This window comes from Pinus tabuliformis, chromosome J, assembly GCF_031772625.1.
Source record: "Pinus tabuliformis cultivar Carrire ecotype Pingquan chromosome J, CPIR1, whole genome shotgun sequence".
Classification (NCBI taxonomy): Eukaryota; Viridiplantae; Streptophyta; class Pinopsida; order Pinales; family Pinaceae; genus Pinus; species Pinus tabuliformis.
In genome coordinates this window covers 1,557,925,418-1,558,069,596 of record NC_142295.1, presented here as the reverse complement: position 1 = coordinate 1,558,069,596, position 144,179 = coordinate 1,557,925,418, and the positions used below count along the sequence as shown (strand labels likewise).

Sequence of the window (144,179 nt, the reverse complement as noted above, 5' to 3'; positions counted from 1 at the left end):
GCAATGATCCTGTATCCTACTTAGGGTGACCTACAAATTCCAAAGGAAAATCCATATTTACACTTATTGCTTTGATTTTCTTTTTATTCTTAAAGAACAATGTCTTGGTTTGGTAGCCAAATTATGACACTGTCACTCACTTGATTCATAACTTTGCTGAACAAGCTGGTTCGTGATGAGACCCCTTGTCTTTTGATTGCAACAAAATTGAGTCATTGCCCTGTTGTGGTAGACAGTATTGGCAAAGTCAGCAAGTTATGATATCTGTGATCATGATAAGTCGGCTCGTGATGAGACCTCTTATTCTTCAAGATATAGTGTATTCTTGGATTATCCCTCTAAAAGCTGCGATTCTCCTTAGCAGGGAGGAAGTCATTGTTTCCTTAAGATAGCTCTGGATGACAATAATAGAGTTTTTTGGAAACAGCTGTTCTACAGAGAATCTTCATTTTGTTATTGATACCTTTCATTGTGCTAATATAAAACAATTTCTTCACTAAAGGTTGCTTTCATCAAATTCCTTGAAGTTGAAACTCGTATCATATCTAGAGTAAATTTTTTAACTATATCTATCAATAATAAAGATCAATTTTCCAAAATATTTTCTATTTATACAAGCGAAAAGCTCAAAATCTGAAAGAGAATTGGTGTCTTTTTCGTAAATACCTAATGTAACCACTCACAACTGGTTTTATTATGAAAAGAAAAACTATTCTACAAAAAATAGAAGAATAATCTTCTATGGAAAATATTTCTTGAGAATTTGTCCATTAACAGGCAAAGGATCCCTCGTACCTGCTAAATCCTGTAACATAAATGTTGATCGACCTATGACTTCAACAATCTAAAAAGGACCAAGCCACATCCTTTGAAATTTTGTGTGTTTTCCCTTTTCTTCATGAGCCTTATCCCACTTTAAAACTAAATCTCCCATCTGGAAATCTTTTCTGGTCATTATGTTTGAATCAAAAGAGGATTTTACTAGCGCTTGATGATGAGCATGCATTTTCTTAGCTTGTTCTCGTTGTTCTTCTAATTTAATTATTTCCATTTGTCTCAGCTGTAAGGAGGAAGTGGGTACTTCATCAATGTATTGTACTAAAGACAAAGAGGGAATGGCTAAGTGAGTTGGAAGAACCACTTCTTTCCCATAAACTAAATTAAAGGGAGAAGTGCCGATTGAAGCTTTTTGCGTTATCCTATCTGTCCATAAAGCATATACCAAAGCTTTGTGCCAATTCTTTTGATTCTGGTCAACCGTTCTTTTAATAATCCTGATTAGGTTTTTATTGGTTGGCTCAGCTAGCCCATTACCTTGCGGATAGTAATTGGCTGAATATTTAAGTTTGAATCCTCTTTTAAGTGCAAAGTCAGTCATTGTATTTCCAAAAAAGTATGATGCATTTTCAAACATTAAAGCAGATGGCAATTCAAACCTAGTGATTATAAATTGATCTATGAATTCAATAATATTTTCAAAATTAGTTGTCTTGAGCGGAACTGCTTCTACCCATTTTGTGAAATAATCTGTTGCTGTGAGGATGTATCTATGCTGCTTAGAAGAGTGAGGAATGATCTCACCTATTATGTCCAAGCCCCACTGACTGAAAGGTTGCTCGATGTTTACCAAATGTAGTGGCAGGGACGGCTTCTTTTGTCTTCCAACAGTAGTTTGGCAGACTTGACATTTCCTCACGTAACTGTGCGAGTATTTGAACAATGTGGGCCAGTAATATCCTGTGCGTAAGATTTTATGTGCAGTAGCATCTCCAGCATAGTGTCCGCCTACTGGCCCATCATGGAGTTCCTATAAAACGTTTTCAGCTTCAGTTTTTTCAAGACACCTAAGAAGAACAGAATCATAATTTTTTCTGAAAAGAATGTCATTTATGAGTTGATATTGTTTAGCTTTCAATCTTAGAGCTCTTTTCTTAGTATGATCAAGGTGTGAAGGAGCATACCCGTTCCTAAGATAATAAATGATATCAACATATAATGATTCTGCATCTTTTAGGCTTACCTTACCCATTTGTACCTCTTCAGATGGAGTTTCAGAAATTTGCGATGCTGCGGCCAACATTTTGCAGAAGCCTTGACCTCTTACTATGTTTGCTGGTTTGATCTCAAGGTCGTATTCCTGTAAGGCAGTAACCCAATTGGCCCTTTTCTCACCCACATCCTTCTGCACTAGAAGATTCCTTACCGCTGGAAACGGTACTATGATCTTAGTATGGGTTTTAAGTAAGAAAGGTCTGAAGTACTTGACCTCTTTGAAGACAACATAAGCCTGTTTCTCCATGTCAGAATAATTGAGTTCAGCGCCTTGTAAATTTGAGATAAAAAATGCAATTGGAGCTTCCGATTTTTCTTGATTCGCTTGAGTTAGTATCGCAGCATATGACTTATCTGAGGCAAATGTGTATAAAATAAAAGATTCTGAAAAATTCGGGGTTGCTAAAGATGGAGCATTAATAATGGCTTGCTTGATTAGGTTGAATGCTTCATGTTCATATTGACCCCATTTAAAATTTGAATTCTTTTTAATCATGGTTTGCAAAGGAGACACGATTCGCGAAAAATCTGGAATGAATCTCTTTACAAAATTGATTTGACCAAGGAAATATTGCATGGCTTTTTTGTTATGAGGTAGGGATATTTCATAAATTTCTTTGATTCTGTCGGGATCAATGTGAATACCGGACTTTGACACTATGAATCCTAGAAGTTTCCCTTCACTTAATGCAAAAAAAGATTTCTTTGGGTTAAGTGAAATTCCATACCTTAAACATCGTTGAAAGATTTGTTTCAGGTCTTTGAGATGGTCGCTTCGCTTCTTGGAGTACACTGTTATATCATCCAAATAAATTACTACAGATTTATTGACTAAACCTTTGAATGTGATGTCCATGGCTCTCTGAAATGTAGCACCAGCATTAATCAAACCAAATGGCATCTTCCGATATGCATATGTGCCCCATTTAGTTCTGAATGTGGTTTTCAACTGATCATCAGGATGTACCAACACTTGATTGTACCCTAAAAATCCATCCAAGAAAGACATTAGTTCTGAGCCCGCCACTACCTGCAGTATTTGCTCCATAGGTGGAAGAGGAAAATTATCTTTTTGACAAGCTTTGTTAAGATTCCGAAAGTCAATGAAAATCCTAATATCTCCGTTTTTCTTTCTAACGGGTACCATATTGGAGACCCATTTAGAATGCCTGACGGGAAAGATTATCCTGGCTTTCAGTAACTTGTTGAGCTCGATTTTTATCTGATTTTATAAATTGGGGTGGATCTTTCTCAGCTTTTGTTGGACAGGCTTTTTGTTATCAATCATAGGAATAGTATGCTGGATGATAGAAGTGTCGTATGTTTTCAGATCATCATAATTCCAGGCAAAAACATTTTTATATTGTCTCAAAAGACAAATATACGCTAGTTTCTCTTCAGGGGCTAGGCCGAGGCCTAGATTAATTTTTTGTGGTTTAGCATCGATCCCTAGGTTTACTAATTCATAGTTCAAAATTGAACTGTAGAGTTTTGAATTGGTAGACCTCTTAAACCGATCTTTCAAATCATATAAGTCTTCTAACTTAACCACCGACTTCGTTATAGCATTATTAGTGCTATTTTGTTGCAATTGTCGATTGTGCTGGTCTTCGTCGATTATTTGATTGGAGTAGGATCCTTTGGATGTGAGGAAATTTATGATATCAGGATCATCATTGAATACTATCCAATTTGTGATGTTTTCAGGAATGGATGGTCTAAAGATTAATTCTATTGAGAATCTATCTGGACTAAAATCTTTGGAGGGAATAAGCTTAGAAGCTACGTTATCCAAAAGGTTTGCACTTGCGTTTTGGAGTCTGGGGATTGAAGAAATATTAAACGCTATGAAATGCTCAGTCAGATCTTGTACTAAAGATTGATAGTGTTTTAAGTGACCTGATAAGCAATGTATAGTGTTACGTACCTGCTTAACCACAATCTCAAGGTCTCCAAAGACTTGAAGATACTTGACATCTAACATGATTGCCTTGTACAGGCCTTGAACCAAAGCCTCGTATTATGCTGTGTTGTTTGTGCAATCAAATTCGAGTCTGCATGTGAGCATGATCTTTTCTCCTTCTGGACTAATCAGAACACATCCTGCTCCTGCTCCTTCGTTAGATCTAGAGCCATCAAAAAATAATTTCCAAAAGAAAGATGTATTTACAGGTTTATCTAAAAAATTAATACATTTCGAACTATCAGTTCGAGAAAAATTTTCAACTTGGGACAAAACTGAATTTTCTAAATAAGGTGACACATGAGCATTGAAATTGCCGAGGAAAGAATATACCGAGTAATTGCCAATGATACTGCTGTTATACGCTACCAGTTCATTTTCTCCCTCTAACTCCATTACTATGTACTTTTGGTGTAGCTCTTGTTCAACTTCTATTTGATTCGGCTTACCGTTGTAGGGCAGCCACATGTGCGACCAATCAGTTGCGAAGTATCCATGGAGTTTTTCTGACCAATCCCTGCTAAGGATTAAGCCATAGAATTCTGGGATGTCAGTAACTAGAATGTCAATAACTTGAAATACCTTCGGGTTGGATGACAATCTTATGGTTACTTGATTTAGTTCGCCGATCACTTCGACTTGAGATCGATCGAGCTGAACTATGCGCACTGCGGATTTCTGTGGTTGAACATTTAATTTGGCACATATAGATTTGGGTAAAATATTCGATGAAGCACCAGAATCTATCAAACAATTGTGCACATTTTTATTAAAGATTTCATAAGTAAGGAGAAACGGGGCAGTGTGAGATCTTGATCTTCCTCCAATCAAGGCGATGTCATTTGGATCAATCTTACTGATCACGTTCATTGGAGGTCTTCCCATGTTGTGGGAAGCTTGAGCAAGTACAGCGGCAGGAAAAGGTGCAACTGGCATGGCATGTAATTCTTTCATCATTATCTTCTGTTGAAGTTTCAAATTGCTCAGTTCATAAAGGGTGATATTAGCCCTAGTCTTTTTCATGTCATCAATAATATTGTACTCCATTTCATCTGACACTATCAGTGTTTTCAATGGAGTTGTTTCATCTGCTTGGATTGGGCTAGTTTGAGTCGCTTTGGATGTCGTTTTCTTTGTTGCGACTTTATCTTTTGTTGTAGAGCTTGCGCTCTTCTGTTTAGGGGTAGTTTGGGGAGGATCAAGCTGATTTTTACTTCGTGTGCTAACTGGAAATACTTCTTGATCTTCCTCTTGTGGGAGGATGAAATCCCACATTCCTTGTAATTCCACAACTTCTTCGTCATCGGTCTGCCCTTCAGTGGCGATTTCCTCTTCCTCTTCCTTGGATTCAGCATTTGAAATGGCATTGGGTGGCTTTACATCCGTTGAAGGACCTCTTTTAAAAGCTCTGTAGGGCTTTTTCGAAGAAGTTTCCGCTACTTGCTTTTTTATGTCGACCATCTCATTGGACATGGTCTTTAGAACTTTCTGCAATCCTTCTAAATCAAAAGGATCTTTTGCTTGTTTCTTCTTGGAGTCTTCCTTGAAGGTGACTTTTTTGGACTTACGTTCCTCTATCGCGGATCTCTTTTCCAGGGCTACTATTCGTTTTTCTACTGCTATCTCCTCTTTCATGTTTTCAGCTAAGGTTGTTTTATTTGCCCTATCCACGAAGATGGCTATGTTTGATGGCAGAGCAGTAATATACCATTCGCATCGTACTTCTTCGCTGGGCTGAGAAGCAGTAGGAATTTTGTTGAACTATAAATTGAAATCCTTAATAGGCTCTCTAGCTTTGGCTTTAAGATTGGATAGGTCATTGATTAACGTTGTCGTTGATCTGTCATCACCAAACTTGGTTAGGAATTGGTCCTGGAAGATATCCCAACTTGTAATGGATCTGGAAGGTAATGAAAAGTACCATGACCCAGCTGTCCCTTGCGTTGTATAGGGAAAAGGCCGAACAACAGCATCTTCATTAGTAACTCCATTGAGATTAATGGAAAGCATGAAGTTATTTATGTGCTCTTCTGCTAGCATACCTGCCTCGGGATTGAATTTGGGCAGCCATTTCTCAGGATGGGCTGATATTTGACTCAAGGGTGCAGGCATTAAGACTACCCCAGGGTTTTTCCATGGAGACTGGACCATCATTGAACTGTTAACAGACGAAAGTGCAGAAGATGATGCCTGTGGCTAGGAGGATGAGGATACTATGATCGTAGATGCTTGAAGAGGGGTTGTGGGGGTTCCAGTGGATGAATGGATGATGATCTGGAGTGGAGGTGTGGATGGTTGACTTCGGGGTGAAGTAGTTGAGATGGATGATGCGGACGAAAGAGTCTCACTGTCAGACTCTTGCGGTGATTTCCTTGCTCTTTTCCTGGTGGGAAGAGGTAATTTGGTTGGCTGAACGCCAAACTTTTCACTCTTTAACCTAGTTAGGGGATGAGCAGGGTTGTACTGCGAAGTCACGCTGCCTTGAGATTTATCAGACCTCTGAGGGGAGATGGAAAATCGCTAAAGTTTGTGAATCAGGGATTCGACTTCAGGAGGTTCAATGGTAGATTGGTCTGAAATATTAGGGTGGTAGCAGCGGTTGATACTCGAGCGACTTCTGACTCTGGATTTAAATGTAATGGGGAAGTCAGGGAGATGATGAGGGCGATTTACTCTCAGAATGGTATTCAGATTTGGATTTACTTGCCATTCGGAGTTCAGGCCCTCCTTCTAGCGCCAAATATGTTGAAGCCCTGAAAATCGGGTCGACAACAAGGGGGATACTCGCCCGGTCCGGACCTTGGTTGGCAGCTCCTTATCCGTTTGGTATAGCGGGTCCGACTGGGAATAATGGGACCAGTTTCCCAATCTATGGGTGTGTGTGTGTAGAATTGGATGTTGCTGATCTAACAATAACTATCTTAGCTATTCTAATTCAAACTTTAATCTAATTCTATGCTATGGTAATCTAATAAAAACAGCACATCTAATCTATGCTAACCGGGATGTAACTCTTCTATTATGCGATCTAAAGAGATTTCATATAACAACTGGTAATAAAGATCATTCAGCGATTATAAGAAAGGAAATCAATTAAGATGAACTATATCGCATAAAAAGTTAGGCAAAATAGTTATGAACAACATATCGCATAATAAGCTATTCATACATTAAACATAAATAAATAGCTACCACCGTACAAAAGTGCCAAATGGTAACTCAAGCATTCATGCAATAACATATAAATAACTAAAAACTGTATATCACTTTAACATATAAGCAGAAATGGTCAAGAGATAAAAGTACCATTTATGACTGGTCCTACTCATAAGCTTCAAGCAATAATGATTTATTTCTCCTTGCTCTAACATCTACTAAGAGTACAGAAGTACAACATCAGTAGCAGATATCAAATGCAAACATCAACAAATCTTGATCCATTCATTCACCAAAATCTCCTTGGAGGGTGCAAAAGTGCATGTTCTGAGGACAAGTTTTTGATAAATTTCTGGACCCTTCTCTAAATGCATGAGAAGGGTTTAAATACTACTAACTAAATAACTTAATTACACATATTTAGGATACGGTTTAAATGACCGCCCTTTTTCTAAGCAAAATTATTTCTAACAATTAAATCTAATATCTAACTATTTCCACATTTGCTCCTTAATGTTGCGAGCATTCAATATTTGCCTGGGTAGAGTCAGCTGACTGCCTTCCGCTTTTGGTTGAGCTAAGCAAACAAAAATGGCAAGCGCTGGCACCATTTTTTTCCAGCAAAATAGCAGATATGCTTTGAGAATCATCTCTGGCTATGTGGATTTACTGTGTATGCTCAGTAATAACCCAAATTCCACTTGGTTAACCCTCAAATTGCCTCTGCCTTTGCCTTCTTGCGTTTCCGGGCTTACGAGTGACTAAGCAGTTAGGGACTTTGCTTTTTGAGCAATTTTCTCAGCGATGCGCGATTAGCGCTAGGCGCTAATCGCGCATCGAAAACTGCCTCCGTTCTTTGATCCGGGCCTTTCTGGTGTGTTTTTCGCCTTTAGCGCCTTTCCTTCATCGGGTATAAGCTTTAAAATTTTGCAAACATACTGCTTTTGTGAGCTTCTAACCTTGAGCGTTAAATCACCTGTTGATATCAGCATTGTTCAACTATTCATTGAACCATGGCTCTGACTGATAGATCTGTAATGGATAGCTCAGCAGCGCTCTGGAATTCGCGGCTCTGTTGCATGTGGTATCCGTTCATGAGGGCATTTCTTCTCTACTTCCGAGCATTGGAACTTTATCCTTTTTCCTTAATCGCTCCCTGCACATTGCTTCATATTGTTTCTGTTTTTCATTCCTGCAGTTCATACACAAGGAGAGAGTAATGATAATAAAAATTGACAAGAAAGCTCTAAGTTCTACGGATGTACCAAAACATGCCGCCTGCCGTGAACTAACTCTTCGAAAAACACAAAACTGTCTTTCATTAACACTTGGCATACATTCATTAATTTTCATTAACGTGCGTATTCAGTTTTTCTTGAATGTTGGGCCGAGGAAAATCTGCGATGGACGATCTCTGCGATTCGCATCGCATCATCATGTTATCGCGTTTTCATCAAGATGTGTTATCGCAAGGTTGACCGATCACACCGATCGCAGGATTACAGATTGCTGTTTCGCGTGATCGCAAGATTGCCGATCGCAGTATCGCATTATCGCAGGATCACAGATTGTTACAATTCGTTAAATAATTATGTGCTGTTTTTGCGATGTTGCGATATGCGATGTCGCATATCGGCCATCAGCGATTTCTTAAAATTTTTGTTTGTGAGCATTTCTTAATGCATGCGATGCGATGGATTTCGCATCGCATTTTCACAGTTTATCATTCTACTCACAAGGAAATGTCCTATCTTCTTTGCGCGATGTGATATTTTCTTAAGGAGTATAATACATGAGTTTTAATTGAATTTTTTGCTAAGGGTCCCCACTTACCTAGTGTTATTGCTAATACTAAATAAGGAGGGGGGTTGTTGGTGGCCACAACAGATCATCAACAGTTTTTTGGTACAACAGGAAGCAGAGATCAACTGTACTCAGTTCGTTAGAAGCATAGTACATGGCTGCTAGTCAAGAAACTTGTGATGCTATTTGGATGAGGAAGATCCTTGTTGGGTTATTTGGCCAGCAGATGGATCCTACAGTGATTTACTATGACAATCAGAGTTGTATCAAACTCTCTTAGAATCCAATTTTTCATGATCGGTCCAAGCATATCGACATTCGGTTTCATCATCTGAGAGATTGTGTGTAGAGAAGAATCATGTTGTTATAGTATGTTCCTACAGAGGAACAAGATGCAAACATCTTGACTAATGCACTATCAAGAGGAAAAATCAAGTTCCACAAAGGCAGGATTGGGGTATCTGATAATCCCTTTCTTGTTGAGAGGGAGTGTTGAAAATGCAACAAGAAAAATATTGATTTAATTTTCCCTTGAATTAAATTAGGGAATAAAATTGTAATTCCGCATCACAGAACATCTTGTACAAGTTAAATAAGTTATTTGGCTCAGTTAATTCAAGGTGAGGGTCTAACTTGAGTTATGTAGAGTGTCTCCTATTTTATAGGAGCCCTGGTTTAGGTTATTTTGTGTTGGAATTAATTGATTCAGTTTAATTGAGTTAAAGTCAGTTAAACTAGTTCCAACTTATGGAGAAACTAGTAGGAGGTCAGACAGTGGGGTGTTGCTTCATGCGTTCAACTATATAAGTGATGATTCGACCATAAATAAGTCATCCATGTCAAATATGAGAGTTATATTGTTGAGACTGGAGTTCAAGGGAAGTGTACTATAAGTTGTATAATCATCCAAATTGTACAAGTGGTGCATGCAGTAAGAGAAATGCATATGAGGATTGCACAATTCCAATTGAGGAATGTCCCTAATTAATAGGGGATAATTCGTAAGGAAACAACACAAGGAAATAGTGACTTGGGCAAGAAGAAAATCGATTAAGTATTTTCCAAGGCTTTTCTAGGAAGATATGTGACAATAAAGATAGAACAGAGGTTGCTCGGGCTTGAGAAAATCATTGTAATCTTCTCACATTTTCTGACTAATATAATATACACATAGCAGGTTTTTTTAGTTGTAGATTTCCCCAAGAAATCATGATTGTATAATGTGTTGATTGAATTATTTCTTTTGTATGCTTCATGATTTGTCGATTGATTAATTGTTTCCTCTCATGAGTGTTATAGACATATTTTGGCACTGCAACCCCAATCACATATGTCCATAAAACAAGGACTTCTAAACCCCTAAAAGTGTTGTTTCATACCCTAAAGGAACAAGGTCAGCTGATTACATCATCTCCCAGAAGTTCTCCATGAAAAACTACTCAGAACTGGTCAAAACAGGACCACACAGACTGCTCCATGCATAGGGTGCAATGCATCTCACCTATTACACACAGGGGGTGGGATGCATACTGGAAATCCCTTCTGTAGGGTGCGATGAGCGAGAGTAGACATTTGGCAGAAGCAATTTTCTAGGTGGAAACCCAGAGAATCTTCTAGAAACTGTCCATATGACACTTGCCTCTCTGAATTCGCCAAGGGATGAGTAAGAGATCTGAAATCTCCAAGTGGAACCAAGAACTATTAGTGAAATTACACTAATCAAAATCCCAGAAGCTGACTCACTCTCCTGAAAACATCTATATATGGATCCCTCATCCAAGAGATCTAGAGGCTGGAATTTTGTAATTTGCAAGGAAGTTCTGTTGATTTCTCTTTGAAGACATTGTTGGGTGATCTTGCTTTGTATGAGGTGAAGAGGGCTTTCATGCTGGGAGGATGATGCTGGATCAGATAGCTTGGTTGTAATCCTCTCTTCTACTACTTCTATCAATAAAGCTATTTGAGTTTTCCTCCATATGCTTGTATATCTCTGAATCTTGTTTATGTATGCATTTATATGGTTAACGTACATCTGATCCTACATTATTTATGGTTATAGATCTCTATGCTTTGATGGTATTTTTCTGCCTTGGCTCTACAGGTGTTCTTTAATGCGGGACAAGTGAGAAAGGAGTGGTGAAAGCTTCATCAAAGGAGAGAGTAAACAAGCAAGGAGACCAGAAAAGGATTGAGGTTGGTTCTCTTTGCTTCTCTCTCATCTATATCTCATAAAGGAAAACACAAGTAACTTTAATCTGTTTGTTTCTAAGATAGCTACCCGTCTTAGTGGGACTAGCAGCTCTGAATGGACACTAGTTTTCCTGATAACAAAATGGTGACTCCACTGGAGAATGAATAGTTTGTTTGTTTTGTTACTATTGTTTGCTTTATAAACCATAGACGGAGCCTGAAGTTAAGCCAGCTAGCCTTCGAACTGCTTTTGCTATGCAATTGCAAAGTAGATCAATGCTGCTTCAGTCAATCTTTGGGTTGGTTTATGAACTGAACATCTAGCTTGCAAACATCTTAAGTGCCCTGGTGGTAGCTCAAATAACCTCATTAGATCAGCCCCTATACCTTGTGTTTATTGACAATCATTAGCTCAGCCTAAATCCCTAAACTTAGCTGCAAACTGTGAGTGAAAACCAAGCACAGTCTCATCCCTGGACCATTGCAATGTCTCTTCTTGGTAACTTGGATGCATCACACCTCCCTTGTGTTGCAAGTGAGACACATCCCTGTTTCCTTGTGTTACAGGTGCGATGATTGACTAAGACTGTTTCTGCCTCCAGATTTTGGTTTTTTCTTCATTGTCTTTAGCTTTATTCAATAGTTTTGCTGTCTGTGATTAGTATATCTCTGTTGAAACCATCTTCCTTTGCATTATTCCGCCTCCATCAGAAGGAACTGTGAATGCTTTTTTATGTATTTTTCATCATTTATAGTTCTCCTTTGCAAATAGTAGCTTAATCGAACCGTCGTCTTTTGATTTGAAAGTGTTGCAAGTGTCGTTTTCAGTTAAGAAAAAGAGTGTCACAAAGCATTCCTCTTTTAGATAGTCAATTACACTTTTGCCATTGTATTTGATTTGAATCATTAGTATTTCAAGTGTCGAAAGAAGTTTAAATTCAAAATCACAAAGTGTTGTCTTGCCCTTACTTTCGTTTTTTGAAAACAAAGTTGTTATTGTCGCTGTGAAAAAGAATAGTTCAGATCTATACTTTGTTTTCTTTTTGTCATTTTCACATTAAGGAAACTGAAAAACAATACATGCATGTGCATTTGCATTTAGACTGGATGCTGAAGTTGATTTAGGAAAAGTGCATCTAGTGTGTGCTCTCTGCTCTATGTTGAAAGAATTTCATTTCTCTTTCCTTAGTAGCTAGGATTTTCATTGCAAAAAGAAAGTAAACGACTATTTATAATCTTAGATTGCATATTTAGGAATTGTATATCTACATCAAGCGGTGAACCTTAAAGGAAAACTTCTTAAGAAAGATCAGCTGTAAAATAAACCTCAATGAACATAAAAATGCTTTGGAACCTAACACACAGCATTTAGAAGTCTAGGCTAGAGACTTATTCCGGCGTCATAAAGCCTGGTAACTATCGCTTTCATCGTAGGTTGGGTGATTCCTCCTCTTTGATATGACAAGTGCCAGTACAAACTTGTGCTCCCACATATCGTTGAGTATATATTGGGAGACCACAATAGGCTACATCCTTTATCCTTAGGAAGCCATGTTTGCCGCCCTATCGATCACAATGCACTGAACACAACATTCTGGAAGATTGACTGCTGTACCGTAAAAAGTATTCTGCAGTTTTGCAATTGGTTTGGTAATCCCTTTCTCTAGATTTCCAGAGTAGTCACTTTCATTCTTTTTCAGACTTCTTAAAAGGAAAGGTCCATTTGAGCACTTGTCACTTCAGGCTCATTAAAAATAGAAGGCGACTAGAGTCATCTTTAGCTTTTTCTCAACTCTTAAAAATTGAAAAAGCGAGTTGTGTCAAAGCATCATAAAATTTATTTTAATTGGAATAACATCATTGTTCCCTCATTGGTCTTTAGGTTGCGAAATGGAGTCTACCAATCAAGGATTTCCCCTTGGGGGAAATCCTAGTTCCTTCTCCTCTTGGGGGGATGTTGGTGCTCCACACATGGCCACATTGTCCCTTCTAGGACTCACAATTGGCCTGCCCGTATGGCTTTTATCGACCTCGGTCGTTCAAAACACTGCAATTCCTCAGAAATAAAATCAGCGACCAAATGGAGTTTCTCCCCACCTTCTACTTCGTTTGTTTCTCCCTCTCCTTCTTCATCTTCGCTTGGTGAAACTAGTAACACTAAAAACCAAGTAGCTGAGAAGAAGAAGAAAGGGAAGGAGAAGAAGCAGAAGAATCCAACCATGAAAGCGGGCAACCATGCATCATCTGGTGAAAATCCACACACTGCACTTTCTAAACCTAAATCTCCATGTGTCATTTGCAAGGGAGACCACTATCATCGAGATTGTCCCTACATCCCATGGATCTTGAGGGACTGGTCTCCTCGCTTGCACAATCGAGTGTCTTCAACCGTTGATGATCATGTTGACAGCACACCATCAACTAGTGAAAACGAAGTCAATGGAAAAAAAGGAAGATCCAAATTTCCTTGTAGACTATGGGAAGGAAATCATGCCCTCCACTATTGTCCCTTCCTAGATGAAGCGAAAAGAGTCTTGGATAACCGTCCTGCGTCACCGCAGAGACTTCCTCCTGGATACAAGAACCTCTTGCCAAGTCCATCACTAGTTGAAAATTCAACTACCACACCATTGTTGTCAGTCGAAGCACCTATCATTGAAGATAAACCCTCTGAGTCCACACCATACCAAAGTCAACAGGTTGAGACAGCAGTCGACCCAATCTTGTCTTCAGAGGGCCCACCTTCAGATGATATTGTCACCAAAGAGAATGAGAATGACATCGTTCAAATTCTCTTCATAAACACAGGCTTCAATGAACATGGGGACAATCTACCCATTCCTTTACCGTAGGAAGGAAGTTCGTCAAAGATGTATTCGACCGTTTATCCGATCCCACCTCCAAGCAACCTAGTCGTTTCCTTCGATTGGAATCTACTAGTCAGACCCTGCCTACCATCTAATGTACCATTCCGAATCATAGTACAAGCTTACAGAATGATCATGATTGGTACTACTATAGATGAAGGGGCTTCTGTGAGTATCCTTTCCTCAACTACTTTGAAAGTGCTTGGTTCACCATCGCTTCTGCCTGAGATTCGAAATTTGACAGGCTTCAACAAAGGAACCAGTCAACCATTAGGGATCCTTCCAAATTTACCTATAACTTTGAGAAGGAAATCTATTCATCTAAACATGATGGTAGTCCAAGGACCTCTAGATTATAATCTACTCCTTGGACGTGACTACATTTATATCATGGGAGTTATCGTTTCCTCACTCTTTCGAGTGATGTGTTTTCCACATGAAGGCAGAGTGGTCCACCTAGTTGACCAGCTTTCATTCCCTGGTTCAAACATAGCTATTAGTCAAATTCCATCCCTAACTGGTCTTTTTGCACAAGGAATGTCTAATCAATTTCCAGTCCGTCCACCTAATGATCGCGAGTGATTCGGTGATTGTGATTGAAACCCAGGAGGCATGCACCCTGGTCTGCTTCGGCATGAAAACCCCGAATATAAGGTAGGTTTCCACGTAGGAATATGACTAGTTTGACAATCCTATCCATTTAGGAAAATGGATCAGACTGGAAAAGGATTCCCCCATCAAAGGTTATGTGATTGGCACTGACAACAGTCACCTTTGTCCATTTCGATGGACATCGCCAAGGAAGTGTTTTGTCTGTGACGTGGATGGAACAATCTTGCTAATGCAAGAACTTCCATATGGTGACCTGGAAACTCTACTTTATACCTGGGGGCATGCAACCCTTTTTGCATGCAAGTGAAAAGCGACCCTTTGTTTTCTTAGTTTGTAGGCTCTTAACCGTTTAAACTCGTAGGTTGGTCATTCCTAGCTTGCATAACGAAAGGCTTCGGAGCAAAGTTGTGCATGGGGCAAGCTCCCTAAAAAATGAACCTACTAATGAGACATCCTTATTATACGACTGGCACGAGCAGTTTTATGCAAAGTTCAAGCTCGTTAAAAAATAAACCTCGCCGTGAGCAGTTTTACGCAAAGTTCAAGCTCGTCAAAAAATAAACCTAGTAATGAGCAAGTGTTCCCATAGAGTTTAAGCTCATTAAAAAATGAATCCCACCTCCGGTAAATAACCATTGTGATCGCATGACTATCAGCTTTTGAACCTTGGTCGTGTTCTTACCATCACCTCCACTCTTTTTTAGTCGATCATACGCCTCCATTTGATTGTTACCCTTTTGAGGAACAATTGTGACGAGTGATTCTATTAGCCACCTTCTTTACACTTCCGTGATTGAAAAGTTCCAAACCTTACCTGGAACCAGTTTCTATCCAAAAACATCACTCGTTCCTCAAAAAACGAGTCTCCTTTAAGCTCTTTTCATCTGACTTGTAAAATATGAAAAGATTGTTGAGCAATTGGCCTCTCCAACTCGTTAAAGCAATCAGAAGTGCCATACCTCCTCTAGATTTTAATATTTTTCGACCTGAGGGATAATTACACAAAAAGATCAAGCGCTTGTCTTGTTCAGCTCATTAAAACTATCGAAAAGTCATCCATTTCGTATTATTTTACACTTTTTCAGACTTAAGGGATTACATTACGAAAAAGTACCATTGGAATTTCCTTTCTGTCCATTTTAGACTCTCTAAAATTGAAAAGGACCGAATTATCTTTGTCGTTAAACTCATTAAAACAATAGCGACAAACTTGTCCATGCAGACAAGAGCAAGTTTCACTGTCGCTAGGCTCGTTAAAACATAGCGACAGGTTTGCCCGAAGGGAAAATTATAGAACAAGAATATGTTATCCTCCTCAAGCTTGACAAAAATAAAGAGGTACTGGTCAGCAATGACTGGGGAAAAAGGGAAGAAACTTGAATAGCTTCATTGGTAGCAGGTTGCTCTTGAACATGACACTTTCACTCCATCACCATGATTGAGTTGGGTTGGGTTATTCCATTCACCGGTCACATCACCATTGGTCCACCGTATCATCCATTTTTGGTGTTAACGCTACCAATCCATTTTAGTGTCACCGATATGTTCAAGAGAAGTCGCTCAGAGAATTCACCAACCTAGCTAAACGTCTCATCCGCTGCAATACCTTCACTCTCCATTTTTCATAACCGCCACCCTGAACCTTGTATCATCAGATCGTTTTCACCTCCACAAAATCATTTGCTCTATTCTATGTGGTAGATGTGGGATTCATTAAGGCCCTCCTACGACGGGTCACTTCTTGTCAACATCAGCTCATTATCCAAGAAGTTGACTTAGGAGCAACCCTTTCAGTACTTTGAAGCTTGCATGCCTCAATGGCAAGTTTCTCAGTTCCGACGACAGGTTTACATCAATGGCCTTCGACCAAAAGATTTTGCGTGGTGTTCGACATCAACTCATGTATTCACACCACGTGAATTGTACTGTAGTACCTTGAGGGTCATTATCATTATCGGTGATTCCTCTCGCGCCTGTTAACGGCTTACATCATTGGATGGTAATCAGGTGATGTATTTCCATGTTTGACATTAAAACATCTTCTCACATGGATCGACTTGTACTTCGGGTGAAGATTGAATGAGTTTAAAGACCTCGGATCTAGTTTCATCCATTCGGGCTGCGATATATTCAGACATCAAATGCACATCATTGCTGCATAGATAATCATCCAAGCTAAAGGATGATGGTTCTAACAAAATCATCGGTCTGCCACACAGACAATTGTCTGTCTTATGTACATGAAAATGAATTTATAAAGCTGAGCATGGGAATGCACGCCTCAGCTAGATCATGAAAATATTATGAAGATAATGTATTGTGTTGTATATTATTATAGGTCACCTTCCAGTTCGAAAAACCTTGGATCCTCATTATAAAGCATTTCACTCGACATCAAAAGGATTTATGACCTCATGCTTTAGGGGGCAACTGTTATAGACATATTTGATCACTGCAACCCCAATCACATATGTCCAAAATCCAAGGGCTTCTAAACCCCTAAAAGTGTTGTTTCATACCCTAAAGTAACAAGGTCAGCTAATTACATCATCTCGCATAAGTTCTCCATGAAAAACTACTCAAAACTGGTCAAAACAAGACCATACAGACTGCTCCATGCATAGGGTGCGATGCATCGCACCTATTACACATGGGTGGTGCGATGCATACTGGAAATCCCTTCTATAGGGTACGATATGCGAGAGTAGACAAATGGCAGAAGCAGTTTTCTAGTTGGAAACCTAGAGAATCTTCTAGAAAATGCTCATATGACACTTACCTCTCTGAATTCACCCAGGATGACTAAGAGATCTGAAATCTCCAAGTGGAACTAAGAACTATTAGTGAAATTACACTAATCAAAATCCCAGAAGCTGACTCACTCTCCTGAAAACATCTATATATGGATCCCTCATCCAAGAGATCTAGAAGCTGGAATTTTGTAATTTGCAAGGAAGTGTTGTTGGTTTCTCTTTGAAGACATTCTTGGGTGATCTTGCTTTGTATGAGGTGAAGAGGGCTTTCATGCTAGGAGGATGATGCTGGATCAGACAACTTGGTTGTAATCCTCTCTTCTACTACTTCTATCAATAAAGCTATTTGAGTTTTCCTCCATATGTTTGTATATCTCTGAATCTTGTTTATATATGCATTTATATGGTTAATGTACATCTAATCCTACATTATTTATGATTATAGATCTCTATGCTTTTATGGTATTTTGCTGCCTTAACTCTACAGTTGAAGCGGGACAAGCGAGAAAGGAGTGGCGAAAGCTTCATCAAAGGAGAGAGTAAACAAGCAAGGAGACTAGCGAAGGACTGAGGTTGGTGCTCTCTGCTTCTCTCTCATCTATCTCTCATAAAGGAAAACACAAGTAACTTTAATCTGTTTGTTTCTAAGATAGCTACCCGTCTTAGTGGGACTAGCAGCTCTAAATGGACACTAGTTTTCCCGATAACAATGAGTAGAGTAGATTCAAGTATTTTGTTTTAGCATATTACATAAGCAGTTTGAATCTACAAGGAATTTGTACACTAAGATCCTAAAACAACAACAAAAAGTTAAGAGTAGCATGTGGGAGGATGATACACATTGCATACTACCTAAATCGATATACCATATGCTAGCTTTGATGAAATGATGTATGTGTTCTAAATCACTTATGATGTGGCAACACTCAAATAACGATAAAATTCATGATCTTAAGAGATGGCTTAAATTTTTTTTTCCTCTTTTACTTAAGACATATTCACCCAATATTGTGTTCCTATTGGCATGGTTGTCTACTTGTTTGTTTAGTTCTCTCAAAATGTGAAAAAAAATTGATATCCCCAAAACATAGTACCTCGTTCCTTATCTAGCTATGAGACAAGACAACTTTATATTTGATGAGGTTATTTGGTTGTTCATTAGATTGATAAGTATGGATGAGTCCCAAATTCAAGTGAAGATTTCACATTTGACAAGTTTATAGACATTAGTCATCAGAGTAGTGCATAACCATATTCCTAGTTGTTTGTGGTTGTTCCAATACCTCATTCATAAGTGATTTCTTGTTTCCCATTGGGATCATGGATGATCTTCCTACACCTACCACCCCTTATTTGTCTAACAAACATTATTGGTATTGGGGAATAGTAAATGTCACCATAATCAACATGTCTATAGTTTTTATTATGGTCATACATCCAACATCCATTAATTTTTTTAAATTTGGATATAAACTCAAAAATTAAAGTGCCTTGCGCCAAAAAAAATGTTCGTGCAATCACATAGTGAAGTAGCATAAATATAAATCCATAGAAATATAAGAGATTTAACCTAAGAATATAAAACAAAATATCAAACCACACCAAGTGCCATTTCAACATCTAGTGGAGCATCATCATAATCAATTGACACTACCACCTAATTAGAAATAAGAGCCTCATTATTAATGAGTGTCAGCTTTAAGTCATCATTCACTCTCATAAGGGGCATGGTTACTTCATAAGTTGTCAAATATTATGTTGAAAACTTGTCATTTTTCACTATGGGAAGAGACCAATCAACTTATGTTTATGCCCTCAACAGACCTATCAACCATCCCTAAGTGAGACCTAGCATATTCATGTTGCAATTGTGCTGAACAGGAAAGTGAAGCCCTAGATTGCTCCTTGCTCAAGTTACAAGGGTCCCACCCTAAAATTATAATCACTATCATAGATGTACCATCTCCATCTAATCTTTTTTTTGCATCAAATTTACAGGTCTGGACTCACATAAAGTAGAGCTTTGTTACACCATGTGAAATTTCAATAAGATTATTTATTTTTAAACATAACTTCATTGTGTTTCTTCCAAAAAAGAAAATTATCTCAACATGGGAAAACACCAAAAAAAATGAAACTATAAATCCCATGGAACATGATTTATTAACAGGCTTCCTTCCAAGATATAGGTTTCAAGAGGCATTGGCCACACATGGAATTTACTTAGGCCGATGAAAACTTTGCTAAGGTACAAAGATGATAAAGGCATTTCAAGGTTTGACCTTGCCCATGAAGAGGGAAAGTGTGAACTTTTAACTTGTACTTAAGTGAATATTTTATCAACAAGAAACAAACCCATGATTAATGACCAAACACATATTTTTTTTGGGGGGTTTTAAAGATAGTGTCTATTGGCTTCACAGTCAGAATATCCATGGAATTTGTTTGGATTTGATCCACTAAATTGTGTTAAGTCATACCATTAAGAATTAGCATCAAGTAAATCTACTTATAGGAATCAATGGGATTTTACTTGGTGAAGGATTTCTATATACCCCATTTGTAGTTCTACCACTAAGTGTTGGGATATTGAAGGTCAATATTAGGAATGACAACATCTGGAATCATACCCTGCACTCTATACATGATTAATGTTCAACATTGGTTGGCATGAAAATCATATTGAACATCATCCACGGGATCCAATGCCTATTATAATAGTTAAATAATCATTAGTCATGGTTGTCCCCTTCCTAAAAGACCTGAGGTCAAGAACCAAGTTTTTTCAATAATGACCTATAATCACTAGTTAGGGGGTTTTCTATATTCAATGAATTTGAAATATCAGTTAATATACATAGATAAATATTTTTTTATATAGAAAAAGGCTTGACACCCTCCCAAAGACTCTAAATGCTTTTAATCATGAAAGTTTCAACCACTTTATTTAGTGTAGGAATAATAATTGAAGAGGTAGCCCTCATAATGAATTCTTATCTTAAAACACACTCTGTGTGTTATTGTGTCTAAGTAAAATTTTTAAATCCTTCTTTCTATCCATGGATCAAATAATTTATTTAGCTTCTCAAGCTTCTTCCTTTTAAGAAGCTTCCACTTATCACATTGTAGCATTGTGCCAACCCATTACTTAAGGCTACCATATCAACTCCTTGATTAGTAAATGAGTGGATGGACCTCGAGTAAGGAATTTTTTTCCTACAACTACATTTATCATGCTTATGTTGGCTTCATCTATCCTGCCTTTGTGACATGAATAACATATCATTTTATATACTTGAATCTTATAACATGTCATTAGAGAGACTTGAACCCTTGTGGGATTTTTAATAGTACCCTAATTTTACTTACCTCCCAATCCCCATTTAACACTTACTGAGGTTACACTTATTGACATTGTAATTTTCATTAACAATTTAGAATCATTCTTATTATCTTTCCCTACATTGATGAGGATATGGAACACATAAAAGGTCTTGAATGAGATTTTAACAATAGTAACAATAAATGAAAGAACTTAAAAGAATTAAAGAGTGTGAGTAGGCATAAACATAGTGGTAGCATGGAGTTTTCTCATGTCACTTTTGAGTAGAACACCAAATGAAAGTGTTCATTGAGGCACAATTCTTATTCTCATTATAAGGCATGATAAGTGCATATATGAATTAAATGTGGGGGGATTTCTATAGTAATAGCATGAGAGTTTCATCATGTAGTCCCACGAAAAAACAAATTGGGCTGTTCACTAGGACATTATGTGCTTGTTATTGTTATAAAGGCATGTAAGACATATCTACACCTTAAGTGGATGAAAATGATGGCTATTGAAGTTGTATAGTTTTATTAGTAAATTTATAATGGGAAGATGAAAAATGAATGTGCATGTGTGATCCAAAAATCATATTCATGATGCTAATGTTACTTTAGAAAAATTATTAGAAAGGAGAATTACCTATCGTGCATGGAATGGATGATAGGACATGGTTGATAATAAATTGGAATATTGGAAAAATAATGTAGATTTGGAAAATAATAATGAAAAATTGAGAATAACGAGGTGTAAAAATAAAGAAACATTAAGAGCGTGTGAGATGAAATATAAATGTGTAAAGTGAGACATTTTAAAGAAAAATATATAAAAATGAAACATAAAAAATTACTGTTGTAGTTTTTATTGATAATTGCATTGAAATATGTTAGATATATAACCCAATATAATAGACATGTTGTCACATATGTGGGTAATGTTTATGTATTTTTATTTTTATGTTTCTACTAGTTTATTTATACCTTGTTGGACTAGCTTGTGAATAAGAAGGAGAAACCCAAAGGTATCTAAGCCATCAAAATTGCCTAGGGATCACACCCAGCCTAGACCACAAATACCCTTAACATGGTTGGATTTATGCCCATGGCACTTTGAACCTAGAACCTTAACATAAGGATTTCCTTAGAAGTGCACCTTGTCACCATCTAGTCTACACCCCATGGACGTGGGTAATGCTTATGTCAACATATGTTAGACTTAAATATAATACTTATAACAAATAAAAATATTAATTACTTCAATAGGCGTGGTCTATTTCGAAATAGGTCTTCCATAATCTCCATTCTTTAAAAAATAAATTGCTATGGGTGGTCTATATTTAATAAGATGAGAATATTCTTCACTATATACACAATCCAATGGATAAAATAAAGGGTTTCCAAACAATTTTCCCATTTCCCATCTCCACTTTTACCTTGACATTACAAAATTTTAGCTTTACAAATGACACATGTATTTTGATGGCTATCGACATTATCAACCATTTAATTTATATGTGTAGATTTTCTTGTAGATTCACAAGCTCATGAAATTTACTAAAGCACAATACAAGAATCTACTTCTACTTTCAACCAATGGAAACCAATAGATCAATGAAAACAATATGAACAAGAAGAAGGCAAATCAATGGCACATAACACAATAAGTTTTTCTAGGAAAATCCACTACTCAAAATTCTGCCTATCTGTATTGCATTAATCAGAAATATGAGTGAAGATACAAAGATTATTCTCACTAGAACAATTTCGCACAAGTATGCTCAACTCTCTGTCTCACAAGCCTTCTCTTAGCCAACACTTAGCCAATTTCCACTGCCTGCCAAGCCCCTATTTCCTTGTGCAATTCATAGGATGAAACCCATATTTAAAGGGAATTCATGCTTCCAAAACTACACAATCCTAATTAGATCCTCTTCCTGATTGCATGCATTATATTTACAACTCAATAAATCATACAACTAATAGTACAATGTCCCTGCACTCTAGTCTCAACTAGGTCTTTCTCAGAACTTACATGCATGAGTTTTTGATTGGTGAATCTTCAATTATCTAGAGTAGCACTTGTGGATGCACCAACGCACTAACTAATTGCTAATCCTATACTAGTTCAACAAATAGTTAGACCTAGTTTAACTGACTATAGCTCAATAAACTGAGTTATCTAATTACAACTCAATCTAAACTCATACTAGACCCCTAAAATTTAGGGAGAACATATACATGACTTCCAAAAGACTTCCAACTTGAAATTCCTAAGCTAATTAAGTTAATTAAACTTAATTAACTATTTACAAGTTTCTATGAGAATAGAATTCGATTTTAGTTCACATTTTAATTCAAGCAAAAATTAAATTGGAATTTCTTGTTGCCATTTCTCAACACTCCCTCTCAATAAGAAAGGTATTATCTGCTACCACAATCATGTCTCTGTGAAACTCGAATTTACATCTTGACAATGCCTTTGTCAAAATGTCAGCATCTTGATCCTTCATGGGAATGTACTCTAACAACATGATCCACCTCAATACACAATCCGGTAGATGATGATATCAGATATCAATGTGCTTGGACTTATCATGAAAAAATTGATTTTCAGAGAGTTGATACAAATCTGATTATCGTAGTAAATCATTGTCAGATCCATTTGGTGACCAAATAAACCAACTAATATCTTCCTCATCCAGATGGACTCACATGTTTCGTGACTTGCATCCATGTACTCTGCCTCTGCCGAACTGAGTGCAACTGATATCTGTTTCTTGTTGTACCAAGAAACTTTTGCTAACCCAATACTGAAAATCCATCTTGATGTGATTTTCCATTCGGATGGACTCCTTGCCTAATTGACATCCATGAAGCCTTGAAGCTTCACTCCCTTTGTCCACCTGTACCATAATCAGTACTAAGTAATGCCCCTGAGGTATCTCAATGCATGCTTTTCCTCCTTCCAATACAACTTGGTAGGCCTAACCATCGCTTGACTAAGTTGGTTACCTGCATAGCAGAAATCCGATCATGTGTTCACCAAGTACAAGAGTGAACCCACAGGCTGTCTATAAATAGTAGCTTCCACTACCTCTCCAGAAGTATCATCCTCCTTCCTCCAGTTACTAGCTAGAGGAGTCTCCATAGGCTTGCAGCTCTCCATGCGGAACCTCCTGAGTATGTCGTTGGCATACTTTCCTTGAGACAAAAATAACTCCCCATCACCTTGCTATACTTCCACACCTAGAAATTAATGCATGAACCCCAAGTCCTTCATCTCAAACTCTCTTGCAAGGTCCTCCTTGCAAGATTTAATCAATTGATCATCACCTGTCAGTATGAGATGATCAATAATTTACCTTCCACCACTATGTGGTACAGGTTTGCATTCGCTTCCCTCTTCGTGAAGCCAACCTTAGTGAAGTAGTTATATATCCTGGTGTACCAAGCACGAGGTGATTGCTTCAACCCATACAAGTCTCTCTTAAGCTGACACACATGCAACTATGGTTAAATGTTTCAAAACCTTCAGGCTGCTCTATGTACACCTCTTCCTAAATCATGCCATTAAGGAAGGTTGTCTTTACATACCTCTGATGTATCTTCCAACCCATCTGCACTGATAGTGCCAATATAGATCTAATCAATGAGTACCTTGCAATAAGGGTAATGGTCTCATCATAGTCAATCCCCTCTACCTGTGAAAATCCACGGGCCACAAATCTAGCCTTATGCTTCTCCACACTACCATCTATAGCTTGCTTTACCTTGTAAAGCCAATAAGAGCTCATCACAAACTTATCCTTCGGTCTCGGGACCACATCCCAAACACTATTACAAACTATGGAGTCATACTCCTCCACAATGGAATCAACCCAAATCGGCTACTGCACAACTTCCTCAAAGGAAGATGGCTCTGTCACAACACATCTGCCCATAAGATCCATGTATCCATTGTACATGTCAGTTGACCTCCTCTGTCTACGTTGTGATGTGGGTGCTCCCACATTCTCTCTAGCATCTGAAAGTAATCTATCTTCCTCTCTGGTTCGCTTTTTCCCATATTTGGAAGACTCTGCCTAATTGGATGTCTCTACTCTCGGATCCTCTAAATGTGGTTGCTCCACATCAATCTAAGGCTCCTCCTCCTTAGGAGCTAAAAGCTCCTCAACTACATGTAGTTAAATCTCCCTCTCAAGGGAAACACATGGCATTTTCCTCATTGAATCTGACATCCCTGCGAACCATTGTCATCCTGCTGGTCGACAAGTACACCCAATAGTAGTGAGGTGTATTAGTGTACGCCACAAATATCCCCAACTCTGTTGTTAGCTTAAGCTTCTTATGTGCATCTTTGGTCACATGGCAATATAATGATGACCCAAAAGTCTTGAAGTGACCAACATCTGGCCTCTTATTGGAGTAAGCCTCCTCTAGTGTCTTCATCCCAAGAATCCGATGCATGCTACGGTTCCGAACATAAACCGTTGTGTTGCATGCCTCAACCCACAAGTGTAGTGGGAGGCCATAATCATGCAACATTTCCCTCACTACCCCTACTATGCTTCTGTTCTTCCTCTCGTCCACCCCATTCTACTGAGGGTTATGGGGTGCCATCAACTCCCATTTAATCCCTTCCGATGAATAGAAGTTATTAAACTCATTTGAGAAATACTCACCACCATTATCACTCCATGGATATTTAAACTTCTTGCCTGAATCTTTCTCCACCAATGCTTTAAACTCACAAAACTTTGTGAAGGTTTTATCCTTTTTTTCTGTATGAAAAATATCCAACATTTTTGAGAAAATTCATCAACAAATATAACATAATACCTATGTTTGGTCATGGACTTTGTCAATAATGTTCCACACACATCTAAATGGACTCGCTCTAGAATAGCTTCTACTCGACTATCTCTATTGTGAAAGGAAGACTTGGTGTATTTACCCAAAGTACACCCATTGCATGTATAAACTTGCTCTAACGTAACTTTGGGCAAATCGGTGGAGATCTACTGCATGATCTTCAAAGCCTCATGATGCAAGTGACCCAATCACCTGTGCCACAACTTGCCAATGTCTTGTCTCTACACCATCTCTTCTTTCATGCTCAAAGAATAAAAATCCTCTACCTCCAACTTATAGATATTCTTCACCCAAATCCTTATCTTCTTTACCTGACCTGTGGCTATGTGTCAAAGGAATGCCTTTCCTTTCGAGAAGATCACATCATAGCCTCTATCCTCAAGCATGACAATAGATACCAAGTTCTTATTTAGCCTAGACACATACATAACATTCTTTAAGGTGAGTGGAGCCCCATGCTCCCTCTTAAAAGTAACCGTGCCCAATCCAGTAGCACTATACCTCTTGTCATCACCCATCTTGATATGCATCTGGAGATCTTTCTCCTCCAGGGCACTGAATAAATCCTTGTCGCCAGTCATGTGGAATGAAGCTCCACTATCTAAGTTCCATACACTTCCCATCATTGCTGACACCATGCATGAAATGAGGGAAAAGTTCAATTCGAATTGAGAGACCAAAGACTCACTCATTGCTCCTCCCGAGGACTTCTTCTTAGAGTTCTTGAATGGAAAATTTGTAGCAAAATGACCCAGCCCATGACAATGAAAGCACTTAACTTTCCTCATGTCTTTCTTCTTATATCCATGCCAAGAATTCGATTTGGAATGGGAATTTTTCCCTTTCCCCTTCTTTGCCTCAATCACTAAGGCACAATTCTCTTCATCATCAGTCTTTAATGAAGAGCCATCCTTGGTGTTCCTCTTGATCTCCTCCTGCATCAAATCCAACCACAATCATTCCCAATTTGGCAGCTTCTCTTGACCATTGATAAAGTCCTGATAACTATGCCAACTCTTTGGGAGTACCAGAAGAGAAAGACTCACCATATCATCCTCGAAAATCGTGATTCCAACACTTCCAAGTTCACTGTGACATTGAGTCAACTTGGTCAAGTATTTTGGAATAGTCTCGGCTTTCTCCATTTTGACTTTTCGCAGTTTGTCCTTTAGTGCCGACTTCCTTTGGTCATTGTTGTTTTGATACAAGTACATCAATTCTTTCCACATAGCATGCGGAGTTTCCTTCCCATGGAGACTCGAGACAATTTGGTCTCGAACTCCCTCAAGTATTATCTGCCTCGCCTTCACCACACACTTCTTCCATTCAGCTAGATTTTGTGCATTCGATGCTGCTAGCTTAGGAATATCTTGATCAATGAATTCCTTGAAGCAATTATCCTCCAGCATAGCCTCCATTCTATCCCTCCAGGCTATATAATTCAAGTTGCCTTCCAAGTCATACTCAAGTTGCAAACCATAGAAAGACATCTATTGATCCTAAAGTATGTATTACAAATTTGAATTTCACTTGTAACCCAAAACTCAAAACTTCAAAATCTCCTCTAGTATATTGTCTACGCTTTGATAACATATAGATTTTCTTGTAGATTCACAAGCTCATGCAATTTTCTAAAGCACATGACAATACTCTACTTCTGCTTTCAACCAACGGAAGACAATAGATCGATGAAAACAATATGAACAAGAAGAAGACAAATCAATGGCACATAACACAATAAGTTTTTATGGGGAAAGCCACTGCTCAAAACCCCGCCTATCTATATTGCATTAATCAGAAATATGAGTGAAGATACAAAGCTTGTTCTCACTAAAACAATTCCGCACAAGTATGCTCAACTCTCTGCTTCACAAGCCCGCTCTTAGTCAACATTTAGCCAATTTCATTGCGCAATTCCTAGGGTGAATTTCACTTGTAACCCAAAACCCAAAACTTCAAAATATCCTCTAGTATATTGTATTAAGCTCTGATACCATGTAGATTTTCTTGCAGATTTACAAGCTCATGCAATTCAGTAAAGCACAGTACAATAATATACTTCTACTTTCAACTAGAAGAAGCCAATAGATCGATGAAAACAATATGAACAAGAAGAAGACAAATCAATGGCACATAACACAATAAATTTTTCTAGGGAAATCCACTACTCAAAATTCTGCGTATTTGTATTGCATTAATTATAAATATGACTGAAGATACAAAGCTTGTTCTCACTAGAACAATTCCACACAAGTATGCTCAACTCTCTGCCTCACAAGCCTGCTCTTAGCCAACACTTAGCCAATTTCCATTGCCTGCCAAGCCCCTATTTCCTTGCGCAATTCCTAGGATGAATAGCCCATATTTAAAGGGAATTCATGCTTCCAAAACTATGAAATCCTAATTAGGTCCTCTTCCTGATTGCATGCATGATATTTACAACTCAGTAAATCATACAATTGATAGTACATTGTCCCTGCACTCTAGTCTCAACTAGGTTTTTCTCAGAAATGACATGCATGAGTTCTCGATGAGTGAATCTTCAGTTATCTAAAGTAGCACTTATGGATGCACCAATGCATTAATTGAGTGCTAATCCTCTACTAGTTCAACAAAAAGTTAGATGTAGTTTAACTTACTATAACTCAGTTATTAAGTTATCTAATTACAACCCAATCTAAACTCATACTAAACCCCTAAAATTTATGGAGAACATATACATGACCTCCAAAAGACTTCCAACTTGAAATTCCTAAGCTAATTAATTTAATTAAAATTGATTAACTATTTACAAGTTTCTATGAGAATATAATTCGATTTTAATTCATAGTTTAATTCAAGGATAAATTAAACTGGAATTTATTGTTGCCATTTCTCAACAATATGGTTGCACTAGTATTATATATTAATCAAATATATATACAACTAAAAATAAATCTCTCTCTCTCTCTCTCTATATATATGTGTGTGTGTTTGTGTGACAATGAGATTAGACGTATACACTTAATATAAAAATTGTTATATAGAGAGATATATTGTTACATAGAGAGATTAAAAAGAAAGGTACTAGATTTAAACAGAAATATAAATATTAAACATAATAATTGCACGCACAACACATAATAGTTTGTTAATTTGGTCTAATTTGGGTGTATGGGAGAAATGTTACTATTTTCCATAAAATACATATACCAAACAAAATTGTAAAATACTTCCACTCATTTCAGGGAATAGTATTATTTGTTCTCATATTTTTAAACTTTATTTCATTCATTACTTTGAAATATACAATAATTTTTTAATTTGGTCTAACTGGGGTGGTTGGGAGAAATATTATAATTTTCCATAAAATACATACCAAACAAACTTGTAAACACTTCCACTCATTTCATGAATAATATTATTTTTTGTCATATTTTTAAAATTTATTTCATTCATTATTTTAAAATATACAATAATTTGCTAATTTGGTCTAATTTGGGTGGTTGAGAGAAATGCTACTATTTTTCATAAAATACATACCAATTAAACTTGTAAAACACTTCCACTCATTTCAAGAATATTATTATTTGTTCTCATATTTTTAAACTTTTATTTCATTCATTATTTTGAAATCAATCATTTGTTTTACAATAATGAGAATATTTGTATTAATTGAAAATTTTGTGCTCATATCACAAAGGTATATTAAGAGTCAAATTGTGCTCATTTACAGACTCTTGAACCAAAATTATCCTCTGAAAAGAAATAAAATAGACACTATGCATATACAGGTCTTTGGAGGTGAATATCTTCCAGTAGAGCCTAAAATTCAACAAACGTGCAACAAATATAGCCTATTTAAAAATATAATCCTTAATTACAACATATTTCCTCGAATCCACATTGACTAGCAGGCCCGCCAATTTTTTTTATAATTGAACATAGGATTCGTGCTTAATCCACAAGGGATGGAGGATGGTCTTAATTGACCATTAACCATCAACTCTCAAAACTTCAAATTGCAACATTGGTTGGCACATTGATATGCTTCCTTCTTATTATCCCTTAGAATGTGCTTGAAAACCATCTTTGGGATATCTTTTGATACCTTCTTAATTCGATTTCGGAGATTATCTAGTACTTTGTCTCTATGAGAAGATCCTTCAATCAAATACTGAATTATTAAAAAGGAGTCACCTAACATAATGAGAGGAGAAATGAAATTATTTGGTGAGAAGAGTGACTAGGATTAAACCATAACTTATTATTATTATTATTATTAGTCATCTTCCTCAAGCCCCATGAATACTTTAAAACTTTGATTTTTCTAAGGCCATAAATGATCCCTACCCCTCCTTCCACCCCTAAAAAAAATGGATGGTGTATTAAGGTCTTGAAATCTCTTAGAGTCTCATAGAATTTGGTATGTGTTATCAAAGAGAATGGCTACAATATTTTTCTCTAAATAATATCATAGAATTATTAACTAACAAAAAATTGCAAAAATAATTTTGAAAGTCATTTGGAAAAAAGAGGAATTGTGATAGCTCTAAATCCTTGCTTTATTCAATCAAAATTAAGACTGATACAAGGTGACTCAAACTCAACAAACTCATGTTTTTGTGCTCATATGAATTATACTCCTTTATAGTCCATTTATTCTACGTGAATTTCCCTATAACAACATGCTTTTCTCTACTCACTGCATAATTATTCTATGACTTTTCTTGACTTCCCTTTAAACTTCCTTTACCAAAAATTTCTCTCTTCCTTCAACTTTTACGTCTTCTTTTCAATGATTTTCTTGTCCATTCACCTTTTGATGGGGTAACTGAAATAATTTCCTCCTATCTATTTTCCCTTTTAGATTAATTGAATGATTAGTCCTTCGACTTCATTAACAGTTCATTTACGCATGAATAATCGCAAAAACTCATCCATGCAAAGCTACAACTTGGAGTAGAAAAATAATCCTATATTGTAGAGTAACAAAAATGGTTTTACTACAACTTAGAGTAGCAAAAAAAATTTGTATTTTAGAGTAAAAATGGTTTTACGCCACTCTCAGAAATTAATTGTTTTTGGTTGATGCAGATTGCGAGAACCCAAGGATAATCCTACATCACATACCCCTGGTAAGAAAAGCATGAGCTTCCAGCTCATGGAGTGGCTACTTTACAGGATGAAGAAACTCATAAGCATGCCAAATCCTTCTCAGAAACCCACGATGTATCCTCAAGACTTATGTTTTTCCACTTAACTAAATAATCTATATATTCTTTGTTTTAGGTTTTCCCACCAATCATTTTGGCCAAAATTTCCTCTAATTCCTCAACTAGCATGACTGTTAATTGCTACTTTCATTTGTCTAGAGTTCCTTCTTCATCATATTTTTCTCCTTCATGAAACTTGTATAGATCAACCACATTGCATATCAATGAGATATCAAAATTATATGGTAATTTTATTTTGTGTGCATTATCAAAAATTATCCTCAAAATTATGCATGGTCCAATCTTCTTATATTTAAATTTGTTGTAAGTACAACTGTGAAATATTTCCTTCTGCAAATGTTCCATTACTAGTTCAACTTAAAAAATTTCATCCTCCTTTGCAAATTTTCCCTTCTTTTATCCTCAACATTACTTTGATGCAACCTTTATTTCGCCCACTTATGTATTTCCTATATGTTTTCTGCAAAATCACTTGCATTAACACTCTTTATTTCTTCCAAATATGGAAGCTTGATCAAGTCCGTAACCACATTCCATAAACAATTTGGAAGGACTCTTATTGGTTGATTTGTTCACTGAATTATTATAGGAAAATTCAAGCTATGATAAAACCATATCCCATTGATTGGGATTTTCACCACTCAAACTTCTCAACAAATTCCCAAGACTTATGTTCACCACTTCATTCCGCCCATTTGTCTGTGGATGTTAGGTAGAACTATATAGCTATTTAGATCCCAGTTTCTTCTAGAGTGTCCTCCAAAAGTGACCAAGAAATATTATATCACTGTTAAAAGGAATGCTCCTTGGTAAACCATGAAGTCTTACAAATTCTTTGAAGAATGGAACAGCCACTTTAGTAGCATCACTTGTATTTTTACATGTTATGAAATGTGCTATTTTAAAAAATTGTCTACTACAATCGTCACATAAGCATGCTTTCTTTGTCTCATAAGTAGCCCTAAAACAAAATCCATGCTCACATCTTCCCAAGGCATTTCGGGTACCGAAAATGGAGTATACAATCCTATATTTTGAACTCTACACTTTCTAATTGGAAAAATCTACAACACTCAAAAAATTTCTTGACATAATTGTTGATGCTAGGCCAAAAATACCTTTCCTTTACCAATATCATGGTCTTCTCCATGCCAAAATTTCCACCAAAGCCTCCACCATGTATCACTCTAATAAGATTCAACCTCATAAAATCTATCCATTTGAAAGACTTGTTTTCATGCATTCAGTAAGAGGCCCACATATGTAGCTAAAATTTATAATGGATTTCATATAGAAACTCACAAACCCATTGAAACTTCTCTCCTCAAAAGTGGATTGAGGTGTTGGCCAATCCAAAATGGACTTCACGTTTTCGGGATTCACCTTCAAGCCTTCCTTGGAGATTGAAAATCCCAAGTATAATAATTATATTTGAAAAAATATAGATTTCTTCAAATTTATCAACAACTTTTCTTCTTTCAACTACTGCAAAAATTACCCCACAAGTTCCAAGTTTCCCTCCTTGCTTGTATTGAAAAATAATATGTCACCCAAGTACATGACGACAAAATTCCCCAAAAATGGTTTCAATAATTCATTCATAAATCTCATAAATGTGCTAGGCGAATTGGTTCAAATGACATAACCAACCATTGAAATAGTCCATATTTTGTCTTGAAGGTAGTCTTCCATTCATTTCCTCCCCTTATTCAAATTTGATTATACTCGCTCTTCAATAAATATTTTTGAAATATTCAACCCCACCTAAACAATCCATAAGTTCATCCATATTTGGAAAATGAAATTGGTACTTGATGGTGATCCTATTAATGGCCCATGAATCCATGCACATTGACCATTCTCTCATTTTCTTTCAGGTCAACATTGCTAGTACTACAAATGGAATTAAACTCTCTCGAATCATCCTCTATCAAGCAACTCCTACACATGTCAATTTACCGCTTCACTCTCTGCTGTAGTCATCCTGTAAGGTGCCTTGTTTGGTAGGCTTGATCCGGGAATCAAGTCAAATTGATGAGAAATTATCCTCATGGGAGGTAATCGCATTGGAAAACCATCCACAATAATGTCCTTAAATTTATTCATCAAAGATTTTATTTATTTTTGTAGGGATGTTATTGGATTTCACTTCATCCTTTACCTACTTTGAAATGAAATCTAAATGGAAATATGCACTCTTTTGTTCTTGTAAAATATCTCTGGCTAAATAGAGAATGATATTTCTTTTACTTGTTTTTGTATCTCCATAATTCCTTGTTTCTTCCATTGCATTTTCCAACATTGGTGTTAATTTGTACCATTGCCCATATTTCTTTAATTCACATGTGTTTCTTTACTATCATGGAAAACATGTTTAATAAATTACCATGGTCTTCCAAGAAGTATGTGACATGCATTTATCTCAACCACATCACACAACAATTGCTCACAAAGATCTCTAATCTACAATTTTAACATACATTGTTCAATCACAATAATTTGTTATCCTCTTTTTAACAGTGAGACTCGGTATGGACTGGGACAGACTAAAATTTTCAACTTCAGTTTCTCCATAACCTACATAGGCACCAATTTCTCTGTACTTCCACCATCTGTAATTAGATTATAGCATTTTTCTTAGATCTTACATTTGGTTTTAAAAACTTTCTTTCGTTTCTTAGGTTCTTCCGCTACCTTCTTCTTAGGCTTAAGAAATACTATCTAAAACATTAAGTTTTCACCATGTCCTTGTCGAAATACCACCGCATTTTCTCCAAAAATAGAGGCTTCACCAACCTATGTGACTTGTGTCTGTGCCTCACCTATTCTCCATAAATTATGGTTTTTTGGGCACTCAGAGTTCTTGTGTCCTTCAACTCCCCAATGGTAACAAGTATTCACATAGTTTACCTTTCCCATTCCAAATCCTCCTTTGCCTGTTCTAACACCATTTTCTCGTCTACCACCTTGACTACTAGGGGTTTTTTCTTCCCTTTCACTACTTTTGGCAAACCCTATTCTACCTCTATCTCTTCCTCTATTTTTATGTTGTGATTTCCTATGTATTTTCCTCCACTTTTAATGAAACTTGATAGGATTCATCCATAGTAAAAGAATAATGCATACTCATATCATCATGGATCAAGTATTTAAACCCATTTACATATCTCACCACTCATTAATATTATAGTTATTTTATTCCTTATTTGAGTGAAAACCTGTTGTAGCGGCTACAACCACCCTCCAAAATTTTTCCTATGCTTCAATTTTGGGTCCTTCCCTATAAACCTTAGGAGATCATATTGAACTGATCTAGGTATCCATGTGTCGAGGAAAATTAATTACCTATCATCTAATTATCAACCCGGGGGTTTCATAAAACTTGTGAAGCGTGCGTGCACTGTATATGCTAGAAATAAACTCTCAATTTAAATCAATCTAACTATGAAACCAAATAACGACAAAACAAATTCACCTATTCTAATTCAACAATCAATTCAAAATAAATTATAGTACAAACGCAGAATTGAAATCTTAATCTATCACACTTGCAGGAATTGAAATCTTAATCTACCACACTTGCGGGAATTGAAATTGCATGAAATGAAATCTAGTCTAAGGGATCATGTGTGTTTTATCAAATTAGGATCCTATGAAATGAATAATCAAAACCACATGACATGAAATGAAAGCAAAAACAATCACTATGATCTCTACATGACTTTATGTGCAGCTTTTGAAAAACACATAAAGTGGTAATGAGTGTTTAATTTATGAAAGCAATAAAAACAATCATTCTTAACCTCTCACACAGTAAAAGATATGAAAGCAAATAAAAACAATCACTCTTAACCTCTCACACAGGAAAATATATGCAAGCAATAAAACTTAATCTATGAAAACAATAAATCTCACACATTGTAGGTGGCCAATCCAAAAGTATGAGAGATGGCAAGTTGAGAGGATCCTAATAAAAGCATTACCAGAAAGAGGTTGTTGGCATATTGGGGGCCTGACCTAGGTTCAGATTTATTTATAAAAACAAATCCCTACATTACTGGCCCTTTCGGCATCAGCCCAGGGAGCGCGGACTGAAGTCTCACCCAAAGCAGTATGGGGGGACGCTGGAACCAAGTTTCCGCACCCTTGAGATGGATGTGATGTCAGTTTATTCCAACTAGACCTGACTTTGCGCAAGTTGCTTTGCGCTCTATTCTAACCTTCAATACCTCCGTGATCTATTACAATCAGCCTTCGGATAGCCCTAACCAAGGCCTGAGATGCTTTCGCGCATCATATAAGCATTAAAAGTGAAATTCATACCCAATATAACAAATGCATTAAATGGGAAATACAGACGTAGAATTGATAGAAACTTCTCTTTATTAATACTTCCATATGATTACAGACTCAACTCGTTGATCTGTTAATGAAAAATGTATTATAGACTATGTGTGAATTTGCTTATGTTACTTAGTGCAATGGATTGAAAAGATTGCAAATAACATAAACACATAAACAACTTGAAAAACACATTCAAACATATCAACAAAGCCAAATTTAATAAAGGAGTTCACCAGACTTCCTGGCTACGTCTCTTGGTCCTTTCACTTCTAGTGCTGACCTCTTTATTATGTCTTCAAATTGTTGTTATAGTTATGAGCTCAAAAACAGATTCTTAAATACGAAAATGGAACTCACCACTGTGTTCAACTCGAGTGTTCGAGTCAAAACAAATATAAACTTGACTGTATGTGGCCACTATGACCTCCAACCCCCTGGAACAGTTCAAAACCACATTAGTCAACTCTCTTGGTGATATGGTATTGATATACCATGTATAGTTACAAACTGCGGTGAATGTGGAATAATACGATAATGTTAAAATCAAAGGATATCCCAAAGGACCGGTGGGCGTGGGGTTGACCCCAATCGTCCAGCCTTTTACCAGCGTAGTTCCCGATACCAAGCGATCCAACAGTTATCACATTTCCCGCGTGATCCAATGACTTGGCTGATCTCCACCATCGATTCATCCTGCTCAATCCTATGGCTGTCGTGCAATATCACGCTCCCACTAGCCCAACGGTTAAGACTCTGAAAGCACGCAAGAAAAGTTGTTTTGGTGTGCTATGTGTTGACCGCTGAGTGGAATCACATGAATTTTTGAAAAACCATTTCCAGCCTTTAAGGCGCATAATATACCACTTACCGCTTTCCTACTGGAACTCAAATAAGTTAAACTTATTTTGAATAACCATATCGTGTTTCACTTGGATTTGTACCTTTGAGTCCAACTCGAAGATACTCAACATTTCCTCATCGCAAAGTCCTTATCCTCTTGTCAAGAACTGTGTCGTCTCGTAGCTCATTGAAATACTTGGGCAAAAGATCTTCAATGGAAGGTAGCTGACCTTGCTCTTCAAGATCTTCAATCAATGAAGGCTCATACAATCACAAGTTTTCAACAGTTATGACAGAATAGATTTGCATATAAGTTGGTAGATCTAGGCGAAAAGCATTTCACCAATTTTTTCAAGTATTTTTAAAGGACTATATCTAATTTGTTTCAACTTTTTACCTTCCCCTTGCAGTCTTTCTTTACTGATGTACAACCAGACTTGATCACCAACTTTAAAACTATGCTCAACTCGATGCTTTCCATGTTGCACCTTATACCTTGCTTGGCTTCTTTCCAGCTGTTCCTATACTACCTGGTGAATTTCCTGGATTTGGTCAATGAACTTGGTTGCTTTGTCCACATCACTGTGTCCATCAACTATTATGTCTTTACCAAAGACAAAATCCAAGGGAGACTTTGGTATAAAACCAAACAAGTCTCAAAAGGAGATATCTGAGTAGAAGAATGTTTTTCATGGTTGTAAGCATGCTACACATAACACAAATTCTCATCCCAAAGTTTTGGATGCTTGCTACAATATCCTTGAAGAAACTATATCATTGTCATATTGACCACTTTTGTCTAACCATCTGTTTGTGGATGAAATGTTGTGCTCTTCTTTAACTTTGTGTCATTTTTTTTTTTTTTTTAACGAAGTCGGGTACTTATCTATTATAAAAGCCTGAGTTACAGAGATCTATTACATTGTAGAAGAGAAATTTTGATCTGAGGAGCAAAAGCGGGTTCGCAGACCCATATTCCTCAATACTTCTCTTGTTTAATCTGAAAGCAAAATGAAGACGGCTGTACTGCCTTACAAAGGAACCTCCTAACCAGCTAAATTTACATTGCATCTATTAAGGGAAGTGTTGGGTGACAGAATCCTCCTGGTTCCTTGCGCTTGCCTTTGTTGATGCTTCAGCCTGGTAACTCTGGGTAAGGGAGCGGATGTGGTCCATGGCCGCCTCCAGATGGCTGCAGCGTTCTTTCAACCCTTCAATCTCATTCTTCCTCTTGTCCAGTTTTTTACGCTTGGAGTTCCTATCTGCATGGTAATCATCTTGCAGCTCTTTAAGCTGCCTGGTTAGCCGATTGATCATAAAAGTGTGGGCCTTGCACATGGTGCAGTCCCTGTTGTTGAAGATGTTGTCCAGTGGTTTGGCTGGTTGGGCTTGGTCAGCTGGTTGGTTCTGTTGTTCGGCCATATTAGCCAACAGAGGACTGAGATTCGAAGGAGGAGAAGTTCCTAGATGAGCGAGGAGCTGGAGAGTAAAGAGAGGGGGCGAGGTGTCACAGTGATGCTGTCTCAGGCGAGGGGAGAGCGAAGGGATTAAATCCCGTGGAGAAGTGCTGCCTTCAACAAGGTATTTTCGACTTGAGAGAATGTAAGGGAGATGCAGATCATTGCCCGAGACTGTGCGAATACAAGAACCCTGTGTTCGATATATAATACCATGAGAGGTCCTCCCGATCTCGAGTAGAGTCTGAGCAGATCTAATCTCGGGAGAGGGAAGATCTATAGATTTGATATGGTTGCTGTTGAGGGGCGTGCTGAGAAGATGGGCGCAGCCCCCGTTTCTGAGAATGTCTGCGCTGCTTTGTCTGAAATTCTTGGGAGGGGCAGCGGGAGAGACCCGCTTATGGAATGTCTTTCTCATAAACCATATCATTTTCCTTGACTTGACCCGCTTGCCTTTCGGTAGCCTTGTTTGCCTGAGCATCTGCTTCCACATTGTTTGTTCGTAGGATGTGTTTAAAGGTGGCTCCTCCAATAGCTTTGATGTTGCCCATTATCCTTCCTTTGATATTGTTTAAGGCTGCTTGATTGAACTCTTTCCCTGTTATCATTGAAGCGATGATGATGGCAGAATCGCCAACGATCAGTAGGTTTCTTATACCCAGGTTCCTGGCGATGGATGTCCCCAGAAGGAGGCTGTATGCTTCTGCCTTATTGTTAGTCATAATGCCCAGACCCCATTCATACGTGACTACATTTCTTCCTTGCTCATCTTTGATAACTCCACCTGCTCCCGCTTGGCCTGGGTTGTTCTTTGATGCACCATCAAAGAAGAGGGTTGGTCTATTTTGCTTCTGAATCCAATTTTTAACTTCTTCCTTCGTCCCTCTCAATTTCCATTCCATATGCCTGCTTCCTTTGTTTGCTAATTTGTGAGCGCTTCTGTCACAGTTGAATTTGTTAGACCACTCTTTTATTTTTGCATCTGTCAGTTCCAATTCCTCCTGTGCTATACCGTTTGCCTCTAGGGACTCAGAGATGAGGGCCATCGTTTTGGCTAGAACATTGGAGGTACTAGGCTTTTTGTTCTTGAAAATGCATTTATTCCTGGCAATCCAAATCTGCCAGCAGAGGTTGGCAGGGATGTTGTTCCAGATCCTTTTTGCTAGGCCCTTGCACTTGCCAGATTGAGGGAAGCTGTTTCCCCATTGTTTCTGGAAGAGAGTGATCTGGTTGGGAAGGTCCCTGATGATGAGAGGGCTGGTGATGAGTTTCCAGCACACTTTTGCGAAGGGGCAATCCATGAAGAGATGGTTACTGCTTTCCTCTTCCTTCCTGCACATGCAGCAGATTGAAGGACCTTGGATGCCCTTCTTCCTGAGGTTTTCAGCGGTCAGGATTTTGCCATGTAGAAGGGTCCAGTTGAAACACTTAACCTTTGGCAGACATTCGGTTTTCCAAGTTGCTTTGTGAAATGGCCAATTGTTTAGAGCTGAGGCATTTTGCAAAACTTTATATCCCTCTTTTACTGTATATCTGCCTCCATTAGGGTCCCAAACGAATTTGTCTTCCACCGTTCGATTTGTTGGGGCTGAGCCTGTCAGCGAAGTCTTGAGCTCGGCCCAGAGGTTCTTGAGGATCTCAGGGAGAGGTAATGGTCTCCAACCTGTCCAGCAGTTCTGATCCCAGAGAGAGATATCGAACAAGGTTTTTAGCTTTGCCTCGTCCATCCACCTTTGAAGGGGCTTATATTTGATGATCGTTGCCCTTGCCTCCGTGCCCATTATCCTGTCATCCCATATATTAGTCTCTTTGCCATTACCCGGGGCTCTTGAAATGTAAGATTTGAAGTGAGGAAGAGTCTTTTTAATCAGCTTCCATACGGGAGTACACGGTCTTTCGATGATGTTTTCTGATAGGATGTTGCTATTGATCCCATTTAAGTACTTCCTCTTGATGACCTCTGTCCACCAGGTCCCTCTCTCATTAAGAATTCTCCAAACCAGTTTGTAGCCCATTGCCATGTTTGCTAGCTTTGGAATTCTGATGCCGAGCCCTCCTTTTTCTAGGGGGAGAATGACTTTGTCCCACTTAACGAGGCTGAACTTTTTTGTGTCCTGCTTTCCACCTTTCCATAGGAAACCTCTGATAATCAGCTCCATGTGTTTGTGAATGCCTGCCGGGGCCAGAGTAGTAGCGAATTGATAGATTGGGAGGGCTGAGAGTATGGCCTTTATGAGGATGATTCTGCCTGCCAGGTTAAGCCAGTACACTCCCCAGCTCTGAAGTTTCCCTCTCAATTTCTCAATTAATTTTGTCCAGATCTCGGCTTTAATTGATTCTTTAGCCAAAGGTAATCCTAGATAAGTGAAGTGGGACCAGTTCCCTTGGGCAGGGATTTCCATGATTATAGAAATTCTCTGGGTGATATTTCTTGGGACATTCCAAGTGTAGATCATACACTTGTTGTTGTTTAGTTTGCCGCCAGAGGCTTGGAGGAAGAGATCCAAAGCTTTCTTGAACCTTCTAGCCATTATGCTGGAGGCACCCCCTATTAGGAGAGTGTCATCTGCGAAGAGGGAGTGATTAATTCCCTTAGATCCTCGGACTATCTCAACCCCTGTTATTTCTTTGACTTTGCGCTTGTTTTCCAAATGTAAGCTGAGGGTTTCAGCCATTATAATGTAGAGAAAAGGTGACAATGGACACCCTTGCCTTAGGCCTCTGGAACTCTTGAAGGCGTTGCATGGCCTTCCATTGATGAGGGGTGCTGTCCAGTTATGGGAAATGCATTCCATGATCCTGCTAGTAAAGTGCTCTGAGATGCCAAATTTCATAAGGACTGCCTGGAGGAATGCATGGTTAACCCGATCAAAGGCGTTTGCCATATCCAATTTGATGATCATGCCCTTCTCCTTCCTGGATATGCTGCTGTGTATTGCCTCCTGAATGAGGATGACATTATCCGTTATATGTCTCCCAGGGACAAAGCCACCCTGATTTTCGGAAATGAGGGAGGGGAGGACCTTTTTAAGCCTGTTCGCCAGGATCTTAGTGATTATTTTGTACGAGACGTTACACAGGGAAATAGGGCGGAATCTGTCAAAGGATTGGGGGCAAGGATCTTTGGGGATAAGGGCTAGATGAGAGGACTTAATACTGCTACCCAGCTTACATTTTGCAAAAAAAAAAATTGCCATTCTGACGTAATCCTTCTTGATAGTTTCCCAATGGGTTCTATAAAAGGCCACTGTAAAGCCATCAGGGCCAGGAGCCTTTTCCAATGGCATGCTGTAGATGGATTTTTCAATCTCCTCCATTGTGATTTCCTTATCTAGATCTTTGTTTTGAGCCTCTGTGATTTTGCTCTCAATTATGTTTAGGAATTCCGGATTCTCCATGTAATGAGGGTCAGCAGTTAGAAGGGTTTGGAAATGCCGGGACGCTGCCTCCTTAATCTCACCTTGCTCTGATAACACTCTGCCCTCAACTGATATTTTCCCAATGTTATTCCCCGCTCTCCTCATTTTGATGCTATTATGAAAAAAGGATGTGTTTTTATCACCTGATTTGAGCCAGAGGCACCTCGATTTTTGCCTTTGCTCTTCTTCTTCCACTCGATTCTGCTTGTACAGCTCCATGTACAGGTCATTTTCTTTCCTTATGTCATCTTCTGTGTCTTGGCTTTTCTCTCTTTCTTGATTCCACTCCGCTAATTTACTTTGGAGATCGATTTTCCTTTTCTCTGCCTCTGTTGCATAGTTCCTCGCCCATTGTTTGATGGCTATCCGGAGGAGTTTTATCTTTGTTTCCCATACATAGTGCGGGGATCCTTTGATTTCAGTTGCCCAGGTGTCCCTTACCAAGTTCCTGAAGACCTCGCTGCTGTCCCACGCTCTGTTGTATTTGAAGGGTAACGGTCCCAGGTTTTCCCTTTTAATCAGGTTCAGAGCTACAGGTTTATGGTCTGAGATAAAACCTTGTATTATTGAGCTTTGGATCCTTGCGAAATTGACCACGATTCTTTGCTGAACTAGTATGCGATCCAGCCTCTCTTTGATGTTGTTTTTACCGGTTCTTTTGTTTGACCAAGTGAATCGCCCGTTCTGAGGTGGTATGTCAACAAGACTGTGCTCTTGAATGATTTTTTCTAAAGCATCCCTTGAGGGGTCTGCAAAGAAATTTCCTCCCATTTTTTCCTCCGCATTCCTTATTAAATTCAAGTCTCCTCCTAGGAAGATGTTTCTGCCCTGAGCACTCATTAAATCAGCTGTAATTGACTCCCAACAAGCGGCTTTTTCTCTGAAGTGGGGTGGGGCATAAACATTGTATATGGTGTATTCCTCAGTCTTGGAGACATTTTGCACATCTGTTCTTAGCCACCACCTATTCTGTCTGCTGTCCTTGAGATTCCATTTGTTTTTGTCCCATATTGTTCCTATTCCTCCTGAGGCCCCTGATGCGCTCAGTGCCATTCCTTCATAGCTTCTGCTTCTTTTCACACTGTTCTGGAATTCTTGTTCATTTATTTTGGTCTCCTGAAGTAGTAGAAAGTCTGGGTGTTCCAGTTTGAGAAGGTCGCGGACTGCATTAGTTTTTAGGGAGGAGCCCATCCCCCTACAGTTCCAAGAGACCAGATTCATCATTTACTATATTTGTTGTGTGTTCCTCCTTTCTCCTTCATCTTCTCCCCGCTTCCTTTGGCCTTGTCTAAGTATGTATCCATTGGCTGTTGGGTCCCTGTTGCCATTTCTTTTGCTGCATTCTCATCCCTGATCTCTTTATTTGATTTCCTTCCAACTTTCCTGGGTGGATCGGTGGATGTGATGATTTCCTTCGTCTTGTTCCTTGTTAGGATTCTTTCTACTGTTGGGGGAGGGGAGGACTGAGGGGGAGAGGGAGGGGCTGTTCTGGGGCCTCTCGGTGAGGGGGGGGGGGATGGAGGGTCTTCTATTGAGAGAGATTCGAAAGGGTTAGAGGAAGGGGGGGGGGAAGAACCAGATCCGGAGGGGTGAGAGGGAGGGGTAGGGGTTTCAGATGAGGGCTTTGAGGAGGTTCCAGGGGGGGGGTTTGTTTTCTTCTTCTTAACTATTTCCCATGCTTCTTCAGGGGTTTCATCATTGTTTTCAGAGTTTATAGGTTTGTTCTTACTGCATCTATTAGCGAAATGCCCATATTCATGACATACCTTACACTTGAACGGCAGCTGTTCATAGTCCACTTGCTGAATGTGCGTCCACTGGTCGACCTTGAGCTTGATCGCTTCTGGTAGCCCTTTCCCCAAATCCACTTCTACGCATATCCGGGCACATGCGTGCATGTTTTCTCTTGGCTCCGATCTGTCGATGTATTTCCCTACTGCGTTACCTATAGCCTTCACCGATTCGTCTCCCCAGCAATGGAGGGGCAGATGGGGAAGACGGACCCAGACCGGTACAGCGCTGGGGACGTCCATCTCGGGGTCAAAATCGGGAGTCCATCTGTTGAGGTAGAGTCCTCTGGTGTCCATGAAGTATGGGCCATTCCTGAAAATGAGATTGCGATCTTCCACCGTTTCGAAAAGGAAGGTGAAGAACCCCCTCCCGCAGAATCTTATTGCAATCTTCCCTTGGACCATTGTGTTCCAGTTCCTTTCTACCCAGCGTTGGACTGTGCGAGGAGAGGGCCATAATCCCGTAAACTGACCTACCAAGCCCCTATCTGCCAGGGCGACGGCTGCTCTCCTCGGAAGGGCAGGAGGGAGCGAAACTTCTGGGATTTCATCAAGCTTCTTGATAAACTTGGAGGCTGTAGGGCGAACTTTCTCATTGGTATTCTCATGGATGAGGGAGGCAAAAGACTTCTCTAGATCCTCCTGATCGTGGGATGGGGGATCCATTGCGGGGCTGGTCAGAAGCGCAGGGGGCGCTCCAGCTGAATGCAGAGAGAGGGAAGGGCCGTAGGCCCCCGATGGAAGCGGGCAGAAGGCCCCAGGGTGACAGGGAGGGCAAGCGGCGGGGAGAGCAGCCCAGCAGCAGCGCTGCCAGGCGCAGGCACTCAGAGGGTCAGGCAACGCAGCAGCAGAGACCGCGGGGAGCAGAGCGCAGGAGTTCGATTCTTACATCATCAACTACCGAAGTAAGTTTTGAATTTTACAATTAAAATAGATTTTCAATTATGTAAGCAATAGATTTCTAACTTTGTGTCATTAACTCCCAAAATTTCCTGACAAATCGAGAATCTCGATCAGATACAATAGAAGTGTGTAACCCAAAATGAACCCATACATTTTGAAAGAACAACTTTGTAGTTTTTTTAGCTATGATCTGTTTATTACATGGTGTCAAAATACACATCTTACTGAACCTATCCACAACTACATACAAAAAATCATGACCCTTTCTAGACTTTGGCAATCCCCCAACAAAATCCATGGAAACACTTTCCCAAGGATGAGAAGGAATTGGAAGTGGAGTATACAAGCCTAATTTTCTATTTCTTGGCTTGCTTGTAGCACACACAATACATCCTTTAATATATCTAGAAATTGTCTCATTCATTTGTGGCCAATAGCAGAATATTTGTAATTGTGCAACTGTTTTACTTACAGCAAAATGACCTGATATGAGAGAAGTATGTGCTTCTCAAATTATATTAACTCTTTCAGTTTATGGAATGCATAACTTTACCAAATGATATAAGAGTTTGTCCTTTATGTAATAATCCAATTCTTCTACTTGCTTGCCATGACTTCAAGTTGCATATACATCCATAAAATCTGTGTCTTGAGCATATTGTTCAATATAACTTTCATGAATTACCGAATTATTCTTAAGTATTATGGATGCATTTATAATTGGTCTTGATAACATGTCTGCAACCTTATTATGTATGCCCTTCTTATATCTGATAACAAGATGAAATTGTTCTAGAAAACCCATCCACCTGTAATGTCTTGATTGTTGCAATTTAGTTTGTGAGTGTAAATATTGGAGTGGTTGATGATCTATATGTATGATTGTTGTTAGAGAATTATATATTACAGAGCAATGGAACACATAAAATATTTCAGAAATATAAACACAGAAAATGCATAAAACAAGAGAGACACAGATATACGTGGTTCACCCAGTTTGGGCTATGTCCACGGAGAAACAACTAGTCCTTCCTTTTATATTATTCAGCAAATTGAAGAGATATAACCTACAGCAGATCTGCTGTAATTCCCTCTTTTCTCTCTATCTCCTCTCTCTTCCTCACTCAGAATACAAATATACGTAGACGCAATACAATTCCATCATATATAGCAAGGGGTTGCCTTCTAGGGCAAAAAACCCTAAATTAAACATAACTTCTACCGTCAGATCTCTGCCTAATGAATGGCCCAGATTGACTATGAAATTACAACATTTTACAAGGAAATTTTGCATCTATTCTTAGCTTGGGGGGCGCTACCCCCGATCCCCCCACCAGGGGGGCTCCCAAAGGTCGTAACCCCCCCCCCCCCCCCCCCCCCCGGGAGCCCCCCTGCAGCAAATATTTTACGGGCGGTGTTGCTGCCCCATTACAAACTGGGGTCCAATGTGGCTATACCTTTGAATACAAAAGATAATCAGGCTCCACACCCAACAATTGTTTCGTTACCAATTATACAATGTTTCCACTTTTTAACATTCTGAACTAATGCATACAATTCTTTATCATATGTAGGATAGTTAACTATTGCTGATGTGAATGTCTTAGAATGAAAACATATAGGTTTTCTGTGCTGCATCAACACTGCCCCCATGGCATATTCACTTACATTTGTCTCGATCTCAAATGGATGCTAAAGATATGGCAATGCTAGTACTGGTGTTGTACTGATCTTTTCTTTCAATGTGTCGAAGGCTTTCTGTTGTTTGCCTCCCTAATGAAACACCTATTTCACACTTGTCAAAGCATGTAAAGGAGTTGCAATCAAAGAAAAGTTAGCAATAAACTTTCTCCAATATTGCGCTACCCTTAAGAAACTTCTAACTTATGTAGTAGTATTGGGCTTAGGCCAATTTACAATGAATTCGAACCTAGAAGGATCTATCTTCAATTCACCACCCCCTACAATATAACCCAAATAATTCAAAGATGTTCTTCCAAATTCACATTTTGAAAGTTTTACATAGAGTTTTTCTCTTTTAAAAACATCTAAAATCTGCTTTACATGTTCATCCCATGTTCTACTGAAAACAAGAATATCATCTAAATAGACTATTTCAAAATCAATGAATGGCCTAAATACATCATTCATGACTCACATGAATGTAGCTGGAGCGTTAGTTAAGCCAAAAGGCATAACCATCCATTCATAGATTCCTTTATTCATTTTCAAAGAAGTCTTCCATACATCCTATTCTGCAACTCTGATCTAATGGTAGCCACTTTGCAAGTCCAATTTAGAGAAGTAAACTGCATCTTTTAACTAATCTAACAAATCATCAATACGAGGAAGAGGATATCTATTCTTTATTGTGATTTTATTTAATGCTCTAAAATCAATTGACATTCTCCACGAATTGTCTTTCTTTCACACTAACACAATAGGTGATCCACATGGTGATGTGCTTGGTCGAATAAACCCTTCATCGAGCAATTCCTGTACATACTTCTTTATCTCTGCATTCTCTAGAGCTGATAACCTGTACATTCCAATGTTAGGTGGTGGAGCATCTTGCTACAAATAAATCTCATGTTCTATCTCTCACTTGGGTGGAAGCCCTTTAGGCTCTTGAAACAAAATATCATAATCGGAAACAAATTTAACTAGATCTGCTTTCTGTTTAGGATTACAACCTTAGAATGCATCTGATTTATCAATATCATTTTATTTTACAATCATAAGTAAAATTTTCTTACTTGAATTTACAATTCTTTTCATCTGTTCTGAATTTATGAGAGAGAAGTTATCTTTGAGTTTATGAGCCCTTACAATATATTCAGTTCCATCCTTAGTGAGTTGATACTTATTTTTAGTTCGATAGAAGATAGCATTTCTATCATACAAGTATGGACTTCCTAATACAATTCCACATATGTCCAATGGGACTATGTCTAACTCAACCTCATCTACAAACTTTGACCCAATAGCAAAATGAAGTTTACATTGTTTTGTAACTTGTAGCTTAGTTTTATCACACACCCAACCTAATGGATATGGATTTTTATGAGGTTTTGTTTCTAGACCCAACTTCTTTACAATTGCTTCGGAAATCGAATTAACTTGTGACCCACTATCAAATAAAGTATCAATTTTGATATGTTTGGAAATGAATCTTATGTGAAATAACTCATTTATTTTCCTCTCATCATTATCATTATCAATAGAATGCGAAGAAGTACTTGTAGATGCTTTAGAATCTTTACCTTTTATACCTGTAGCTGTAACCGTTGTCTCATTACCTGAATCTGATCCCAAGTCCTTTTGAATAGCAACAACATTCATTCACTCTTTACTCCTGAACTTCTTAGGCTTCAATTATGGATGCAAAGACCAGCAGTGTGTCTCATCATGTCCTTCCTTCTTACAATGAGTGCATGAAGGTTTATCCTTCTTCACAGTGTTTGTTTTCCTCTCCTTCCATTTCAGTTTCTTCTTTCCTTTGCTTTTGCTTTCAATAGGTTTGGATGATTTCCCAACATCTTGGGTTACATTTTTACCTCTAGCTTCTAGATGAGTTGCTTGAACTGATACATCATCTAAGCTAGTTGGATTAACATAAGTATGGTATGCCTCAAATAATTATGAAGACCACCTATGTATTTCAACAATGTCTCTGGTGAGTCCAATGATATGCTTAATGTTAAAGCTCTCTTATGGAATTCCTAAGTATAACTCTGAACACTTTGACGTTTTAATTGACGTAGTGTTTTCCAACTCATCATTGCTTGTTGCATATAAGCCAAAGGATAAAATTTCTTTTTAATGGCAGAAACAAATTCATTCCAAGTTGAAATGATTTTACCATGTTTTTGGAGATCTGCTTGTGTCTTGCCTTCCCACCATACAAGTGTGGTTCCTCCAAGTCGAAGGCTAGCAAGCTAGATCTTCTTCCTTTTTGAATCAACTTTCTGCACCCTGCAATATACATCAATTTGTCTTATCCAATTATCAATTTTTTCAGCGTTAAGTTCTCCATAATAAATTGGCAAATCAAATTTTTCTTCCAATTTGATCAAAGAGGATTTATTCTTTTTCTTTTTAGAAGAACTAGTCTTATGAGAAGAAGACGATGATGATGACGATGATGGTGATGATGGAGGAGATGGTGGAGGAAGCATTCCTCCTTTTCCTTTATCTTCTTTATCTGGAGGAACAAAAAGAAAAGGTTCCTCTACTCCTTTGTCTAGTTTAGGTGATGAAGTGCCTTCACCTTTACCCTTTTTAAACTCATTATACATCTCTTCTACCATTGCACGTATCGTCATGAAACTATCCAAGAATTGGGATTCTAACCCAAGTAAGCCTCAACCTAGTAAGCATTCAAATCTCCACACAAACTTATCAAACCTTAAAAACCTTGAGCTCTGATACCACTTGATCCGTTAACGAAAAAGGTATTATAGACTATGTGTGTAGTTGCCTATCTTACTTAGTGTAATATATGGAAAATATTGCAAATAACATAAACACATAAACAACTTGAAAAACGAATTCAAACATATCAACACAGCCAGATTTAATAAAGGAGTTCACCAGACTTCCTGGCTACGTCTCCTGGTCCTTTCGCTTCTAGTGCTGACATTTTTATTATGTCTTCAAATTGTTGTTACAGGTATGAGCTCAAAAACAAAGTCTCAAATACGAAAATGGAACTCACCATTGTGTTCATCTCGAGTTTTCGAGTCAAAACGACTATAAGCTCGACTGTATGTGGTCATTATGATCTCCAAACCCCCTGGAATGGTTCAAAACCACATTAGTCAACTCTCTTGGTGATATGGTATTGATATACCATGTATAGTTAAAAACTCTGGTGAATGTGGAATAATATGATAACATTAAAATCGAATGATAAACCATAGGACCGGCGGGTGTGGGGTTGACCCTGACCGCCCGACCTTTAAGGTGCGCAATATACCACTTATCGCTTTCCTACCAGAACTCAAAGAAGTTAAAATTATTTTGAGTAACCATATCGCGTCCGTTTTCAAGGTTAACCTACTTGCATGTCTTGACGTGATATGCGTCGATCTCCTCTGATCAGAAAATCTTTGCTCTTGTTCATTGATCAGACTAATCCAATCACCTGTTGTATGAACCAATCACAAATTTCCATGCCACCTTCTGTGTTGACATCATCTAGAACCTGTGACTCATTCCCGGGTTGCCATGTGTCCTACTGACGTAGGCATTAAGCGTTGACCTAAATCTTTGATTGGCTCTAATTTCTTCATCCGGACATGGATTTACACGTTGTTTACACTATTGGATTTGTATTAACAAGCACTTCAACATGAGCCCACTTTCACCTATATTTGAAGACTTTGATATGGAGGCAAAACTGAATCCATTTTGGATCACTCTCCCTGCGCACTTAGCTGCAGGGGTCAATGCACTCATCTGTGGACTACTAGGCCTCTGCGCACTCAGCTGCAGAGTCTCTTCCTACGCTATGACCCAAAATTAGACTTTACACTTCAGATCTATCTCGCATTCATCATCATTACTTAGACATTCTATGATGGCTTAACTACTTAGAGCTTCGCTCTATTTATACAATCCCATGGTCCGCGGACCATGGGTAGATCTTCTACAGCCAACATTACATTATCAAAATAAGGGTGGACAACCCTATGACTCTTTTACAACTACGTGCTCTGTTCCAACAAAATGCAGAGTATTTACATTAGAATTAAAAACATGGACCAAAATCTAGGCTCTAAGCCCTAAAACTACCCTTGGGGAATCCCGTGCCCAACAGGCCCCCAACACAAACATTGTGAATCACCCTCGAGTCACTCTATAGGTGCAAAGATCTTTGTGCAAAGACCTCCCAACTCTAATTGGTTTGTTGCAAGTTTGGCAACGCACTGAGCGGCTACCTGCTGAACTTCCTCTACATGTTGTTCGGTGATCGATGTTGTTGAACTGCTGTCCTGAATTCTCTCCTAAGTTTCTTGCAGTTGCGCTAGCTTTGCTTGAATGGAGGCTGTAATGGTATAAGCCTCATCGATCCAAGGCTGTAAGTGTGCTTTCAAAACTACCTCTTTAGGCTGAGCGGCATCCACATGCTCCTTGAGCACCTTTTCCTGCTGCATCCTTGCAAGCTTTTGTGTAAGGGAAACCGTCTACGCGGTCCCTTTTACCTCATCATATATCTGCTGCAGCTCATGCGCCGCTGTCTCTAGGCACTCTATGTTCAGGTCCTCCTGCAAGGTGGTGAGGAACTTGAACGAATGTTCGAACAACTTCAGGTAGTTTGTCATTGCACTGTCAACTGTCACCATTGCTGTTGTGATCGTGGTGGCACGCTGTTCCTTAACCTCTGGCAAAGTCGAAGGTTGTGCCTTCAACTATAATTCTGCTATCTAAAGGTTCAGATCCAGCTGAACCTTGGCCATTTCATCTCTGGCGTTGTGCACCCCTGTTGCTAACTTTCGGACGCGCGTCTCCACCAGTTCCTCTGCTAGGATGGCCAACTCCAAGACCATCTGGTAGGATTCCTCCACAACCTACACTATTTGTTTGTTCTACTCCACAGCCTTATTGCATTGCAGGCTCAACTACTCAATGTTGATGCACTACTCACTCATTACATGTATAGCACGACTCTCCCTAGCCCGAAGTTCTACCATGAACACATATTTCATTAAATTTGGAATTAAATAGTGAATCTAGAATTTCAAAATAACTAGAAAACCCAATTCTAGTAATGCCCTTGTAATAAAAAGCTTCCAATTTGAATGAAATATGTGTTCGTGGCTCCATCCTACAAAATATAGAGTGTCTCCCGAGGGAGCACAACCATGTTTAACCAGACCCCTTTCAAGCTGCTGACCATAGGACTCTTGGCCTCATTCTCTGTAATGAGTGATCCATTTGGCAACACTATTGCATCAGTCATCCTGGCGTGCAGCACTTCCGAGTCGAAGTGCCAATTGCAAGGCTGGTTGACTCTGTGCCAGCCTGTGGAGTGCACACCTATAACTCCTGTATTTGTGCCCGAAGAACCCCCAATACCAACTGGTGTTGCTCCTCAAACTGTTGGAGGGCCTTCATGGTGACATCCCTCAACATTTCGCCGATATCATGTAGATCCCCCTCAGTGAGGGTGATTGGGTCGAACGAAGTATTTAAGGCCTTTGTCTTCTTTCAAAGCCCTACCTTCTCTCGTGGTTGCACAAATTTTAGCTCGGTGGACATTGTCTGTGGGTCCATGCCACCTTGTTCTGTATCAGTCTCTAGTTCGGGCGAAGGTGACTTCTGTCCTTCACGCTCTTCTTCTGCTATTTTCTGTTGCTCTTCAACTATGCAGCGTCGCGCGCCACCTGGGCCTTAGCCACTTCTTCTTCTTTCCTACACTTTTCTGCCAGTTGTGCCATTTGCAGTTTTGTCTCTTCCTTCTTCCGCTATGCGGCGGACTTCTCTACTTCCACCACGGAGCCAGTTAGAGCACGCCACTCCGGTGGCCAAGACTCAAAGACTGCGAATATCACATCATCAGTTACCAAATACGGTAGCTCATGCCACGTCTTCATGGGGTCCTTCTACGCCGTTATCAAGACATGGTGGAAGTCTGATTTGAACTCCATGAAGCTCTACAGACTGTTGTAGACAATGGGCAATAACCGCGGCTTGTGATTGATCCCCATCCTGATGTTCATCTCCATGAGCACCCAAAATATCTTGCTCTCCCTTATCCTTTGTGCATCCCTAGTTGCCCACAGCGAAGCATACTTCGCTACCTCTGGAAGGTCCTGCGCAATCGATGGGAACTAGCTATCTTCGGGCAACTCCCATGCCACTAGTACTATTGACAATAGGAGCCATGCATAATGAAATGTTTTTCCCTACTCCTGTGCCTCACGGCAGTTCGCAAGGAACTCACCGCATAGATAGTTTGCCTAGTTGAACTGGACCCCTTCTGCGCACTACGCTGCTAGTGTAACTACTGGCGTGGGTACCTCATCCGCGTGACACTTTCACATCACTTTTCCTTCCAATATCCATGTCACGACCTTTATTGCAGGATTGTTGATGCTAAAGATGGCATACCCTCACTTCTTCTTCTCCAACTTAATTTTTTTTTCATGGCCTCCGCGATGGCCCAGTCATCAATTTTTCCCTCTGAAATGTTTGTTGGGTCCTCCCCTAGGTAAGGTAGTCATGTGATCTGGTGAATCAGATGATCTGTGATGGGGATGGGCTCCTCCAACCATAAGCACCCATCATGCACCAAGCAGAGAAGCTGCTTGATGATAAAAATGGTCACTGGGGTGCGATGGTAATGCAGCACCTAGAGTAGGTTTAGCAACCCTGCTTTCTCAACACCTCTAGGCCATTTGCGTAGCTCTAACCCTATCATTCCAAACAATGCATATGTCTTCTGGCGCATTAGCTGCACAGTCACTAAATGTGGGAACTTCTCGTGGTCCACGAGGTCCCAATCTTCAAATTTTAATATGGGAACCCGTCCCAAGTGCGCTCCCTCAAACACAATATCATCTGGGAGCAGCAGAGTTTGCAGAGAGCTCTTGCTCTCATCTATATCCTTGGGTACCTTAGCTTTACCCTTCCATGGAGGAACATATGTAGGCAGCCTGGTGAGAGAGTCTGCACCCTGGGTTTTGACTTCCATTTTTACATCGTCCTCCTCCACCAGGATTTCTTCAAACTCTTCCTCCTCATCGGCCTCCAAATTAATGGCCTTCCACTTTTCCTCCATTGTGAGCTTGGTCCTCAGCAGATTTCTAGGTGAGACGTGCACCAGTATCATGGCCTACTTGTCCTTCTTAGGTCTCAGCATGCACGATGATTTAGGGACCTCAGTGATTATTTTAGTGCTCTTTGGGCTTCTACTTCTGCCATTTCCTGCACGGCTTCCGTGGCTGTCAACATCAGTCTAGTTAAAAGGTCTTGCATCTCCTTTGGAAAGGTTTCAAACACTGAAATTTATCTCAAAGCCTCAAAGTTCGACAGGTCCATAAACACTTGATAGCGCAACAACTCAGTTCTCAAAATGCCAAGTGTTGTTTGCTGGACAATGACTTGTAATTTATAGTGCCTTTTGAATTTGAATTTGACCATTCCCCCCACATTTGGTCCATTAATGCTAGATTGGTGACAATTTTTCAAGAATCTAGCCCATAAAGTTCACCTTAAATTCCTACCTCCCGCTCCATTTGGTCTCAAACCAAGCATCACATCATGAATAGTGACTGTAACAGTCACTTTCTGGCAGACCTGCGCATCAGCGCAACTGTCTTCATGTTGTCGTAGACCCTGTGACACTTCGCTACTGCATGTAGTCCTAACATTGCGCAGTTCATGGGCATAGTAGTTTATAGTCCAATGCCTCCTTTCAGCTGCCTGGAGCGCTAAGACTGTGCTTCTTTCAGCTAGTCAGATGGTCAGGCCACCTGTGTATGGCTTCAAATGACTGCCATTCACTTTTCCTGAGAATGGATCTCCATTTAACTTAACTAGCTAGACCATGCCGCCATCTGTAATCTCCTTAATAATATACGACCCTAACCAATGCATTTTGAATTTCCCTGGGAATTTATCAAACTTACTATCATACAACAAAACCAGATCGTTTACCTTGAATGTGCACAGCTTGATGTGGCAGTCGTGTCATGCCTTTTCGCACTGCTTTTGGACCTGCTAGTGGAATCCTTCAAAAAATCATTCTTCTTCTATCTCTTCTAGCTGCGCGAGTCTCTCCTCTAGGGCTCCATGATCTGTCATACCTGTGAGTGCTGCTATGCACAAACTAGGCACGATATATTGCATAGGCATTATGGCTTCCACTCCATATACAAGCCTAAAAGGTGTCTATCCCATCAGTTTCTTACATGTCATTTGATAAGCCCATAACACCGCAGGTATGCGTAGGTCCCAATCACTTCACTGCGCATTGCATACCTTGGTCAGTGCGGTTTCCAGTACTTTGTTGAATGCTTTTGTGCATAGAATCTTCTACATGGTTGCTCTTCCTGCATAATGTCTTCCCAACATTAAGATCCATCTGCAAGTTCACCCCCCCAACACATCCTTATTGACCAAGTACTTTAGTGCAGAGTACATGGGCCTCTGTGCAGGTTGGTGTTAGACTCTCTCATAAAACAATAATAAATCCAAAAATAAATTAATTAATTAAATATTCCAAGTTAGGAATTTGTGCCTAACTCTTGGGTTGTTCCTCTAAGATAGGAGTTAGTTTAGGTAACTCCTATATTGGTGTGTCTGGTGAGAAATTATCTCAACCAAAGGAGAAATTATCTCAACCAAAGGTGTCTAAGATAGCATGCACTATCTTGAGAACACTATCTCTCATCTATTTATTTGTAACACTATATTCAATTTTTTAATGAAAAGGTGTAATGAGAGAGAAGCATGAAGCTTCAGCCTTTTTCCACCCATATTGTGTGTCTGGTTTTTATGTGTGATTTATATATATTTCTCTGAGTTAATTTCATTTTCAATATGTGGTATCAGAGCTACAAGACCGAGGGACCTGTATGCTAGTTTGAAAAGCGTGACTGATGCAAAGTCGTCGTGTGCTACCATCCCAGAAGAGTTATAGGCGCGGATGTGGACTGGCTTGAATTTCCTCTCAATTTAGAGTACCTGGAAGCCGAGTTTTTCTTGTGGTCAGCAGCGGGTTATGGGCTGGATCATGTTGCACCTGATCTTCCAGAGGGCGGACCGCCTCCCATTGGCGTGCAGCTGGCTCACCTCGATTCAGTTGTTCGCGAAGTCATCTTAGAATTTGCGTACCAGGGAGTTGGTCATTTCAGGGCTTTGAAAAAAACCGTGACCGGTTTTCCACGGCCCCCTGGCCGAGGCCCTTCTGTTATCAATCCCCCGCGGCATCCATATCTCTGCAGCCTGCGGCTAGAGCTGCACGGTGGTTCCAACCCGATACACTCCAGCTGACACCCACCAGCGAGAACCCCACGAGCAGTCATTCCACTCTCGATTCACCCAGTGACACCGCACCTCAGCACTCGTTCGATCCCAAATCTGTTGAGTTACTCTAGGCATCACCAAGCAAATCGTTCGCTCTTTCCTCAACGTCTCACGTAGTTAGGGCCGCCGCTTCCCCCTTTGAATTCACAGCCCACCTCTGTCGAGCCACCCACAGAAGGCCAGACACAACACGGTGATGATCATAGTTGTTGCACCTGCACTGTCATCGTAACCGATGGCCACCCCGGTACTCCTAGATAAGCTATCCGATCCCTGTGCTCTCGCTGGTCTGGTGGGCCGATTGTCCATTGGCACGAGTCTGAATGCTTTAGCCTTACATTTATCATCGTGGTGATGCTTGTGTTCATGCCCAATTTTTTATTCTTCACACAAGACTTCACAGGCTTGGAAGAAGCCGAAGTCAAGAACTCGTTTGGCTTAACATAAACTCTAAGAGAGCTCCTCGGTACAATTGCAGTCTTAGTAAGGCTGGGTCTCGGGGTTATAATCCTGAGCTTGCCGATGTCATTCTTTTTGTTCGGTGCAATTGCTTCAACACCTGAGGAATAGTTTGCCTGATGAAGTTGTGGTGCAACGTGTTGAAGAACGACTATCTGTGCTTGGCAATTGTGTGGTGTGCAATGATCATGTTGCTCTCATTCATACCGACCTGGACAGGGAGATAGAAGAATTAATAGCAGACGTTCTGGGAGTTGAGGTTTTCAGGCAAACTATTGCGGGAAATATTCTTGTTGGGAGTTATAGCGTTTTCTCCAATAGGGGTGGTCTGGTCCATCCACACACTTCAATAGAAGATCTGGATGAATTATCAACTCTTCTTCAAGTACCTCTTGTGGCAGGCACCGTCAATCGTGGAAGTGAAGTAATCGGCGCTGGGCAATAATATATTTGGTTCTCATTCATGTGCATTTCCAAAACGTGAGTTTATAACCTTTCACTTGTATTTTTCTTAGGCCTTATGCATAAAAACGAATGAGTGGTGTAATGTGAAGGGGAGATTTTATTATGTTTGAGTGGGCATAAGTTAGTTAAAGTGTGTTTTGGAGAGATAAGGAGTGGAAAATATTTTTTTTTATTTTTGTAATGAGGTATGTCGTTTAAAGTGTAAATTTTTTTTGGAGTGCTTTTGGGAGATATAAGGAGTGACATAAGAAAGAAGATAAGTGGATTTTTTTTTTGAGGGAAATTTTTTTTTTTTGGTAATCCAAAGTAATATTTTACTTTGAGAGAGATTTTGAGAGATTGAGTCAGTGCAGGTAATTTTTGAAGACAAGTTGCTTCAAGCATTAGTGAGCTTGACATTTTCGTTGCTTCAGAAGTTGAAAAATGATGTACTCCAGTCATTAAAAAAAAAACATATCATTTTTGTGGTGATTGTGTCCTAGATCCGCCCGAAATTGAATAAGGGGATCTTAGGTACACGAAGAGTGTGTTGATGATGGTGCATGCTTCATGTTTTTTTGCTTATGATTTGTGTCTAGTTTTGACACATAAATGATCTCATTTATCACACATAAAGTTCAATGCAAGCAAGCACAACACTTGTAACAAAATAGCTGCAAGGAAGCATAATTAAACTCCACACATACAACAACTCATCAAAGTTTTCAACATCGGCATTCTACCTCAACAAACAAATTCACTCAATACAATCAAGTTCATGAATCTGCAGACTTCAGCATTTCAAAGCAAAGTCTACATCACTACATTCAAGTTAATGAATCTGTAAACTTCAACGTTTCAGAGCACATTCTACATCAACATTATTGAACTTGTAACCAAACTCAAATTACATTGAATTGTAAGGGTGCATTCTCGGTTGAAACCAACACCCAAGTCTTGAATTGAGTCAAACTGAATTCACTATAGTGAGTCATTAAAATCATTGTAAGCTTTTTTGGGTGCATTTTCGATAGTGTTCGACACCCTTCCTTTAAGCAGAATCAAGTGAATGCACGATTTTTAACTTTAAAGCAAACAAGCAACAAGTTCACATCTCCTGCAAGTGAGCGTGAGTGAAGTTCAACAAATCAAGCGAGCATGCCATTCAAGTCCCATAGCAAGCGAGCCTGTCATTCAAGTAACAAAGTCAATTGAAACGGTTCAAAGCACAACATCTACGACAAGTGAGCCTGATTTCAAGTGAGCAAGTTCAGATGGCGCAACATATTCAGTGGTTAAACCTTCTTCATAGTTTGATCATCTCCAGTGATGAAGACATGGTGCACATCAGTAAAGAAGCTCTTGCTGAACTTTCACGGCATCTACAACAAACACATGAAACCATTGAGTTTCTTCAACTAGAGTCACAACTACAAAGAGATGAGCTGCAACAAAAGAGTGCTTCTTCCAAGTCATTCAACCATACAGATGAAGATAAAGATGTTGATTCCAAATCACTCATCCAAACAACTTCAAGTGTCGAAGTTGTTCATGATCAAATTTCTTCCAAACCCATCATCAAGCCCTGGGAAGAGATTCAAAATAACAAGAATCGACGAGGCTTAGGATATGTCACTGATGACACCAACTTACATATCCCAGATTATTCCAAGCCAATTAAGTTTGTGAGTGCAGGATTTCTTGAACAACTCATCTCAGAAGGTTCTGAGAAAATTGCAGACAACCAGAATTGCATGAAACCTGAAGTTCATGTCCAACCGAAATGCTCTCATTGTCAAAGAGTCGGTCATATGGAAGATCAATGTTTTGATCTCCATCCGTGTTGCCATTGTGGCAAGCCCAATCATTCCGCAGAAAAATGTCGCAACCAACATAAATCAACCAGATTGAAGATACATTATGAATGGATTGATCCTTGGGAATGGTCATCCACAGTCAAACGATTGTCTCAGTTCTACACCCGACTACAATCACACATAGTGCAGCCAGCAGTGAACAGACGATGGTACTCTCATGCAGTTGAATGAGGGAGTACAACAGTGAAACTCTCCTACACCTGAAGGGGGGGAGTTCAAATCTATTTTGGAGAAGATTGTCTCTCCTTTCAGCTGACAAAGGGGGGAAAATGTCAATGAAATTGACAAGTGGTTGTCAGACTGAAAGTCTCGACAACATCAGCGAAGTAGCCAGTGGGAATCTTCATCAGCTAGTGGTCATTTGTCATCAGCAGTGAGCATCAGCAAATTCGCCAGTGGGCGATCGACAGCCAAAGCAGCAGTGAGCAGCTTTCATCATAGCAAAAGCAACATTGAGTTGTTTTTCGACATCTTTAGCCAGTGGGCGTTCATCAAATTGTGTCAGTGGACACCGGATGCTGTTTTCAAACAAAGGACAGTTGGATCCTTTTGCGGCTTGGCATGTGATGGAGTTGTCAAGCAACATTCAAAGATGAATCAGGCATGCAGCTGATTCATGTTCTCTTCAGATTTGAGTTTTTTCCAGCATCCAGTTTTGGTGTTTTTTTCAGGCAATGTTTTTGAGGATCAACATGAGAACTTGGAAGATGGTTCTCGTTCTTATTTTTGGATTTATCATTGGGGGGGGAATGTTAGACTCTCTCATAAAACAATAATAAATCCAAAAATAAATAAATTAATTAAATATTCCAAGTTAGGAATTTGTGCCTAACTCTTGGGTTGTTCCTCTAAGATAGGAGTTAGTTTAGGTAACTCCTATATTGGTCTGTCTGGTGAGAAATTATCTCAACCAAAGGAGAAATTATCTCAACCAAAGGTGTCTAAGATAGCACGCACTATCTTGAGAACACTATCTCTCATCTATTTATTTGTAACACTATATTCAATTTTTTAATGAAAAGGAGTAATGAGAGAGAAGCATGAAGCTTCAGCCTTTTTCCGCCCATATTGTGTGTCTGGTTTTTATGTGTGATTTATACATATTTCTCTGAGTTAATTTCATTTTCAATAGTTGGGGCTTTTCTCCATAGGTCTGCGTCCACTTGGCCAGATGCGCGCGCAGATCATCTTGACCATCATACTTTCCTGTCAGATGTAGCTTAGGCTTCCCAAATCATACTCGCATCATTCTCCTACATTCACACCAATCATCAAAGATTCCTTTGTGTGTACCCCACCATCTTGCGGGCATAGCGCGCAGTACCCAGTACAAGGCCTAGAAGTGTTTCTTTTCTAGCACCTCCCTTTCAAATGCATCCAAGAAGGTATCTACCTCATTTAGACCATCATAAGTGGGCAGATCTCTTACTTTTGTCGACACGTAGCGTAGCGACCTGGTCATCATATTGAAATTCAGCGTAGTTACTTCATGTAACCAATTCTGCCATCATTCTATTTCTTCGTTGGAATCAGAAGTACAGGAGCTTTTGCACTCCCATGTAATCTGCCCATTCACGGTGGGATTCACCCAGTCTTGGTCTTGCACTGTTATCTTGTAGATACAATCTAGATCATCATCACTTTCATAGTCGCAGACTGGCTCTGTATAGCGCGATCCTTTAGCAGGGTCCAGGGTATAATTACGCGTAGTGAATTTTTCTCAAAGATCATTTTTTGATTCTTCAGATTGATTACCCCGTTCATATCAGTGGCCTAGTCAATTCCCAGGAGTGTGGGGTAGGGATTTCTATCATCAAAAATCTCTATTACTTCAAAATTTGGCAACGTGCTCACTCCCTCAATATCCACAATTATTCCCTGCAATTGCCTCATGGGTATTCTTTTCTGCTGATTTGCCAAAATTAGCTGAATTGGAGACCATTGCAGTGTGGGTCTCTCCATTTGTTCCCATGTCTATTTTGGTAGAACATTCACATCTGATCCCAAATCCAGAATGACTTGATCCATCTCATATTCTCTGATCTGCATGGTGAGTCTCATTTCACAACTTGCCTTATCTTATGCTTTCCAATCTTCCGGACTACGCGCGGTTCTCCTGGCACGATCCCAACACATCTGTGGACGAGCTCCTGTAACCCTTTTACAACCTTACTGTCGTGAAGTAGCTTCATAAATGTTTCAAGGAAAGTTGTCAGCATGGATGGGTCCATTTCGGGCTCTAGTTTATCTCTGCTTCCTGAAGTGGAGGCATCATAGAAGCTCTTCTTACCTTCCATGAAATTTTCCCAAGCGCACTCCAAATCAAACTCAGCTTCTTTCGCCGAGGCTTTGCAAACCCACATACTATATTCTAGTTGTTTTCCTTTGTTATCTCCCATCGCAATTCCACTTCAGAGCATAATGTTTACATTCAGATCTTCCTCGTGCAGCTCAGACCTCATCATCTTCAGGTTCTAAGTCAGGGGAGGTGGTAACACTCCTTTTTCGCATATCATAGCTATCAGCTTAGGAAAATCTTTTATCTCATGGTAAAACAATGTGAAGTATTTGCATGATAGGCACGTTGGATTAGTGCAATCTTGGGCATAGTGTCCTGGCCCTCCACAATTATAGCAAATCAATTGTCCACGACCTCTACCAGGTCCTCCTCTGCCTTGGACTCGTCCGTGCCCCTGAAATCCTATTCACGCCATTCTTGCATTCTGGTCAAGGGGCCACGTTTTGGCCTAAACTATGTAGGTGGGAGTTCTATCTATCATCAAATCATAACTTCTGCAAATAAGCTCATCATGTCCCACCGACCTACAAAAGTTGCAGAACAACTGTTGCGAATTTTGTGTATACTTCTGTAATAAGTGGCAATTATCCGTGGCATGTTTTCCGGCTATTTGATAGATAGTGCACCAAAAAACAAGCGCCACACTAGGTCCTGCTTGAATTTCTAGTCTTAAGGGCATCGATCCTCCTCTTGCAAGGTAATTTGTAAAAACCGGGCAATGGTCTTTGTCATGACCCTGACTCTTTTCATTTCATGCACCACACTTCTTCACACACTTTTGGTTAACCGTCTTTTCATGTTTCAAACTCTACATCTCAAGGCACAGATTCTTCAACTATGTGTGGATCTGCTGAACTCCTAGGTTCTGATCCTGAATCGAGGTCTCATGTAGCCTCATAGAGATCTCTCAAGCCTCTACCTAAGTTGTTATCTTCTGCTATGATAGCGCACTCCTTAAATGTGGTAGTAGCGAAGCTACAAGCCACTTGTGATGCTGTCCATCTGTCAGATTCATAATGGCTTCACGAATCATATATTTTAGCCTCTGATCTAGTTCACAAGGTGTCTTGCCTGGTAGCACCGTAATCTCTTTAAATCCCACAATCCACTGCGCTTCAGATTTAGGCCTGCTAAATTCTCTATTTAGCATTGTTTGGATACCAATGACTCTCACATTTGGGTTATCGTTGGAGTACTTAATATACCAGGTCAACGCACGATCCTGCAAGACACTAACCAGTGCCGCTTTCTTTACATGGTCATTTGTAACACCTTGCACTTACCATACAGCCCTTACAACGAACTAGAATTGGTCCAGATCCTCATTTCCCAAGCCTTTGAACACAGGCAACTTCACTGTGTTTGCCATACTGAATCGCGGTGGTGGTGGAGTTGGTACGGGTGAAGATGGAAGTGATGGCAGTGTGGGTGGAGGTGGAATTCATAGAATTCTTTGTCTTATCAGATGAATAGCACTTCACAAAGAGTCCTTCACGAGCTCTTCCTCGTCCCCTCACGAAAGTTGAAATCAAGGGGCTATTTTTTGGACCCTTATTTCCTTCATTCATGTAAATCTTTCTACTTGGCGTAGCCCTAAACATCAAGGTAACTGCATAACCCGCTTTTCGCACAACAACATTTTAATCCAAGTATTCAAAGACTTCATGTACTTACCTCATGGTCCTTTGAGAAAGCATTGATCTACCTTGTTGTAGCTGACTGAGGTGTCAATCGCGGAATTAGTAACGAATCCTCCTATAATACGGTCGATCCAATGATCAACGACGCGCGTGATCTTATCCTCCAATGCTTCGAACCTTCGCACTAGCTCTGGGGTCCACACAATAGGCCCGTTAAGTTTCCACCTTCCTTGGATATTTTCTAGCTTCGCGATCCACTCGTATAGCTCAGTAGGGAAGGACATGAAAAATATTTCGTGAATCTCCATATATAGGTAGTTGTCTATCCACTCTTCTTTTGACAGTCGTTGATTTCTGTTCTCCTGCATCACGAACTCATGAATTCTTTTGTCCAACTAGCCTTCGATTTCTTTCTTAGTTGGATTCCAATGATACAACATCACACATCTCTTATGCAGATTCTGGTCCCAGAAACATAATCATTTGTTGGCTTATTAGGGGCCTGACATAGGTTCAGAGTTATTTAGCCAAACAAATCCATACACTATAGGCCCTTTCAGCATAAGCCCGTGGAGCGCGGACTAATGTCTCACCCAAAGAAGTTTGGGGGGATGCTGGAACCAAGTTTCCACACCCTTGAGATGGATGTGATGTTGGTTTATTCCAACTAGACCTGCCTTTGTGCAGGTCGCTTCACACTCTGTTATAACATTCAGTACCTCCGCGATATGTTACAATCAGCCTTCTCGCAGCCCTAACCAGGGATTGAGATGCTTTCGTGCTGCTATGGCAATGAACTGTGCTATTTCCCAAACTAGTCTAAGTGTCTTACTTATCTTATTAACAAATCTTGATTATCTTCATGTATCAAATATTCTAACTTGTGCTCACTTAGCCAATACAGTTATACACATTCACGTATCATATAAGCATTAAAAGTGAAATTCGTACCCAATATAACAAATGCATAAAATAGGAAATACAGACACAGAATTGATAGAAACTTCTCTTTATTAATACTTCCATATGATTACAGACTCTACTTTCCCTGTGCACTCAGCTATAGGGGTCCGCACACTCATTTGTAGACTACTAAGCCTCCATGGCAGCGAACTATGCTATTTCCCAAACTAGTCTAAGTATCTTACTTATCTTATTAATAGATCTTGATTATCTTTGCGTAGTATATATTCTAACTTGCGCTCACTTGGCCAATACAGTTATACACATTCGCGTATCATATAAGCATTAAAAGTGAAATTCATACCCAATATAATAGATGCATAAAACAGGAAATACAAATGTAGAATTGATAGAAACATCTCTTTATTAATACTTCCAGATGATTACAGACTTGACTCACCCTGCACACTCACCTGCAGTGGTCTGCGGACTCATTTGCAGACTACTAGGCCTCTGCGCACTCAGCTGCAAAGCCTCTTCCTACACTATGATCCAAAACTAGACTTTACACTTCAAATCTATCTCGCATACATCATCATTCCTTAGACATTCTTTGATGCCTTAACTACTTAGAGCTTCGCTCTATTTATACAATCCCATGGTCCGCGGAATAGGGGTAGATATTCTATAGCCAACATTACATTATCAAAATAAGGGCAGACAACTCTATGACTCTTTTACAACTATGTGCTCCGTGCCCACAAAATGCATAGTCTTTACATTGGAATTACAAACTTGGACCAAAATCTGGGCTCTAAGCCCCAAAACTGCCATTGGGGGATCCCGTGCCCAACAGAGGTGAAAATCACTCATGATAATGGTGCTAAATCTAAATTCCATTCAAACATGAGTAATTTTAACTTGTACACCCAGGTATCTCCAGCTTTACACATGCCTTTGAAAGGAGAAGGCTCTCCTATTTATACAAGAACATAAGAAGCTACCTCATTAATGGAGGTCCATTATTCTCTCCCTAGATCCCTAGAAAATCTCATAGAGTTACAACTCAAATAGGTAATAATGAGACACATATAGAGTTATGACTCAAATAGGTAATGATGAGACACATATCATCTTTGAGCTTTATCCAAATCTTCTTCCATATCTTGAAGGGAATTCGAATTTGAGCATTGGAGGCCACATAAGGGTGCCTTGGAAGCTTCCAAATGACCTACACATGTCATGAAACTCAAGCCACTTTTAAGTATTATCAAGTATATGTCATTTTTCTAAGTTTTAACCATAAATTCACTTAAAATACTAGAAATCATTATCTTTTGGAAAACACAAAGGTAACCCCATGTAATCATGAAAATGGAGGCTAATGAAAGATTATATGGCTATGGAGTTGCAACATGTGAGTGAAATGGTGGTGATAAAGGTGAAAGTGGATGATATTTTGAAGACATTTTGGAGAATCTACATACCCCCCTACTGATGTTATTTCATCTCCCCATGCAATCTATTGCATTTGTTAATCATGATTTGCTTTTGAATGAGCTTGGCTTATATGAATTGTCCTTAAACTTTTCATTTGACAATTTCATTTCTTTTTGCAAAGTATTCCTTATCATACATTGAACTGCAACATGTTTCATTGGTTCTTGTGTGACAACCAAATCTTAATTGGTATTGTTTCTTGTGTATCAATATCTTGTTTCTTTTTGTTGCAACAAGATTCATTGAACATATTTAAGAATGCATCTTTAAATCAGCCATATAATATGCTCATCATTTAGGCATTTTTTTGCAAATCACATAAATTTTGACCCATAATGAAATCATAATGATTAGGACAAGTATGTTAGGATGAAATTAAGTGAAATGGAATGAAGTGATCTGAAGATTGATCATAAATGGATGTCCCTCGCCACGCCCCGCCCCCCCCCCCCCCCCCCCCCCCCCCATAAAAAAAACTAAATGTGTTTACGGTTTTTTTTTTCAAATGAAAAGGAAATATGGTGAAGTATTTTCCAAAAAATTATAATTTCAGTATTTAAGGAATTATATGATTAAAAGATAGAAAAGAACATATCTTTACTTACCTAAGAAGTGGAAAAACTATGCATATGTAGAGAAGTTGTAGCTGCTGTTGGATCATGGAATAAAATGTAGAATTTCATCTGCTTCTTGGTTACATAAATGGTAGATGAGGTGGTGAAAGTGGATTCTTTATTTTTGCTGCTAAATCTATTGTATCTGCTGCAAAATGTTGAAATGATATAATCTTCACCTGCTACAAAACCCGATGGTACAATTCTAGTCAGGCGAATAAACAACATTCATCAATGGCCGATATCCAATGACTTCTCTTCATGCTTGACAACCAATGAGAGGAAAACTCGCCATTAATGTCAATGAGTGCTAAGGTACCTAAGTACATCTTGCAAAGTGCGAATAGATGAACTAATGTTGAGCCACTTGCAAGATCCAACGATCAAGGGACATTGATGTATTCCCATGATTGTTGGCGAGAGAACTTGTCATTGATGCATACAAGCCTCAAGGTACTAATACGGAATCTAGCCTTGAACCTAGATAATGTGCTAATGTCGATAGGCCAAGACTTGTTAGAATGGAGGCGTTAATGAATCCCCCATCATCTAATGCGAGTATGAAATGATGATTTTGGAAGGACTATAGATGAAAATTTGCATCAAGCAGGATTTATTTAACAAAAAGCAAAATGACAAGAGGGTAAACAAGTAAACGAAAATCAAAAGGACAAGTAAGCATGTAAGTGAGTTGAATGTCTCTATGAATGGAAATTATGGAAAATGTGGAAGGAAAATATAAATGGAAACATGTGACTCTTGCAAGGAAAATGGTAACGACGATGTTTAGTGAGAAATTCTTGAATAGCTTGTGAATTTGGAGAGGAAAAATGATGTCATTTATGAATGACAGAAATGGATTTAATGGGTTCATGTTTCTTGAAATTGGTCATAGAAAACCAATCATGCATAATTGGCTTCCGTCAATTCTTCTATTTCCTTTGGAACTTGAAAATAAACATGTAACTAACATTGCAACAAACGTGTGTTCAAAGAGAAGTGATCAATTTTCTCTAGGTACATATGAAAAATTTGCATAATTGACAAGTTCATGACATGTTTTCATTTAAAATGGTTAATCCAATTTCACAATTGCGATAATAAATATGATTTCTAAAAAAAAAATGACAATATGCATAATTTCCTTAGTCATAGAATTTCATAAACATAAAGAAATATTATTTGTGAATGTTGGATAATTCCTACAAAACAATCTTCGATAAAAAATTCATCAATCAATCCTGCAGATATAGCGCCTTCATAGTTCTTCTTCTTTCCTACATCATTCTTGAAAACATAATCATTAGACAAATCCAATGATAAATTTTGATCATGAATTTCGGATTAGAATGCATTGTTGAAAAATAGATCATTAAGTTAAATAAATAACTGCAGAATTGTTTTTCAGCTACAAATTATTGTTCCGCTGCTGAATTTGGCAGTTTCTGTAGCTAAAATCCTGAATAGACAATTAAGTATACACAACTATGAATTTTTGTTATGAACAAATACCCAATCCAATCTTCAAATTAATCAATACCTCTTCCAGAGAAATTAGCAAATAGAACAATTTTTTATTAAAAAGGAAAGTTAATTCTGATCTGCTTATTTTTACCTGTAAACCTTCTTTGGTTGAATAGTGGCAGAGAGATTTCCAGTTGTTGATTTCATAGCCTTGTTTGTTGTTCTTGTCTGTACTTGTACACAGTGATTGTTATGAAGGCGTAAACCACGATTCTGGTAAAATACAAATAACTGACAATAATGTAAAATAACCTAAAAAAGGGTCAGTTTTGCCAAGTTCCTAACTTCCTTCTTATCAGTCTTGAATGCTTCATGGAGATTCTTGATCGACCAAACAATTGGAAGAATGATTGCACAACAGCAGATAATATCTATAAGCAAAAATGCCTTCTCCCATGTAAATCAATCTTTTGTAGAAGGTCCAGTCTCAAAGATAACTATGATTGTAATGTTAGAGATTGTTGATAGGCTTCGTGGTAAGAATTGTGTTGTGGTTTTGAAATATTATCCTTTACCTTACTATCTCCCTCTCCAATCTCAATGTTACTAAGAATATCAACACAAGCCTGAGCTTCTCCATGAGTAGAAAAATGAACAAAACCGGAGACTTTACACTTGGCATAGGCCATGTTCTTCGATAATTGAACTTTCTCAATTTGATAAAATTTCTTGAGTTCCTCTTTAACTCACTCTTCATCCCATCAAGGAATATAGACTTAACCTGTGCCATTTGTTCCTCATCAGGCTGAATGGAAGACTCAAAAAATGCAATCTTTGCACTCCTGTCACATCTCGCTTTTGAAGATGCTTGTACGCAGTCATAGCACATTGGTGATTTTTGAAATCCAAGCAATATGGTATTGCTCAGTATCTCTACGGTGGATCTAACTCCTGTAGATCTGGAAAATCAAATCCGTTGCATGGTTGCAACTGAAGCTTGTACATCTAATTGAAAATCTGTTTTTCTCATGCAATCTCGCAAATAAGGCTCCCGAGAACCCCAAAAATATCTCAATTGGTTACGAATTTTGAGGAAATCACTCATGCTAAACATAATTCACCCTGTTTTGAGAAAAACCCATGTTTTATTTTTCTGAGATTCATTTTCATTTGGTCACCAAGCATTTTAAAAATTGCGTTTTAAAAGCTGTTACGCATTCTGGCAAATTCTCATGTAACAAAATCACTTGCTGGATCTTTCATGTCCACCACCAAGCATGGATAAGGAGTGCATTAAATGAGGAACCATTAGAGATCTAAGTAATCTTGATAAGTATCAGGAAAAGTTATTTGGTCAAAATAAGAAGAGGGATTTTTTATACCTTCCAGAGTGGAATTAAACAATGGTTGTTGCTTCTCCTACAAGAAAATTGCCAACCTCAAGTTGCTCTGGATTTCTTATTTTTCTGAAATGGGTTTTGAAAATGATGATGGCTTGGAATAGTTGGAATCAGTATGCAATCTTGAAATTAAGTCTGTTGAATTGCAATTTTTCCAATGGAGGTTGATGGAGAAAATTAGGTTGAATGTTGTATTATGCACTAGAGCCTTGAGGGTACTGCCACTGAAAGGGGTGGTTGAGTTTTGGAAGAAATCTAGGTTCCAGAAATATATATTGGAATTCATGGGAACCGTGTTGTAGCTTGCTTTCAAAGGTCCCACTTTGTTCAAATGGTCAGAAGATGGTTTGCTCTCTTCAGTGCCACTATGCTCGATTGAAGTTGAGGTGGGATTATTCTCCATCTGTTATGAAACCAGCTCAAGAAAAGATAGAAAAGATAGATCAACGCCTTAGAATTCAGCCTCTTCGAGGGGGAAACCTCCTTTACATTACATAAATGAACAATTCTTGGATGATACAAATGAAAAGACCTCCTTTCTATATATAGGAGTCTAAGGGTCATAACATAATAAGAGCCGACATAACAATAATAATGTAAGGGCACCATAATAACAATAGTGGGCTTCTATGGGGCACAATAGTAACAATATGGGCACTACATGGGTACAACAATATAATATAAATGGGTTATACTAATAACAATAAGGGGTTACACTAGTAGTATAGGGGCCTAACATGCCCCTCTCCTTCAAAAAGCGTTGTCCTCAACGCTTGAGTAGTTCTTGATGCTTCTGTATAAAATTCTTGTCCTCCCATGTGGAATCTTCAGCGGGTAAGTTCTTCCACTTGATGAGATACATGAAATTGATCGATTTCGTAGCTATCGTGTTCTTGTTTCTGTGATTGCTCCAGGTACCAATATGATTTTTCCTTCCTCTAACAATTTCTGGCAATATTGTTTGAATTGGGATCTTTGCAACTTTTGAATAAGTGGCCATACTTCTTCGTCCTTCTTCCATTCATCCCTTGCTTCGTTTATCCAATCTAGTTGGATAATAGAAATAGTACAAACAATGCTTCCACATCCTCTCTCCTTGAAGAGTCTCCCATTCGGTAAGGGTCGCCATTTTTTAAGTGCATGTAGTATTGCCAACATTTCCTTCTCAAAAATAACTCGCTTGAGATGTAGCAGTAAAAATACCCAATCACCTACAACAAAACATTTTTCACTATGATGTTGATCTACCTGTTGTTTCGTTTGATTTTGCACCGAAGTAGCGTTATCCTTTAAAAGTTGGAGAAATTGTTGTTGATGCTCGATGTGATATTTCATTACTTGAACCTTTTTCTTCTTGATATGCGCTTCTATCTCTAGAGTTTGAGGAGTGGTAATTTCTTCCAATCCTTCACAAGATATGGTCGGACTCATTTCTTGATGCTCGATGTGATCTTTCACTTCTTGAACATTTTTGTTCTTGATATGTCCTTCTATCTTGAGAGTTTGAGGAGTGGTAATTCTTGCCAATGCTTTACAAGATATGGTCTGATTCATTTATTCTTTCTCTGGGGTGGGGTTCTGGCGTATATCTTCTTCTTTTGATGTTTCTTGATCCTTTTCTTCCTCCTCTTCATATTCTATGTAAAATAATTTCTTCTCAGCACACTATGACCTTTAGTGCATTTTCTATCACAATTGTAACAAAGCCCTTTTTCTCTTTTTTCTTCCAATTGTTGTGGTGTAACCCTTGTATGTTGTGGAACGCTAGGAGAAACAACACTTCCATCTTTATAGTTGTGAGTGGTATGCTTCCTGGTTTCCATAATTTTTCTTTCCACTATGTCACAAAGCCCTTTTACTCTTTCCAATTGTTGTGGTGTTGCTCTAAAGAAGGTGTTGCTCTTTGTATCCTCATAATGTGCTATCATTTCCTCCGTGAAAATTGACCACGTAACAAGTTTTTTACGAGAACATAGCCCTTCGTACCATAAAAATTGATCTGGTTCTAAATATGAAGATGCAATACATACCTTTTGTAACAGTTGTACACCATGTAGATCAAAATATTGCTCCATCTGAAGTATGCAATTTACCGGATCCTTGCCATCAAACTTCCTCATCTTGATTTTTCTTGATTTTAGGAGCTCGACCTTGAAACGACTATAACTATGTACTTTCAGATCTTTAAGTTTTGAAATTGCGACCTATAGTAGCCCTCTATGTCCTCTTTCCAATGCCACAGGTGTGATCCAAAATTGGATTCTCTAAGAAAGAGTTATGCACAATCTCCCAAGATGACCTGATTATAGACCTTTCCAGAAGAGCAAACTTGTATGAAGTGCCACGTGTCCCTGTTTTGACCTTTGGATCTGAAAAATGCATACAAGAAATTAAAATATGTCCTCTTTCTGTACCTTCTTACGAAATTTCAATCTGATCCCCAGAGAGAAAGTTATGACGATTTTCCCTAGGTCACCTGTTTTGAATGTAATTCAGGAGTCTGCAAAAAGACCAACTTCCTCATATCATATCTCTGCAAATATCGTGCGAAAAGCTCTAAAATTCGGACCCAAGGTTCAGCACGATTTCTTCTCAAATGGGTTTTTTTTTCGACTTCTGAAACGTCACAGAAAAAAGTTATAGCGAAAATGCCACAATGACCTGTTTGAAGCAGCGAACCCCTAGAATCCAAAGCTCTGATACCAAATGTTATGAAACTAGCTCAAGAAAAGATAGAAAAGATAGATCAACGCCTTAGAATTTAGCCTCTTTGAGGGGGCAACCTCCTTTACATTACATAAATGAACAATTCTTGGATGATACAAATGAAAAGACCTCCTTTCTATATATAGGAGTCTAAGGGGTCATAACATAATAAGAGCCGACATAACAATAATAATGTAAGGGCACAATAATAACAATAGTGGGCTTCTATGAGGCACAATAGTAACAATATGGGCACTACATGGGTACAACAATATAATAAGTGGGTTATACTAATAACAATAAGGGGTTACACTAGTAGTATAGGGGCCTAACACCATCACCTTTTCATCAAAGGTTTCCATTGGTATATCATTGGAGCTCTCCTTCTGCTCCTGTTCTAATTTCTAGCACTAATATTTTTGTTGTATATTCCACAGTGAACCCAATCGTCCAATCTTAAGCTACCTTTCTTCCTTGTTTGATGGACGAGGAGCTATAATTGTATTCAGAATTTGGAAAATATAGGGAAATTTCCAAAGGATTTGGCTTCACATACAAGAAAATGAATGGCAAAAAAAAAGAGGGAGAACTGAGAGATACTTCAAATGCCGAACAACAAATAAAAATTTCATCCCCATTATATAAGAATTCTAATCCCCAATTTGAAGCAAGATTTATATATATATTTTTATTATGACGAATTTAGATTTTTATTTTTGAGCTAATGCACTTGATTTTCTTTACAGGTCACACAAGAACCTTCTTCAGTTTGTCAATTATTTTGGGAATGAAAAATAGAGAAGAGAATTGATTTCAGAATTTTCATTTTTCCTTATTCAATTTTATTATTATTATTATTATTATTATTTATTTATTGAAAATCTAATATTATTATTATTTTTTTAAATCAAAACATGTTTTTTTATTGAAAATATTTTTGTGAGGTTAATGAAAAAAATGCAAGAAAATAAATACAAATCAAGAACTTAAAAAAACTTGATTTTATTTTTCCTAATATATATATATATATATATATATAATATATATATATATATATATGAATGTTTCCAACGGATGCCCACGGGGCTTTGGATTGACAGTGAATGGGTGTACTATTAAGGCACTCCTTGCGATAGGTCACTGGTTCAAATCGCCCATGGGTGCTCACCTACCAAAAAAAAAATGTTTCCAATGGAGCCATTTACGGATTAGAATTTCTAGAATTTTCATATCCAAATTTGCAAAATGTACCTAATTGTGCATAAGGACAGGAAAATAGTTTTAACCTTTAGATTTTCCGCAAAGATCTCTTGAAGAACGCATGAATGTCATCGTGCAATCACGTTTCGATACCATTCCTCAATTTAGTCCTTGTGCTCCAAAGAATGTTTGATCTGAATTCTAGATCCTTTGTCCATAAATGGTTAGTATCGAAATGATTTATATTTGTTTTTATAAAAATGATATGAAGCTAAATTATTTATTCATCTACATGCTTTAATCATGCATCTAGGAACAAAACTGAAAAATGAACTCTAGACTGAAAGCTAGTTCCTATGGACACTTCCCCAGCAACGATGCCAAAATTTGAGGCAAATTATTTACCTATCATTTAATTTTCAACCCGTGGGTTACATAAAACTTGTGAAACATGCGTGAACTATATATGTTAGAAATTAACTTTCAATTTAGATCAATATAGCTATGAAACCAAATAACGACAAACCAAATTCACCTATTCTAATTCAACAATCAAGTCAAAAGAAATTATAGTACAATTATAGTACAGCATGTAGAATTGAATCTTAATCTATCACACTTGTAGGAATTTAAATCTTAATCTACCACACTTGCAGGAATGGAATCTTAATCTACCACACTTGATCTAAAAATGGGGCACTTAGGCTTCTTGTCTAACTTACAAGAACCTTTCCCACTTCCAAAGCTTAAATGTTCCCAAGTCTTATTGATTAACCGATGTGGAATTAAAAAAGCTTGAAAATATAGGTGTATGGTGGTATTTGTTCCTTTAACTAATTATATGCTTTAAATTCTGTTGTTGTGTTGTACGTTGATGTGCTTAAACTAATACATAAATACATATAACAGTAAATAATGCAGCAGTAAAAAAACACATAAGACAACAATTTAATTTGGAGTTCACCCAAAACTCTTAGGTTACATCTCCTTGAGCTCTAGTCAACTTGACTGGGCTCTTTGGGATTATGGCAGGTCATTTTTAAAAGCTCTTAGCTCAAATCCACTGTTTTACACAGTAACAATGGGCTTAGAACACCATCTCTCCCTAGCTCTTGAAGCTCTCGGCTTTTTGGCTCTCGGCTCTCACTCTTGCTCTTGGCTCTGGCTCTTGGATCTAGCTCTAACTCTGGCTCTTTAGCTCTGGCTTCTTTGATCCTCTGCAATTTATAGCCCTCTGGCTTTCCACTTGAACTCCAAGTGACTCCCTTGGTTGCTCTGCGCATTCGCTTTTGCTCCCTGTTGTGGCCACCAATAACCCCCCTCTTTGTTTGGTATTAGCGATAACACCAAGCAAATGGGGACCCTTAATAAAAAATCCAAAAAAAACATTTTATCAAATTTTTTGTATTTTAACTCCCTAAAAGTTGTATCGCATCGCGAGAAGAGAGTGAAACATTTTCCTATGCACATAAAAAGCTGCAAAGAAGCGACGCGAAATTCATCGCATCGCATATATTATGAAGCACTCTTAAAATGAAAAACTTAAGGAATCTCCGACGGCCGATATACGACGTCGCATATCGCAACATCGCATAAGCAGCACACAATGATTGGATGACCAAACGATGTTGCGATCTGCGATGTTGCGATCTGCGATGTTGCTATCTGCGATGACTGCGACCATCAATTCCTGCGATGACACATCTTGACGACGTGATCCTTGATACAGCGATGCGAGTCGCAGAAATCACCCATCGCAAAATTTCCTCGACACAGTATTCAAGGAAAGCTGTCTGTAGACCAAAATTAGGCGCGCGCCTTAAAAGAAATTAATGATTGTACGCCAAAGTATCCAAGAAGGATTGTGTTGTGTTTTTCGAAGAGTCAGTTCATTATGGGTGTCATGATTATGCATTCATTAGAACTTAAAGCTTTCATATCAATCTTTTCATCATTACTCTTTTTCTTTGCGTAAACTGTAAGACAGCAAATAACATAAAGCAATGTGCAGGAAACATCTAAGGAAAAGGGGAAAGCGTCAATGCTCGGAGAACAGAGAAGAGATGCCTTCACAAACGGATGCCGCATGCAATAGGACCACTGATTCTGGAGTATCACCCAATAGATACTGATGTCGATAGGCCATCCAAAACTCAGAATCAAAGGCGCACAAAAGCAGCATGTTTGCAAAAGATCCTGAAGCTTATGCCCGGTAAAGCAAAAAGAAAAAGGCGCAAAAGAGGGAAAACGCACCAGAAAAGCCCAGAACAAAGAACGAAGGCAGTTTTCAATACAAAAAATTGTTCAGAGAGCAAAGTCCCTAACTTATTCAGTCATTCGCAAAGCCGGAAACCGAAATAGCAAAAGCAGAATCAGTTTGAGAGAAATTTGGGTTATTACCAAGTATACACACAGTGAATACACCAAGCCAGAGGAAGATTTTCGAAAATATCTTCTAGTTTACCAGAAAGTGGTGCCAGCGCTTGTTATTTCTATTTTCGTAGCTCAAACGAAAGGAGAAGACGACCAGCCGACTCTTCCCAGGCAAATGTTGCATGCTTACAACACTAAGGAGCAAATACAGAAACGGTTAGGAATTAGATTCAATTTTTAGAGATAATTTTGCTTTAGTAGAAGGGCGGTCATTTAAAACCGTGTCCTAAGTTTATGTAATTAAGATTAATTAGTTAGCAGTATTTAAACCCTTCTCAGGCATTTAGAGAAGGGTCGAGAAATTTGTCAAAAAACTTGTCCTCAGAACATGCACTTTTGCACCCTCGGAGTGGGTTTTTGATGAATGGTTGGATCGAGATTTATCAATATTTGCATTTGATATCTGCTACTGATATTGCACTTTTGTACTCTTAGTAGATGTTAGAACAAGTAGAGATAAATCGTTGTTGCTTGAAGCTTATGAGTGGAACCAGTCATAAATGGTACTTTTATCTCTTGACCATTTCTGCTTATATTCTTAAAGTGATATACAGTTTTCAGTTGTTTATATGTTAATGCATGAATGTGTGGGTTACCATTTGGCACTTCTGTACGGTGGAGTCATTTATTTGTGTTTGATATATAAATAAATTATTATGCGATATGCTGTTCACAACTGTTTTGCTTAACTTTTTATGCAGAGTGGTTTATCTTAATTGATTTCTATTCTTATGATAGCTGAATGATATTTATTACCAGTTATTGTTTGAAATCTCTTTAGATCGCATAATAGAAGAAATACACCCCGGGTTAGCGTAGATTAGATGTGTTGTTTTTTATTAGATTACAGTAGCATAGAGTTAGTTTAGAAGTTTGAATTAAATTAGCTTTAAGTACCCTTAGATCAGCATCATCCAACTCTACACACACACACACCCCTTAGATTGGGAAACTGGTCCCATTATCCCCAGTCAGACCCACTATACCAAACGAATAAGGAGCTGCCAACCAAGGTCCGGACCAGGTGGGTATCCCCCTTGTTGTCGACCCGATTTTCGGGGCTTCAACATATTTGGCGCTAGAAGGAGGGCCCGAACTATGAATGGCACCTAAATCAAAATCTAAATACCATTCTGAGAGTAAATCGCCCTCATCAACTCCCCCGACTTCCCCAGTACGTTTAAATCCAGAGTTAGAAGTCGCTTGAGTATCAACCGCTACTACATACCCTAATGTTTCAGACCAATTTACCATTGAACCCCCTGAAGTTCAAACTCTGATTCGCAAACTCCAGGGATTTTCTATTTTTACACAAAGGTCTGATAAATCTCAAAGCAGCGTGACTTCACAGTATAATCCTGCTCATCCCCTGACCAGATTAAAGAGTGAAAAATTTGGCATCCAGCCAACTGAATTCCCTCTCCCCACCAAGAATAGAGCAAGAAAAACACCACCAGAGTCTGACAGTGAGACTCTTTCATCTACGTCGTCCATTTCAACTCCCTCACCGTGAAGTCAGCCACCCACATCTTCATTCCAAACCACTCATCCATCTTCCACAACCCCTCCTCTTCAATCATCAAAGATCATAATATCTTCATCTTCCCAGCCTCAGGGATCATCCTCTGCACTTTCATTTACTAGCAGCTCAACGATGGCCCAGTCTCCATGGAACAATCCTGGGGCAGTTTTAATGCCTCCACCCCTGAGCCAAATACCGGCCCATCCTGAGAAATGGCTACCCAAATTCAATCCAGAAGCAGGCATGTTAGCTGAAGAGCACATTAACAATTTCATGCTTTCTGTCAATCTCAACGGAGTTACCAACGAGGATGCTGTTGTCTGGCTTTTTCCCTATACAATGCAAGGAACAGCCGGTCATGGTACTTTTCATTACCTTCCGGGTCTATCACAAGTTGGGACATTTTTCAAAGTCAATTCCTTACCAAGTTTGGTGATGACAGATCAACGATGACGTTAATCAATGACCTATCCAATCTTAAAGCCGAGGCTAGAGAACCCATCAAAGATTTCAACTTACGGTTCAATAAAATCCTCAACAAAATTCCCGCTGCTTCCCAACCCAGCGAAGAAGTAAGATGTGAATGGTATTTTACGGCCTTACCATCAAACTTGGCACTCTTCGTGGATAGGGCAAATAAGACAACCTTAGTTGAAAACTTGACAGAGGCGATAGCAGTAGAGAAACGCGTAGTAGCCCTGGAAAAAAGATCTACGATAGAGGAACGCAAATCTAAGAAAGTCTCCTTCAAGGAAGACCCCAAGAAGAAACAAACGAAAGACCCTTTCGATTTGGAAGGATTACAAAATGTGTTAAAAACCATGTCCAATGAGATGATTGACATAAAAAAACAAGTAGCAGAAACTTCTTCAAAAAAGCCCTACAGAACTTTTAAAAGAAGTCCTTCAATGGATGTGAAACCACCCAACGCTATCTCAAACGTCGAATCCGAAGAAGAGGAAGAAGAAGAGAATACCACTGAAGGGCAGACCGATGACGAAGAAGTTGTGGAACTACAAGGAATGTGGGATTTCATCCTCCCGCAAAAAGAAGATCAAGAAGCATTTCTGGTTAGCACACGAAGCAAAAATCAACTTGATCCTCCCTAAACTACCCCCAAGCAGAAGGGCGCAAGCCCTGCAGCAAAAGATAAAGTCGCAACAAAGAAAACTACCACTAAAGCAACTCAATCTAGCCCAGTCCAATCAGACCAAACACCTCCATCAAGAACACTGATTGTGTCGGATGAAATGGAGTACAATATTATTGATGACATGAAAAATACTAGGGCTAATATCACTCTTTATGAATTGAGCAAATTGAAACATCAACAGAAGATAATGATGAAAGAATTACATGCCGTGCCTACTACATCTTTGCCTACAGCTGTAGCTTCCCACAACATGGGAAGACCTCCAACCAACATGATCAATAAGGTCGATCCAAATGACATCGCCTTGATTGGAGGAAGATCAAGCTCTCACACTCCCCCTTTTCTTCTCACTTATGAAATTTTCAATAAGAATGTGCACAATTGTTTGCTAGATTCGGGTGCTTCAATGAATATTTTACCCAGATCAATATGTGCCAAGTTGAATGTTCAACCACAAAAATCCGCAGTGCGCATAGTTCAGCTTGATCGATCTCAAGTCGAAGTGATTGGTGAACTTAATCAAGTGACCATAAGATTGTCGTCTAACCCGAAGGTATGTCAGGTTATTGACATTCTAGTAGCTGATATCCCAAAATTCTATGGTTTGATTCTTAGCAGGGATTCGTCCGAAAAACTCCATGGCTACTTCTCAACCGACTGGTCGCACATGTGGTTACCCTACAATGGTAAACCGAATCAAATAAAGGTTGAACGAGAGTTACACCAGAAGTACATAGTGACGGAATTGGAGGGAGAAAATGAAGCAATAGCATACAACAACAGTATCATAGGCAATTACTCGGTAGATTCTTTCCTCGGCAATTTCAATGCTCATACCTCACCTTACTTAGAAAATTCAGTTTTGTCCCAAGTCGAAGATTTTTCCCAAACTAATGATTCAAAGTGTGTTAATTTTTTAGATAAACCTGTAAATACATCTTTGTTTTGGAAATTATATTTTGATGGATCTAAATCTAACGAAGGAGCAGGAGCAGGATGCGTCCTGATTAGCCCAGAAGGAAATAAGACCATGCTTACGTGCAGACTTGAATTCGATTGCACAAACAATACAGCGGAATACGAGGCCTTGGTGCAAGGCCTATACAAAGCAATCAGGTTGAACGTTAAGTACCTTCAAGTCTTCGGAGACTCTGAGATTGTCGTCAAACAGGTACGTAACACCATACATTGCCTATCAGGTCATTTGAAACACTATCAATCTTTAGTACAAGATCTGACTGCACATTTCATAGCATTCAATATTTCGTCAATCCCAAGACTCCAAAATGCGAGCGCAGACCTGTTAGCTAACGTGGCCTCTAGACTTATTCCCTCCAAAGATTTTAGTCCAGATAGATTCTCAATAGAATTAATCTTTAGACTGTCCATCCCTGACAACATTACAAACTGGAGAGTATTCAACGATGATCCTGACATTATAAATTTCCTCACTTCTGAAGGATCCTACTCCAATCAAATAATTGACGAAGACCATCATGATTGACAAATACAACAAAATAGCAATGATAATGCTATACCTAAATTGGTGGTTAAGCTAGAAGACTTATATGATTTGAAAAGTCGGTTTAAAAGTTCTGCCAATTCTAAGCTCTACAGTTCAACTCTGAACTACGAATTAGTAAACCTAGGAACTGATGATAAACCGCAAAATGTTAATCTAGGCTACGGCCTAGACCCTGATGAAAAATTAGCGTATATCCGTCTTCTGAGACAATACAAAAATGTTTTTGCCTGGAATTACGATGAGCTGAAGACATACGACACTTCTATCATTCAACATACTATCCCTATGATTGACAATGAAAAACCTGTCCAACAGAAACTCAGAAAAATTCACCCCAATTTAGAAAATTAGATAAAAACTGAGCTAAATAAGTTATTAAGAGCCAGAATAATTTTCCCCGTCAGACATTCCAAATGGGTCTCCAATATGGTACCCGTTAGAAAGAAAAACGGAGATATTAGAATCTTTATCGATTTTCGGAATCTCAACAAAGCCTGTCAAAAAGACAATTTTCCCCTCCCACCTATGGAGCAGATATTACAGGCAGTAGTAGGCTCAGAATTAATGTCTTTTTTGGATGGATTTTCAGGATACAATCAGGTGCTGGTACATCCCGATGATCAGTTAAAAACCACATTCCGAACTAAATGGGGCACATACGCATATTGGAAGATGCCATTTGGTTTGATCAATGCCGGCGCTACATTTCAGAGAGACATGGACATCGCATTCAAGGGTTTAGTCAATAAATCTGTAGTGATTTACCTGGATGATATAACAGTGTACTCCAAGAAGCGAAGCGACCATCTCAAAGACTTGAAACAAATCTTTCAACGATGCTTAAGGTATGGGATTTCACTTAACCCAAAGAAATCTTTTTTCGCATTAAGTGAAGGAAAACTTCTAGGATTCATAGTGTCAAAATCTGGTATTCACATTGAACCTGACAAAATCAAAGAAATTTCTGAAATATCCATACCTCATAACAAAAAAGCCATGCAATCTTTCCTTGGTCAAATCAATTTTGTGAAGAGATTTGTCCCATATTTTTCACAGATTGTTTCTCCTTTGCAAAACATGATAAAAAAGAATTCAAATTTTAAATGGGGTCAAGATGAGCATGAAGCATTCAACCTGAACAAACAAGCTATCATTAACGCTCCATCTTTAGCAATCCCTAATTTTTTAGAATCTTTTATCTTATACACATTTGCCTCAGAGAAATCATATGCCGCGATTCTAACTCAAGCAAATCAAGAGAAAGCGGAAGCTCCAATCGCATTTTTTAGCTCGAATTTACAAGGTGCTGAACTCAACTATTCAGACGTGGAGAAACATGCATATGCTATTTTCAAAACGATCAAATATTTCAGACCTTTCTTACTTAAAGCCCATAGTAAGGTCATAGTATCGTTTCCAGCGGTAAGAAATCTTCTAATACAGAAGGATGTGGGTGAAAAAAGAGCAAATTGGATCACCGCTTTACAAGAATACGATCTTGAGATCAAACCAGCAAGCATTGTAAGAGGTCAAGGCTTCTGCAAAATGTTGGCTGGAGCATCGCAAATTCCTGAGAATTCATCTAAAGAGGTACAGACGTATGAGGTAAGCCTAAACGATGCAGAATCATTATATGCTGACACCATTTATTATCTTAAGAACGGGTATGCTCCATCACACTTGGATCACACCAAGAAAAGAACTCTGAGACTGAAAGCTAAACAACACCAGCTCATAAATGATGTTCTGTTTAAAAGGAATTATGATTCTGTGCTTCTTAGGTGTCTTGAGAAAACTGAAGCTGAAAAGGTTTTGCAGGAACTCCACGATGGACCAGCAGGCGGACACTATGCTGGAGATGCTACTGCACATAAAATCTTACGTGTAGGGTATTATTGGCCCACGCTGTTCAAAGACTCACACAGTTACATGAGGAAATGCCAAGTCTGCCAGACTGCTGCAGGAAGACAAAAGAAACCGTCCATGCCACTACAGCCAGTTAACATCGAGCAACCATTTAGTCAGTGGGGCTTGGACATAATAGGTGAGATCGTTCCTCACTCTTTTAAGCAACATAGGTACATCCTCACAGCAACAGATTATTTTACTAAATGGGTAGAAGCATTTCCTCTCAAGACAGCTAATTCTGAAAACATTATTGAATTCATAGATCAATTTATAATCACTAGATTTGGATTGCCAATGGCATTAATGTTTGATAATGCCTCGTACTTTTCTGGAAATACAATGCCTGAGTTTGCACTTAAAAGAGGGTTCAAGCTGAAATATTCGGCCAACTACTATCTGCAAGGTAATGGATTGGCTGAATCGACAAATAAAAACCTGATCAGGATTATTAAAAGAACAGTTGACCAGAACCAAAAGAATTGGCACAAAGCGTTAGTAAGTGCTTTATGGGCAGATAGAATAACGAAGAAAGCTTCAATCGGCACTTCTCCCTGTTAAACACACAGGGACAGCAAACAATGAGAAAGATAAATCATTGAGTACATATTTTTTATTAACATCATATATACATTTATAGTACAACATATGACTCTTGGGTTTCAGATCCCAAGGTCTCTTGGACTACTTAGTCTTTTTGGCTTCCACACTAACCCTTTAGGATTAGGTGTCCAACATTCCCCCCCTTAATCCGAAGGGTTATGTATGAGTCCAAGAAAAGAGCTGTAATACAAAATGTGCAAAAAATGCATGGCAGCACTAGGCTGAATGTGCTCTATGAAATGTTGGTAAAAAAGGGCGGTGGTTTAAGGATGACCACCAACACTGGAACGCTTAGTGCAGTTCCCGGAACTCTTCCAAAACTGGCAAGAAACTGAAGTTTTCTGCTAGAGGAAGTGATCCTGTTGTTTTAAAGGGGGAAACCTTCAACCATAAAAGGGAGGTCTCACCCCACATAAAAGGTAAAACTTCAACCTGAAAAGGGAAGTCTCAACCTGTGATGGTTTAAGGATAACCAACAACTCTGGAATGCTTAATGCAATTCCTGGAACTCTTCCAAAACTGGCAAGAAGCTGGAGTCTTCTGCTAGAGGAAGTGTTCTTAATCTGTGATGGTTTAAGGATGACCAACAACTCTGAAGGCATGTTCAGGCATCTTGTCTCTGGCTACAACTCTGAAACTGGTGTGGCAGGTTGTGGCTCAGGCTCGCTTGATGTGGCTTTGAAGCTTGTAGATGACCATCATTTCCCCCCCTGTCAGATACAAGGTGAGATGATGGAGAAAACTCAACTGCAAGACTGTTTAATACTCTGGAACAAGTTCTGACATGTGTTTGGAATATCTTCTTGGCTGTTGATGCCCATTGCCAAGAAGCGATCCATCCAAGATAAATCTTTGTTCTTGCAGGATGTTTATTTCTGAAGCATCTGTGTGAAGAATGGCTGGTTTTATGACAGTGCTTACATGGATGAAGATCAAAACAGTGATCTTTCAAATGGCCAACTCGGTCACAGTGTTGGCATTTTACAATCTGTTGTTGTTGTTGCTGTGGTGGAGGAGGAGTAGAATCTGGAACAGCTGAACCTGAACTGTCATAAGGAGCAGGTGAACTGTCATAAATGAATCCAACACTCTGAAACTGAATGGGCTTGGCATAGTCTGGAATATGAAAGGACAAGTCCTTGTCATATCCAAGACCTGTTTTGTGCTTGTTGTGGACAAGCTGTTCCCAAGGTCTGATGATGGGCTTGGGAAGTGCAGACTGAGTTTCTGCATCTGCATGTACAACTGCTGCTTTATTTGAATGAACTGTAACATTATTAACATGCTGCTGATGGGTGATTGTCTCAACGTTCTGAACAAAAACAGGTTCAGAATGATGTCTATGTAGCTCTTCTTGCTGTAGCTGTGATTCAAGCTGCAAAAAATCAATCTTTTCCTGGGCATTATATAAGCATGTCTGAATTTCTGAGAGAGATCCTTTGCTGATTTTTAATGTGTCATCAACAGTAGATTGTATAAGAGTTTTCATGAACTCTAATACTTCACTGATTCTAGCCATTTTTGCTTCAATGTCAGATTTACACCTTAAAAACTGATCACAACTATTACTCAATGCAGAAAAGTAATACCCACTCACAGTACACAGCAATATCTTTTATAAATGTGCAGCAAATGAATCAATGCATATATATGTGGACAGATACTATAATGAGTTTTAATACCACAACAGGGGCAGCAGCAACTGCAAACTTGCTTGGATCCTTCAAATACTCCTTCACTAAATGATGGCTATCAAAACTTCAACAATTATAACACCATGTCATGGACAGCACCTGAATGCTCATATATAAATACTTTGACTATGGTACAATTCAATATTCTCTGATCTTGCCACTTTCTTCAAAGAAAACAATAGTCCACTGTAAGAAACCCAACCAGAATAACTAAGAGAAAACCACAAAGAGTCCTGAGATTGTATGATTTGGTCCACTGTAGTATTTTATCAAACAGTTTGTGTATCAAATGTTGCAGGTGAATTCCTTGTTGTTGGCTCAACTTTAGACCCAGCAAGCGTAAATAATACTAATAACAAGTGTAGAAACCACAAACTTCTTCACTCTTCACTGAAATACATGTTCAGAATTTATACAATGATGTTGTAGATGCTAGCAGCCATTTAACTATTTTAATAGATAAAGGAGAGAGCTAGTACACAAACAAAATCTGATATATATATGTACTGTCTATGATGGCATTAACTCACGGTTCGCTTCAGCATTGGAGATACCAGATTTGAGTAAGTTATTGGCGGATTTTTGGCTACCTCTTCAACATACATCCGCACCTCAGTACCACCACAGTTTGAGTGGCTCACACACCGTTAGGAAGGCACCAAGGAAGCTTGTATATCACCATGCATGGTATTCAACTCAGTATCATTTACGACCCTTCAACTATCCCGCGCATGGGGATCCTGTATAGCACATAATATTTGTTGTTTTTGTTGAAGCCAACGAATCATATATTATTCCATTCGGCCAACGTGCGAAAATCTCATCTCTCAAGGGTAACGATGGGACATCCAAATGGACGTTGAATACATATGTTTTAACAGCAATAATAATTCTTTGATAATAGTTCTTGGAGATGAAGATGAAAATCCAATGCGAGCGTTGTATATCCAAATCAAGAAACCCAAAACTGTAAAAGAAGGTTAACCGACTATCAGAGTGCAAGAATCAGGCTGATGGAGGCAAATGGTAATCCCAAAATGAGGTTGCCGGCTAAAAATACCAATTTTATGCAGCATCCTCTGATTAGTTGCAGCAGAAGAATAATAACCCTCAAATAGACACGCAAAAAGGATGCCCGGCAAACCATGTATTCATCAGATAAATGGCTTTCAGAGGAAGGCCCAAATAAAAGACCGACATATTTTATAAAAAGAGCAATGGATAATGTAATCTTGCACAGTACGGAATAGAAATTCAACGACACAATAAATATTAGGAACCCACAAGGGATCTCCGGATGGAATGCTGATTAGCCATTAGTAAATATACTGCTATGTAGAAGCTCAGATGTAACTAAACCTGGATGCCTTGGGCAAAGGACGGACCCATGCCTGCATCATCTTCCCGCATTCAAATTCACCTTACCGATCCAAGCCTGATAATTCGAAAAATGTCGACCAATTCTCTCCCGTAATTTCATGCTAGAATGAAGAATCGACGCATACCCGACGTTATTGAATATACCCTATTGTGGCGGAAAGAGAAGCACTTGAGACCTCCATCGGTTCAGTGCCCGCTTTCAAATCAGAATAACCGGATCAGAATTTGTGAAACCAATCAATACCCAATTCAAAATTACAAGACTTGCATAAGAATTTGTGAAGAAACTCAGTCCCCCATTCAAATCATGCCACCCTATTCAAAACGCTTGAGCGCCTGATACAATTCGTGAAAACACCTCAATGCCCACTATGTTTTGGCATTGAACTCTTGATACACACAAAGGCCTTCAGAGGAGTAAAGGAAAATATCAATGGAGGATAATGAAATTTCAATGCTTCGGAGTGGTTTTCCTTCAAATTTTAATACGAAGGTTTCCCAGATAAATTCGGTTGGCCTATGTAACTAAATCCCTCGCTCTCTTTTAATCAAATTCACAATAGTTTGTATAACTACGAGGCGGCCTCTGAGTCGGCTCGAGCATTACAGAATAAAAGCAATTTTCCAGAGCATTTTCAGTGTTTAGTTAGTATCTGGCCATGGCTTCTTACAGCGATTTGACAGGGATGATGCAGTTGACCATTCGACGGCAGAAGATCCATGGATGCCTCAAACACAAGATTATCAAAGACAGGATTATCACTGGATAGTTCTGTCCACTCGGTGGCCTAGTGCTTTTCTTGTTTTTTTTCAATGTAAGAAATCCCATCTGGAGCATTTCTCAGGCGTACCTGTTTTTTTCTCTTGTTTACGGACTGCGAAAATCTATCTGATGGCAGAGTCGTAATAGTGGAAAAATCGATGCAAAGGAGTTACAAAACAGGACAGAGGCAGCCAGAGAGCGTTATGTCAGGAACAGCATGAGAGAGGGCAACGTTTAATACCATTCACTGTCACCATGTCAGGCACCAGTATTCATGCGTAGAGAGGCAGTAAAAAACGCACCAGTAACAACGCTTCTATGCATTCATCAATGCTCAGGTAAAAAACGCATCAATGCTCAGGTGTATAGCACATTCAGCAGGGCAGAGGGCGCAGTGTCAGGGCAGAGAATGAAACGCATGACAGAGGCAGCGCTCAGGTATGAGCAGCTCAGACACAGAATTATGGGCAGAGGTTTAGGACTGACGTGCACATAACAGGCCACAGAAAAACAAGCGGCTCTGATACCATGTTAAACACACATGGACAACAAACAATGAGAAAGATAAATCATTGAGTACATATTTTTTATTAGCATCAGATATACATTTATAGTACAACATATGACTCTTGGGTTTCAGATCCCAAGGTCTCTTGGACTACTTAGTCTTTTCGGCTTCCACACTAACCCTTTCGGATTAGGTGTCCAACACTCCCTTTAATTTAGTTTATGGGAAAGAAGTGGTTCTTCCAACTCACTTAGTCATCCCCTCTTTGTATTTAGTACAACATATCGATGAGGTATCTACTTCCTCCATACAACTAAGACAAATGGAAATGATTAAATTAGAAGAACAATGAGAACAAGCTAAGAAAACCCATGCTCATCACCAAGCGCTGATAAAATCCTCTTTTGACTCAAGCATAATAACCAGAAAGAATTTTCAGATGGGAGATTTAGTTTTGAAATGGGATAAGGCTCACGAAGAAAAGGGCAAACACACAAAATTTCAGAAGATGTGGCTTGGTCCTTTTTAGATTGTAGAAGTCATAGGCCCATCAACGTTTGTGTTGCAGGATTTAGCAGGTCGAAGGGATTCTTTGCCTGTTAATGGACAGATCCTTAAAATATATTTTCCATAGAAGATCACTCTTCTATTTTGTAGGATAGTTTTAGTTTTTATTTGTTTTTCCCTTTCTTATAAATAAAACCAGTTGTAGATGGTTACTAAAGGGGTTCATGAAAAAAGACACCAATTCTCTATCAGATTTTGAGCTTTTTTCGCTTGTATAAGTAGCAAAATTTTTCGAAAAATCTGATCTTTATTATTGACAGGTAGAGTTAACTTTAGCCTTGACATGATACTAGTCTCAACTTTAAAAAATTTGATGAAAGCAACCTTTGGTGAAAAATTGTTTTATATCAGCACAATGAAAGGTATCAATAATAAAATAAATATTCTCTGTAAAACTGCGGTTTTCAAACTCTATTATTGTCGTCCAGAGCTTTCTTAAGGAAAAGCAATGACTTCCTCCCTGCTAAAGGAAATCGCAGCATTCAGAGGAACAATCCAAGAAAACACTGTATCTCAAAGAATAAGAGGTCTCATCACGAGCCGGCTTATCATGATCACAGATATTATAATTTGCTGACTTTGCCAATACTGTCCACCAAAACAGGGCAATGACTCAAGATTGTTGCAATCAAAAGACAAGGGGTCTCATCACGAGCTAGCTTGTTTAGCAAAAGTGTAAATCAAGTGAATGACTGTGTCATAATTTGGCCACCAAACCAAGACATTGTTCTTTAGAGAATAAAAAAGGAAAAAGTGTCAAAAGGGGTTTTTCTCTCAAAAGTTGTAAATAGCCTTAAGCAGGATAAAGGATCATTGCTGGGTAACAGGTAACCCTGTCGAGGCTATGGACGCTTATGGGTAGCAGAGGCTCTACCTACGACAAATGAGCATATTTTAAAAGCCAGCACGCAGAGAAGACCTTATCTTTTCTTTAAAAAGACCAAGTAATGTCTGATGTGAACACAAGGACTAAGCTTGAGGAAACAAACAATTGGAATATAAAAAGGTTGAGACAAAATATCATTGATAGGATAAGGCGTAATGTACTCTATCTGTCCATAACAAAACTTAGACGTATGAAAATTTTTCTGCTTTGGAAGTGAAAATTCAATAGAAAAGCAGAGATAACTGGTTCTTCACAGTGAATCGCCATTATTGTGGCCACCAACAACCCCCCTCTTTGTTTGGTATTAGCGATAACACCAAGCAAATGGGGACCCTTAATAAAAAATCCAATAAAAACATTTTATCAAAATTTTTGTATTTTAACTCCCTAAAAGCTGTATCGCATTGCGAGAAGAGAGTGAAACGTTTTCCTATGCGCATAAAAAGTTGCGAAGAAGCGACGCAAAATTCATCGCATCACATATATTATGAAGCACTCTTAAAATGAAAAACTTAAGGAATCTCCGACGACATATATGCGACGTCGCATATCGCAACATCGCATAAGCAGCACACAATGATTGGATGACCAAACGATGTTGCGATCTGCGATGTTGCGATCTGCGATGAATGCGACCATCAATTCCTGCAATGACACATCTTGACGATGCAATCCTTGATACTGCGATGCGAGTCGCAGAAATCACCCATCGCAAAATTTCCTCGACATAGTATTCAAGGAAAGCTGTCTGTAGACCAAAATTAGGCGTGCGCCTTAAAAGAAATTAATGATTGTACGACAAAGTATCCAAGAAGGATTGTGTTGTGTTTTTCGAAGAGTCAGTTCATTATGAGTGTCATGATTATGCATTCATTAGAACTTAAAGCTTTCATATCAATCTTTTCATCATTACTCTTTTTCTTTGCATAAACTGTAAGACAGCAAATAACATAAAGCAATGTGCAGGAAACATCTAAGGAAAAGGGGAAAGCGTCAATGCTCGGAGAACAGAGAAGAGATGCCTTCACAAACGGATGTTGCATGCAATAGGACCACTGATTCCGGAGTATCACTCAACAGATATTGATGTCGATAGGCCATCCAAAACTCAGAATCAAAGGCGCACAAAAGCAGCATGTTTGCAAAAGATCCTGAAGCTTATGCCCGGTAAAGCAAAAAGAAAAAGGCGCAAAAGAGGGAAAACACACCAGAAAAGCCCGGAACAAAGAACGAAGGCAGTTTTCAATACAAAAAATTGTTCAGAGAGCAAAGTCCCTAACTTATTCAGTCATTCGCAAAGCCGGAAACCGAAATAGCAAAAGCAGAATCAGTTTGAGAGAAATTTGGGTTATTACCAAGTATACACACAGTGAATACACCAAGCCAGAGGAAGATTTTCGAAAATATCTTCTAGTTTACCAGAAAGTGGTGCCAGCGCTTGTTATTTCTATTTTCGTAGCTCAAACGAAAGGAGAAGACGACCAGCTGACTCTTCCCAGGCGAATGTTGCATGCTTACAACACTAAGGAGCAAATACAGAAACGGTTAGGAATTAGATTCAATTTTTAGAAATAATTTTGCTTTAGTAGAAGGGCGGTCATTTAAAACTGTGTCCTAAGTTTATGTAATTAAGATTAATTAGTTAGCAGTATTTAAACCCTTCTCAGGCATTTAGAGAAGGGTCCAGAAATTTGTCAAAAAACTTGTCCTCAGAACATGCACTTTTGCACCCTCGGGGGGGGGGTTTGATGAATGGTTGGATCGAGATTTATCAATATTTGCATTTGATATCTGCTACTGATGTTGCACTTCTGTACTCTTAGTAGATGTTAGAACAAGTAGAGATAAATCGTTGTTGCTTGAAGCTTATGAGTGGAACCAGTCATAAATGGTACTTTTATCTCTTAACCATTTCTGCTTATATTCTTAAAGTGATATACAATTTTCAGTTGTTTATATGTTAATGCATGAATGTGTGGGTTACCATTTGGCACTTCTATACGGTGGAGTCATTTATTTGTGTTTGATATATAAATAACTTATTATGCGATATGTTGTTCACAACTGTTTTGCTTAACTTTTTATGCAGAGTGGTTTATCTTAATTGATTTCTATTCTTATGATAGCTGAATGATCTTTATTACCAGTTATTGTTTGAAATCTCTTTAGATCACATAATAGAAGAAATACACCCCGAGTTAGCGTAGATTAGATGTGTTGTTTTTTATTAGATTACAGTAGCATAGAGTTAGTTTAGAAGTTTGAATTAAATTAGCTTTAAGTACCCTTAGATCAGCATCATCCAACTCTACACACACACACACACCCCTTAGATTGGGAAACTGGTCCCATTATCCCCAGTCGGACCCGCTATACCAAACGGATAAGGAGCTGCCAACCAAGGTCCGGACCAGGTGGGTATCCCCCTTGTTGTCGACTTGATTTTCGGGGCTTTAACACTCCCTCGGCCTCCTTTTGCTTTTGCCTTTTGCTTTCTATGCTCCTGCTCTCAATTGAGCTCTTTCAAACCTCTACGCTGCCTGATTATGCTCGGTTTCAGCAACAACTCCACCAACCCCCTTCTATCTCTAACATTCATGGCTTTTGAGCCAACTCGTGTTGTCTGTTCGTTTCCTCTTCTCGGGCTCTCTGGCTTCCGGCCTCTGTCCGCTTGAATCCCCTTCTGAGAATTAGCAATCATTACATAACGTCTTCAGGGAAGGTGGCCACCTGTTCTGTAATGGAATGGATCATCGATGCCCTTGAAATCCCGAAAATGGTTGTTTTTTGTTTACATAGAGAAACACTACAAAACACAGAAAAATCTGCCAAAACACTCTTCATCGGACTTCAAATATTCATAAATCCGCACTATATTCCTATCGGGTCCGCCTTTATATCATGATCGCATCTCCACCATTGATCTGAGGGATCTTGATCCAACGACTGAGATTCATTTTGGGTGGCTCATTTGTACGGGGGTTAACCGCCCAAAAATGGTGGTTTTATCTCTCCACGTGTTATTCAGTGGATGGGATCGGGCGGAGCACGGTCAAAACCACTTACCGCCTACAGCCCGCTCAAAATCCTGCTTATTTCATAGTTTCCCTTTGTATTTTAAAAATACATTAAAACATAGGAAAATATCGTAAAAATGGATTTCGACGGACTTGAAATATTTTATATTTTCATTCACAAACCCTTTCAGGTCCAGTTTTCATTGCATCAGTGCTTCCCTTCGTATTTCGTTTAATAAATGAAATACGCGAAAATACATAAAAACTGTCATTTGACGGATCTCAAATTTTATGGAATATCGTTTATAGCTCTATCAGGTCTGGCTATCGCATCGCGCACACACACACACACACACACACACACACACAGATATATATATATATATATATATATATATATATATATATATATATATATATATATATATATAGATAGATAGATAGATAGATAGATAGATAGATAGATAGATAGCGAGAGAGAGAGAGAGAGAGAGAGAGAGAGAGAGAGAGAGAGATAGATATATATATATATATATATATATATATATATATATATATATATAATATATATATATATATATATATATATATATATATATATATATATATATATATATATATATAGCCCCGCTCCTCTATGTAGCTCTGATGCGATATTGTGATGCGGCTTGTCACAATCGCATATCGCATAAGCCCGGGGTCTTTCCATATGGTATGGCCTATGCCAACGCTAATTGCGATCCACTAATATCGGCGATCGTGATATCGCATCAGCCCGTGCCTATTATATGTCTGCCTCCGATATCCTCCGCTTGCCACCGCCGATTGCGATATGCCAATCGGATCTTGACCGTTGATCGACCAGATCCGACGGCTCTTGTGGATTGTACCTTTGACTGCCGATAAACCTGTTTTCCGCTATTTCTTCATGTTTTTGCCTCCCAATAGCGTTATCCACCTTTTTTAAAGTGTTAGCGCTCGAATCTGCCTCAAGCTGAAAGAAGGCAAAACTCGAGGCAACATCAAACCAAGATCAGCCTCGTAGCTAGCCCTACGAGGACAGGAGAGGGCTCTCTCTGAGTCTATCTCGATAAAATGATCAATAGAGTCTAAGATGACTTAAATGATAACTGATTTTAGGCTAGTAAATGAATTTGAATGAGGGATATTTGATTTAATGACTAAGTTGTTTGGGCTGTATCGGATGAGGATAGCATGAGAAGAGATTTAACCAAAGGCACAGGATATTTCATAAGGCGAGATAAGCATGAGATTTTAGCAATCGAATTGAAATTAAATGGGGTGAAAAGACTGTTTAAGAAAGCTGAAAAGGGCATTAATGTATGAATCCTTTCCAGGCAGAAGAAAACACATAAAGACTGAACACTTCCTCAAGGCAGAGCAATGACTGAATTCTACCTTTCTCACTTGAAAGTATTCAGCTGGAAACAATCATGAATGGACTGCAAAACAACACATGATACATATGAAACAGAGAGAAAAACACATTGCCAAAACTCATACCGCAAGGATCTTATAAATCAAAGCTGTATCTTTTCATTAAATCCCTGTCAAAAACTGTACAGTGAAGTTTTCCTTCACAACTCTCCCACTGTTTTCCAGAACTCAGAACCCTTTACAAATGATTTTTTATGCAATAAAAAAGCTCCTCTATGAGAAAACAAATCCATCCAAATGGGGAGTTGTTACAACTAAAATCCTGAGGATATGAAATGAACCATCCATCTGTTCTATAAACAGAACAATGTTTCATTATTTCACTTGAAACTTTTTTGATCGCCAATAAAAAGGCGACAACTGTAGGTGCAGATCATAACTGAAGTGAAAAATAGGAAATCGAATCTTGTTTCTCTGCCCTGGTGGATGCCTCTAATTTAGATTTTGGCTTTTCGGTTTCTAACTTTTTGCCTTCCCTGTGCCTCTTTCACTGCTTGGTTTTCGACTTTTTCAGCTTTTGTGTCATTCAAGGCCTTCTCCTTTATGCACTGCTTACAACAATACTGATGTGTTCAACGCTTTTTTGTGCAAACAAAAGTGCTTTCAAGTAATGAGTTGCTTGCGGGCCTATTGACACCATGAAGTCCTGTACAGGCAACTTCACCAGCTACATATAGACCCATTATAGGTGTCTCTCCATGAAGTTTGGATTGAACCCCACCACACATATAATGTGCAGCTAGCACTATAGGTATAGGACTTTCTGTTATGTCAAGGCCATATTTCAAACACTCAGCAACAATATTTCGGAAATGACACAATGTTTCCTCCTTGGCTCTATGACTTATATCCAATAGAACATATCTCTCATTCCGTTTCTTTAATTGATCATCAATACTGCGTGCCACCACATCTCTAGGTGCAAGTTCTCCTCTGGAATCATACTGTGGCATGAACCTTTCCATAGCTTGATTGTAAAGAATACCACCAGCCCCACAAACAACTTCACTTATTAAAAATGCATTTTCTCGTGTATGAGGTTTAATTGGTAGACCTTCATCAGCTAATGCAGTTGGATGAAATTGTACAAACTCCATATTTGAAATAACTGCAGATGCTCTATGTGCCATTGCAATACCATCACCAGTTGCAACACGAGGATTTGTGGTAGTAGGATAAATATGTCCAGCCCCACCAGATGCAAGTAAAGTTACCCTTGAAATGAAGCGGACCACCTCATTAGTGTCTATGTTCAACGTGTCCACACTATGACAGTAAATATTTGATCCATCCTCAAACGTAAGCAAGTCTATGGCAAAGTGATACTCAAATGTGATGATGTTGAGGTTATTAACAACAGCCTTCAACAGAGCTCGCTCAATCTCTCTTCCTGTCATATCTGCTGCATGAACAATACAATGATGAGAGTGCCCCCCCCCCCCCCTCTATAGCAAGATGTAAGCTACCATCTTCACCATGATCAAAGGATGCACCCATGGTGATCAACTCTTTAAATCTATCTGGGCCTTCTATGCATAACACCTTTACAGTCTCTTTATCACATAAGTATGCACCAGCAACAATAGTATCCCAAATGTGGTTCTCAACATAATCTGAAGGAGCAAAAACTGCACTAACACTACCTTGTGCATAATTTGTATTACTCTCATGTGGTTCAGCTTTTGTGATGACTACCACAGACCCATGTTTTGCAACTTCAAGGGCATATCTAAGACCAACCACTCCACTACCAATGATAAAAAAAAATCAAAATATTTAATTGAATTGGCACTTGACTTGGATACATGAACTGCCTTTGGGGATTTTCTCTCTTCATTGTCTATGGAGGCCTTGCAAAGCTGAGGGCTCTGAAATCGCATATTTTCAAATATCCCCAATGTATATCTTTCAATCCTTTTCTTATAGGTGAAGTTCTTCAGCGATGTCTGGGACAATAGTGAAAGTTGTTTTTGCATTTTATTCCTCCCTAAGTGAATTGCAATGGATAACTGGCCATTGTTTTCCAGTACATGCTTTGCATTCATCATAGATAATCTTGTGGAAGAGTTCCCTGTATTGAAGACTTGTGTCATGCTATCCTGATATAAGTGGGAATTTATTCTGCCATTTTGCTGCTGAATGTCCTTTTGTCCTTGGTAACCATAGTACTCATCAATAGGGACACCAGACTGGAACTGATGGTGTGAAGAACTACCATAGCTATGACGATGATTCTGATTGTCATTACATCTTTCATCATAACTATTTGAAAGCATATATAGCATAACCCTTCTCATTACTCTGACTGCCATTGTACACTTTACTGTTATATTTTTGAGAGCTATCTGAAGGATATCTGTGCTCATATCCAAGATTGTCATCTCGTTTTGGATATGAATTAGGACTATAAATCATGTTGGTACCTCCCCAGTATGAGCTTCATGCTGCACACTAAGTGTTACCTCCTGTGAGCTCCTGTTCCCTAATTGTAGACTGTTGGCAATAAGATGATGAGCAAATTTTCCTAGATGAGGAGCTGAGGCAGGTCCAGTATGGTGTGGCCTTTCTTGATCATGTGCCTTCCTCCCATTATCTTCATGCCATAGATTTGGTGTATTTACATCATTCTCGCACACAGACTTCTTTGTCTTTATTACTCCAGTAGGAGGCCTTGTAATGTGTTTGTGTGTTGGTGGGAACTTGTAAATAACATAAAGCACTTGATTTGTTTGTGATATTTTTCATCCCCTTGATAGGAGAAGTGAAGATAGGGAGCATGCTTCTCCATCGCAAAGGAAAAAGAAACCATTCATCCCCCCACTAGCTCTAGGATCAATTTCTTCATTTACTCTGAGTCTTTTCTGCCATCACAGTATTTCTGCGCATTTTCTCTGCTGTCAAGGTGCACTCAACCTTGTTAACCTCCGTGAGTAGGCAAGCTTCATAAATAAAATGCAATTTTTCCACACCCACTGGAAGATTTCCCATGAGCTGATTGAATGGTTTGAATGGCTTCCCTAGTTCAAAGCTTATCTCCAACCGATCCATATCCCTCAGACCAGATGCAAACGGAGCATAGTGATATGGATAAAACCATTGCCACAAACATACACCTTGACAGAAATAACGCATAACCCAGCACAATCCTTCAGTATATTTCAAAACAACATCTTTGATAGCTTCATTGACTTCTTCTGGAGCATGGGCCATAAACTTTTCATTGAAATACCTTTCTTTCCACCCAGGCTCTCCTAGTTTAACCTTATCCCCTTCTAGTGCATCACAATTGAAAAGATCTAATTTTTCTTTAAGTACATTCTTCAGCTTCAGTTTGAATCCCTCCAAGTCATTTTTTTTCTTTCTTTTAAATTCTGCATCAACCTCCTCAAATTTTTGGAGATGTGTTTGCCACTTTACAGAAGGGAAAAGGTCTCCAATATTTTAATGCAAAAATCTAGGTCAAATCTGCCACATATGTTCTTTGGATCGAATGCCAAAGTATGCAATGACTGCCACCTAAGACATAACGCCACTTTCATTCAATTTGGATCATGAATACACAGATGAATCATTTTACATTCAACATTCGACAATTACAGCACTGTCATTTGCTAGCATGATGATATCTTGCATGTAACATCGGTGCTTTTCAATGTAATCCTACGTTAAGATAACGTCCAAAAGATCAGTTTCTGGAAAGTATCGTTCATTTTATTGTTTTGTAAATATAGTTGCTGAAAATTGGATAGATTGGCCAAATTTGGCATTGGTCCCATGAAGAGATTATGGTCGAGAGACAGATGGACTAATCGAGTCAAGCTTGCAAAATCGCTGGGCACCGATCACACCATAACTTCCAGTCCCATTGTCTTTTCTCTGAAACGTAGTTTGAAGGGCTCTCCTTCTAAATACAATGGTATCAGAGGGATTTTCACCCTGATGAAGAATTTCCCATCTTTTAGAATCATCTTTACACACTCCCCAATGAAGAACAACATCACCAGTAAGGTCAGTGTCAAAAGACACCAAATTTAGTTTTTCTTCAGTAATTTTCTGAACAAAAACTCTTAGAACATTCTTAAGTACATTTTCCTTTGAAAGCTTGTACTCTTTACAAACACCGTCACCAATTTGATTGCTGGTATTGGCATCTTCAATCTCACTTCTATTATGTAGAGTTTGTGGTGGGGACTCCTTGGACTTGAGGAACACGCCTGACATCTAATCAAGGATTCTTGGCCACACTTTTAAACCCGCACCATTGTTGAGGTCATAAAAACTTTTTGGTATAGCTTTTTCAAGAAGAACCCTGAAGTCTTTCTCACCATCTTTAAACCATGTTGCTGTGCCCTCATTCTTTAACAGAAATTTAATAGCTACTACAAAGTTACTATTGTCGATGTTAATCTGCACATAACTCAACCGTTGACCTTCTGGAGACTCTTCCTGCACTAATGGTGTAATCGTAGTGGATCAAGTATATATGCTACAGAGCGTGGGGGGCACTCAGGAACCAACTCTATATGAATCGCTCCATATTCAGTGTCCAATGTGCCACAATTCCCACACCCTTCCCATAGAGGAGCCCAGATGTCCATTCAACAATACTGGACGACGTATGTACATCAGGAGACAGTGGATCATCTAGCTTCTTCAACCAGTACTGTAAAAAGGCTCTAGAAAATTTTGATCAACCAATCCTACCTATTGAGATGCGCAACTGTTTGATGCAGCAGCAATTTCGGGAGATACAGTCCTTGTCATTCCATGATACTGCTGGTGTTGTAACTATGTTTGTGCAACAGCTGATTGAAAAGGTCGAAATTGTTGTTGTCCATAGTGGATTTTGAAACTGAGTTGACATTTTTGACATTATAAATCCTCCTCTTCTTTCCAAACGAACCCAACAAGCAATTTAAAGATTGCACATCAAAACATAGGAGGCGAAATTTGAGTGAGAAGTGGTAAAAAAAATAAAATTTCAGGCCTGTGCGCCGCGCACTAGCCCAACGCGCTGCACTCGGTGAGTGTGCCACGCCAGTGTTAATTTCGCACTACGGAGGAGCACCCCATGTGCCGCGCGGCCCATGTGCACCACGCCTTCTTCCTATGCGCTGCGCAGACTCATAAACGCCGTCTTGGTCTGAAAAATCACCAGTTTTGCTCTTCAATTTGAAACTTAACTTTTCTCTGAGATTTTCCCAATAACTCTTGATACAAATGGGTTAATAAACTTGGAGAAATCTCATATAGAAATGATTTTGATCTTTGTTTTCTTAATAACCCATTTTCTCGTGTTTTGATCTTGACACTTTTCTCATTTTCTAATATAATTCTGTCTTTGGTTTCCTTGCTGATTTCTGAGCTTGAATGATGGCTTTTCTTTGTCTGCTTGCAGGGATGGTGGCGCTGCTAAAAACGAAACAGGGCTGCCATTGTAGAATTTGAAACATTTTGACATGTTACATATTTATTACAAAAACACATTTGATGATTTCTTCTTCAAAACAGGGTTTTGAAGAAGAATCAATCTCGCATTATTGACGATAACCATCTTGAAATAGAAACTCACTGAACCTTCCTCTAGTCTACAGGCATCATTCGACATGTTTGAAGACCAACTATAAGACCTTGACTCTGAAATGACTCTTTTCTGGACCCAAAATGGCGTTTGATGACTACAAATGATGAGAAATGAACCTTGGTGAATTTGACTCTGACAGAGGATTGACAAGACTGAGTCTAACATTGGCTCTAATTGGGATGGTAGCTGCCGCTCCATGGAGGTGCCAAGAACAGCAGATCTTTGGGAGAGCAGACAGTGCCTTCGTCCATTGGGCTATGGAGTCATTATTTCGACAAACCACACCAGACTCTGACTCATTTATTGATTGAAACTTGACTCAAACTAACTCAATGTGAAGTGAAATGACTGAAAAACTTAACTTTATCAAACTAACTCAAAATACCAAGACCTGAACTAAAAACTTAAAGCTTGGTGGCAGTACTTGGCCACATGTGTTTCTTACAAGACAATATATCCTCAAACTATATCAAAATGCCAATGCAGCCAATCAAGAAGATGGCTTCTTGACTGATTCTTCCTATCAGATCTTCTGGTCAACAGTAGATGCTTGTAACTGGGTCTCGAGAAAGCTAATTTACCATGATCTCCTTCATCACTGAACACTAGAATAATCACCTTCACTGCTGGTTGCAACAAACTTATCAGAGGATCTTGAAAAACATGAAGATTTGCCATTGCCACCTCCTGCTGAGAAAACAAGATGTCATTTTCTTTTGATTCTGATCTTCCTTCATAATGTACTTCAGTAAAACTATGCTCCTGGGCTTCAAAAAACTCTGAACCGGTAGATGAGCAGATATCTTCTTGGAAAAACATTTCAACACATGAAACATATTGTTAGAAAATTATATAACGGAGCAATGGAACACATAAAATATTGCAGAAATAAAAACACAGAGAATGCATAAAACAAGAGAGACACAGATATATGTGGTTCACCCAGTTTGGACTACGTCCACCCCGAACAACCAGTCCTTCCTTTCTATTATCCAGCAAAATGAAGAGACACAACCTACAACAAATCCGCTGTAATATCCTTTGTTTTCTCTCACAGTCTCACCTCTCTGTTTCTTGCTCACAGAATACACATCTATATCTTAGCCTCCAATACAATGCCCTCATACAAAGAGAGGGCTTGCCTTCCAGGGCAAAAAACCCTAAACTAAACATAAGTTCTACCGTCAGATCATCTGCCTAATGAACGGCCCAGATTGACTAGAAATTACTATACTTTTACAAGGCAATTTTACATTTGTTTTTAGCTTCAGGGGCGCTGCCCCCGAGCCCCCGCCGAGGGACCGCTGGCCCTCGGACCCCCCAGCCAGGGGGGATCGGCCCCCCCAGACCCCCGTGGGGGGGACAAGTCCCCCTCGCACCCCCCCGCGTGGAGGGGTGTACAAACTTCCTGGGGTATACATCCGGCTGAAACAAAGACCTCTGAACAATCATGCTCCACACACAACAATCTCCCACTTGGAGAATGATTGTAGAAACTCCACCGCTGCTTCATTTGCTAGACAATGACTCCTCTTTGGACCTGGCAGTGTCTCATCTTCATCGTCATCCTTGAAGACCAATTGAAACTGAGCATATTCTCAGTTTCTCCCTGGTTACAACTTTTGTTAGCATATCTGCAGGATTCTGGCTAGTGTGTATCTTTTCCAGCTTCAACTCTCTATCTTCCAACATTGATCGTATGAAATGGTACTTGAGCTGTGTGTGTTTAGTCCTGGAATGAAATGTTGAGTTCTTTGCAAGATGAATGGCACTTTGGCTATCACTTTATAACGTGCCCTTATCATGCTCCTTACCCAATTCACCCATAAACCTTTGTAACCAAATCATTTCTTTACTAGCCTCTGTAATAGCAACATACTCTGCTTCTGTTGTTGAAAGTGCAACAACACTTTGGATTTTCGAAACCCAACTGACAGCTATTCCTCCAACAGTAAATACATATCCTGTAGTGCTCCTCCTGTTATCTCTGTCACCTACCATATCTGCATCAACGTATCCCTGTAGAGAAATATTTGCACCACCAAAGTATAATGCTTGATTTGTGGTACCTTTCAAATATCTGAGAATCCATTTCACTGCCATCCAATGTTCCTTTCCTGGATTGTTCATGTACCTGCTTACAACTCCCACTGCATGTGCAATATCAGGCCTTGTGCAGACCATTGCATACATTAAGCTTCCAACTACTGATGCATATGGAACTTTAGACATATAATCCATGTCTTCTTGGATCTTTGGGCACATTTCCTTGCTAAGTTTGAAATGGCTAGCAAAAGGTGTACTAACTGGTTTTGCATTCTGCATGTTAAATCTTTTCAACACCTTTTGTATGTACTCATTCTGAGACAATGTTAATTTACGATTTTTCCTGTCTCTAGTTATTCTCATACCAAGGATTTGTTTTGCAGCTCCCAAATCCTTCATTGCAAATGAATTTGCCAATTTTCTTTTGAGCAAATTTATTTCCTGCATGTTAGATCCTGCAACAAGCATGTCATCTACATACAATAACAATATAATATAGCTGCCATCATTTTGCTTTTTCAAATAAACACAATGATCAGAGTGACATCTAGTATAACCTTGTTCAAACATAAACTTGTCAAATTTTAGATACCACTGCCTTGGAGCCTGTTTTAAGCCATACAAGCTCTTCTTCAACCTGCACACTAGTTTCTCCTTCCCTTTCACCTCATATCCTTGTGGCTGCTGCATATATATCTCTTCCTCCAAATCCCCATGGAGAAAGGTTGTCTTTACATCTAACTGCTCAATATGCAAATCTTTAGCTGCTACAAGACTTAAAATAGTTCTGATTGAAGTCATTTTAACAACAGGAGAAAATATTTCATCAAAATCAATACCTTTCTTCTGTGCAAACCCCTTCACCACAAGTCTAGCTTTATACCTCTATTTTCCTCCATCTTCTTCCTTAAGCCTGTAAACCCATTTATTCTTCAATGTAGTTTTTCCTGCAGGCAACCTGACTAAATCCCAAGTCTGGTTATGCATTAAGGAGTCCATCTCTTCTTCCATGGCTACCTCCCACTTCTTCCTGCTTTCAACCTGCATTGCTTCTTCATAACATTCGGGTTCACCGGAATCAGTCAACAATAAATAATATAATGAAGGAGAGTATCATTTAGGCGGTCTACTTATCCTGGTAGATCTTCTAACACCACTTTCAGGTGTTTGGGGTGCCTGTTGCTGTTGTGGTGGTTGCTGCTGTTGATTATTATTATTTTCAGGCACCTTTACCTTTTCACTGATTTCATTAAGAACTGCGTATTCCTTGTTTTCTTTTTCCTATTTCTTTTCCTGCAACTAATTCTTATACAAGACCTTTTCATTGAATATTACATCTCTACTCCTAATGATTTTGTGATTTTCGTAATCATATAAGCGATAACCAAAATCATTAACACCATATCCAATAAAGGTACATTTCTTTGACTTTGCCTCAAGCTTTGTTTTATTTTCCTTATCAATATGGACAAAGGCCTCACAACCAAAAGGCTTTAAAAAAGAGTAGTTTACCTTTTTACCTGTCCATGCTTCCTCTGGAACACCACCATCCAAGGAACTTGAAGGCCCTCTGTTTATTAGATAAACAACAGTATCTACAGCATCTGCCCAAAACTGTAAAGGCAATCCTGCATGCAATCTCATGCACCTTGCACGCTCCATGATTGTTCTGTTCATCCTTTCTGACACACCATTTTCTTGTGGTGTTCTTGGAACTGTCTTCTCTCTGCGAATTCCATGCTCTAAACAGTACCTATCAAACTCTTTGCTGCAATATTCACCTCCATTGTCTGATCTAAGACACTTCAATTTCTTTCCTGTCTCAATCTCAACCAAAGCTTTCCATTTCTTGAAAGTATCAAATACATCAGATTTATTCTTAATACAATAAATCCAAGTTTTTCTAGTTGTATCATCAATAAAAGTAACATAATAACGAGAGCCACTGAGAGATGATACCTGAGCAGGTCCCCATACATCTGTATGCACAAGCTCTAATTTTTCATTCTTCTTTTCTTTCCCAACTCTGAGAAATATGACTCTCTTCTGTTTTCCATAAATGCAATTCTCACAGAAGTCCAAATCAACATTCTTCAAACCTGGCAACAAATTCCTTGAGTGAAGAATCTTCATCCCCTTTTCACTCATGTGTCTGAGCCTATGATGCCATAATGCTGCATCTGCTCCTTTGGAAGTTAAAGCATTAACAGAGTTAGAAATACCATTGCATAAATACAATGTACCAACCTTTTCGCCTTTTGCTATTACCAGGGCTCCTTTGGTGACCTTCCAAGCTTTATCTGTGAAAGTTGTCACACAACCTTCACCGCCTAACTGCCCTGTTGAAATCAGATTTTTCTTTAGATCTGGAACATGCCTTACCTCCTTTAATAGTCATTGGCTTCCATTCTGTTGTTTTACAAGAACCTTACCCATTCCAATGATTTTACAGGGTTTATCATCACCCAGACGAACTTGTCCAAAATCTCCTTGAACATAGTCATGAAAGTATTTCTTATCAGGTGTGGCATGGAATGAAGCCCCTGAATCTACCACCCAGGAATCAGTAATATTTTCGAAAGAAAGAATCAAAGCATCTTCTAACACCTCACCTGTCACATTTGCTTCATGATTGTTTTCTTGTTGTGCATCTCCTTCTTTTCCCTTCCGAGATCTACAGTCCTTCTTTAGGTGTCCTTTCTTTCCACATTTCCAGCACACTATCCCCGATCTGGACTTGGATCTGCCTTTCCTTGATTTACTGCGATATCCTAAGCTCTTTCCTCTTTCCATTTTTCTTCCTCTAGACTCTGCACTCAAAGCATTTCCCGATGTCTCACCGGAGCTTTTCCGTCGCATTTCCTCGCTAAGGATAGCACCGACAACATCATCAAACTTTAAAGTACTAGATCCATAAACGGAGTTACTAATGGCCATTACCAAACCATTCCAACTTTCTGGTAATGAGCACAAGAATAACAGAGCTCTAACTTCATCATCAAATTTTACCCCTATAGAACTTAACTAACTTGTAACTATATTAAAATCATTTAAATGGTTTGCAACAGATCCACCTTCCGACATATTCATATTAAATAACCGTTTCATAAGAAATACCTTGTTTGAGGCTGAGGGGTTTTCATATAGTTTCGACAACGTCTACATCAAACCCTCTGTCATGGTTTCCTTCGAAATGTTGAAGGCGACTGACGCAGCAAGGCACAACCGTATTGTTCCGAGTGCCTTTCTATCGAGAAGGTTCCATTCTTCGTCTTTCATACCCGTCGGAATCTTTGTTTTTCTGCCCAATGGTAGGTATAGATCTTTCTGATACAGATAATCTTCCATCTGCATCTTCCACAGCGAGAAGTTTTGGCCGTTAAATTTCTCGACCCTAAACTTACCATCTTCCGCCATTGGTCCCACTCAAACCAGGAACCCTTCTTTCCTGCAAGTTTATCAACCAAATAGACCTTCGGCTCTGATACCAGTTGCTAGGAAATTATATATTACGGAGCAATGGAACACATAAAATATTGCAGAAATAAAAACACAGAGAACACATAAAACAAGAGAGACACAGATATACGTGGTTCACCCAGTTTGGGCTACATCCACCGCGAACAGCCAGTCCTTCCTTTCTATTATCCAGCAAAATGAAGAGACACAACCTACAACAAATCCGCTGTAATATCCTCTGTTTTCTCTCACAGTATCACCTCTCTGTTTCTCGCTCACAGAATACACATCTATATCTCAGCCTCCAATGCAATGCCCTCATACAAAGAGAGGGGTTGCCTTCTAGGGCAAAAAACACTAAACTAAACAAAAGTTCTACCGTCAGATCATCTACCTAATGAATGGCCTAGATTGACTAGAAATTACTATACTTTTACAAGGCAATTTTACATTTGTTTTTAGCTTCGGGGGCGCTACCCCTGAGCCCCCGCCAGGGGACTGCTGGCCCCCGGACCCCCCAGCCAGGGGGATCGGCCCCCCCGGACCCCCACGGGGGGGACAAGTCCCCCCCGCACTCCCCCGCGTGGAGGGGTGTACAAACTTCCTGGGGTATACATCCGGCTGAAACAAAGACCTCTGAACAATCATGCTCCACACACAACACATATGCAGAGGAATCTGAATGGAAATCCTGAATGTTTTGATCTTCTATGGTCTGAATGTATTGCATGAAGGTCTGATCTTGTTTTTCATACACTGACTAGATTACCTCCTCATGAAGGCTGTATTCTAATGAACTGAGAACATTTGGATCCATAACTATTTCTTCTGCATCCCAGATGATTTCAACAACAAATTTTTCTTTCATAGGATTCCGTACTAGGCATTCTTGGTCATCACAATCTGAATCTGAAACTGAAATAGTTGTCCTGACATTATCACATTCTGAAATTAGAACTGAACTTACTTGCATGCCATCTTCTTCTATTGATAGATTTGAAACGACATTTTTTCTTTCATCACCTTCAACCATATGGAACTCTTCAACTTGCTGATAAGTATCCTCTAAGATTTCTGTGTGCTGCTGAAATGGATTTTCATACAAGGCTTCCATGATCTCGTCATCCACGAAATTATCATCTTCATAATATTTATCAAGGCTTTCAATAAAACTATGAACATGGCTACAACAGTTCTGAACTAAAGTCAAGGATGGATATGATTCTTTGTACCTTTCAAAGAATACTACATGAAAATCCTTTAAGCAATAAATAGAAGTAGGTGGCAAACTTTCATACCAAGATTGGGCTTCGTCTTCCAGGGTAGCCATAAACATTTTCATCAAACAGTCTTCAGGAAAATTGATCTTTAATCTATGCACATGAATGTGAAATTTCACTAGATGAAGAGCAGCATCATTACCTTCCACATTTCTGAACACAGGAAAATTCTTTGACCAATCTACCTTGGGCATTTTATTTGGAAAACCTGGGATGTGCTCTTGGCTCATGGGAGCATGTCTTCTTACAATCCGATCCATCTTAAAAATGTCAAAGCTACTAACCTCTCTGCAGTGGAGTCACCATGAATCACCGGTTGCTGGATTCTTCAGTGAAAGGAGTCGCCAGGTGAATGATTTCAGCCATCTTCTTATGTCTGATCATTGTTCACCATCAACAATCAGCTTTGGACTTGAGATATGTACTGGGGCAAAGCAATCTTCAAGCAAACTATTTTTTCCCAGTGGAGTCGCCACTATGTTAGCGCTCGAATCTGCCTCAGGCTGAAAGAAGGCAAAACTCGAGGCAACATCAAACCAAGCTCAGCCTCGTAGCTAGCCCTACGAGGACAGGAGAGGGCTCTCTCTGGGTCTATCTCGATAAAATGATCAATAGAGTCCGAGATGACTTAAATGATAATTGATTTTAGGCTAGTAAATGAATTTGAATGAGGGATATTTGATTTAATGACTAAGTTGTTGGGCTGTATGGGACGAGGACAGCATGAACAGAGATTTAACCAAAGGCATAGGATATTTCATAAGGCGAGATAAGCATGAGATTTTAGCAATCGAATTGAAATTAAATGGGGTGAAAAGACTGTTTAAGAAAGCTGAAAAGGGCATTAATGTATGAATCCTTTCCAGGCAGAAGAAAACACATAAAGACTGAACACTTCCTCAAGGCAAAGCAATGACTGAATTCTACTTTTCTCACTTGAAAGTATTCAACTAGAAACAATCATGAATGGACTGCAAAACAACACATGATACATATGAAATAGAGAGAAAAACACATTGCCAAACTCATACCGCAAGGATCTTATAAATTAGAGTTGTATCTTTTCATTAAATCCCCGTCAAAAACTGTACAATGAAGTTTTCCTTCATAGCTCTCCCACTGTTTTCCAGAACTCAGAACCCTTTACAAATGATTTTTTATGCAATAAATAAGCTCCACTATGAGAAAACAAATCGATCCAAATGGGGAGCTGTTACAACTAAAATCCTGAGGATATGAAATGAACCGTCCATCTGTTCTATAGACAGAACAACGTTTCATTATTTCACTTGAAACTTTTTTGATGGCCAATAAAAAGGCGACAACTGTAGCTGCAGATCATAACTGAAGTGAAGAATAGGAAATCGAATCTTGTTTCTCTGCCTTGGTGGATGCCTCTGATTTAGATTTTGGCTTTTCGGTTTCTAACTTTTTGCCTTCCCTGTGCCTTTTTCACCGCTTGGTTTTCAACTTTTTCACCTTTTGTGTCATTCAAGGCCTTCTCCTTTATGCACTGCTTACAACAATACTGATGTGTTCAACGCTTTCTGTGCAAACACAAGTGCTTTCAAGTAATGAGTTGCTTGCAGGCCTATTGGCACCATGAAGTCCTGTACAGGCAACTTCACCAGCTACATATAGACCCATTATAGGTGTCTCTCCATGAAGTTTAGCTTGAACCCCACCACACATATAATGTGCAGCTGGCACTACAGGTATAGGAATTTTTGTTATGTCAAGGCCATACTTCGAACAATCAGCAGTAATATTTGGGAAATGATACAATGTTTCCTCCTTGGCTCTGTGACTTATATCCAATAGAACATATCTCTCATTCCATTTCTTTAATTGATCGTCAATACTATGTGCCACCACATCTCTAGGTACAAGTTCTCCTCTGGAATCATACTGTGGCATGAACCTTTCCATAGCTTGATTGTAAAGAATACCAACAGCCCCACAAACAACTTCACTTATTAAAAATGCATTTTCTCGTGTATGAGGTTTAATTGGTAGACCTTCATCAGCTAATGCAGTTGGATGAAATTGTACAAACTCCATATTTGAAATAATTGCAGATGCTCTATGTGCCATCGCAATACCATCACCAGTTGCAACAAAAGGATTTGTGGTAGTAGGATAAATATGTCAGCCCCACCAGATGCAAGTAAAGTTACCCTTGAAATGAAGCGGACCACCTCATTAGCATCGGTATTCAACGTGTCCACACCGTGACAGTAAATATTTGATCCATCCTCAAACGTAAGCAAGTCTATTGCAAAGTGATGCTCAAACGTGGTGACATTGGGGTTATTAACAACAACCTTCAACAGAGCTCGCTCAATCTCTCTTCCTGTCATATCTGCTGCATGAACAATACAGTGATGAGAATGCCCCCCCCCCTCTCTAGCAAGATGTAAGCTACCATCTTCACCATGATCAAAGGATGCACCCATGGTGATCAACTCTTTAACTCTATCTGGGCCTTCTGTGCATACCACCTTTACAGTCTCTTTATCACATAAGTATGCACCAGCAACAATAGTATCCCGAATGTGGTTCTCAACAGAATCTGAAGGAGCAAAAACTGCACTAACACCACCTTGTGCATAATTTGTATTACTCTCATGTGGTTCAGCTTTTGTGATGACTGCCACAGACCCATGTTTTGCAACTTCAAGGGCATATCTAAGACCAGCCACTCCACTACCAATGATAAAAAAAATCAAAATATTTAATTGAATTGGCACTTGACTTGGATACATGAACTGCCTTTGGGGATTTTCTCTCTTCATTGTCTATGGAGGCCTTGCAAAGCTGAGGGCTCTGAAATCACATATTTTCAAATATCCCCAATGTATATCTCTCAATCCTTTTCTTATAGGTGAAGTTCTTCAGCGATGTCTGGGACAGTAGTGAAAGTTGTTTTTGCATTTTATTCCTCCCTGAGTGCATTGCAATGGATAACTGGCCATCGTTTTCCAGTACATGCTTTGCATTCATCATAGATAATCTTGTGGAAGAGTTCCCTGTATTGAAGACTTGTGTCATGCTATCCTGATATAAGTGGGAATTTATTGTGCCATTTTGCTGCTGAATGTCCTTTTGTCCTTGGTAGCCATAGTACTCATCAATAGGGACACCAGACTGGAACTGATGGTGTGAAGAACTACCATAGCTATGACGATGATTCTGATTTTCATTACATCTTTCACCATAACTATTGAAAGCAGATACAACATAACCCTGCTCATTACTCTGACTGCCACTGTACACTCTACTGTTATATTTTTGAGAGCTATCTGAAGGATATCCGTGTTCATATCCAAGATTATCATCTCGTTTTGGATATGAATTAGGACTATAAATCATGTTGGTACCTCCCCAGTACGAGCTTCATGCTGCACACTAAGTGTTACCTCCTGTGAGCTGCTGTTCCTTAATTGTAGACTGTTGGCAATAAGACGACGAGAAAATTTTCCTAGATGAGGAGCTGAAGCAGGTCCAGTATGGTGTGGCCTTTCTCGATCATGTGCCTTCCTCCCATTATCTTCATGCCATAGATTTGGTGTATTTACATCATTCTCGCACACAGACTTCTTTGGCTTTATTACTCCAGTAGGAGACCATGTAATGTGTTTGTGTGTTGGTGGGAACTTGTAAATAATAGAAAGCACTTGATTGTTTGTGATATTTTCCATCCCCTTGATAGGCGAAGTGAAGATAGGGGGCATGCTTCTCCATCGCAAAGGCAAAAGAAACCATCCATCCCCCCACTAGCTGTAGGATCAATTTCTTCATTTACTCCGAGTCTTCTCAGCCATCACAGTATTTCTGCGCATTTTCTCTACCGTTAAGGTGCACTCAACCTTGTTAACCTCCGTGAGTAGGCGAGCTTCATCAATAAAAGGCAATTTTGCCACACCCACTGGAAGATTTCCCATGAGCTGATTGAATGGTTTGAATGGCTTCCCTAGTTCAAAGCTTATCTCCAACCGATCCATATCCCTCAGATCAGATGCAAATGGAGCATAGTGATATGGATAAAACCATTGCCACGAACATACACCTTGGTAGAAATAACGCATAACCCAGCACAATCCTTCAGTATATTTCAAAACAACATCTTTTCTAGCTTCATTGATTTCTTCTGGAGCGTGGGCCATAAACTTTTCATTGAAATACCTTTCTTTCCACCCAGGCTCACCTAGTTTAACCTTATCCCCTTCTGGTGCATCATAATTGAAAGATCTGATTTTTCTTTAAGTACATTCTTCAGCTTCAGTTTGAATCCCTTCAAGTCATTTTTTTCTCTCTTTTAAATTCTACATCAACCTCCTCAAATTTCTGGAGATGCATTTTCCACTTTACAGAAGGGAAAAGGTCTCCAATATTTTAATGCAAAAATCTGGGTCAAATCTGCCACATATGTTCTTTGGATCGAATGCCAAAGTATGCAATGACTACCACCTAAGACATAATGCCACTTTCATTCAATTTGGATCATGAATACACAGATGAATTGTTTTACATTCAACATTCGACAATTACATCACTGTCACTTTCTAGTATGATGACATCTTGCATGTAACATCGGTGCTTTTCAATGTAATCATGCGTTAAGATAACATCTGGAAAATCAGTTTCTGGAAAGTATCGTTCATTTTATTGTTTTGTAAATATAGTCACTCCAAATTGGATAGATTGGCCAAATTTGGCATTGGTCCCATGAAGAGATTATGGTCGAGAGACAGATGGACTAATCGAGTCAAGCTTGCAAAATCGCCGGGCACCGATCACACCATAACTTCCAGTCCCATTGTCTTTTCTCTGAAACGTAGTTTGAAGGACTCTCCTTATAAATACAATGGTATCAAAGGGATGTTCACCCTGATGAAGAATTTCCCATCTTTTAGAATCATCTTTACACACTCCCCAATGAAGCACAACATCACCAGGAAGGTCAGTGTCAAAAGACACCAAATTTAGTTTTTCTTCAGTAATTTTCTGAACAGAAACTCTTAGAACATTCTTAAGTACATTTTCCTTTGAAAGCTTGTACTCTTTACAAACACCGTCACCAATTTGATTGCTGGTATTGGCATCTTCAATCTCACTTCCATTTTGTAGAGTTTGTGGTGGGGACTCCTTGGACTTGAGGAACATGCCTGACATCCAATCAAGGATTCCTGGCCACACTTTTAAACCTGCACCATTGCTGGGGTCATAAAAACTTTTTGGTATAGCTTCTGCAAGAAGAACCTTGAAGTCTTTCTCACCGTCTTTGAACCATGTTGCTGTGTCCTCATTCTTTAACAGAAATTTAATAGCTGCTACAGAGTTACTATTGTCGATGCTAATCTGCACATAACTCAACCGTTGACCTTCTGGAGACTCTTCCTGCACTAATGGTGTAATCGTAGTGGATCAAGTATATATGCTACAGAGCGTGGGGGGCACTCAGGAACCAACTCTATATGAATCGCTCCATATTCAGTGTCCAATGTGCCACAATTCCCACACCCTTCCCATAGAGGAGCCCAGATGTCCATTCAACAATACTGGACGACGTATGTACATTAGGAGACAGTGGATCATCTAGCTTCTTCAACCAGTACTGTAAAAAGGCTCTAGAAAATTTTGATCAACCAATCCTACCTATTGAGATGCGCAACTGTTTGATGCAGCAGCAGTTTCGGGAGATACAGTCCTTGTCATTCCATGATACTGCTGGTGCTGTAACTATGTTTGCGCAACAGCTGATCGAAAAGGCCGAAATCGCTACTGTCCATAGTGGATTTTGAAACTGAGTTGACATTTTTGACATTATAAATCCTCCTCTTCTTTCCAAACAAACCCAACAAGCAATTTAAAGATTGCACATCAAAACATAGGAGACGAAATTTGAGTGAGAAGTGGTAAAAAGAAATTTGTTTCAGGCCTGTGCGCCTCACAGACTCATAAACGCCGTCTTGGTCTGAAAAATCACCAGTTTTTCTCTTCAATTTGAAACTTAACTTTTCTCTGAGATTTTCCCAATAACTCTTGACACAAATGGGTTAATAAACTTGGAGGAATCTCATATAGAAATGATTTTAATATTTGTTTTCTTAATAACCCTTTTTCTCGTGTTTTGATCTTGACACTTTTCTCATTTTCTAATATAATTTTGTCTTTGGTTTCCTTGCTGATTTCTGAGCTTGAATGATGGCTTTTCTTTGTCTTCTTGCAGGGATGGTGGCGCTGCTAAAAAATGAAACAAGGCTACCATTGTAGAATTTGAAACATTTTGACATGTTACATATTTATTACAAAAACACATTTGATGATTTCTTCTTCAAAACAGGGTTTTGAAGAAGAATCAATTTCGCATTATTGATGATGACCATATTGAAATAAAAACTCGTTGAACCTTCCTCTAGTCTGCAAGCATCATTCGACATGTTTGAAGACCAACTATAAGACCTTGACTCTGAAATGACTCTTTTCTGGACCCAAAATGGCGTTTGATGACTACAAATGATGAGAAATGAACCTTGGTGAATTTGACTTTGACAGAGGATTGACAAGACTGATTCTAACATAAAGGTTCTCCCTTTGCGCTAGTTTTTCGATTTTTGAAGACTTATAGGGTTTTTAGGACCCACTTTTAGGGGAAAAAGGGCAGCTTCATTTTATGATAACTTCCGCATCCTAAGTCCATTTTTTCCCATTCAAGTTGCACAGAATGAGACAATCTATGCAATGGGGCTAGTTCCAGGAACTTCCTTGGACTTTCATTTTTCCTCTATGAGGAACACTTAGACTTAGGAGTCTATCCAATATCCATTTTGGATCATGCCTTCCCACTAAAATAACTTTTGGTCTCCAAAAGACTGATATACTAATCTGAATAGTAAAAGAGAGTGACTAACCCTCTTCTTTCAACCTCCCTACACTTTTCCTTGCATAGTGCCTCTGAACCAAAGTTTCTGACCACTTCCCTTCTTGTATGGGCTAGTCTTCCTAGGAAGAGTTGTCTTCCTCCTTGCCTTCCTACAGAACCTATGTTGAAATGGTCATAGAAGGTGGTTTTAACTTCTTTGCCTTGATCATTGATCCAAGGTGGCTCAAACAAATGTGAAGTATACCTCCTACACAAAACTTTCACTTGTACCTATTTGACAAGCTGTCAACAACAACTGTTAACAACAACAAAAATACAGACAACAATTGGATGGTCTAACTCCTGCTTCAACAAAAGAAACAGATTTCACATCTTGTGAACACCTCCATGCCTTACATCTGCATATAGATGATGGACTAGGTAACAAGCCTACAAAGCATGCCTTTTAGAGAAATGACCCTTCAAGTCAAGCATGTAGAAAAAGACCAGTTTTATTCTTTTTCAAAAGATGAAACACTTCATTATTACCTCCATCTTGGAGACCAATCAACTTTTTCCAAGTTAATATTGCATTACATGCATGTTTACAACAAAGCAATCAACCCTTCAAGTTAATTACACATACATGTTCAAATACAAGGAAAACATCAACATCCCTGTGATCATACACATCATGCTTATGCATGCATTTCATCCTTCAAATTTCACTTAAGCACACCGTACTTTCGAAGTTGAAATGAAATATAATGTTTCAACAACAAAGTGAGTCTCCTACTCAACCTTTTTCCATTCACCTTCTTGGTAGAAACCTACAACTTGCATCTCATCAACCAGAAATGCAAATAAATGCATCAATAAACATGCAACCTTAATTTGAAAAGAACTCTAGCCATTTCTTACCAATCCATTTCAAAGGTCCTCCCTTTGTCTGCACATCAGCATCAACATGTGAATCATCCTGAGACACATCAATCATGGAAACTTCCTTTCCATTTCGGCCATCTTCTCTTTCCACCTTCTTTAGCTTTTGTGGAAGCATTGCTGGATTCAAATTCCAACGCCTTTTAGCAAGATGCCCTTGCTTATGGCAATAAGTGCATCACATGTGCATCCTCTTGACAGCATGATTTTCCTTGTCCAATGGACCTTTGGCTTTTTTCTTCTTTTCCTCCAAAAGTTTCCAGTATGTGGCCATTCTATTCCAACATCTAGAAACATGATGGCTATCCAAACCACAAAAGGAACATGCAATTCTTTTCCCATGCTTATGTGGAAATTTACCATGCTTTGCAAAATCAAAAGGAATATGTTTAGAACCAAATTTATACCTGCCTCTTTCACCTTTATTTCCTTCATGAGGAGGTGAAGCAAATGAAGAAGTGGCTCCCTTTGGAACCCCATCAATCTATTCAAGGTTGTTAGAGTCTCCCCAACTATCTGGTTCAAGTGTGTGCTTCTGAACACTTGCATCTTGCAAATGATGTTTCAAGCTACTGCATTCCTCCTTAATACAACCTTCACACTCTTGCAGATTTGCATTGTAACTTGTTATTGGAGCTGTTTCAATGGCCTTCATGGAAGCTTTGGAACTTTCTCCATAAGCTTGTCCATAGCCAAGACCCAAATACTTAGGCCTTTCCTTAACCATTATTGGTTCAACAATACGTTGTGCATGCTTTCCCAAGCCCTTTCCTTCATAGCCCATCTTGGACATTAGCTTGGAACCTATGCCTCTAGTATGTTTTTCAAAATAACCAATATAAGCATTCTCAAAAGAGTTTGAAGACAAACCGGAATGGTTTACCTCTTCTTCAAGATAATACTTGACCAAGGCTTCTTTGGCAACAAAGAGTTGTGACTCTAACTCATGCATCCCCTTCATGTTCATATTTGCAATATGAAGTTGCCTCTCCATTTCCTGCAGTCTGTCAGAAAGCAACTACTTCTCTTCCTTCATGGAATTCAACTGATCTCTAAGTATGCTACTCTTTCTTCCATCCTCATACATTTCTCTCCCCTTGTCCATCATGATGAACAAGTCTTGCTTCATGTCTCCATCAAAGAGTCTTGTGATGGAGAAATAATTTGAGGATACACTTGAGGAAGTTGTCATTATGCCAATGAACAAAGAACTTCAAACAAGATTAATAAGGAGCTTATTTGAGCAATCTTTTGAAGTAAACCTCTTGTGCTTTCGGGATTGCTTTAAGGTCCTCTGGGATAGAAGAATGCCTTTGGCCCTTCTCCCTATTTGTCCTTCTTGGACTGTACTATCAATAGCTTTCCCTTCACCTCTGCAAGCTCAGAAAATAGTCAGTATGCAAACAAGCATACAAATCAACCTCTGACTATTTAAACACTTTTTAGACAAGCAACCTTTGCTCTGTCAATCAAGCATTCTGATATAACCTCCTTTGAAGGTGGGTTTAATCAAACTTAGCCTCCAATACCACCTGATTTGAAAATGGGGCACTTAGGCTTCTTGTCTAACTTACAAGAGCCTTTCCCACTTCCAAGCTTAAATGTTCCCAAGTCTTATTGGTTAACCAATGCGGAATCAAAAATGCCTGAAAATATAGGTGTATGCTGGTATTTTTTTTAACTGATTATATGCTTTAAATTTTGTTGTTGTTCTGTAAGTTGATGTGCTTAAACTGATACATAAATACATATAACAGTAAATAATGTAGCAGTAAACAAACACATAAGACAACAATTTAATTTGGAGTTCACCCAAAACTCTCGAGCTACGTCTCCTTGAGCTCTAGTCAACTCGCCTAGGCTCTCTGGGATTATGGAAGGTCCTTTTTATAAGCTCTTGGCTCAACTCCACTATTTTACATAGGAGCAATGAGCTCAGAACACCATCTCTCCCTGGTTCTTGAAGCTCTCGGCTTTCTTGCTCTTGGCTCTCACTCTACATCTTAGCTCTAGCTCCTAGCTCTATCTCTGACTCTGGCTCTTTAGCTCTGGCTTCTTTGGCCCTCTATAATTTACAGCCCTCTATCTTTCCACTTGAACTCCAAGTGACTCCCTTGGTTGCTCTGCGCATTCGCTTTTTCTCCCTCGGTCTATTTTTGCTTCTACCTTTTTCTTTTTACGCTCCTGCTCTCAATTGAGATCTTTCAAACCTCTGCGCTGCTTGCTTATGCTTGGTTTCAGAAACAACTCCAGCAGCCCCCTTCTATCTCTAACATTCATGGCTTTTAAGCCAACTCATGTTGTCTATTCGTTTCCTCTTCTTAGGCTCTCTGGCTTTCGGCCTCTGTCGACTCGAATCCCCTTCTGAGTGTTATCAATCATTACATAACATCTTCAGGGAAGGTGGCCACCTGCAACGGAATGGGTCATCGATGCCCTTGAAATCCCAAAAATGGTCATTTTCTATTTGCACAGAGAAACATTGCAAAACATGAAAAAATCCACCAAACATTGTTCATCGGACTTCAAATATTCATAAATCCGCACTATATTCCTATTGGGTCTGCCTTTATATCATGATCACATCTCCACCATTGATTTGAGGGATCTTGATCCAATGGCTGAGATTCATTTCAGGCAGCTCATTCATATGGAGGTTAACCGCCTAAAAAGGGTGGTTTTCTCTATCCACGTGTCGTTCAGTGGATGGGATCGGGCAGAGCACGGTCAAAACCACTTACTGCCTACAGCCCGCCCTAAATCCTGCTTGTTTCGTAGTTTCCCTTTGTATTTTAAAAATACATTAAAACATTGGAAAATCCTATAAAAATGGCTTTAGATGGACTTGAAATATTATATATTTTCATTCACAAACCCTTTCGGGTTTGGTTTTCATCGCATCAGCGCTTCCCTTCGTATTTCGTTTAATAAATGAAATACGCGAAAATACATAGAAACTGTCGTTTGACGGATCTCAAATTTTATGGAATATCATTTATAGCTCTATCGGGTCCGGCTATCACATCACACATATATATATATGTATATAGCCCTTCTCCTCTATGTAGCTCCGATGTGATTTTGCGATACGACTTGTCGCAATCACATATCATGTAAGCTCGGGGTCTTTCCATATGGTATGGCCTATGCCAGCGCCAATTTCAATCCGCTAATATCGGCGATCGCGATATCGCATCAGCCCACTCCTATCGTATGTCTACCTCCGATATCCTCCACTTGCCACTGCCGATTGCGATATGCCGATCGGATCTGGACCATTGATCGGCTAGATCTGACGACTCTTGTGCATTATGCCTTTGACCACCGATAAGCCTATTTTCCACTATTTATTCATGTTTTTTCCTTCCGATAGTGTTATCTGCCTTTTTTAAAGGTTCTCCCTTTGCGCTAGTTTTTGGATTTTTGAAGACTTAGAGGGTTTTTAGGACCCATTTTTAGGGGATTTTGCCCTTTTTTTTAAGGATAAAGGGTAGCTTCATTTTATGATGACTTCCGCACCCTAAGTCCATTTTTGCCCATTCAAGTTACAGTAGATTCAGAATGAGACGATATCTACAATGGGGCTAGTTCCAGGAACTTCCTTGGACTTTCATTTTTCCTCTGTGATGAACAATTAGACTTAGGAGTCTATCCAAAATCTGTTTTGGATCAACACTTGTAAGAATTGAGATTTAATGAAATAAAATCTACTCTAAGGGATCATGTGTGCATTATCAAATCAGGATCCTATCAAATGAATAATCAAAACCACATGACACGAAATGAAAGAAAAAACAATCACTAGGATCTCTACATGACCTTTATGTGCTTCTTTCGAAAATCACATAAAGAGCTAATGAGTGTTTAATCTGTGAAAGAAATAAAAACAATCATTGTTAACCTCTCACACAGGAAAATATATGAAAGAAAATAAACACAACCACTCTTAACCTCTCACACAGGAAAAGATATGAAAGTAATAAAACTTAATCTATGAAAATAATAAATCTCACACATTGTAGGTGGCCAATCCAAAAGTATGAGAGATGGCAAGTTGAGAGGCTCCCTATGCAAGCATTACCAGAAAGAGGTGAACATCACTCATGAGCATGGTGCTAAATCTAAATTCCATTCAAAGATGAGTAATATTAACTTGTACACCTGAGTATCTCCAACTTTACACATGCATTTGAAAGGAGAAGGCTCTCGTATTTATTCAAGAACATAAGAAGCTACCTCATTAATGGAGGTCCATTATTATCTCCCTATATCCTTAGAAAATATCATAGAATTACAACTCAAATAGGTAATAATGGGACACATATAGAGTTATGACTCAAATAGGTAATGATGAGACACATATCCTCTTTGACCTTTATCCAAATTTTCTTCCATATCTTGAAGGGAATTAGAATTTGAGCATTGGAAGCCACATAAGGGTGCCTTGGAAGCTTCCAAATGACCTACACATGTCATTGAAGTCAAGCCACTTTTAAGTATTAGCAAGTATATGTCATTTTTCTAAGTTTTAACCATAAATTCACTTAAAATATTAGAAATCATTAGCTTTTGGAAAACACAAAGGTAACCCCATGTAATCATGAAAATGGAGGCTAATGAAAGATTATATCTCTATGGAGTTGTGACGTGTGAGTGAAATGGTGGCGATAAAGGTGAAAGTGGATGATATTTTGAAGACATTTTGGAGACTCTACATACCCCCCAACTGACATTATTGCATGTCCTCATGCAATCTATTCCATTTCCTAATCCTGATTTTCTTTTGAATGAGCTTGGCTTATATCAATTGTCCTTAAACTTTGCATTTGAAAATTTCATTTCTTTTTGCAAAGTATTCCTTATCATACATTGAATTGCAACATGTTTGGTTGGTTCTTGTGTGACAACCAAATCTTAATTGGTATTGGTTCTTGTGTATTAATACCTTGTTTCTTTTTGGTTCAACAAGATTCATTGAACATATGCATATTTAAATCAGCCATATAATATGCTCATCATTTAGGAATTTATTTGCAAATCACATAACTTTTGAACCGTAATGCAATCATAATGATTAGGACAAGTATGTTAAGATGAAATGAAGTGAAATGGAATGAAGAGATATGAAAAGTGATCATAAATGGAAGTCCCTAACCCGCGCCCCTGCCCCGGAGCGCCCCCCCCCCCCCAACTAAAGGTGTTTACGGTTTGTTTTTTTTCATATGAGAAAGGAAATATGGTGAAGTATTTTCCAAAAAATTATAATTTTAGTATTTAAGGAATTCTATGATTAAAAGATAGAAAAGAACATATCTTTACTTACCTAGGAAGTGGACAAACTGTGCATATTAGAGAAGTTGTAACTGTTGCTGGATCATGGAATAAAATTTAGAATTTCATTTGCTTCTTGGTTGCATAAATGGTAGATGAGGTAGTGAAAGTGGATTATTTATTGTTGTTGCTAAATCTGCTATATCTGCTACAAAATGCTGACATGATATAGTATTCACCTGCTACAAAACCTGATGGTACAATTCTAGTCATGCAAATAAATGTGTTTTTGTTGAGCATGAAGAGAAGTCATTGGATTACCGACCATTGATGAATGCCATTAACCAATGTGAGGCAAACTTGCCATTAATGTCAACAAGTTCCAAGGTACCTAAGTACATCTTGGAAAGTGCCAATAGATGAGTTGATTTCAAGCCACTTGCAAGATCCAATGATCAAGGGACATGGATGTATTCCCATGATTGACGGCTTCAAGGTACTAATAAGGACTCTAGCCTTGAACCTAGATAATGTGTTGATGTAGATAGGCCAAGACTTGTTAAAAGGGAGGCATTAATGAATACCCCATCATCTAACGTGAGTATGAAATGATGATTTTGGAAGGACTATAGATGAAAATTTGCTTCAAGTAGGATATATTTAACGAAAAGGAAAATGACAAGAGGGTAAACAAGTGATTGGAAAGCAAAAGGACAAATCAACGTGTAAGCGAGCTGAATGTCTCTATGAACGGAAATTATGGAAAATGTGAATGGAAAATATAAATGGAAACATGCGACTCTTTCAAGGAAAATGGTAACAAGGATGTTTAGTGAAAAATGCTTGAATAGCCTGTGAGTTTGGAGAGGAAAAATGATGGCATTTATGAATGACGGAAACAGATTTAATTGGTTCATGTTTCTTGAAATTGGTTGTAGAAAATCAATAATGCATAGCTGGCTTCCTTCAATTCTCCGATTGCCTTGGAACCTGAAAATAAACATGGCACTAACATTGCAACAAATGTAAGTGTGTTCAAAGAGAAGTGATCAATTTTCTCTAGGTACATACGAAAAATTTGCATAATTGACATGTTCATGATGTGTTTTCATTTCAAACAACTACTCCAATTTCACAATTATGATAATAAATCTGATTTCTAAAAAAAATGACAATATGCACACACAAAAGGTACACATTGCAACTTTATATTTGGAACCAATTTAGTGTGTATGATATCAAAGACTTTGCTCTTGTAAACAAATTGTCATTTGGGAAATTTTTATGGAAGAAATGATAGCACATTATGAGGATACAAAAAGCAACACTTTTTTTAGCTAATTGATAAACCATAGGAGCATAGGATTGATGTGTTCATAGGGACTTTAACGGATAACATCCAACATGAGGTTCACCTTTGGTAACCTGATTCATTGGAGAAGGCATTTAGGTTGGAAAGAAAAATGGAAAGCAAAATTATGGAAACAAGGAAGCTTACCACTCACAACTATAAATATGGAAGTGTTGTTTCCCCTAGCCTTCCACAACCTACAAGGTTGACACCACAACAAATAGAAGAAAAAATAGAAAAAGGGATTTGTTACAATTGTGATAGAAAATACACTAAAGGTCATAAGTGTACAGAGAAGAAATCAATTTACATAGATTGTGAAGAGGAGGAAGAAAAGGAACAAGAAACATCAAAAGAAGAGGATATACACCAGGAACAAACCCTAGAGAAAGAGGAAATGAATCTGACCATATCTTGTAATGCATTGGTTGGAATTACCACTCCTCAAACTATTAAAATAGAAGGACATATCAAGAAGAAAAATGTAAGAGTGTTGATTGATTCAGGCAGTACCCATAATTTTATTCATTGTAAGATAGCCAAGGAATTGAATTGCTTCCTATATCCTGCACCAGAGTTTCAAGTGATGGTTGCAAGTGGAGGAACCATAAATTTCTCTGGAAGTGCCATAATATCAAGCTATCCACGGGAGAATATGTATTGAATATCCCAATGCTTTCCATTCCAATGGGTGGTGTTGATGTTGTACTAGGAGTCCAATGGCTAGAATCCTTGGGTACAATAGCTTTTAATTTTCAAGAACTTTCATGAAATTTTGTTAAGAAGGAAAGGAAGTTGAATTAAGGGGTATCACAGGGAAACCGGGAAATATAATCAGATCTAACAGAATGACAAAGATTCTAAAGAAAGAAGAAAGAGGCTTAATTGCACAATTATGTTCGCTAGAGGTTCCCACATGGAAATCATCTATTTCTCTAGATCTCTAAAAGGTCTTGGACAATCATTCCAAGGTATTGGAGACTCCCAAAGGCCTCCCACCTATTTTTGATCATTATCGTGCTATTCATTTTCCAAGAAGCTTTCCTCCAAACATCAAGGCTTACAGATATCCCTTTGCAGAAAAGAGTGAAATTGAACGTATGGTTGCAGAAATGTTAGAGGTTGGTATAATTCAACCTAGTCAAATTTCTTTCTCTGCTCTAGTAGTGTTGGTGCATAAGAAGGATGGATCATGGCGCATGTGTCTAGATTATAGAGAGCTCAACAAGCTCACTATTAAAGATACATTTCCCATTCCTCTAATTGATGAATTATTGGATGAATTTCATGGAGAAATTTACCTCAGCAAGTTGGACCTTCATGCAGGATATCATCAAATCAGAATGAAGACTGAAGACATTTTGAAAACAACATTTAGAACACATGAGGGTCATTATGAATTTTTGGTCATGCCTTTTGGACTTACCAATGCACCTTCTACATTCCAAGGTTTGATGAATTCCATTTTCAAACCCTTCCTTAGAAAATTTGTGTTAGTATTTTTTTATGAGATACTAATCTACAACAAGTCTTGGAAGGATCATGTTCAACATGTTGATAGAGTGATCAGACTATTGGACGAGAAACAATTATATGAAAAAAATCCAAATGTTTCTTTGGAGTGGTGGAATACTTGGGTCATATTGTACCTCATGAAGGTGTTAAGGTAGACCCTCAACAACAACAATTTCTCCAACTCTCAAAGGATAACCTCACTTTGGCACAAAATCGAATGAAACAATAGGAAGATCAAAATCACAACGAAAGAAGTTTTGATATAGGCGACTGGGTATTTTTATGAATACAACCATACATAAAAATTTCCCTCAAGAAAGCTAAGAAGGATAATAAATAATCACCAAAGTACTATGGTTCTTACAAGGCGCTGCAAAAGATTGGTACTATGGCATACAAATTGGAGCTTCTTGTATCTTCCCGAGTGCCCTTAGTTTTCCATGTTTCATGCTTAAAGAAGTTTATAAGTGACAAGCTCCTAGTTCAAACAATATTGTCGAAACTTGATGAGGAAGGAAAAACCATATTGGAACTAGAAACAAGAACCCGATAGCTACGAAATCGATCAATTTTAGAGTATCTCATCAAGTGGAAGAAATTGCCTGCTGAATATTCCACATGGGAGGACAAAAATTTTATACAAAAGCATCCAGAACTACTCAAGCGTTGATGACAACACTTTTTGAAGGAGAGGGGTACGTTAGGTCCCTATTCTACTAGTGTAACCCCTAATTGTTATTAGTGCAACCCCCTTATTATATTGTTGTGCCCATGTAATCCACATATTGTTATTATTGTGCCCCATAGAAGCCCACTATTGTTATTATTGTGCCCTTACATTATTATTGTTATGTCGGCTCTGATTACATTATGACTCCTTAGACTCCTATATATAGAAAGGAGGTCTTGTCACTTCTATCATACAAGAATTGTTCATTTGTGTAATTCAAAGGAGGTTTCCCCCTGAAGAGGCTGAGTTTTAAGGAATTGATCTATCTTTTCTATCTTTTTGTGAGATGGTTTCATAACACATAGTATTTCATAAAGATAAAGAAATATTGTTTGTGAATGCTAGATGATTCCTGCAAAACAATCTTTGATTAAAAAAATTCATCAAGTGATCCTGCAGATAAAGTGCCTTCATAGTTCATCTTATTTCCTGCATCATGCTTGAAAACATAATCATTATAAAAATCCAATGATAAATTTTTATCATGAATTTATGATTAGAATGCATTGGTGACAAATAGATCATTGAGTTAAATACAGAGCTGCAAAATTGTTTTTCAGCTGTAAAATTGTTTTTCAGCTGCAAAATTGTTGTTCAACTACATAATTGTACAGTTTTTGTAGATAAAACCCTAAAGAGACAGTTAAGTACACACAACTATGCATTTTTTTTATGAATAAATAATTAGTCCAATCCTCAAATTAATCAATACCTCTTCTAGAAAATTAGCAAATAGAACAATTTTTTTATTAAAAAGGCAAGGTAATTCTGATCTGCGTATTTTTACCTATAAACCTTCTTTGGATGAATATAAACCTTCTTTGGATGAATAGTGGTAGAGAGATTTCCAGTTGTTGATGTTGTAAACTTGTTTTTTGTTCTTGTCTATACTTGTACGCAGTGATTGTTATGAAGGTGTAAACCATGATTCTGGTAAAATACAAATAGCTGACAACAATGTAAAATTACCTAAAAAAGGGTCAGTGTTTCCAAGTTCCTAACTGCCTTCTTATCAATATTGAATGCTTCATGAATATTTTTTATCAAACAGACAATTGGAAGAATGATTGCACAGTAGCAGACAATATCTATAAGCAAAAATGCCTCCCCCCATGTAAATCAATCTTTTGTAGAAGGTCCAGTCTCAATGAAAACTATGTTTGTAATGTTAGAAATTGCTGATAGGCTTCGTGGTAAGAACTATGTTGGGGTTTTGTAATATTATCCTTTACCTTAAACTTTCTCTCTCCAGTCTTGATGTTACTAAGACTATCAACACAAGCCTGAGCTTCTCCACAAGTAGAAAAATGAGAAAAACCAAAGTCTTTATGCTTGGCAGAGGCCATGTTCTTTGATAATTGAACTTTCTCAATTTGATCAAATTTAATGAGTTCCTCTTTAACTCGCTCTTCATCCCAAGATGCGGGCAATCCATCAAGGAATATAGACTTAACTTGTGCCATTTGTTCCTCATCAGGTTGAATGGAAGACTCGACAAATGAAATCTTTGCACTCTTGTCACAACATCTCGCTTTTGAAGATGCTTGTATGCAGTCATAACACATTGGTGATTTGTGAACTCCAAGAAATATGGTACTGCTCAGTATCTATGTGGAAAATGTACCTCCTATAGATCAAGAAAATCAAATCCGTTGCAACGTTGCAACTGAAGCTTGTCCATTTAATTGAAAACCATTTTTATCATGGAATATCACAGATAAGGCTCCAAAGAACCCTGGAAATATCTTAATTGGTTACAAATTTTGAGGAAAAAACTAAATATAATCATAATTCACCCCGTTCTGAGAAAAACCCATGTTTTATGTTTCTAATATTTGTTTTCATTTGGTCACAAAACACGTTTTGAAAATGATGTTTTAAAAGCTGTTACGCATTCTGGCAAATGCTCGGGTAACAAAATCACTTGCTGGATCTTACATGTCCACCACCAAGAATGGATAAGGAGCACATTAAATGAGGAACCATTGGAGATATAATTAATATTGATAAGTATCAGGAAAAGTTATTTGGTCAAAATAATAAGAAGGATTTTATATACCTTCCAGACTGGAATTAAATAATGGTTGCTTCTCCTACGAGAAATTTGCCAACCTCAAGTTTCTCTGGATTTCTTCTTTTTCCAAAATGGGTTCTGAAAATGATGATGGCTTGGAACAGCTGGAATCAATATGTAATCCTAAAATTAAGTCTGTTGAATTGCAATTTGTCCAATGGTGTTGATGGAGGAAATTGGGTTGAATGTTGTATTCTGCACTGGAGCCTTGAGGGTACTGCCACTAAAAGGGGTGGTTGATTTTTGGAAGAAATTTGGATTCTGGAAATATATATTGGAATTCATGGGAACTGCGTTGTAGCTTGTTTTAGAAGGTCCCAATTTGTTCAAATGGTCAGAAGATGGTTTTCTCTCTTCAGTGTCGCTATGCTCGATTGAAGTTGAGGTGGGCTAATTCTCGATCTCCTTTTCATCAATGGTTTCCATTGGTACATCATTGGAGCTTTCCTTATGCTCTCGTTCTAATTTCTAGCACTAATATGTTTGCTATATATTCAATAGAGAACCCAATCGTCCAATCTTAAGCTGCCTTTCTTCCTTGTTTAACGGATGAGGAGCTGTAATTGGATTCAGAATCCGGAAAATATAGGGAAATTTCCAAAGGATTTGGCTTCACATACAAGAAAATGAATTGCAGAAAAAAAGAGGGAGAACCGAGGGAGACTTCAAATGCCTAACAACAAATAAAAATTTCATTCCCATTATATAATAATTCTGATCCCCAATTTGAAGCAAGATTTATATATATTTTTTATTATGACGAATTTTGATTTTGATTTTTAAGCTAATGAATTTGATTTTATTTACAAGTCACACGATAATCTTCTTCAGTTTGTCAATTCTTTTGGGAATGAAAAACAAAGAAGAGAATTGATTTCAGAATTTTCATTTTCCTTATTCAATTTTTTTTTTTTATTGAAAATCTAACATGATTTTTTCTTCTTTTTTTTTAAATCTGTTGTGGCCACAACAACCACCCTATTAAAATTTTCCCTGGTAGCAATTTTGAATGGGTCTCCTAGAAGTTGATCTTGCACACCTCTGAACGATCTGTTTTATCCCAAGGATTTTAACTCTTTACCAAGTCAAATCTTCAATGTTTAAATGGTTAAGGCCCCTTTAATAAATCCCTGCCGCATGATTCATCTATAACCCTCTCTAAGCCCTTCATTCATATCCTCATTGAGACTTTTTCAATCCACGAAACTTTCTATCGCATCATTATTTCCATCATAACTCTTTACAGTGGAAATACTTTGCAAAACATGCAAAAATCACCCCTTTTCTCCTATCAGCATCAACACTAAGGCATGATGTTCATCGTTATACTCCAGACCCGACGACATTATTAACCATATTTTATATATATTAGGTTTGGAACCATATCACATATCACAATCGGTGGGGTCCGAGGCTTTTATATAAGGTGCATCGCTGTCTTCCGGACTTGACAACATTATTAACCATATTTCATATATATTAGGTCTAGAACCATATCGCAATCTACGGGATTGAAAGCCGAGCCATAAGGCCAATGCGATATAGTGGACCTGATAGGGCTTTCAACTACAATACATACATTATCGAGTCTGCTTCCCCAATCGCTTATCGCTATCGGCAGAACCCAGGGGTTATATATATAGTGCGCTATGATATACCAGACCCACCGATAACTATGAATTCGAGTATATATTATTTCAAGTCTGTCCTTGTGGTCGGATGCGGTTTTCCTGTGTATTCCCTTGTATTTTTGATAAAACGTTCCGGACCCAGTTTTCAAAGGAGAATGTTATACTCCAGACCTGAAAGGATTATTAACCCAGCTCATATGTATTTCAGGTTCGCCTCCCCAATCGCTTATTGCAATCGGAAGAGTTCATTTTTTATACATAAAGCGATTTGCGATATGGCAGAACCACCGATAATTATAGGCTCAGGTATATAAGATTTGAAGTCCAGCTGTGCAGCCTGACCGCGGGATTTTCTGTGTTTTCTTGTGTATTCGATAAAATGATGTGGTCATGGTTTTTAATGGACAATCCCATATGGTAGACCCGATAGGGTATAGGTTCCCGCCTTTAATATTTCAATTCCGGATTTTGGATATGGTTATGTGTTATGCAATGATTTTCAATGTAAATCGGATTTATGTTTGCGAGACTCAATCAATGCATGAATTAAAAAACCAGGGGGCGATTCTTTCACACTTGTTCCTTTTGATGTTATAAACATTTGATGAAGGCAAGATCTGTGTTCTTTAAGAATTTTTTATCATATTTGAATAATCATAGCTGATATGAATTATTTATGCAGGCAAATTCGAGTAGACCCGGTAATGGATAAATGTAAGTTATATCAAGATGACACCTCTGCACCACCAGTGTCGATATTGCAAAACACACTCTGCAAAAGGGAATACGGACCACCATAGTGCATAATGGAGGCACTCTCTGAGTTCAGTAGAAGCACTCATGACAGTGCTGATCCATCAAGATGTCATCACTTCCAAACACACCTTCAATCATGCCAGATGTGGGATGATAGGCGCAATGTTTTCAGTTTCCTTCAGGAAATAATAGGGGATAACGTCAGCTCTATACAGGTGCAAAGAGATGACACGCAGTCATTCTCTTTCAATCAACATCTATTCATTCCCCAGGAAACGAAGCACTCCAACAGATATACCCTTTTCGTGTTAGCAGTTACACTGACTATGCTACGTCAGCACATTCTGATTGTTATATGGAAAAGAAAAGGGGAATTAAAGAGATTAGGGGAAGATGAAGGGTCATGGCCTGAGGCATAAGTATTACTTCCAGATAGGATAGGAGGGCTTTTTGTTTGGAGAGAACAACTTTAATTTATTGTGAATAAAGAAGTCTGTTTGGTTCAAGAAGGAGCCTATTGTTTCATATTGATTTTCCTTTTCTCTCATATGTTTAGAATTAGTGTGTTGTTTTTGGCATAAAGATAAATGTGATTTGCTTTGTGCATATTGATAACAAGTAGTTCATGGTTATTCCTAGTTGTTTGAATATAATTCAATAGCATTGTTAATTCATGAAAGGTTGTTGATTTGAGACTTTGTTAAACATCAGTTGCAAGCGTTATTTGTAAGGAAATGAATGTATATTCCTGTATAAGTAATTGGATTACAATTAGGATTTAATACAACCTTGTCCTTATTGAGATAGTAATTGATTCATTTGGACTTGGAATCTATATATGATTTTTAACCTCCTTTTGTTCTGCTCCTGCAGGATAGATTAAGATAGTTGGACTAGCTTAAGTAGTTAAAATTAGTGTAGATAGGATTTGATACTTATAGGTTAGCTATTTCTCTTCGTTGATTTAATTGAAGTCTTCCTCCAAGAACCAATATTTCAACACACATAACAGTTTACGGGGTCCTTTAAAACTTGTCGGAACTAGCCATTCCAAACGAAAGTAGATCTAATTGGGGTCTGCAATCGGGTTAGTTCCCCTTGTTGGTATAGCGAAAATTCGCCATGTCAACAAATTGGTGCTAGAAGGAGGGCCTGAACCACCATCCACAGCTTTTTATGATTTCATCTATAAATGTCATGGATTCGAAAAAATTAATGCATGGATTGTAAAGGTCGAAAATATACTTCCTCCCATTTGGAAAAGACTCATTTCGAAGAAGAGACACTGTGGGAGTATCGTGTCACTTAGTAACAACCAGTTAGAGTACTTACTCGGGCTTATGCTCATTCCCTCTCTCAGCTCCCCATCTTTCACTCTTTACCTCTGACAACTAAAAGAAAGCCAAGGATCTATTCCATAAACGAAGATACCTCTGCAGCCCCATCTCTTGAAGATATTGTACTAGAGTCCTTGCAAAGTATAGACACTCCCTGGGAAGAAATTCTTGAAGATTCACTCTCTGAAGTTAATCCCTGGCCTGATTTGGGAAATCCTAATAAAGAACACCTCGAAGACACCTTCAACCAGAACCTCCTTATCTCATAATATGGCTAACATTCCTCTTCCAGGTGAGAATTAGCTTGAACCGGGTGGGAACCAACTCCCACCTCCTCTGGGATCACTCCCTCCCTGGATCACTCAGTATGTTGTAGCAGTACCTGGGCAGCAACATCCCTTACCTAAGAATGTAGAAAGAGTACTGCCTAAATTCAACCTTGATAAGGGAGACACCACTGATAACTGTTAGCTTTGCTATGCCAGAGGATCCATGGTGGCTGTTGAAATCCTCAAGTTATGGCCAAAAACCTCCCTCCGATCAAGAAACTGCAAGAGGAAAGTCCTTGAAGGGGCAGAAATACATTATCGGGAGGCACAATTGCTCTAAAATCATTAACAAATTCAAAAAACAGGCTTAAGGATCCGCTGTAATCTCGGCCGTTGGATTTGGCCGATCTGCGGTCCAGATCACGTCGGCATATCGCTTTCAAAGGGGCAGGGCCTGTTGCATATATATGTTCCGATCTGACGGGCCAGACCCGATGGTGGTGTTAATTCCTTTTCATAAAATATCGGGTCCGCAGCGACTGGAGCACAAGACTTCACCAATGAGCGCTCGCCGATGGGCCAGACCCGACGGCCTTACAACGCTGCACTTTATATTATTTCGGGTCCGCGGCGATCGCCGATATCGCTATCGGCAATGACAAGGGGGCGGGCTTTAACTTATGTTATATGGCGATGCGATGGGCCAGACCCGATAATAATATAGCGCTCCAGTTCATAATATATCAGGTCCACACCTGTCGCGTTATCAATGCATTTTGTGTATTCTCTTAATATAAAGGAAATACAAAGGGAGGCCTTGGCAGGTGCATGCTGCGATGAAGTCTGGACCCGATAGGGTCCGTGAATTAAAATATATATTTTTCAGGTCCGGCGGAGGCATTTTTCCAATATTTCATTATATTTTCAAATATGAGGAAAAGCAAGGGATCGGTGGTATCAGCCCATATCGCGATCAGCTGATCGCAATCGGGAAGATCAAGGGGGCACTACCTTTATATGTATATCTGCGCATTGCAAAAGGGCCCGGACCCGATGTGATTCAAAACTAAAATGTATAATCCTTCTCGTCCGCCAAGGCCCATTTTCAATGTATTTTCATGTTTTTTCGTTATAGATCAATATTGCAACATTTCCTATACAACGGAAAATAGTTCTTATTAAGCATTTTCAAGAGTCACAAAGGCCTCAATAGCCATTTTATATCCCCGAAAGGGCGAAGCTAGACAGTGTTCAGTGCTCAGCGCAGTTATCTTTCAACCACCACATTCAACAAGCAGTATGGCCGAGCGGAAAGAGTATGTTCTTCTAGCAATTCAGTGCATCTATCAGTCATGGACTTCGTCCATATTTCACGCCACCTGCCCAAGGAGGACTGCAAAGTACCAGAGGGTCATATCCATTTAAAGCACAGTCGGATTTGTATCAAAGCCCATTTCCAAGTGTAAATGTGGTTGGTGACCATTTATGGGCTCCTCCACGCATAACCAGCAGAGAAATTTTGTAAGAAAACTCTATAGATTCCCAAAACAGAGATGTAATCAGGGGATGAGTGTTTGATGAATGAGAGCTTATTGTAGCCTTTTGACTTCTGGAGACTGTTAATACTATGAGACCTGCAGCTTCTGGTCTTGATTTCCATTAATACAAGCTTCTTTTGTTGTCACCTGCTCACTTTCCACTTCTTCTTCTTGTTCTAGGCTGTGCCTGCTTGCATTTATTTGATGTGCTATGAATGTTTGATATCAGAGGGGCTGTCATCCCACCTTTGTATTATAATTTAGTGGCTCATTGAAATTGCTTGCAGATTGCTGTTGTTTAATATCAGGGAGCTTTCATCTTGTCTGTATATTAAATGATAGTTCTACAGATCTTCTGACTGGTTGCAGTTGGCCATCACAGGGTCCTGTGCATCTGCTGGTGCAATTAGTTTTCTCCATCATCACTTTTATCTTAAACTGTGAGTAGTTGGTGGTTGAAAGCCTTGTCGTTTGGGGGTTTTCACCCATGCCTGGGGATAGTCATAGTAGGAGTGGTTATCTGGCTTGAATATGCAGCATTTGTTCCATTCATCCACCATTTATCCAACTATAAACTGTTGAATTTTTAATGTTCCTGAGCATCACTGATATACAACCTAGGTGAGTTTCTTGGGGTGATAACATTAAATGGCGTCGTTGTCAGGGAGAGGAGAATCGAAGCTCAGCTTCCCTGGGAGACGACACAGCTTCAAGCTTTGATGACAGACAAGGCTTGAACACAGATTTTGGTTGTAATCATCTGTCTGGCGACTCCACTGGAGGAAGGCCATCCTTTGGCGACTCCACATTGAAGTTCTGGCGCAGTTCGTGAAGTTTGCTCAGAGAAATCTTCAGTAATCACTAGCTGGCCAGTGCCTGATCCTGAGAAGATCGTTAATCGAAGAAAATATTGCAGAAGGAGCAGCAGGGTCAGGTAAGCCTTAAAGAAGTTTATGTATCTCTGCTGTTGAAGTATTTCCTTCAGAGATTCATTCAGCTCCTTTCCCCATTCATTTCCCTTTCAGACCTCAGTTGAAAGAAGCATCCATGCTATCTATCGTTTTCCTCTGTCTCTCCATCCTCTTTATTGATTCATATCACTCAGTTTACCAGTATCTTTTGACCTTACCTCAGTCATGGCAGGCCAACAAGCCCTTTCAAAGATAGAACGAATAGTTGCTGCTAGGTATGCACCTTTGGTCTTGCCTACCCCTTTGAATGCCATGCCTGTAGGAGATTATATGGAATATATGCCTAAGTTTACTGGTGCAGAAGGAGTATCGGCTGAAGAGCACCTCGAATCTTTTTATTGTTACGCTGATAATCTTCATATCAATGAAGAGGATGTTTGGATGAGGGTTTTTGTTCAAAGCCTAGATGGGGAGGCTAGAAAATGGTTTAGAGATTTACCCCCTAGGTCCATTGCAGACATTGATGCTTTAGATGATGTATTTTTAAAGCGCTGGGGAAATAATAAAGATCTGCTCTTCTATCATGATGAATTTGGGAACTTGCAAAGAGAAGATGGTGAGCTGCTGTCTGATTTCAATATCAGATTTAATCATTTGTACAGCAGAATGCCAGCAGAAATTAAACCTACCCCTTCTTCTGCCATGCTCACATATGCTAATGCCTTCGATTCTCAGTTCTGCCTGCTGTTAAGAGAAAGGAGATGTGCTTCTTTGGCTGATATGCAAGCTGCAGCCTTTGAAGTAGAAGCCAATACTATGGCTGCAGGAAGACTTGAAGGTGATGATGAATGCAGAAGTCGGGGAGGTGAATCCTCATCATCCTCAAAGCCTGAGATTGATAAATTAGCTAGGATGATCGAGCTTTTGACCTCTGAAGTTTCCAAGTTGAGAGCTGAGCAGCGTTTTGAAGAAGCAGGAGCTCATTGTTCTATTTCTTTTCCAACTCCAGACCCATGTAGACGAACACATGAGCATGCGCAGATTTTGCAGAGAAGCAGAGAGGTAAACAAAGATCAAAGAGTGAAAACCCTTTGTCAAAATATAGTCATGTAAGAAGAGCATCCCGAAGAGGAGGAGGTCCATGTTTTGGAAGGTGCTCCTTTCTTAACAAGGGCTGCTTATGAGGAAGCAATATCCAAAGTCACTGTTCAACCATTTGTCGTAACTGCAGAAGAACAAGTTGACCAGCAGTGGCAGCCAACAGCAGATCCTTTCCCCCTCGAAGAATTTGTGCCTGAAGCTAGCTCATCTTTACATGGCTATGCAGATCTGCCAATTGCTAGCGCACTTTTGTCCCCAATCCAGCGTTTAAAAAGGGAGAGGAAAGCTCTCCATTATCATCTTTTGTTTCTTTGTATGCTCAGATGACAAGCCCTCATGGTTGCCCACTAAGCCCTAAAGCAGGCTATAACTCAATGTCCAATGCTGAGATTGATCACCTCAGTCTTAATATTCTAATGCCTACTCAGGAGGTCTCCACACAAATCGAAAGGGCAGCCATCCAGACAACAGAGGGAGAGGATGCGCAGTCATGGGAGTCCTCCTTGGATGAGGATTGTTCAAACAAAGTTTCAGGAGCGGAGGCTATTTCTGTATCCCCTGCACAAAAATTCAATGGTTCCTTTTTTATATTAGTGGAGCAGGCCGCAAAAGACACAGACTCGTACACTGCAGCCATGATTATCCAGCAGGTGTACAAAGGCTCCTCTGAAAAACGTCCAAGGAGGAAAACACACAGAAAGGGAATGAAGCACCGATCATCTCTACCTATTAAGCTCAAGTGTCCTAAACTGTTTGAGGTGGATGATCAAATAAATCCTGTCCTGCTGATATATGATGAACCAGGCTGAGAGCAGGAGAAACAATTTTGGTGGCCCAGCAAATGGGCAAATTTTGAAGTTTACATTTTCAGGCTTTTATGTTTGTAAATAGTTTTTTGTTCAGTTTTTATTGTATGCTTAGTTGACTCCACGCCCAGCGGATACTAGGCAAGTTTTTTTCAAGCTGATTTTGTATGAAGGCATTGATCTACAGGTTCTTGAGACCTCACAGGGAGGATCTCATCCCTAGAAGGAGCCAGTGTTAGCTTTTCTATGCCAGAGGATCCATGGTGGCCGTTGAAATCCTCAAATTATGGCCAAAAACCTCCCTCCGCTCAAGAAACTGCAAGAGGAAAGTCCTTGAAGGGGCGGAAATATATTATCGGGAGGCATAATTGCTCTAAATCATTAACAAATTCAAAAAACAGGCTTAAGGATCCACTGTAATCTCGGCCGTTGGATCTGGCCGATCTGCGGTCCAGATCGCGTCGGCATATCGCTTTCAAAGGGGCAGGGCCTGTTGCATATATATGTTCCGATCTGACGGGCCGGACCCGATGGTGGTGTTAATTCCTTTTCATAAAATATCGGGTCCACAGCGACTGGAGCACAAGACTTCACCAATGAGCGCTCGCCGATGGGCCGGACCTGATGACCTTACAACGCTGCACTTTATATTATTTCGGGTCCGCGGTGATCGCCGATATCGCTATCGGCAATGACAAGGGGGCGGGCTTTAACTTATGTTATATGGCGATGCGATGGGCCGGACCCGATAACAATACAACACTCCAGTTCATAATATTTCAGGTCCGCGCCCGTCGCGTTTTCAATGCATTTTGTGTATTCTCTTTATATAAAGGAAATACAAAGGGAGGCCTTGGCAGGTGCATGCTGCGATGAAGTCCGGACCCGATAGGGTCCGTGAATTAAAATATATATTTTTCAGGTCCGGCGGAGGCATTTTTCCAATATTTCGTTATATTTTCAAATATGAGGAAAAGCAAGGGATCGGTGGTATCAGCCCATATCGCGATCAGCTGATCGCAATTGGGAAGATCAAGGGGGCACTACCTTTATATGTATATTTGTGCATTGCGAAAGGGCCCGAACCCAATGTGATTCAAAACTAAAATGTATAATCCTTCTCGTCCGCCAAGGCCCATTTTCAATGTATTTTCATGTATTTTCGTTGTAGATCAATATTGCAGCATTTCCTATACAATGGAAAATAGTTCTTATTAAGCATTTTCAAGAGTCACAAAGGCCTCAATAGCCATTTTATATCCCCGAAAGGATGAAGCTGGACAGTGTTCAGTGCTCAGCGTAGTTATCTTTCAACCACCACATTCAACAAGCAGTATGGCCGAGCGGAAAGAGTATGTGCTTCTAGCAATTCAGTGCATCTATCAGTCATGGACTTCGTCCATATTTCACGCCACCTGCCCAAGGAGGACTGCAGAGCACCAGAGGGTCATATCCATTTAAAGCACAGTCGGATTTGTATCAAAGCCCATTTCCAAGTGTAAATGTGGTTGGTGACCATTTATGGGCTCCTCCACGCATAACCAGTAGAGCAATTTTGTAAGCAAACTCTATATATTCCCAAAACAGAGATGTAATCAGGGGATGAGTGTTTGATGAATGAGAGCTTATTGTAGCCTTTTGACTTCTGGAGACTATTAATACTATGAGACCTGCAGCTTCTGGTCTTGATTTCCATTAATACAAGCTTCTTTTGTTGTCACCTGCTCACTTTCCACTTCTTCTTCTTGTTCTAGGCTGTGCCTGCTTGCATTTATTTGATGTGCTGTGAATGTTTGATATCAGAGGGGCTGTCATCCCACCTCTGTATTATAATTTAGTGGCTCATTGAAATTGCTTGCAGATTGCTGTTGTTTAATATCAGGGAGCTTTCATCTTGTCTGTATATTAAATGATAGTTCTACAGATCTTCTGACTGGTTGCAGTTGGCCATCACAGGGTCCTGTGCATCTGCTGGTGCAATTAGTTTTCTCCATCATCACCTTTATCTTAAACTGTGAGTAGTTGGTGGTTGAAAGCCTTGTAGTTTGGGGGTTTTCACCCATGCCTGGGGATAGTCATAGTAGGAGTGGTTATCTGGCTTGAATATGCAGCATTTGTTCCATTCATCCACCATTTATCCAACTATAAACTGTTGAATTTTTAATGTTCCTGAGCATCACTAATATACAACCTAGGTGAGTTTCTTGGGGTGATAACAATAACCATATTCACTCTTTCTTCTTGTTTGTGTGCATGTTTGGAGTAGCCGATGAAGATATAGTATGTCACCTATTCCCTTTTACCTGGATTGGTGTAGCTTCCACATGGTACTTTAGCTTGACAATAGGATCGATCACCTCGTGGGCTACCTTTCAACAGGCCTTTTTAGACAATTATGGTGATGACAAAACACCTGCAGCATTAGTTTTAGAACTATCTCGTTTGAAAATGGAAACCAAAGAAAAGGTCAAGGATTTTAACATCTGGTTCAACTCTTTGTTCAATAGAATGCCGACTAACGCTAGACCTACTGACGAGGTGCTCATGGAATTCTACATCACTGCTCTCCCTGTTCCTATCGTGATGTGGGTCAAAAGGATTAATGCACAAACCTTATAGGGAGCTATCAATGAAGCAGTAAAATTTGAGAATGAAATGATCAGTCTCACAGCATGTCATCATACAACCGGAGAAAAGAAAGCCTCTCAGGCATCCAAGAATAATAATGGGAGTGATAACAAAGGGGATGAAATCAAAGAAAAGGATACCACAGATGTAGAAGGTTTGCATCGGATCACTAAGAAGTCGACAAACACAATCATTGATATGAAAAGGAATTCTGGAGAGCGTACAAGCGGGAATGGAGGAGAGTATAACAACAGAAAATATTTCAAACCTTTCTAGGATAAGAAGACAAAAGGTGGTCATGGTCCACTTTCACTTCCTACTCCACCCAATGAATGGAATTTAAATACAGAAGAGCTGGCTCTTATCGGATCTCTCCTTAACCAAGAAGAACCTATAGTGGAGCTAGAGCTAGAATAAGAAAATGAGGAAGAATACCAAGTAGAAGAGCCCTTGGAAGAAGAATCTCAAATCACTGTATTGTGGGATTTCTACACAAATGAGAACAATGATGACAAAGGAGATAATATGGCAAAAATCCACACTAATGAAATCCATACACGAAGTAAAGGGCCACTTGCGGGCATGATGAAGCCTGTAGATCAGACAAAGAAAGATGTTCTCCCTGTGAAGGTATCTGCTCCCAAGGTTCCTATTGAGATGAATAAACCCAGTGGTGATTCCAAGAGTATTCTAGTCATAAGCTATCCTCAGAAAGAAAATGCATCTCCAAATGTAACGAAGGTGACTCACAATGGTAAAGTCCCACCTAAGAATGACAAAACCAGTATGTTTACTTTGCCCTATCCTGTTTATAACATTGATTACAATATTCTGGATGATCTTAAGAAATCTCGAGCTAATATCACATATTTTGATTTATTAAAGTTAATGTAGCAGAGAGATTTGCTCTTAAAAGCTATGAATGAATGAAATTGCAAACCTCCCACCATTTCAAGTAGCCAAATCCAGAAGTCAGTCTCCAAACCTGTTAGTACTCCCAATACAGCCCAAAAGCTAGCAGCCATGGAAGCCACCCTATCAAAAATGAATCAAAACCCCCAAGATGTCAATGCAGCCATGGTAGGAAGGAAATCAAAATCCATGACTCCCCCTTTCCTTATCACATTTGAAATCTTCAACATGAACGTACACAATTGCTTGGTAGACTCAGGTGCCTTGTCCACGATGCTTTACACTATTGCTAAAAGACTTCATGTGATACCTGAGAAAACTGGAACTGGAATCATGCAATTAGACACTACAAATTTGAAAGTAATTAGGGAATTGAAAGATGTATTGATTCGGATGACTACTAAACCACAGTACACAAAAGTCATTGATATAGTTGTAGTCAACATACCCGAGGCTTATGGACTGCTGCTAAGTAGGGACTGGTTAGCAAAACTGAATGGATAATTCTCAACTGATTGGTCCCATCTCTTGCTGCCTCAGAAGGGAAAAGGTGATATGGTGAGAGTTGATCAAGAAAGATACATGAAGTATGTAGTGATGGAGCTAAACGATCCCAATGAACCTGTAATGTTTACCAACTCTATCCTTGGGAATTATAGTTTCAATGTTTGTGCCACAGAAACCTATTTTGGAGAATTCCATGCAAAAACAATTGAAGAAACTGCAATAAACACACAGCTGGAAGCTCTCCCTTGTCGTCCAACTGATGAACCACCCTGTAATATAGTAGATGATAGAACTACTTTCATAGGAAGCAATTCATTTGATGTAACATTAGACTCTATATTTTGGACACTCTATTTTGATGGCTCTAACTGCCTTAAAGGTGCAGGTGCTAGGAGCATTCTCATTGATCCACAAGGGAACCAACATCTAATGGCTAGCCGGTTGGAGTTCACATGCACCAACAACATGACAGAATACAAAGGTTTGTTGCAGGGCTTGAAAAGGGCCATTGATATGAAGGTAAAAAATCTTAAAGTTTTTGGTGACTCACAGATAATTGTGGACCAGGTAAGGAAGAGGATACACTGCAATTCACCACACCTGGTAAGATACCAACATGAGGTATGGAACTTAATTGATAGTTTTGATTTCTTTAATATCACATACATAACTCGAGGACAAAACTAAGATGTCGATCTGATGGCCGGTATGGTTGCAAAACTTTTTCCTGATTTTAGATTAAATAAGAATAAATGTTATGTTGAATTGTTTTTCAGACCATCCATGCCTGATAACATCTCAAATTGGCAGGTGTTCAAAGATGACGAGCAAATCCTGGAGTTCTTGCACTATGAGAAGACATTCAAGAATGCAATCATTGATGAAAAGGAGCACGACAGACTTATAAATGAGAGGGAATATGAGGAAAAGGATCAGTCCAATTCCCAAGTCAGTTGTCAAGATGGAGCACTTGTATGACCTATATGGTAAATTCAAAAAGCCAACTAATTGCAAAACACATAGCTCATCCATGAAGTATGAATCGGTCAACCTTGGAACCAAAGAAGACCCAAAAACTATTAATTTGGGCTTGGGGTTCTCTCCACAAGAAAAGGCTGCATTTGTCAAGCTATTTAAAGAATACAAGGACGTCTTTGCATGGACATATGGAGACCTAAAAACCTTTGATACTAGCGTTATGCAACATATAATTCCTTTGGAAAAGGAGGCTAAGCCCTACCAACAAAAGCTTTGTAAGATGCATCCAAGCCTAGAACTATTGGTGAAGAAAGAATTAAACAAAATGTTGGATGCTAAAATCATCTTTCCGATCAGACACACCCGCTAAGTAGCCAATCTTGTGCCAGTAAGAAAGAAAAATGGAGATATCAAGCTATGTATTGATTTCAGAAACCTAAACAAAGCATCGCAGAAAGATAACTATCCTGTCCCTTCTATGGAACACAATTCATGGAAAATTTTAGGGGCTAATGTTCGCCCAGTGGGCTAATTTTCCATGATTTTTCCACAAAAAAGATTCGCCAATTTCCAATTTTATAAAAGACGATTCACCCAAATTTTAGAATATAAAATTATTTTACCTTAAAAATCGCCAACATTATATAGAGACTATATATAAAATAATTATAAATTTGATTAATTTTACAAATATATCAATAAACATTTATAATTTGCATATTAGGGATTAGTGAGATTCGCCAATGTTTTAAACTTCAAGAAAATTTTCCATCCTTAAAATTTTCCTTGGAACACATTCTTTAGTGCGTTTCTAGGTCTAAAATGTTGTCCCTGTTAGATGGGTTTTCAGGATATAATCAAGTGTTGGTATCTAATGGGGATCAGCTGAAGACAACCTTCAACACTAAATGGGGCACTTACGCATATTGTAAAATGCCTTTTGGACTTATTAATGCAGATGCCACATTCTAGAGAGCCATGGATATAGATTTCCGAGGATTGATCAATAGATCAGTAGTAGTGTACATGGATGACATTACTGTGTATTCATATCAAAGAAGGGATCATATTTATCACCTGAAATAGATTTTCGAAAGATGTTGAAGGTATGGCATATCATTGATTCCCAAGAAGAGCATCTTTCCAGTCACAAAAGGAAAACTACTGGGTCATATCCTCTGTAAAGAAGGGATTGTTATTGATCCTGAAAGAGTAGAGACCATCATGAGAATACAACCCCCTACAAATAAAAGGGCAATGCAATCTTTCTTCGGGAAGATTAATTTCATTAGGAAATTTGTTTCAGGGTTCGCAGAAATAGTGCGTCCCATGCAGCTAATGATGAAAAAGGATGTTGTGTATAAGTGGAGCGATGAAGCTAAGAAATCATTTCAGTGAATCAAGGAAGCCATCGCAGAAGATCTTGCATTGGTTAGCCCCAATTTTGGAAATGAATTCTTCTTGTACACTTTTGCTTTTGATCTTTCATATGTCATGATCCTCACTCAAAAAAATGATGATGGCAACGAAGTCCCTAGTTCAGGGAGTAGAACTAAACTACCCAGATGTGGAAAAACAAGGCTTTGTGGTTTTTAAAGCCATAAAACACTTCCGCCCTTATTTATTAAAGGCCAAGACTAAAGTAATCGTTCCCCATCCTGCTATAAGAGCCCTCTTCGTGCAGAAGGAAATGGGTGAATGGAGAGGGAATTGGATAACTGCACTTCAAGAATTCGACCTCGAGATCAAGCCGGCAAAGATAGTTCGAGGGCAGGGATTGTGTAGGCTAGCAGCAGAAGCCTTGGAGGATAAAGAAGGGGCATCCGAAGAACCAGAAGCGCAGAGCATGCAAAATGAACAAGTAGAACTCAGGGAGGAGCCCCTATGGATTAATGAGATGTTGATATATGAACGCAAAGCGTCAGAAGCCCTTTTGGATCCTGATTCATGGTATTACGACATACGCTTCTATCTCACATGGGGAGCGTGCCCTGAGCACATGGATGCATCACAAAGGACAACACTCAGATTGAAATCTAATCAGTATCACTTGGCCAATGACACATTATACAAGAAAAATTATGATGGAATTTGGTTGAGGTGTTTGGAAAAGGGTGATGCTGATCATGTCTTGAGAGACATGTATGATGGCCTAGCAGGTGGTCACTACGTGGAGAGACCACTGCTCACAAAATATTAAGAGCCGGATATTATTGGCCCATAGTGTTCAGAGACTCGCATGCCTATGCTTGCAAATGCAAGGTGTGTGAAACCACCACAGGACGAGAAAGAAAGCTAGCTATTCCCCTTGGGCCCGTTATGATTTATCGCCCATTCTAGCAATGGGGCCTAGATATCATAGGTGAGATCACTCCAAACTCTTCACAATAGCATAAGTATATACTCACAACAACTGACTACTTCACCAGATGGACCGAAGCCATCCCGCTTTGGAAGGTAAACGAAGACGAGGTAATATCATTTATTGAGAAATTCATTATCAACAGGTATGGCATCCCTAACACTCTCATATTTGATAATGCTTCTTACTTTTCATCACTAAAATTGACTGAATTTGATATTGGTAAATCAATTCACATAAGGTATGCATCAAACTATTACCCCCAGGGAAATGGAGTTACAGAGTCTTCAAATAAGAACCTCATATGCATAATCCGTAAATCTGTCGCTGACAACCAGAGGAACTGGCACCGCCCCCCATGATCCATGCATGATCCATGACCACGCCCCATTCAATAATATGAAACTATAACACCGAAATTCTCATATAAAGTGCAGCTAAACATATCTACATCAATTTTGATGAGTAATAAAGAGTTGAGGTACACGAAGATGATCATGTGATCGCGCGCTCCTCGCCATGGCCGCGCCCTGAGCCCCTCCTGCCTCCCCGTGCCTTGCAACCTGGCTGCGAGGTCTGTCTGCGATCGGGCCTCCCGCCCCTGAGCCCGCCATCTCCCTCCCTCCCCCTTCCCCGTGTCTCCTCTCTCCCCCTCGCCTTTCCTGACCTCGACCCTGCCTCTCCTTGCTCCTGCGCCTAGCAGCTATTGCTGCTAGGTCGCCTGCCTCTGGCTATTCCCCGACCATGGCGGCCTTGGGCCCTTCTGGACCGGATCAGGTCGATCTTATGAAATCTTTTGCCTCCCTCACCCAGGAGAACTCCTCGGAGAGGATCAGACCAGTTACTTCTCGCTTCGTCAAAAAAATGGATGAGATCCCAGAAATTCCGCTCCCCCCTGCCCTTCCCCGGAGAACGGCAGTTGCTCTAGCTGATAGAGGTTTGGTTGGTCAGTTCACAGGTTTATGGCCCTCCCCACGCACTGTTCAGCGATGGGTGGAAAGAAACTGGAACTCAATCGTGCAAGGCAAGATAGCGATCTGCTTCTGCGGAAGAGGGTTTTTTACGTTCCTATTCGAAACAGTGGAAGACAGAAACCTAATCTTCCGGAACGGCCCATATTTCATGGATACTAGAGGCCTTTACCTGAACAGATGGACACCGGATTTTGACCCGGAGATGGATGTCCCCAATGCAGTTCCCGTCTGGGTCCGGCTCCCGCATCTCCCTCTACATTGCTGGGGAGATGAATCAGTGAAGGCAATTGGAAACGGAATAGGGAAGTATATTGACAGATCGGAACCAAAGGAGAACATGCACGCATGCGCAAGAATCTATGTAGAAGTGGACCTCGGGAAGGGACTACCAGAAGCCATCAAGCTCAGAGTTGACCAATGGACGCATCTTCAGCAAGTCGATTACGAACAGCTCCCCTTCAAGTGCAAGGTATGTCACGAGTATGGACATTTTGCCAATAGATGTAGTAAAGCAAATGCAAATGTTTCTGATTCTAACCCTGAAACAACAGAGGAAGCCTGGGAAACCGTCAAAAAGAAGAGGCCCAACCCTCCTAAAGGAAAACTCATCAACCCTACAGCCCCCCCTCTCCCCCCTTCTCCGTCAAGGCCGACCATGCCCGCATCCTCCAACCCATTTGAATCCTTATCAGAAGCTGACCCTCCTTCCCCCCCCCCCTCCCCTAGAGTCCCTCCTGTCACCCCCGCCTCCCCCCCCTTCCTCCCCCCCTCCCTCCTCCCCCCCACACACTATAGAGAGAATATTAACCCGGAACAAGTCTAAGGAAAGCAACACTTCCGTAGAACCACCAAGGAAAGTCGGAAGGAAAACAAATAAGGAAGTAAGGGATGAGGCGGCAGCAAAAGAAATGACAACAGGGATTCAACAGCCAATGGATACTTATCTGGATAAGATGAAAGGAAATGGCGAGAAAGGGAAAGAGAAAGGAGGTCCTCAAAACAAATTATTTAAGTAATGAATCTGGTCTCTTGGAATTGTAGGGGGATGGGCTCCTCCCTCAAAGTCAACGCAGTCCGTGACCTTCTTAAATCAGAACACCCAGACATCCTCCTCCTCCAGGAGACCAAAATTAATGAACAGGACTTCAAAAACTACCTAAAGAATAACAGAACTTATGAAGGAATAGCAGTTAGCGCAGCTGGTGCCTCAGGGGGCATAGGGACCATTTGGAACAAACAAAAATGGAAATTGTTAAATAAAAAACAAAGCAGCTGGTGGATCCGCTCAGATATTCAAAACATAACAGAGACAGAAGAATATACTATCTATAATGTCTACGCCCCCCCACACTATCGAGACAAGGATGCCTGTTGGAAGTCAATTGCAGCAGACCTCCAAGAAACTCAAGGACGGAACCTTTTTCTAGGGGAGACCTAAATTTAATAAGGAATGCTGATGAAAAGATGGGGGGAAACTTCCTGGCTGATCCCTCTAGGGATGCCATTGAGGAAATCATTCTAAATCACAATTTAGTGGACTTCCCTCCTCAGAATGGGAGATTCACCTGGTCCAACAAGAGAGCAGGTAGAAACAATATTAAGGAAAGACTGGACCGAATTCTCGTCCAAGACAGAATAGTGGTTAAATTTGCATGCATCAAAAGTCTCATTATCCAAGGGAGCTTCTAAGACCATAAGCCTGTAGCACTCAAATTGGATAAAGGAGAAAATCTGGGTCCGCTACCATTCAGATACAACAAAGCGTGGGAGGATCAGGAAGATTTCCGAACTCTGATTAAAGAACATTGGTCAACAGAGATCAGAGGGTCCCCGCACTATGTCTGGGAATCCAAAATAAAGATTCTGCGTTGGGCCATCAAACAGTGGGTCAAAACCAAGGTAATAGAAGAAAATCGAAACAAATCTGCACTCCAAGCCAAACTCATGCAGTGGGATCAAGGGAAAGACAGCAGACAAGACACGGAAGAGGAGCAGATCCAAGAGATGGAACTCCAAAAGGAACTGTACAAGCTGAACAGAAAAGAGGAAGAGGAACAAAGACAAAAGTCAAGATGTCTATGGCTCAAGTCGGGAGATAGGAACACCTCCTTTTTCCACAACAACTTGAAACTCAGGAGAGCAGGTAATAATATAGATAAAATTTCCGTTGATGGAGTAGAAATAAAAGAGCAAAAGGAAATCATGGAGGCTGCGTCTGCTCATTTCCAAGATCTCCTCACCGCGGGCCAGCAAAGCAGTGATGGCATGGAAATTCTTGACACGATGGAATGTAAAACCTCTGAAGATCAAAATTCTGAGCTGGACAAGGAAATTACTGAGGAAGAGATCGAGCAAACAATGCGCAATATGGCCTCAGACAAGGCCCCGGGACCCGATGGTTTCACTGTGGACTTCTACAAGACACACTGGGACACCATCAAAAAGGATTACATCAGAGTTGTTAGAAATTTCTTCCAAAGATGCAAGATGGGCAGTGGAATAAAATCCTCCTTCCTTGCCTTAATTCCTAAAGATCCCAACCCTCTCTCCTTTAATCGTTTCCGTCCTATCTCCCTCTGCAACGTCTCCTACAAAATAGTAACTAAGATCCTTGCTAACAGGCTCAAATCCATCCTTCCTACCCTTATCTCTGAGAACCAAGGGGCTTTGTCCCGAAGAGACAAATTGCTGACAATGTAATTCTCATCCAGGAGGCAATTCAAAGTAGCATCACTAGGAATGAAAAGGGTATGATAATGAAGTTGGACATGGCCAATGCTTTTGACCGAGTAAATCACTCTTTCCTCCAGGCAGTCCTTAAAAAGATGGGAATATCAGAGCTCTTTATAAGCAGGGTCCGGGAGTGCATTTCGGGCAATTGGACCGCCCCCCTCATAAATGGAAGGCCCAGCAAAGCTTTTAAAAGCTCTAGGGGCCTGAGGCAAGGGTGCCCGCTCTCTCCTTTCCTCTACATTCTTATGGCGGAAGCTCTTAGTTCGAAGCTGGAAAATCTGAGGAAGAAAAGAGAAATAACAGGGATTGAAATTGTCAGAGGATCGAAAGGTATCAATCATTCTCTGTTTGCGGATGACACCCTTCTCATAGGAGGTGCATCTAGCATAATGGCGAGGAGATTTAAAAAAGTCTTGGACCTCTTTCTTCTTGCCTCAGGAGGCAAACTCAACAATAACAAATGCATGTTGTATGCCTGGAACATCCCTAACCATATCTTACAGCGCATATCCCTCATCATGGAAATTCTAGCGCAGCTGAATTGGAACCATTTCATGTATCTGGGGCTCCCACTGGCTAAAGAGAAAATCAATTCAGGGATTTGGGTCAAGATTATTGACAAGCTCAGAGGCAAATTGCAAAGTTGGGGAGTGCACTGGTTGAATTTAGCAGGCAGATCGATTTTGATCAAGTCAGTCCTCGCCTCTCTTCCCATATATCAGTTCGCTATCGCTCTTGCTCCGGCAAGCATTCACAATCATATGGAGTTGATAATTCGGAGTTTTCTGTGGCAAGGTGGTAAGCAGAATACCAAGAAGTTCAGTTTGGTAAAGTGGGATAAGGTGATCCTTCCGGTGGAAAAGGGTGGGCTAGGAATAAGGGTTCCTAGGTTAGCAAATCTAGCATTGGGCTTCAAGTTGATCTGGAGGATTTTAAATGAAAAAGGGGCTTGGTGGACTTCCATAATGAAGAAAAAATACCTAAATGGCCCAAACAGCAATATCCTAACAGAAAACATCATAGAAAGGCAAGGCACTCCAACTTGGAACCTTATCAAGAAAACGATCCCCCTTTGCAAGCCGTTCATCTCTAGAGCTCCGGGGAATGGCAAAGAAATAAGCATCTGGAAAGATAGAATAATGGGGTCTCAGGCCAGAGAAATCCTCCATCACATGGTCCCCCTTCAAAGATGGATGGCTGATTCGAATTTCAACTCTCTCTCTGATATCTCTCTATGGGATCATGATAGCTGGGCTGGCTGGTTCCTCCCCAATCTCCCTCTAAATTTAGTCAAGCTCTGGGATGAGCTCAAAAGCTCCCTCAGTGGTTCAGCACCCACCAGCAGAAGGGATGAAGACAAGTTCGTTTGGGACCCAAATGGGGGCAATTACTCAGTTAAAGAAGGATACAAAGCTCTCCAAGACATCTCTGTGGTAAACAATTGGCCCCTGTACAAAGCTGCATGGCGCCCTGAATGCCCCCCAAAGGTCAAATTATTCAATTGGACCCTTCTCCACGGCAAAATTCTAACTGCTGAGAACCTCAGGAAGCGAGGTATCCAGGGGCCATCTATGTGTTGTCTTTGCAGGTCAGCTGAAGAATCCATAACTCATCTCTTTGTTGAGTGCCCGACATCTAAAGCTTGTTGGTACCTTCTCTCTGGCGCTATCTCTTCAGAAGCCCTCCCTCCTCAGATCTCGACCCTCCACAAAAACTGGGACAAAAGACTCTATCAACCCAAAAAAGGTAACCACATAGTGCATAGGATCTGGAACAGCATCCCTGCAAATCTGAGTTGGCAAATATGGATTGCACGTAACAAATGCATCTTCAACAACCAAAAGCCTTCCATTACAGGTATCGTGGCTAAATCCATTGCCCTCATTGCAGAGTCTTTCGAAGCTTCAGGGGTTTCTGAGAAAGACCTGGAGGTCGAGGATGAAAGGCTCAAGGACTGGCTGGGAAAATTCAACCTTACTCCAAGACCTTTTGTAGGCAACAGAGAGAGGAATGGCAATCAGAATTGGAAGCTCCGCGGCACCGAAGAAGAAATTAGTACCTGGATCAGGAAACAAAAAAGGCCTACCCTGTATTTTGATGGAGCCTCAAAAAAGAACCCAGGCCAAGCTGGGGCTGGTGGGATCATTAAGGATGATCAGGGGAACACTATGGTCTCCTTTGAATGGGGCTTAGGCCAAATGTCTAACAACAAAGCCGAGGCCTATAGCCTCCTTCTGGGCTCTCTCATTGCAAAGAGCAAAGGCCTTCAGAATCTGCTCATCTTAGGAGATTCAGCTATTATAATAGCTGCCATGAATTCAGGTAGAGACTTCAAACAATTGGCCCTTAACAACATTAAGAATCGAATCATGGAGAACGTCAGAGTGTTAGGAGAAGTCAATTTTAATCATATCCTCAGGAATTTCAACAAGGAGGCTGACCAGCAAGCTAACCAAGCGGTCAGAAGGAGGATCGGCCAGGTCAGAGAAAACAATTCATTCTATGCCAAGGAAATCCCGTGAGCACAAGCCAGCCGTCGTTCCATACCAAGGGAGTAGTCAACTCAGACATCAGAGCCTCCTTGTCGCTTCTCTCTGCATTTTCCGGCTCAATGATGGAGCATCTCAACCTCGGGCATCTAAACCCCTCAGCGTCCGAACTGCCCGCGTGACTCCTTGTCCTTCCAAGGCCGGCTCTCTGGGCGTATACAGCAAAGTCCATACCTCTTGCAATCAGTATGTCAAAATGGTAATCATGGAAACTGATCGTTTTCACTCTATTTTTGAGCACTCTCAGATCTGATCCATCAGCGCGCAGAACCTTCCGTCACCTATAAACAGTGGGCAGCTCCATAACATTTCCTCTGTCAGCGATCGATCTTCTACAGCAAGTTCCTGGTGCACTTGGGTAGCACACTTCTCCTCAAGGATCCTCACCGGTCCTGAGCCTGTGGTAAGAAACTTTCAGTTATATGTGAATTCGTTTTTTTCTAACAGTCGCTCTTGCTCCCCAAGCAGGGATTGCCAGAAGACCGAAAGGCCCCTTCGCCTCCTCTCAAATTCGCAGCTCCTCTGCGGTCCCGCGCTCTTCAAGGCGGACTC

At 39.3% G+C, this 144,179-nt stretch overlaps 2 protein-coding genes and 4 pseudogenes across 2 annotated transcripts; all 6 read right to left on the bottom strand.

Moving 5' to 3' along the window:
• Positions 1 to 67,106: 67,106 nt before the first annotated feature.
• Positions 67,107 to 88,744, bottom strand: LOC149233450 (uncharacterized; annotated as a pseudogene).
• Positions 88,745 to 91,059: 2,315 nt separating this feature from the next.
• On the bottom strand, positions 91,060 to 92,899 carry LOC149233449 (L-aspartate oxidase 2-a, chloroplastic pseudogene; annotated as a pseudogene).
• Positions 92,900 to 94,301: 1,402 nt separating this feature from the next.
• Positions 94,302 to 94,739, bottom strand: LOC149233448 (alpha-amylase 3, chloroplastic-like). Its single transcript, XM_089382197.1, has one exon. The coding sequence runs from the start codon at positions 94,737 to 94,739 to the stop codon at positions 94,302 to 94,304; it is 438 nt and encodes a 145-aa protein (XP_089238323.1).
• A 9,665-nt stretch (positions 94,740 to 104,404) lies between these two features.
• LOC149233447 (L-aspartate oxidase 2-a, chloroplastic pseudogene) lies at positions 104,405 to 105,912 on the bottom strand (annotated as a pseudogene).
• Positions 105,913 to 107,624: 1,712 nt separating this feature from the next.
• On the bottom strand, positions 107,625 to 121,126 carry LOC149233446 (alpha-amylase 3, chloroplastic-like). Its single transcript, XM_089382196.1, has 2 exons — positions 120,794 to 121,126; positions 107,625 to 108,308 (listed from the first exon to the last, which is right to left on the bottom strand). Exons 1-2 carry the CDS (start codon positions 121,124 to 121,126, stop codon positions 107,625 to 107,627), a joined length of 1,017 nt encoding a protein of 338 aa, XP_089238322.1.
• A 486-nt stretch (positions 121,127 to 121,612) lies between these two features.
• On the bottom strand, positions 121,613 to 137,985 carry LOC149233445 (uncharacterized; annotated as a pseudogene).
• Positions 137,986 to 144,179: the final 6,194 nt, after the last annotated feature.

Coding starts and splice junctions, on each gene's coding strand:
- LOC149233448 (XM_089382197.1), bottom strand. CDS start 94,739: ATGTCAGGCGTGTTCCTCAAGTCCAAGGAGTCCCCACCACAAACTCTA.
- LOC149233446 (XM_089382196.1), bottom strand. CDS start 121,126: ATGTGTTATGACTGCATACAAGCATCTTCAAAAGCGAGATGTTGTGAC. Junction 108,309..120,793: donor CTGGAGAGAGAAAGTTTAAG/GTAAAGGATAAT, acceptor ACTTGATCCACT/ACGATTACACCATTAGTGCA.